This window comes from Rana temporaria, chromosome 10, assembly GCF_905171775.1.
Source record: "Rana temporaria chromosome 10, aRanTem1.1, whole genome shotgun sequence".
NCBI lineage: Eukaryota > Metazoa > Chordata > Amphibia > Anura > Ranidae > Rana > Rana temporaria.
Window position 1 is genome coordinate 118,991,074 of NC_053498.1, and position 144,179 is coordinate 119,135,252.

Consider the following 144,179-nt stretch of genomic DNA (forward strand, 5'->3'; position numbering starts at 1 on the left):
GTGGAACCAATTGCCTTCAGAAGTCAACTAATTAGTAAATAGAGTCCACCGGTGTGTAATTTAATCTCAGTATAAATACAGCTGTTCTGTGAAGCCCTCAGAGGTTTGTTAGAGAACCTTCGTGAACAAACAGCATCATGAAGGCCAAGGAACACACCAGACGGGTCAGGAATAAAGTTGTTGAGAAGTTTAAAGCAGGGTTAGGTTATAAGAAAATATCCCAAGCTTTGAACATCTCACGGAGCACTGTTCAATCCATCATCTGAAAATGGAGAGTATGGCACAACTTCAAACCTAACAAGACATGGCCGTCCACCTAAACTGACAGGCCGGGCAAGGAGATCATTCATCAAAGAAGCAGCCAAGAGGCCCATGGTAACTCTGGAGGAGATGCAGAGATCCACATTTCAGGTGGGAGAATCTGTCCACAGGACAACTATTAGTTGTGCCCTCCACAAATCTGAGCTTTATGGAAGAGTGGCAAAAAGAAAGCCATTGTTTAAAGAAAACCATAAGAAGTCCCGTTTGCAGTTTGTGAGAAGCCATGTGGGGGACACAGCAAACATGTGGAAGAAGGTGCTCTGGTCAGATGAGACCAAAATTTTACTTTTTGGACTTAAAGCAAAATGCTATGTGTGGCGAAACACTAACAATGCGCATCACCCTGAACACACCATCCCCACCGTGAAACATGGTGGTGGCAGCATCATGTTGTGGGGATGCTTTTCTTCAGCAGGGACAGGGAAGCTGGTCAGAGTTAATGGGAAGATGGATGGAGCCAAATACAGGGCAATCTTAGAAGAAAACCTGCAAAAGACTTGAAACTAGGGGGGAAAGGTTTTCCTTCCAGCAGAACAAAGACCCTAAACATACAGCCAGAGCTACAATGAAATGATTTAGATCAAAGTGTATTCATGTGTTAGAATGGCCCAGTCAAAGTCCAGACCTAAATCCCATTGAGATTCTGTGGCAAGACTTGAAAATTGCTGTTCACAGACGCTCTCCATCCAATCTGACAGAGCTTGAGCTATTTTGCAAAGAAGAATTTTCACTCTATAGATGTGCAAAGCTGGTAGAGACATCCCCAAAAATACTTGCAGCTGTAATTGCAGAGAAAGGGGGTTCTACAAAGTATTGACTCAGGGGGGCGCCATACAAATCCACACCACACTTTTCACATATTTATTTGTAAAAAATGCTGAAAACCATTTATCATTTTCCTTCCACATCACAATTATGTGCCACTTTGGGTTGGTCTATCACATAAAATACATTTATGTTTTTGGTTGTAACATGACAAAATGTGGAAAATGTCAAGGGGTATGAATACTTTTTAAAGGCACTGTACACCACATTGGTGGTCAATGAAAGGAGAGCCTCCTAACACCAGTGGTCAGTAGGGATGGGATGAGCTCAAAGTTCAGTCAGGAGCCAAACGCCATGTATATTTGTGGTATATCTACCGCTATTCTACATGACAGCTTCCTTGCTGTCAGTGGTTGCTAAGGCAAGAACAGGTGCCAGCACCCGCCACATTCTTAGCAACCAGTGACGTCAACCAGCCCCATTCATTTTTGTGCCCACTTAAACATATATATCAGACCTTTATCCTTGATGGAGTTTGGTATGGATGGTACCAGGCACTCATCAAGGATAAAGGTCTGATATATAGTATATTTTTATTGGGAAATAAAAAAACTGGCTTTGTTTCTGGGAGTCTATAATATTATGAAATTTGCTGCTCACCAAACAGGATTTATTTTATTTTATTTTGGTACATATTTTCCAGGGCAGTGCCCAGCCCCCCATGCCCTTTGTTTGACAATCCTTTACTGATCAGCCTAGAAAATGTCCATCACTGTTTTTTAACATTTAGTTCTCATTGACTTCAATTTCGGTGCCCGAACCTTACTCATGCTCTGCTAACTGGCCTCAAACTGAACATGGGTGCATTTGGTTCATCTTTAGTGGTTAATGGAAAGAGTGCCCAGTTACATTGGTGGTCAGTGAAGTACATGCATATATTATGGGACAGTTGGAAGAATGCTCCTTACATTGGTGGTCAGTGGAAAGAATGCTCCTTACATTGGTGGTCAGTGGGAAGAATGCTGCTTACATTTATGGCCAGTGGGAAGAAAGACCCTTATATTGGTGATCAGCTGGTAGAATTTCCCTTATATTGGCCGTCAATGGGAAGAATGCTTCCCTTACATTAGTGGTTAATGTGAAGAATACCCCTTAAATTCATGGCCAGTGGGAATAAAGCCCCTTATATTTGAGGTCAGTGGGAATAAAGCCCCTTATATTGGAGGTCAGTGGAAAGAATGCTTCTTATATTGGAGGTCAGTGGAAAGAATGCTTCTTATATTGGAGGTCAGTGGAAAGAATGCTTCTTATATTGGAGGTCAGTGGAAAGAATGCTTCTTATATTGGAGGTCAGTGGAAAGAATGCTTCTTATATTGGAGGTCAGTGGGAAGAATGCTTCTTATATTGGAGGTCAGTGGGAAGAATGCTTCTTATATTGGAGGTCAGTGGGAAGAATGCTCCTTATATTGGAGGTCAGTGGGAATAAAGCCCCTTATATTGGAGGTCAGTGGAAAGAATGCTTCTTATATTGGAGGTCAGTGGGAAGAATGCTTCTTATATTGGAGGTCAGTGGGAAGAATGATCCTTACATTGGTGGTCAGTGGGAAGAATGCCCCTTATATTGACAGTCAGTAGGAAGAATGCCCCCTTACATTGGTGGTCAGTGGGAAGAATGCCCCTTATATTGACAGTCAGTGGGAAGAATGCCCCTTACATTGGTGATCAGTGGGAAGAATGCCCCTTATATTGACAGTCAGTGGGAAGAATGCCCCTTACATTGGAGGTCAGTGGGAAGAATGCTCCTTACATTGGTGATCAGTGGGAAGAATGCCCCTTACATTGGAGGTCAGTGAGTAGAATGTCCCTTACATTGGTGATCAGTGGCAAGAATGCTCCTTACATTGGAGGTCAGTGGGAAGAATGCTCCTTACATTGGTGATCAGTGGCAAGAATGCTCCTTACATTGATGATCGGTGGGAAGAACGCTCCTTACATTGATGATCGGTGGGAAGAATGCCCCTTTACAGACAGCTGACATGATCATGGGTGTTAGCAGTTTTTGTCCTAAGAGGAAATCAGAAAAGAAGCTTCCCTCGTCTCATTCTGCTGGTAACGTTGAGTGAAGCTGTTTCAAACCGATGTGGGCACCATCAGGGCAATCAATCTGCTATTGGCGTTTTCTTAAGGAACCCCTATGGACCTGTGAGGAACCCCTATGAACCTGTGACGGAACCCCTATGAACCTGTGACGGAACCCCTATGAACCTGTGACGGAACCCTAGGGCTGAGAATAGAATGACTTGATAAATGCCTTTTTCTTGAGCAAACAAAGCAGAACACCAGCTCTAACATTCCTGCTTTACTTTGCAGGTGTTTTCGGTTTTGGAGAGAGAAGTCCTCAGACTGTGTCCTCAGCGACAAAGTTCATGATTTTCAGATGACGTGGAATAAAATGAAAATGAAAGTGGTGTTTGGACAATGGAAGGTCCTCTCCAGTTCCCGTCGCCAGTGCAGCGCTATCCTGAAGAAGAGGGAGTCCTGGATGTGCAGCAGAGTCATGGGACGGTGGAGACAACACACCATGGAAGTGAAGGCTGAGAAGTATCTGATCAGAAGGAGATGTTGCTGGGCCCTGACGAGGTGGACGGTGAACTTTCATCTGCAGGTGGAGCTGAATAAATATCGAGAGATTAAGAACCTGCATAGGATGGGAACCTATTGGCAGATCTGGTTGTTGCAGTTGCAGCTCACAGTGGAGTGTAGATTGCATCATCGGAGAGTTCTTAGGAAGAGGTAATGATGTCACATAAGTATTGCAAGAAATGCGAAAGATCAGGAAAAAACCTGCCGCAGCCTCCAAATGACAAAGCATAGTGCCACGCCCCCCCCCCCCCCCCCCCCGCCACTTCCTTTGGCTTCCGAAAGTGAGAAGAGATAGCCAGATTCATAGAGACTTAGGCTGGCGTATCAGTAGATACGCCAGCCTAAGTCTGAATGTGCGTCAGCGCTAATTTAAGCGTATTCTGGTAACCAGATACGCTTAAATTAGGCTCAGATACGAGCGGCGTAAGTGTCTTACACCCTCGTATCCTAAAGTGTAATTTTTAGGCTGACCGCTAGGTAGCGCTTCCATTGCGGTCGGCGTAGAATATGTAAATCACTACTTACGCCTATTCACGAACGTACGCCCGGCCGCCGCAGTACAGATACGCTGTTTACGTAACGCATTATCAGGCCTATAGTTATTCCATCAAATAGCTGGAATAGTAATGTTAAGTATGGCCGCCGTTCCCGCGTCGAAATTCAAAAATTTTACGTCGTTTGCGTAAGTCGTCCGTGAATAGGGATTTACGTCATTTACGTCCACGTCGAAATCAATAGGACCGTGCTGCGTACTTTGCCGCAATGCACACTGGGATATGTAGGCGGACGGCGCATGCGCCGTTCCAAAAAAACGTCAATCACGTCAGGTCAACCCAAATTAGCATAAAACACGCCCCCTCAGCCTATTTTGAATTAGGCGCGCTTACGCCCGCCGCATTTACGCTACGCCGCCGTAACTTAGCAGGCAAGTACTTTGTGAATCGGGTACTTGCCTCGCTAACTTACGGCGGCGTAGTGTAAATGCCATACGCTACGCCGCCGCAGTTAGGACGCCCTTTCTGAATCTAGCTAAGAGTCTCTTCTTTGAGTCTCTCTAGTTAGAACTTACCCAGGTCTAAGGACACTCTTCCCAACTTCCATGTGACAGCGCTGGGTGTCTGAGCAGCCAATCGCCAAGCTCCAGTGCTGTCCTATGGAAGAAAGGTGAATGAGTCACATGATCACTATGACTGGAAGGGCCAGGTATTTCTCATCACTAGGGATGAGCAAAATTTACTTTTCTGGTATTTCAGGAGTTTTTTGTGAGATTTCAGCAAAATGGCCCTTTTTTTTTTTGGAATGGAGATTGAAATTAAAATGTTACTAAACCCACAACCATAAAATCAGCCTGTATATCCAGTAAAACATGCTTGTTATACTCACTGTGGAACCCAAGGGGTTAATCCTCCAATTTGTGTAAAAAGGCTGTCTTCTCTGATCCTCCCCTTCTTCCACAGTCCCCAATCCATCTCCTGCTAAATCAGAGGCTAGGGGACAAGCTGCACATGCTCAGTGTGAGAGTTTTTTTTTTTTTCTTGGGAGAGTTCATGTGATCGGCGCAGGGCCAATCAGCACTGTCCAGACAGAGGGTCAGGGATCATGCAGCCTCATAGGACAGAAGAGAATGAAAACTCCAATGCAAAAGTACATTGATGTCAAATAGGAAATTACTAGAGGAAGGATTTTTAATGGAAAGAACTGTTCTGTATGCACTTTCTGAAAAATACTAGAAATCCATTATCATGGATTATGTGCCACCTGGAAGAAATGGGAAACAATAAACATGTATGAGACACCCAGACACACCCCCTTGACCACTTAGCAGCCGCCCCACGTACATTTACTGTGGCAGGGCGGCCGGGCTGTGCCAGATCACGTACCTAGTACGTGATCTGATACTTCCAGGTCTGGGGCGTGTGTGCCACCAGCTGATTGGCTCCCGCTGTGTACAATCACATCGGGTGTACAATCACATCGGGAGCCAATCAGCGGGTCCGGTCAGACTCGATGTCGGCCAGGACCCGCCGATCGTTCGATAAAGAGGCAGAATGTTGGTTTGCCTATGTAAACAAGGCAGACCATCGTATTGCCACTAGGGAAGGTAGTGATCCTGTGTTTCAGCAAAGCAGGAACACGGATTTCTGCCTTCCCGTAGTACAAGCACTTCCCCCACATTAAGCATACACATTGTTAGGCACACATTAACCCCTTTGATCGCCCCTGTTAACCCCTTCCCTGCCAGTGTCATTAGTACAGTGACAGTGCCTATTTTTAGCACTGATCACTGTATTGATGCCACTCGTCCCCAAAAACATGTCATAGTGTCCGATTTATCCGCCACAATGACGCAGTCCCGATATAAGTCGCTGATTGTCTGCTTATAGCGGGACTGCAACATTGTGGCGGACAAAAAAAAAAAAAAAAATTCTATAAATATATCCCATAGTTTGTAGACACTATTAGCTGGATTCAGGTAGGGCGGCGTAATTTTGACCCGGCGTAGCGTATCGTATTTACGCTACGCCGCCGTAAGTCAGAGAGGCAAGTGCTGTATTCACAAAGCACTTGCCTCCTAAGTTACGGCGGCGTAGCGTAAATGGGGCCGGCCTAAGCACGCCTAATTCAAATGAGGAACAGGGGGCGTGTTTTATGTAAATGATTTGTGACCTGACGTGATTGCCGTTTTTAACGAACGGCGCATGCGCCGTCCGTGGACATATCCCAGTGTGCATTGCTCCAAAGTACGCCGCAAGGACTTATTGGTTTCGACGTGAACGTAAATTACGTCCAGCCCCATTCACGGACGACTTACGCAAACGACGTACATGTTTCAAATTTCGACGCGGGAACGACGGCCATACTTAACATTGGCAAGGCCAGCTATTTGTTCGACTAACTTTACGCCAGAAAACGCCTTACGTAAACGGCGTATCTTTACTGCGACGGGCAAGCGTACATTCGTGAATCGGCGTATCTCGCAGATTTACGCATTCTAGGCGTAAATCAGCGTTCACGCCCCTAGCGGCCGGCGGAACTAGACAGCTAAGATACGACGGCGCAGGATAGGTTTAAGTGTATCTCAGTTTGAGAATACACTTAAACATACGACGGCTTAGATTCCGAGTTACGACGGCGTATCTACTGATACGCCGGCGTAACTCTTTGTGAATCTAGCTATTTATGCGATTTATTTAATTTTTTTTACCAAAAATATGTAGAAAAATGCATATCGGCCTAAACTGTGGAAGAGTTTTATTTCTATATATTTTTTGGTGGGATGTTTATTATAGCACAAAGTAAAAAAGATTGCTTTTTTTTTTTCAAAATTGTCGCTTTATTTTTTGTTTATAAAATAAATAAAAACCGCAGAGGTGATCAAATACCACCAAAGGAAAGCTACGTCGCACGACCGCGCAATTGTCAGCTAAAGCGACGCAGTACAGAATCGCAAAAAATGCTCTGGTCAGGAAGGGGGTAAATCCTTCTGGAGCTGAAGTGGTTAAAGTAACGCAGTGCCATATCGCAAAAATATGCCCTGGTCATTAAGGGGGTAAATCTTCAGAGTCGTTTAAGTGGTTAAAGGAGCAAATTATCAATTAAACTTTTTTTTTTTTACTACTTTATACTGGCTTTTGAAATTTACAAATGCAGCAACTTAGATAAAAAGTGCATTTTATATATAACTATATAGATCAGACCAGAATGAGGGACAAATGCCGAGAAAAGAGGGACAGAGGGACAGAGGGACATTGCTCCAAATCGGGGACAGTCCCTCGAAATCGGGGACAGTTGGGAGCTGTGGATTTACTAATGTATCTATCTCTTGCTCTGCAGGGCATTTGCCACATGGGTCTCTGCCGCCCACCTCCATGGTAGATGGAGAGAGGCAGCTGCCCGACTCCAGTCTGCGTGTCGTCACCGACTCCTACAAACATGCTTTGATCGATGGCGGGCAGAACTGTCACTCAGGAGGCAGAAGAGCAATTGCAATCAGTCCGCTGCGCCTGCCATGTCGCTGCATTTCTGGAGAGCGGCCACAAGAGGGCACCAAGCGCTTAGACTGCGAACTCAAAATTCTGTGAAACAGGCAAGTACACAGGAAGACATATTATCCAATGCTGTACAAGGCATTGACCTAGGACCAGGGCCGATCCTAGGCAGGGTGCACAGGGTGCATTGCACCCAGGCGCCTGCAGAGGTGGGGGGCGCCGAAGTGCCAGAGTTCTCCCCTCCCTCCTTCTCTCCTTGTTTGTGTCCGTCCAGAACTAGTGTTCTGAGCATAGGTGTGTGTCCGTCCAGAACTGATGTGTGAGCATAGGGCAGCCCGTCCAGCCTGGCAGTGCTCGGGGGGGGGCGCTCCTCTTCCTGACATGAGAGTTCTAGTTTTCAGTGGCTGCGGAGTGCTGATGTGCAGGAATGAATTCCTAACACTGGGAGTCTTGGATCATGTCTCCACCAACCCCAGTTGGAATGCCTCCCACTCCCATCTCTATCTCAGGCTGCACGGAGAGAGATGAGTCACAGGGGTAGATTCAGGTAGCAATTACGCCTGCGTATCCATAGATACGCAGCGTAATTGCTAAGTAGCGCCAGCGTATCGACTTTCTGTATTCAGAAAGCTCGATACGCCGACTGTAGCCTAAGATACGACTGGCATAAGGCTCTTATGCCGTCGTATCTTAGGCTGCATTCTGACGCTGGCCGCTAGGTGGCGTTCCCATAGTGGTCAGCGTAGAGTATGCAAATTGCATACTCACGCCGATTCACAAACGTACGCGCGCCCGGCGTTCGAGTTTTACGTCGTTTGCGTACGGTGCTTCAGTAGTAAGGCTGCTCCTGCTATTAGGAGGCGCCGGCCAATGCTAAGTATGGACGTCGTTCCCGCATCGCGTTTTTCGAAATTTGCGTCGTTTGCGTAAGTGGATCGTGAATGGCGCTGGACGCCATTTACGTTCCCGTCGAAGCAAATGACGTCCTTGCGACGTCATTTACCGCAATGCACGTAGGGAAAGTTTCCCGACGGAGCATGCGCACTACGTTCGGCGCGGGAACGCGCCTAATTTAAATGATCCACGCCCCCTACGGGATCACTTAAATTACGCGCGCTTACGCCGGACACTTTTACGCAACGCCCCCGCAAATTACGGAGCAAATGCTTCGTGAATGAAGCGTAGCTCAAGTAATTTACGGAGGTGTAGCGTAAAAACAGTACGCTGCGCCTCCGTAGTAGTGCGCGCCCCTACCTGAATCCACCCTACAGTGTTTAGTGTGCTGTGTGCTCTGGGCTGCCCCTGCTCTAGATGTTTTATGGCATGATAGATTGCATAGGATACACAGCCCCTGCCCATTACTGTGTCTAGTCCATCTACAGACGTGATGTATAATGAAATGTAAAAGGGAGGAGTTAGTAAAATGACAACGCCCATGTGGGGGCGCCAGAAATATTTCTGCACCCAGGCGCCTGTGACCCTAGGATCGGCCCTGCCTAGGACAAATAGATTGCACTTGAGTTGAAAGATCAGTTCTGATTGGCTGCACTTCACACACATTGTTAAAAGGGAAATTCCACTTTCATGGGGGAAAAAATAGCATATAAAAAATAATAATATAGCGTATACAATTGCGACAAAAGTCATATTGTGATTGAATGTTATTAAAAATTTCCTTTCAATCTGCAGCCGCTGTCATTTTCTGTAAATGCAATATGGCTACCTGGAGGGGTTCTGTACAGAATGTTTACAGAGCCCCCCCCCCCCAGAAACATAATTTCCTGCTTGTGTGATTGGCTCACTGATTTTCCCAGAAGTTTGCCATAAGATACAAGTCAAATTTTAGGCATCTTCTGCAACAAAAATTTAATTTTTGGTGAGATACTCCCAATAGGAACATGCCTAAAGGTAAACAGACCCAGAATATTTCCTCATTAGAGCCCTGCAGGTGCACAGCTGGTTGATAATTATGAAACCACTCCCATTAGCCTCACTTGGCACAGAGGCACAGAGGAACACACAGGGATTTCTTCAGAATAACAAAAGGTAGGAATCTGCAACAAAGGTTGTTATAATCCTTGTAATGTTCATAGATCACCCAGAGGGGAATGTTTTTTCCTTTACTTCCTTTAATGCTCAGAGTACTGCCTTGTTATTTCCTCGGTTCATATAATGCTGACTTACGCTGCCAGGCTTTAAACAGAATGGCTCAAATGAGGATCTGAATTTTAAAGTGCATGTGCTTCTCCTTTTTACCCCCTTTTGGTCTGTCAAATATACCATTGAACGTGTTTTATCTCTTTTTGATACTACCCGTTGATCCTGCCAGAAATCTTGTGGTCTGATAACTCCCTGTGCTCTCTGCTGACATTTACATTCTTCTCAGCCATCTCTAAGGACTAAAGAAGAATAGGGAGAGGGGAGGGGTTCTGTAGTCCTCTCTTGTTTCTCTTGATACAGTATAGTGAGAGAGTGTAGTCACCCAATGGCAGGAAGTGTGTTACTGGCAGGATCACTGTGGAAATAAAGAAAAGAAGGGGAAAAAAATGAATACAGCCACCAGATTTAAAGCGGAGGTCCGGTTAAAAAAAAAAAAAAAAAAAAAAATTAAAAGTCAGCAGCTACTAATACTGTAGCTGCTGACTTTTAATAAGGAGACTTACCTGTCCAGGATGCCCGCGATGATGGCAGCTGAAGCCAAGCAAATGCTCGGGTCTCGGCTACCCCGCCGCCATCCTTAGTGAGGGAATTAGGAAGTGAAGCCTTGCGGCTTCACTGCCCGATTCCCTACTGCACATGCGCGAGCCGCGCGGCGCAACGTGAATCGATGATGTCTCCTGGGACACACACAAGGTCCCAGAAGACACCGCTCCCCCATTCCACAGGAGGCAGCCGAGGAACAGAAGAAAGAAGATGGACCCCGGATCAGGAAGTGGCAGATTAGGACGATCTGCCTAGCAACAGGCACTTCAGGTATATATAAAATATATATATATATATATATATATATATATATATATATATATATTTTGCAGCATTTAAAAAAGAAAAAAAAAAATCTTGGTGGAGCTGCGCTTTAAGGATGTTAACTGCTTGCCGACCAGCCGTGAGAGCCCGTAGCTATACGTCGGCTCTCGCGCAGGCCACTAGGGGCGCTCGCTCGCCTCCGACTCCCGAGCACGTGCCCAGCGGGCACGATCGGCGCCAGGCACACACGATTGCTCGTTACAGAGCGAGGATCGGGAGCTGTGTGTAAACACACAGCTCCCGGTCCTGTCAGGGAGAGAAATGACTGATCGCATATTCATACAATGTATGAACAGAAGATCAGTCATTTCCCCCAGTCAGTCCACCCCCCTACAGTTAGAACACACCCAGGGAACATACTTAACCCCTTCCCCGCCCCCTAGTGTTAACCCCTTCCCTGCCAGTGGCATTTTTATAGTAATCCAATGCATTTTTATAGCACTGATCGCTATAAAAATGCCAATGGTCCCAAAAATGTGTCAAAAGTGTCCGAAGTGTCCGCCATAATGTCGCAGTACCGAAAAAAATCGCTGATCGCCGCCATTACTAGTAAAAAATACCCCCTATTTTGTAAACACTATAACTTTTGCGCAAACCAATCAATAAACGCTTATTGCGATATTTTTTTTTACGAAAAATATGTAGAAGAATACGTATCGGCCTAAACTGAGGAAAAAAAATGTTTTTTTATATATATTTTTGGGGGATATTTATTATAGCAAAAAGTAAAAAATATTAATTTTTTTCAAAATTGTTGCTCTATTTTTGTTTATAGCGCAAAAACGAAAAAGGACGCCAATTTTGTGTGGGAGCCACGTCGCACGACCGCGCAATTGTCAGTTAAAGCGATGCAGTGCAGAATCGCAAAAAGTGCTCTGGTCTTTGACCAGCAATATGGTCCGGGGGTTAAGTGGTTAAGGTTTAATGTATTACCTTTTTTGTTGCTGGGTTTAGATGCACTTTAAGTCTTAAATCATTATAGCTATTCAGACTTACTTATCAAAGACGGACATTTGCCTTTGCATTTTACTTTAGAGAGTTCAGCCAGAGTCTCGGGGGTCATCTGACATTGTACAACCTTACACATTGTCTCCCAGCTCCTGAGAGCACATAACACAACACTGTAGTTAATAGGAGTGATAAAAAACAGCAGGGCTTATTATCTGACACTCATATGTACTCTCAGGAGATGGGCAGCAGTGAGTCCGGCAGCTGACTGAGCATCCATTGTTAGACTGTAGGTGACCTCTGACCCCTGACTCTCAAGCGAAAAGGTCAGGCCTAGTAAAGCCACATTTTGAGAATAATTATAATAATAATAACAGGAAAAGCTGAACAGTTTTAATAATTCAAAGCCCAGCTATCAGAAAGGTCCTCAGTGAAACAAAGAAAGCTGAGTCTCCAGGTAATCCCCACACAAACTAGTCGGGTGCTGTGCTGGCCCAGCTCACATACTGTGTATCATAAAGCAAATGATGGACGGCTATGCTCCCAAAAATCCTCTTTTTTGAAGATTCATATGACAGGTGGTTAACAGATGGGGACAAAGAGGTAGACGCACTTTGCGCAAATGTTAGCGCTTAGACATTACCTATTGGAACTAGTCACCATAATCGACTACTGTATATACTGCTGTAATGTGTCATCATTGGGTTACAGGTGAACTAACTGTGTTGTATCTGATGTGTTTTTATGTATATAATAAACAGAGATGTGTAAATAATTTTTTTTTTAAATACAATATTTTATATATATATATATATATATATATATATATATATATATATATATATATATTATATTATATGATATGTAACTTTTACCTATGGCATGTCTGATACAAAAGAGCCATCTAGTGGCTGAATTTGAGAATGTTACTATATTTGACATCAGTGTAAAAAGGCAGAAAAGCATACGCCCAGGTGGGATTGTTTTCTCAAAATTTTTCAAATGAAAGCCAAAAACACAAACTTAGACCAGGACTCTATAATGACTTAAAGCGTTAGTAAAGGAAACATTTTTTGTCATTTAGGATAACAAACATGTTATACTTACCTCCACTGTGCAGTTCGTTTTGCACAGAGTGGCCCCGATCCACGTCTTCTGGGGTCCCTCGGCGGCTGTCTCGGTCCTCCCCGCAATTACTCACCACAGTCATGCGAGAGAGCTCACATGGTGGTCAGTAATTGCGGGCGCGCTCCCGTGATACAGCGAGCGGCCATAGCCGCTCACTGTATCACTCGGCCCCGCCCCTCAGCGCGCCACGTCACTGGATGTAATAGACAGCAAATGGCTGCACTGCTCTTAATCTATCCGCTCTAGCCAATCAGCGGCCAGGCTGAGCGTCGAAGAGGATCTCTGGACCGCGCGGGACTTTTGAGGGGTCAGGTAAGTATAACGGGGGGGGGGGGGGCGTTATGAGATTTTTTTTACTTTACAACTCCTTTAACACCAGGGAAGGTCTTTGCCAGAATCTGAAGATGCTTTTCGCCCAAATCCTGCTATCACCTGGGGGTCCTCATTGACTACGGAGATTCTATACATCTCTGCTCTACACATTGTAATCATATGTTTCACTCATTACCTAAGACTTAATGGTGTCTCGTAGGCTTGCAATTATTGGACGACAGCAGCCGCGGTCTCCCTACGTAGACGGTGTCAGCATGTGACCGTCGGGACCAGAAAACTGAGGAAGATTTGTCTGTCAATGGCTCTAGGTAATGTAATATCTATTAATAATAACATGGTGAGTCTGTGGTCATTGTTGTTGTTGGATTGTGTCAACTATCAGAATTTCTTTGTTCTGTGGAGGAGTTCTACTTTAGATGCAGATCCATAACTATGTGTGATGGGGCCGGGGCCCCGCAATTAAGCCAATAGGGCCCCCTGTCTCTTTAATCTTTGTATCAAATACAAAGCCTGTAGTGGTGCAGGATACTAATTGCTTTCAAAATAATTGTATATACTGAGAGATCTTTAAAAAATTTGCATAGCCATTTGTGGAGGAGAATCTGCTTGCTTATTCGTTTAACGTGAATTGAGCAAAAATGTATGTTCTTTGGGCTATCCCCTCTTTTGAATGAATGTTTTATTATGGATAGTAATAAAATACTGCATTATGGCCACACGATGGAGCCTGAGGAACATAAATAACACCTATATATTTGTAACTAGAGATATGTAGCTGGATTCAGGTACACATGCCTAACGTTAGGCAGTCGTAGCGTATCTCATATACGCTACGCCACCGCAATTTAGAGAGGCAAGTGCTGTATTCACAAAGCACTTACGTCCTAAGTTACGGCGGCGTAGCGTAAATGTGCAGGCCTAGGCGCGCCTAATTCAAATTGTAAAGAGGCGGGCGTGTTTTATGCTAATGAATCGTGACCCGACGTGATTATCGTTTTGAGCGAACGGCGCATGCGCCGTCCGTGGACATATCCCAGTGCGCATGCTCCAAATTATGCCGCAAAGACTTATTGGTTTCGACGTGAACGTAAATTACACCCAGCCCCATTCACAGACGACTTACGCAAACGACGTAAAAATTAAAAAATTCTATGCGGTTCCGACGTCCTTACTTAACATTGGCTGCGCCATCTTTTTGGTGGAATATCTTTAGGCCTGAAAACGCCTTACGTAAACGGCGTACCTTTACTGCGACGGGCAAGCGTACGTTCGCGAATAGGCGTATCTCAATGATCAGCGTACATGCCCTAGCGGCCCGTGTAAATAGACAGCTAAGATACGACGGCGCCGGCGGTCGTATCTTAGCTAGATTTAAGTGCATCTCAATTTTAGAATACACTTAAATATACGACGGCGCAAATTCAGAGTTACGACGGCGTATCTATTGATACGCCGGCGTAACTCTACCTGAATCTGGCTAATGATGTAGACTGAGAAAGCTAGAGGGAATTAGAAAAAAAACATAATCTGAAATTTTCACTTTGTATATCTTGTTACAAGGATGTATGTATTTCCTATGCTCCTCATCTCCATCTAGTGGTCATAATGTGGTATTTTACTACTGTGCATACCAAAACAATATTCATTCAGAAGACAAAACACTCTAAAGAACATTCATTTTTGCCCAATGTACACAGAAAATATACATGCAGAATCTCTGGACTAATGGTTATGCCAATTTTTTTTATAAATAGAACCTCATGTATATTTTTTTAATCTAAATTTTTTGTTGCCAAATGCTATTGCTTCATGCATAAATCACTACAAAGACAGACAGTGCTGGAACCCCTCTAACTCCAGGCCCCATAGTAATTGCATAGTCTGTTATGGCTATAGATGTAAAGCACACAGTGAAGGGTGCCATCTAAGTGCAGTATTAAAGCAGTTATAGTACGATGCAAACAAATTGGCAACTCACACGTTTGGGAAGGCAGGTAGTGTATAAGAGAGCCCTGCAGCAGAGGCATCCAATGGAGGGATTCTTCAGCACTGCCCCTGGCCGGGTAGGTATAGGCGGCTCAGAGCCCTTCCTGGTTAGGAGACTGCAGAAGAACCCAATAGATCAGGGATATGCAATTAGCGGACCTCCAGCTGTTGCAAAACTACAAGTTCCACCATGCCTCTTGCTCTGAGTGTCATACTTGTGGCTGTCAGAGTCTTGCTATGCCTCATGGGACTTGTAGTTCTGCTGGAGGTCCGCTAATTGCATATCCCTGCAATAGATGATGTCTGATGCCGGGGATGTCCTGGAGCTATGGCTATGCATTTCAAGGCATTCCTGCCTCTTTGTCAACCCCATGTGTCCATTTTATTTATATATTCTATTTATCGGCATATATCGCACACTTTTTTCCCCTTAAAATAAGGGGAAAATCGTGGGTGCGCGATATACGCCGATAGCCACTTCCCGCGCTCAGTTTGATACCGAGTGCAGTACACTCGGGTACATTCGGCTAGGCTCGGCTTCGCTCGTGCTCACGCATAAACGTCACAGAGCGCGAGCGAAGCCGAGCCTTGCCGAATGTACCCGAGTGTACTGCACTCGGTATATGTCGGCAGAGGCATTCGAACTGAGCGCGCAAAGCGGGGACTCAACTTGAGGCGCACGCTGGAGAAGCCGGGAGGACACCACCGAGGCCGCAGACGGACGCCGGACCGGACGATGGACGCTGGGAAGACACCAAAACTGTAAGTAATAAAATCATATAACATTTTTTTTTACAGAAATTTCGGGGGCAACTTTAGGGGTGCGCGGTATACGTGGGAGCGCGCTATACAGCGATAAATACGGTAAATGTATTTGCCAAATGCTATTGCTTCATGCATTGTTCACTATGTAGCCAGACAATGCTGGAACCCCTCTACCTCCGGGCCCCGTAGCATGATCTACTATGGCTATAGATGTAACATTGATAGGTTCACCTTCCAAACCATTAGAATGGGAACTTGTTTTATGTGTAAGAATAATATCTGCTGCTTGATATCAGATCTGTCCTCTCTTCACTAGTCCTGTTCTGTCTTGTATTCAGATGGCAGTCAGGCCAGGATTACAGGCCGTGCGTTCGAGGATTACGAGGGGCTGACACAGAGCGCATTCAGGCGCTGGTTACTGCTGTACAGGAGCCGCAGATGTGGTGAAGGAGGCGAGGGGGGCGACCCGCAGGAAGATGACAAAGGACCCCCGAACAACAATCCAGTGCTATCAGATCAGGACAACACACGGTAGAAGTACCCCATCATGAAACGCCCCTAGATTAGAGCCCTTTAATTTATACAGATCAGGAAATGTCAGGCTGGATTCACATCTGAGCATCAGCATGTGCCGCGTACAGCCTCCAATACAAGTGCATGGCAGTATGCGGCTACTCTCTTGTAAACGCTATTGCTTCTTCACATTTGCACTTGCAATTGGGATTTATTTGTGATAGACCAACACAAAGTGGCACATAATTGTGATGTGGAAGGAAAATGATTAATGGTTTTCAATTTTTTTTACAAATAAATATGTGAAAAGTGTGGTGTACATTTGTATTCAGCCCCCCTGAATCAATACTTTGTAGAACCACCTTTCACTGCAATTACAGCTGCAAGTCTTTTTGGGGATGTCTCTACCAGCTTTGCACATCTAGAGAGTGATATTTTTGCCCATTCTTCTTTGCAAAATAGCTCAAGCTCTGTCAGATTGGATGGAGAGTGTCTGTGAACAGCAATTTTCAAGTCTTGTCACAGATTTTCAATTGGATTTATGTCTGGACTTTGACTGGGCCATTCTAACACATGAATATGCTTAGATTCTAAACCATTCCATTGTAGCTCTGGCTGTATGTTGAGGGTCGTTGTCCTGATGGAAGGGGAACCTCCCCACAGTCTCAAGTCTTTTGCAGACTCTAACAGGTTTTCTTCTAATATTGCCCTGTATTTGGCTCCATCCATCTTCCCATCAACTCTGATCAGCCTCCCTGTCCCTGCTGAAAAAAAGCATCCCCACAACATGATGCTGCCACCACCATGTTTCACGGTGGGGGTGGGGTGTTCAGGGTGATGTGCAGTGTTAGTTTTGCGCCACACATAGCATTTTGCTTGTAGGCCAAAAAGTTCAATTTTGGTCTCATCTGACCAGAGCACTTTCTTCCACATGTTTGCTGTGTCCCCCACAATGCTTCTCGCAAACTGCAAACGGGACTTCTTATGGCTTTCTTTCAACAATGTCTTTCTTCTTGCCACTCTTCCATAAAGACCAGATTTGTGGAGGGCACAACTTATAGTTGTCCTGTGGACAGATTCTCCCACCTGAGCTGTGGATCTCTGCAACTCCTCCAGAGTTACCATGGGTCTCTTGGCTGCTTCTCTGATGAATGCCCTCCTTGCCCGGCCTGTCAGTTAGGTGGTCGGCCATGTCTTGGTAGGTCTGCAGTCGTGCCATACGCATTACATTGTCAGATGATGGATTGAACAGTGCTCCGTGAGATGTTCAAAGTTTGGGATATTTTTTTTAAAACCTAACCCTAAACTTCTCCACAACTTTATCCCTGACCTGTCTAGTGTGTTCCTTGACCTTCATGATGCGTTTGTTCACTAAGGTTTATCTAACAAACCTCTGAGGGCTTCCCAGAACAGCTGTATTTTATACTGAGATTAAATTGCACACAGGTGGATTCTATTTCCTAATTAGGTGACTTCTGAAGGCAATTGGTTCCATTAGATTTTAGTTAGGGGTATCAGAGTAAAAGGGGCTGAAAACAAATACATGCCACACTTTCAGATTTTTTTTATTGTTTTTAACCATTTATTATTTTCCTTCCACTTCATATTTATGTGCCACTTTGTGTTGTTCTATCACATAAAATCCCAATAAAATACATTTACATTTATATGACAAAATGTAGGAAAATTTCAAGAGGTGTGAATACTTTTTCAAGGCACTGTAGTGGCCATAACCCCGTTCCTCAGTCAATAAATAAAAACAAACCGATTGTGGCCACTAGTAGGTATTTACGATCATAGGAGAGAAGTACTGTATTTATTGGCGTATAACACTCACTTTTTTTACCCTGAAAATAGAGGGTAAACTGTGCCAGCGTGTTATACGCAGGGGGCTGTGGAAAGTTTTTTTTTCTGAAACTAACCCCCGGACCATATTGCTGGTCAAAGCACTTTTTGCGATTCGGCACTGCGTCGCTTTAACTGACGTGCGACGTGGCTCCCAAACAAAATTGGCGTCCTTTTTTTCCCACAAATAGAGCTTTCTTTTGGTGGTATTTGATCACCTCTGCGGTTTTTAGTTTTTGCGCTATAAACAAAAATAGAGCGTCAATTTTGAAAAAAAATTATATTTTTTACTTTTTGCTATAATAAATATCCCCCAAAAATATATAAAAAAACATTTTTTTTCCTCAGTTTAGGCCGATACGTATTCTTCTATATATTTTTCGTAAAAAAAAAAAAAATCCCAATAAATGTTTTGATTGGTTTGTGCAAAAGTTAGAGCGTTTACAAAATAGGAGGTAGTTTTATGGCATTTTTATTAATATTTTTTTTTTTTACTAGTAATGGCAGCGATCATCGATTTTTTTTTTTTCGGTACTGCGACATTATGGCGGACACTTCGGACACTTTTGACACATTTTTGGGACCATTGGCATTTTTATAGCGATCAGTGCTATAAAAATGCATTGGATTACTATAAAAATGCCACTGGCAGGGAAGGGGTTAAGTATGTTCCCTGGGTGCGTTCTAACTGTAGGGGGGGTGGCCTCACTAGGCCCCTAGTGGCCGCTTCGAGAGCCGACGTAGAGCTACGGGCTCTTGCGCATGGGAGCTGACCTGCCGCCGTAGGACTGCGGTGGCTGGTCGGCAAGTAATTAGAGTTAGAGTGCGTTTTAAACGCCGATAAATACGGTATATTACACACAACATAGCAAGTTTCATTAGGGCTGTGCGGATGTTTGTCACAACTGAAGATAAAAGGGAACAAAATCTTTCAAATAAACACAACCACCCCATCTAAGGGCTGGTAATCCGCTGTATAGTACAGTTTTGTTCTTGGATCTAGAAACTTTGAACAAAGCACATGGATGATGTGTTGTCAGGGGACAGACAGACTGGGTACCGCCCACACTTGGACCCCTCTGCTGTAGATACTGATAGACTTCCTTCTTGACAAGCAAGCTTTCAACATTTTCCTAACACAGCAGATACTTCATGAGCCTGCATGGTGATACAGGAGGAAGACAAGTCTCATCAGTCAGTGTTTCCGATGAGGTCACTGTCCTGACTTGGGATTAAACTCTGAATTTGGAATGATTTCATTGCAGGGATCTGGAGGACAACGCTCATCTTTCGGAGTTGTTGCAGCATTTTCAAAGCAGAGCTGAACGGATTTGTCTGGTTAGGACATGGACGCGCTGGAAGGGGTTACATGAGACCGTATCAGTGGTACAAGTACTGGTAAATATCTATCCACCCCGGCCAGCAAATGGCAGCCACCCTCAGGTTCTGCTTATTTTTAGCATTGGGAAGGGTCGGAACTTCTGAAATGTGATCATTGCTGTCTGTGCTTTGCTGTACGGGTGACTACTGCTCCCTCAATTACAGTGGAACCTTGGAGTAAGAGCCTAATTCCTTCCAGAAGAATGCTTGTAGTCCAAAGCACTCGTATATCAAAACAAGTTTCCCCATAGAAGTCAATGGAAAGTCAGATAATTCGTTCCACAGTGACTTCTATGGTATGCAGTACCGCATGTGGCCAGAAGTGGCCACTCGGATGCACTCGGATATTGAATGTTTCAGAGTGGCTCCGAGTGCATCAATGCGGCTCCAAATGTCACTCGTTTTGCAGGAGAACACTCGCAAACCGAATCTAAAAAAGAATAAAAAAAAAGCTTTGTCTACGTTGTTTGCAATGCAACGTATTATTGTACTTTTACGGGTGTTACTAGGGTAGAAAGTAAGGGAACTCTCCCCTATGGGGTCACAGAGAAAGGCTGAGGGAAACATTTAATTCTAATTTTAATTCTTCTCTTCCCTATCCACTAAAGCTTTAAAGAGGAACTGCAGTCTGCTCTGTATTTGCCAAATATACCACAGAAATCTTTCTCCACCGAGTCTGGCTGCATCCATTTTAACTGTGGGCAGCTGAAGCTGCTGCCTGTTAACTTCTTAGATTTACATAAAGACACACACGCTCTGCAACTCTCATTGGCCCTCTTATGACTCATCCCCTCTTACTCTCAGGAGAGAGAGAGAGAGAGCTGTGCATGATGTCATAAGCCTAGGCTAATGACCAGACAAGAAACAGGAAGTGGGCTGTATACTGGCAGAAAAAAAAATGTTTCACTATCCAAAGTTAAACCAACAAGTGCAGAAGATTTAATAGATGGAAAGTTGAAAAAAATATTTAGGTTCCACTTTTACCTCATTCCTAGCATAGAGGGGTGCATTTAAAAAAAAAAAAAAAAAAAAGAAGAAGTATGAGCTATTTGACCCATGTGCCAAAAAATAAAAAATAAATAAAATAAAAAGCATAAAGAAAGGGGAGAAAAAAAATATAAAAAACCCTTCTCTGGCAGTGAAAGGTTTAAAACGACATGCATTTCTTTGTGTTAAGACATGTCCTATAAATGCAAATAATCGCACGTGTGTCATTGCCTTTGATTATTTTTTATCTGATGTGCAATTTGATCAAAACTATTGAATTAGCAAACAATTAAATAACCATAATTCCCCTTCCGATCAATTTAGACTCGGGCTCATTTGGATGCAATCAAACTGATTCAGTTGGTCAAAGAGGAATATTATCGATCATTTTGCATCAATCTGCAGCACAGAGATACTTTGTTTTTAAATACGATCAGATTTCGATTGCATATCATGTCATCTCAAAACCTGATCAATCGATAATTTCGGATTGTAAATTAAAATTGTATTTTAACTAGGGTTGTCTCGATACCACTTTTTTAAGACCGAGTACAAGTATTGATACTTTTTTCAAGTACTCGCCGATACCGATACTTATTTTTAATCTCATGTGACAGTATTTTTTTTTTTTTTTTATCTTTAACAATTTGTTTTTCATTTTTTACAATATTTTTTTTTACAATTTTTTATTTTATTTATAATGCTTTCTTTTTTTTTTTTTAAGGGGGGGAGGGTGGACTGTGTCAGTGTGTTTTTTTCTTTTCTTTTTTTTATTATTCTTTATTTATTTTATTTTTTTTCAGCCCTGTTGGGGGGCTTTGGTGAGATATCAGGGGTCTTAACAGACCTCTGACATCTTCCCTTTGAGACAGAGAAAGGGACTAGGGACACATGTTCCCCTGTCCCTTTCTCAGCAGCATCGGCTGCGCTGAAAATGAATGGAGTGAAGACAGCGTCTTCTCTTCATTCATAAACTGAAACATTGTAATCACAGTTTACAATGTTTCAGTTATGTGAATGGACCGAGTCAGTGATCACTGACTCTGTCCATTCAGAGCAGTAAGGAGCTGGATTTACCGGCTCCTACCCCGTTCTCCATCCTGACAGTTCCAGGGGGTGGAGGAGGAGCACGGAAGGGGAGAGAAACCCGGCGGAATACACGGAGGAATACACGGCGGGATACATGCCGGAATACACTATATAGCAGTGATTGGTGCCTGTAACTTCCCTATGCACTGATCACCCCTGACAGTACAAGTATCGGGTGAAGCATCGGGAGCATTTGCCCGAGTACAAGTACTCAGGCAAATGCTTGGTATCGTTCCGATACAGATACTAGTATCGGGACAACCCTAAAACTATTGATAAAAATCTACTTTCCTGTGTGTCCCATATTAATCAAATAGGTTGTCAGCTATAGATCGATCACCTATTGGAGAGATCCATCGGAAAAAAAATCGATCTCTTATGGAAACGTGTATGATCACCATAAGGGAGAATTTGCAGCATCAATAAAAGATGATTCCTTTACCTTATCAGTAGAAGGCAACTTGAATGCAGAGGGTGACGGCTCTTTGCAGTTTACAGTCATTTCAGACTATTAAAGAATCTTTCTATTGTAGAATCAGAGGCGCTTGGTGGAGGGAAGCTGGAAGATCTGGCGGAAGAGAAGGCTGCAGATTGTTACAGCAATACAGTTCTTGGATTGGGAGAAGAGGTGGCTTTGTCTCAAGGTAAAGAAAACCCTTGTCAAGACTTTTAGATAAATACATTTTATTAAAAAAAATTGGGGCAGCTGTGTGGGGGTTCCCCCCCCCCCCCCGAACAGCCACATCATTCATTCACAGGAATCTGTGAATGGAGAAACTACACGTCCTTTCTGCCCCCACGACAGACATGTCAATTTTGATGGACTGTGAGGTCGTCCATTGACACTTCCTGCAGCTCAGATAGCATGAGAGCTGTAAGAAGCGTTTGCAGGAGGCAGACATTTCACCCGTCACCCACTGGTTGTGGGTGCATTTAGGTTTTGTGCTGCCCTAGGCCTGACTAAACTTGTGCACCCCCTAATTTAAATATGACCCACCCCTTCCTGTCAAGGCCACACCCCTTGCGGTTTAAGACCCACCCTGAAATTTTCAAGTGGGGACACTAGTTCTGATGGCCTGGGGGCAATGGATTTCCTTAATTTGCATAATTTCCTCTCACTTCCTGTTTGGCTATGGGACAGGAAGTGAAGGGAAATCTCTGCAATGGGGCAGGGATGGTAAAAAATTAGAAGAGACTCCAAATTCTTTTTTTTTTTTTTTTAAGCACGTGATAAGAGCCAGAGGCTCTAATAGGCATCCAAAAAAGGATGGGCTTGGGGCGCAGAGCACTGCACGCCAAGCCCACCCAGTTGTATGACATAGCGAATGAATAGTCCGTGGTCAGGTCCGTTTGCCACCCCCCTGACCAATGGAGCACCAGCTGTCACTGATAAGCACAATACAAAGGGGTATAGGTGCGGCAGGGCTTTTTTTTCTTAGAGAATAGGTGCATGAACTCCCCCCTTTCTGAGTCGCCTCTTTTCTCCGCCCCCTACAAGCACCATTCCTTGGTTTCACCCCTTACTCACCTCCCAGTACTGTAATTTGTATGGAATTTGGTAATAACAAGAACAGGACTAAAATAGATCCCCTGCAGTCAGTAATAGTGGACAACCCGCAACAAAATTCCACCCAAGCAACAATAGACTGCTGGCATCAACAACACATCTCTCACAGCCAGCATTATTAGACGTTATGGCAGCCAGCAACAATAGACCCCCCTCCCTCAACAGTAGATCTCTCCCAACAACTGACCCCAGCAGTATAAGATCCAACCCCAGCAACAATTGACCTAAACAACAATAGACCCCTAGCGCTGAAGGTTCCGGAACTCTGTTCCCGCTGAAAAAAAGCCCTGGGTGCAGGGCACTGGATCTCTAGTAGAGTTAAGGGCCCAGATTCTCAAACGAGATACGACGGCCTATCTCCAGATACGCCGACGTATCTCTGAGTCGTCGTATCTATGCGCCTGATTCTTAGAATCAGTTACGCATAATTTGTATTAGATCCGACCGGCGTAAGTCTCTTACGCCGTCGAATCTTAACTGCATATTTACACTGGCCGCTAGGGGCGTGTACGCTGATTTACGCCTAGAAATATGTAAATCAGCTAGATACGCAAATTCACAAACGTACGCCCGGCCGACGCAGTACAGATACACCGTTTACGTTGGGCTTTTCCCGGCGTAAAGTTACCCCTGCTATATGAGGCGTACCAATGTTAAGTATGGACGTCGTTCCCGCGTCGAATTTTGAAAATGTTACGTTGTTTGCTCAAGTATTTCGCGAATAGGGCTGGGCGTCATTTACGTTCACGTCGAAAGCATTGGCTTCTTGCAGGTTAATTCGGAGCATGCGCACTGGGATACTTTCATGGACGGCGCATGTGTCATTTACGTAGGGTCACATAAAATGAACATAACACACGCCCACATCTATCACATTTGAATTTAGGCGGGCTTACGCCGGCCCATTTACGCTACGCCGCCGCAACTTTCGTTTGAGAATACGGCACTTGCCTGTAAAAGTTGCGGAGGCGCAACGTAAATATGATACGTTACGCCCGCACAAAGATACGCCGCTGTACGTGAATCTGGGCCAAGGAGTCCAGGGCCGTCTTAATAGCATCATGGGCCCCTGGGCAAAGTAATGCTCTGGGGCCCCTACAATGATAACAGTGCAGGTAAACAGACATCAAGTAGGTAGGAGGTAGACTGATTCCCTGTGTATCTATCACTCTCAGTGCCATCATGGGGCCCCCAATTTCGGGACAGCGTGGGCTCAAGGACCAGCTGCTTTGGGAAAAGTGCGGGGGCCCCCCATGCAGCTGGGGCCCCTGGGCAGTGCCCTCTCATTAAGACAGCCCTGCCAAGGACTCTGATGGGGTGTCTTATCTAGTGAAAGTGTTTTTTTCAGGCAGCTCTCCAAAGAGCAGGGGCTTAAAGCCAGCCATAGATGCTTTGAATCTTCGACGGTTCAGCAGGCACCGGCCAAGATTGGATCCATGTAAGGGCAGGCTGATTGTACCCATGTCTATCCATCGATCTACTTGGGTACCACCAGCATGTTGGACAACTAGCATGCAATTCTTGCCACCAGCGACAGCCACTAGCAATAATTTACTGTGTTCTCCCTGCAAGGACAGTGGCACTAACCCTTCCCATGGGAGGGATTCCACCCTTAAAACACTGGCTGTGTTGATGGGGTAATCGGGTGGAATTGAGGGAACCGGTTCCCGGGAAGGAAATTGCTTTAGCTATGGCCTTAGGTTGGCTCTGATTTCAAAAAGATAAAACACCAAAATTCGTTGCAGCATCTTTCTAAACAGACTTGTATAGTTCATTATAAATGTGACTAAATTTTTATTTTGACCTCAGGCCTTTACAATATGGCGGCAGCGCATGGTGACCAGACGAGGACTGGGAAGAATGGGAATTGAAGATTTCCCAGGATTTGGGAAATGATGGGGTGCAGTAAGAGCGGACATAACATTCCTGACAAAACTACAGAGGCCTCGCTGCACATCCAGAGACAACGCTTAACAGGAAAGAACAAATCCCAGGAGGCCAGGACAGGTAGTAGTGCCAGGATGGCCACTACCTAGAAAAGAACTACAAGTCTCAGCCTGTACTGTATGGTGGTTTGTAGTTTCCTAACCCAGGAGAGGTGTGCTACATGTCCATCGGTGTTCAGTCCCTGCAATGAAAAAGGGTCCTGAAGATTGATAAACCTTACGTCCCGCTCAACAGCTGGAAAACATAGGAGGCGTGTCTAAACAGTTTGGTGAATGGCATCAGAAAACAAATAAAAGCGAATATACAAACAAATGACCTTTATTGGCCTTCAAAATAATCGCCATCCTTCACAACACACTTTTAGAAAACTGTTCATGAGCTTCTGGAAACTGTCCGCAAAGGCTTCTTTAGGAATCGATCGCAGATCTTCTTGGATTGCTGCCATGTCTGCAAAACATTGTCTTGACCCTAAACTTTTGCAAGGGACTTTGGGGAAGTCGTGATTGCCATTCCATCAATTACCGCTTGAATTCCAGATCGATGATGATGATGATTCGCAGAAAGGATGGATCCTAGTCACACATGGTAATGAAATCTCCAGAGGTTTCTATCCGTTTAACTTTGTTAACCGGGAACAGATCTTCCGCTTACCCAAATCTTTGTGGACGATGGTGCGCACCGTGTCCTTGCTAATGCCCAATTCTTCTGCCGTCAAATGCAGATCAGTCACCGATCTCATGTCAGCATTTGTTGCACTCGCTCAATCATGTCTGGGGTTCTGCTTGGCGTGGCTTATCCTCCCTCAATTCCTTCCTGACCCGAAAGCGTTTGAACCAGTCGTAAACACATTTTCTGCTCGCGGCTTTCGTCCCGTACACTTGCACCAACATTTCATGCGTCTCAGCTGCCATTTTCTCCAATTTGTAGCAGAACTTGTTGTTCAATTGCACTGTGACCTTACCTACCTCTCGTATCGACTGCCCGCAGCGGGTTTACCCTGATGGTCACGTGTACTCTATGCTAGGTAATGTCACAAAACTCCGCCCCAATGCATTTCACCACTAGTCACATGACTTCCTCAAGGAGTGAATTGTGTTACTCCTTGAGGCTAGGTTCACACTAGTGCGAATTGAATGCAAGTTTCTCCACATCCAATTTGCATAGCAGGAGATTGTGACCAGCTCCCTATGGAGCAGGCTCACATATCTCTACAGCAGCTCCAGTGCAAAATTCCTTTGGTCTGTTTTAGCCCAAAAATTGGTCTGGAATCGGACCTGAAATGTTGAATGGAGACGAGCCGGAGTGTGCTGCAGTGTGAAGCCAGCCTGAGGAAATCATCACACCAAAGCAGACAGTAAACCCTGAGCCACTGCGAATATCTAGATGCCTGTGCAACCCCTGGTGTCAAGTGTCCCACCCAAGTGCACTATTAAAATGTGAACTATTGTGCCATTTGATTATTTTTAAATAAAACATTGATTTTATGCAGTAGTTTTTTTTGTTTTGTTTTTTGTCTCTGAGTTATGCTTGTGTAAAGATTCCTGCACAATCAGAAGGAGGCCTCCCTTGGACAGGAGGAAAGATGAGATCACTAATAAGCTGCTTGCTATTGGATAAATACCCCTAAGGGGAAGACTTGTTTAGACCTTGAGCAGGTCTGAATGTGAGGTGAGCAAATATATATTGGCTGGTGGAGGGACACTAGGTGTTTGTCTAAGAACTAGTATTCACAGGAGAGCATCCACTGAGTAGGTCATATTGTTTCAATGTAATAAAAGAGTACTTTCCACACCCAGTTTCATTACCAGGAGGTGTGACCATCACGTATATTCTTCTTTTAACCCAATTGTCACACAGTGTTTGTTACTACTACAAGTATTTGTATCATGTAGTATTGAGGGGTTCTACCACTGTTGCATGTCTATTTTTTCATGCTATTTAAAATTTTGTTTGGGGGTTCCCACCACTGTTGTATATGTTCACTTTGCTCATGCTATATAACACAAATAGTAGTAGTTCTTTGCATGTATAATATACATCTGTATTTTAGAGGGCGTCACCTATTTTCAGTATTTACAGTCAGTCTAACATATAGAACCATAATCCCAGGTCTCTGTCGCCTAGGATAAGAGATTCAACTCAGAGCAGAGCCCTGTCTGTCCATCAGAAGCAGGAGGGGGGGGGGGGCTCACCACAGTCATGGAGAGCAGCAAACACTTAACAGGGCATTAAACCCCTTTCCTGCCATAAAAAAATGTAACAAAGCTTTGTCTAGATGGGATCCTGCCTATGCTGGTTACATGACCAAAAGGACAGGTATTGGGTCATATGAGGTTCAGGGTTTAGATGGACCTATGCCTATCCAGTCGGCCCGACTACTAGTTTCTATTTTTTTTCATCCATCGGTCTGCTTAAAAAAAAACAAAAAAACAAAACAGAAAGGGCTCGGTCCTGTTTAGGCAGAATGGAAGTTAGTTGGGTTTAAATAGACAGATGGAGTCGGTTTACACCCAGTCACTCATAGAGCAGAGTGGACAATTCAGTTATTTCAACGCTAGACCTCTGCTGCAAGGTAACCCAACTCCGATTCAGTTGGACAATGGCTTATTCCAACCATCAGGGAGGAACCAAAAGTCTTGCAGCTCAAAAAGAAGTAGATTTCATTCTGGCTGGGGCAGAACTTCATGTTCCAGCCCTGACCACCAGACACATAACAGGTAGACTTCCTCAATTATCAACACCCCGAGAAAGGTATTCTCACCTTGAGGCATTTCAAGACCCCTGTTGCCGGTGGGCAGAATATGGACCTCTTACCTTCCAGGGTCAACCAGCAGAGCCGGTGTGGCTCCAGTTCCAGGGATCCTCTAAGTCCTTGCAGTGGATGCTCTGGCAACCTCATAGGACAAATTCAACATGATCTACATTTTTTGCTCTGCAAGAACTCAACCTTGTTCTGTTGGTTCCTTAAAAATCACTCGTTCCAATTAGGAATATTCCTCTGTCTATCCTTTCTCAAGAGGTTGACTTTCTCATCGCTACCATTTCTGCTAAGCAAGTTTCTGAGTTAGTAGCCTTAACCTGTAAAGAATCCTTTTTTTGTGCTACACAAGAACTAGGTTGTGTTGAGGCCCAGGGCCACATTTCTTCCCTTCATCAGGATTTTGTTCTACCTTCTCTGTCCTGCTCCTAAGTATCCCAACAAGATTTCCCACCATTGCCTGGATGTGGTAGACACTGGGAGTTTATCTCTCAGCTACAGCTCCTTTTCGACAGTCCAAGTCTCCGGTTGTTTTTTTCTGTAGGAAATGGCCTGCTTCTCATTCCACTATCGCTAGGTAGACTCAGCTGCTCATCCTTCAGGTTTAAGTCCTCAAGGTCACGTTTCTTCCATCATTTTAACTAGTAGCCGACCAGCCACCGTCATTATACGGCGGCAGGTCGGCTCTCCTGGGCGAGAGCCCGTAGCTATACGTCCTATCGTATAGCCGCCACTAGGGGGCGCACGCTCCCCGCTCGCCCCCGACTCCCGTGCGTGTGCCCGGCGGGCGCGATCGCCGCCGGGCACACGCGATCGCTCGGTACAGAGCGGGGAACGGGAGCTGTGTGTGTAAACACACAGCTCTCGTTCCTGACAGCAGGGGAAATGCTGATTTTCTGTTCATACAATGTATGAACAGAGGATCAGTGTTTCCCCTAGTGAGGCCACCCCCCCCCCACACAGTAAGAACACACCCAGGCATACTTAACCCCTTCCCCGCCCCCTAGTGTTAACCCCTTCACTGCCAGTGGCATTTTTATAGTAATCTAATGCATTTTTATAGCACTGATCGCTATAAAAATGCCAATGGTCCCAAAAATGTGTCAAACATGTCCGAAGTGTCCGCCATAATGTCGCAATACCGAAAAAAAAAATCGCTGATCGCCGCCATTACTAGTAAAAAAAATATTAATAAAAATGCCATAAAAATACCCCCTATTTTGTAAACGCTATAACTTTTGCGCAAACCAATCAATAAACGCTTATTGCGATTTTTTTTACGAAAAATATGTAGAAGAATACGTATCGGCCTAAACTGAGGAAAAAAAATGTTTTTTTATATATTTTTGGGGGATATTTATTACAGCAAAAAGTAAAAAATATTCATTTTTTTCAAAATTGTCGCTCTATTTTTGTTTATAGCGCAAACAATAAAAAACGCAGAGGTGATCAAATACCACCAAAAGAAAGCTCTATTTGTGGGAAAAAAAGGACGCCAATTTTGTTTGGGAGCCACGTCGCACGACCGCGCAATTGTCTGTTAAAGCGACGCAGTCCCGAATCGCAAAAAGTACTCTGGTCTTTAGGCAGCAATATGTTCCGGGGGGTAAGTGGTTAAAAGGCATTTCCCGTTGTAGGCAGATGACTGTCTCTCAATTGTGCTGTTACCTCCACATGGTGGAGACTACAAGCAGCTATAGAGAACAATGATGGCCAGCCAATGGAGTAAGTTCATGGAGACCCAATAAATGGAGGGGAAAAGGAAACATGGAAATAGTTTGATACACAATGCTTTAGCAAACTAAATGTTATCCTGTTAGGGTTTGCATCTACTTTAAAAAAATAAAGTACAATATATCTATAGCTATCTATCTCTTCTGTAGAAATTTGATTTTCTATGAAAGCTCAAATAAATTACAAATAATGGGAGAAAAAAAAATGAGGACACAATAAAATCTCACAAAAAGATGTATTTTCCACTGTAAATCATTTTACATAACATCTTAAAAATATATTTCAAAAGATTTCTTCCCTTCAGAAAATCCACTTATAAAATGTAAGGATCATACAGGTTTTAACAGTATAAGGTCTTGTGTAGATGCGAGTTGTCAAATGTTTTGCATTTGAACACAGAGCTGCTAAAAACAAAAAAAAAAAAACACACACAGCAAAAAGCCACAGTTAGCGTGCTTTGCCAGCAAAACAAATCCCTCACTGGGACATACAACTTCCAGAGAAATGCAATTCTGGTCAAACACAGCTGCAGATCTATTAACACTGCACCATAGAAATAAGTGGGACTGTGTTGCCCTGTGTTTGATGTGCGCTTAAGCACAGGAAAACAACACCAAAAAAAGTGCCAGAATTGGCGGGAAGTGGTTAAGAATCCAACAAACGATATTGCGTTTAGTGTAAACTCACAAAGCCAGACTGTGGCCCATCATTCAGTGTCAGACCCTCTCCTACTCCTTAAGACAGGTTAAAGTGTTATTAAACCCACAACAGTAAAATCAGTCTGTATATGCAGCATAGCATGCTTGTTACACTCACTGTGGAACTTAAGGGGTTAATCCTCTGCATTGTATAAATAGGGGGTTTTATCCTGTTTGGACAGATCCATCCCTCCTGCACTGTCTATCTGGGGAAGGCCAGCAACCACAAGCAGAGTAGCTGACCTGCACATGCTCAGTTGTGTCTTTTATACTGGAGAGAACAGTTTCTTGTTCTCAGAGATAGTCAGGTCACATGATCTCGACATCACACATGTGGGCGTGTATACACAGACTGCAGTGTAAATCTCCTCCTTCCTGAACTTTCAGCAATGGAGAAACTGCTCAGTTTATCATGCAACCGTGGCATACAGATCATCCAAAAAGTTAAATAGTTGCAGTATTTTAATGTAAAAAGAAGATTTTATAAGCTTATAAACGTTTTATTATAAGGAACAATGGTTGGTATTTTTGAGAATCGTGATCTTCATTCTAAGCTCCAGAATCGTGCAGCTCTACTTTATGTCCCAATGACAATTGGATTTAAAACATTTTGGGTTGTTAGGGAAACATGGACTGGTGATAAAACATCAGTGGAGGTACCTTTTTTCCCATGAGAACTTTTAAAGCGGGGGTTCACCCGCACATGACACTTTTTCCCCTTAGATTGATGCTCGTTTTGTCTAGGGGAATCGGCTAGTTGTTTTAAAATATGAGTAGTACTTACTGTTTACGAGATGCATCTTCTCCGCCGCTTCCGGGTATGGGCTGCGGGAATGGGCGTTCCTATTTTGATTGACAGTCTTCCGAGAGGCTTCCGACGGTCGCATCCATCGCGTCACGATTTTCCGAAAGAAGCCGAACGTCGGTGCGCAGTATAGAGCCGCACCGATGTTCGGCTTCTTTCGGCTACTAGTGACGCGATGGATGCGACCGTCGGAAGCCTCCCGGAAGACTGTCAATCAAGAAGGAACGCCCGCTCCCGAAGACCCATACCCGGAAGCGACGGAGAATATGCATCTCGAAAACGGTAAGTACTGCTCATATTTTAAAACAACTAGCCGATTCCCCTAGACAAAACGAGCATGAATCTAAGGGGATTGTTTAAAAAAACAGTTTAATGGGTGAACTCCCGCTTTAAAAAGGAGTGAATTTCCCTTCCTAGGGGTAGATTTCCTCTAACTTCTTGCTGTCTCCCTCCGTTTGTAAGTAGGAGTCGCTTGTAAGTCGATTGTTTGTAACTAGGAGACCGCCTGTACTGGAGAAACTGTACTGGTGGGGCAATTCATTTATAGACTCACGCACCACCTCCTACCCATGTGACTTCGCCTCCATTGTGGAGAAACATGTCTAAGCAGTATGAGAGGGTCTGGCATTGAACTATGTAGCAGTCATGCTTTGCAGGTTTACAGGAATTTTGCTGGATTTTAAGGAATTTTTTATAAAATAGCGGAAGAGCAGCCTTCCAAGCAGGAAGGAACATATCCCAGGATGTATGCAGATGGTGGATAATCTGCAAGACCAACTGGAAAAGCAATGGAGTTGATTTACTAAAGCTGGAGAGTGCAAAATCTGGTGCAGCTCTGCATGGCAGACAATCCACTTTTATATTCAGTTTGTTCAATTAAAGGTTCACCTTTCATAACAGGTTATACCCATTTTCAGCGTGTAACATGTTATAAATGCACCCGCTCCCCTGCTGTGCCAATTCGATTCCTTCTACCAAAGTCAAGGTTCATACACTGGTTAGCTAGCCGTCGCAAGCGTGCATTCTGTGACAATTGGTTTTTATGCACAGCTGCACCAGATTTTACGCTCTACAGTTTTAGTAAATCAACCCCAATGTCTTTATGACTGTCACTCTGGAAGTTGTCACACACACCTTTGTGGCCCAGGCATTTGTGCCAGTAAGTAATAACTGGTAAAACATTTCAAGACAACAAATTAGCAGCTATAATTATTATTTTTTTAGCTATATTACCAGGGATTTGTCAAGCACTGGTAGTAGTCTATTCCTTGATATAGCGTTCCACAATTTAACTTGTTCACAGTCTATTACATTTATATATATATAAAAAAAAATGTATCAGAAAATAGTTCTGAAATGTATACTTTTAGTGTATTGTGATAAGAAAGTTAATGTAGTCCATAGAGCAGTTTCTTTAAGTAGAATTTTGGTAAATATTGCACTGTATTTGTATTAGAATTGGTTTCTTAAAACCAGAAAGACATCCTATTTAAAAAAAAATAAAAAACACACGCAACAGGGACGGCATGAAAACAGCAAGGAGGAAAAAAATTAACTGATTGAAACTTGGAAAAAACACTATATGGCCAAAAGTATGTGGACACCCCTCCAAATGATTTTGTTCGGGCGATTTCAGTGAAGGATGCTACATCACGCAGAGATATTGTGCATTTTCAACCGTGTGGGGAAGACCCTGTCCTGTTCTGGTATAAATGTTTACAAAGCCGGCTTCATATAGACACACGTTAACCAGTTCTATGTGGAGGAACTCGAGTGACCTGCACAGAGCCCTGACCTCAACACCTTGGGGATCATTTGGAACATCGATTGTGAGCCTGGACTTATCATCCAACCTGACCACACAAATAGGCACAAATCCCACAGATACTACAAAAATATTGTGGGAAGCCTTCCCAGAAGAGTGGAGGCAGTAAAAAAAAGACACATAGTAGGGAATGCCAATGGTTTTAAAATTGGATGTCCAACAAGCTCATATCGGTGTGAGGGTCAAGTGTCCATGAACCTTTGGCCACATATCTGTCTCTTTCAAGCAGTCCTCTTTACATTCACCTTTGTAATAAAACGGTTGGAGAAATCGGGTTTTGGACTGTGGTTAAGCTTGACATGGCATTAAAGTCAACCATCAGTATATTTTCTTCCTTGATGCAAGATTTGGTTATATTGCACATCGAAAGGGAGGCTTTGTATCTATTGTTGGCTTTCTATAGAAAGGACCACACAACAATAACAAGGGCTCCAGAAATGAGAGCCATCTCTAAGTTTGGCTTAGAAGAAACTTGACTCTTGGGTAATGTCAGTCTTGACCAATCCATCTTGTTCACACCCAAAAAAATAAAAAAAAATGCATTCATAGGAAGAGCTGGGAAAAAGGTTTGTAGTAGTCGTCGTCAACCAATAACATGATTTGTTGCTCAGTTCCTTTGATTAGGATTGTAGTTATGTCTTGCATATGGGGCTTTGCATCTTAAAGCCTCGTACACACGGTACAAGTGTTGGCCAACCGAGCGTCTGATTTTTGTCAACAGGGCGTGCGCCAGGATCTTGTCTTGCATACCAACGTTGCACAATTGTCGTGCCACAAACACGAACGTAGTGACGGGACCCTTCTGCTAATTTCATGTTTGGTGAGCATCGATTCCGAGCATTCGTGTTTGTACTTTCGACTTTTGTGTGATGCATTTATGTACTGACCATACAAAAATAAGGTGTGGAGCCGTTGTCCACCAAACATTATTTACTAGCCTGCCATACAACGATAAGAATTTAGGACAACGGTGTGTCAACAGACAATCCCCTTCCAACAATCGTATTGTGTGTACGAGGCTTTAGACCAGGTGGTCTCCTGTTGGACGGACCATATCACAGGAGAGTTGCTTAAAGTAACCAGATGCAGAGGTTTTCCATAGATAGGAGGTGAGGAACAAGGCTGGGCATCCCTACCGATGGCAGGGGTCTGCTCCTTGTACTACGAGGTAGTAGTGGCAGCTACAGGATTTCTCAGTATCATTGTTCTGTTGGGTTGTCATGTTCTTGAAATGTGTCCTCTATCACTTGCCACAGGCAGTTCTCCAAGGGGAAGTCATTGTCCACGAGGTTAACCAGGAAGTAGTTATCATGGATATACTGAATGATCATTCGAGATGGAGATTCCTCCTCATAGAGCTTTGCCCATTGCTCGATCCACAAGGCAAAAGCTTCATCCTGTGCAAGAAAGAAAGAAAAAGGTTTCATCAGATACTTAGCCTAAATACTAATTAACCCCCCCCCCTTTTTTTTTTATATACAGTCCTGATCAAAAGTTTAAGACCACTTGAAAAATGTCAAAAAATCATATATTTTACATTGTTGGATCTTAACAAGGTTCCAAGTAGAGCTTCAACATGCAACAAGAAGAAATGAGAGTGAGACAAAACATTTTTTGAGCATTCAATTTAATGAAAACAACGAATAAACTGAAACAGGCTTTTTTTTCAGCTGATCAAAAGTTTAGGACCACACCTCCAAAAAAAAAAAAAAAAAAAAAAAAAAAAAACTCCCCCAAAACAGAAATCCAACTTCCAAACATGAACTCAGTAATGAGTAGCTCCGCCGTTATTGTTAATCACTTGTTTCGGCATGCTTGATGCCTCGCGTTTCCATGAGGGGAGTGGGAACATTTCTCCAAGTGGTGAAGACAGCCGCACGAAGGCCATCTACTGTCTGGAACTGTTCATTTTTGTAAACTTCCCTTGCCATCCATCCCCAAAGATTCTCAATTGGATTTAGATCAGGGAACACGCAGGATGGGCCAAAAGAGTGATGTTATTCTCCTGGAAGAATTCCCTTGTCCTGCGGGCATTGTCTACTGTAGCGTTGTCCTGTTGAAAAACCCAGTTGTTTCCACACAGACGAGGGCCCTCAGTCACGAGGAATGCTCTCTGCAACATCTGGACATAGCCAGCGGCCGTTTGACACCCCTGCACTTCCTGAAGCTCCATTGTTCCACTGAAGGAAAAAGCACCCCAGACCATTATGGCGCCCCCTCCACTGTGGCGCGTAGAAAACATCTCAGGTGGGATCTGCTCGTCATGCCAGTAACGTTGAAAACCATCAAGGTTACATTTTTTCTCAGAGAATAAAACTTTCTTCCACCTTTGAATGTCCCATGTTTGGTGTTCTCTTGCAAAGTACAAACGAGCCGTTCTGTGGCGTTCAAGGAGACAAGGGCCCAGATTCAAGAAGCACTTGCGCCCGCGCAACCATAGGTTGCGCGGCGCAAGGGCTTACTTGCTCCGGTGTAACGAGTGCTCCTGATTCAGGAACCTCGTTACACCGACTGCAGCCTAGGATGTGACAGACATAAGCCTCCTTATGCCTTCACATCCCAGGCTGCATTCTTGCGTTGGCCGCTAGGGGGCGCGGCCATTGTGATCGGCGTGTAGTATGCAAATTGCATACTACCACCGATTCACAAAAGTTGCGCGGGCCCTGCGCACGCAAGGTACGGAGTTTCCGTACGGCGACTTAAGCATAAGGCTGCTCCTGCTAATAGCAGGGGCAACCAATGCTAAAGTATAGCTGCGCTTCCCGCTCGTGAAATTTAAATTTCACGTCGTTTACGTAAGTGAACCGTGAATGGCGCTGGACGCCATTCACGTTCACTTAGAAGCAAATGACGTCCTGGCGACGTCATTTGCCGCAATGCACGTCGGGAAAGTTTCCCGACGGAGCATGCGCTGTTCGCTCGGCGCGGGAGCGTGCCTAATTTAAATGATTCCCGCCCCCGGCGGGATCATTTACATTAGGCAGCCTTACGCCCGGCTGTTTAGCATATCGCCCGCGCAATTTACGGAGCAACTGCTCCGTGAATCGCGGGCAAAACGCAATATTTGCGTGGGCGCAGAGAAAAATATTTGCTCTTTGCCCACGCAAATATTGCTCCATTCTACCTGAATCTGGGCCAAGGTTTTTTGAAGACGTTTTTGTTTTTGAAGCCCTTCAATCTCAGATGCCGTCTGATGGTTATGGGGCTGCAGTCAGCACCAGTAAGGGCCTTAATTTGGGTCGAGGATCGTCCAGTGTCTTGATGAGAGACCCTGCTTATGCAGTTCAGCAACCCGACCACGTTCAAAAAGGGAGCGTTTTTTTGTCTTTGCCATCACAACGTGTGACTACCTGACAGAAAATGACAATGAATCCACAGATTTGCACAGATTTGGCCTTTTAAAGGCATGTGGTCCTAAACTTTGGATCAGATGAAAAACAGCCTGTTTCAGTTTATTCGTTGTTTTCATTAAATTAAATGCTCAAAAAAATGTTTCGTCTCGCTCTCATTTCTTCTTGTTGCATGTTGAAGCTCTACTTGGAACCTTGTTAAGATCCAACAATGTAAAATATGTTTTTTTGCCATTTTTCAAGTGTCTTAAACTTTTGATCAGGAATATATATTACACATATATACACACACACACACACACTAGGAAAAAAAAAAAAAGTAGCCAGGCTACATACCGTATATACTCGAGTATAAGCCGACCCGAATATAAGCCGAGGCACATAATTTTACCACAAAAAACGGTGAAAACACATTGACTAAGGTATAAGCCTAGGGTGGGAAAATGCAGCAGCTACTGGGTAAACAATGCCAATTTGCAGTCTAATTGTGCCCAGATATGCAGTCTAATTGTGCCCACAGTCAGCAGTAAAACAGCGTGTCTGTCGCTGTGTAATCCATATGCAGCCGTACCTTTTCATTAGTAAAACAGCGTGTGTCTGCCGCTGTAGAATCCAGTCTGTTCCCGTCCATTGTAAGACAGCCCCGCCTCCTCGTCATCCGTCCGTGATAGAGGAACACTGATACGATGCTGGGAACTGTATCAGTGTTCCACCTATCACAGACGAGGAGGCGACGGGGCTGTCTTACAATGGACGACTGAACAGACTGGATTATACAGCAACAGACACACGCTGTTTTACTAATGAAAAAGGTACAGCTGCATATGTATTACACAGCGGCAGATCCGCTGTTTTACTGCTGACTCGAGTATAAGCCGAGGGGGTACTTTTTCAGCCTAAAAAACTGATTATACTCGAGTATATATGGTATACAGTCATACATATGGGGCATTTTTACTGTTTTTAGCTGCTAAATACCAAAGCAAGACTTAAAATGAGAAGTTCAAAAAAAAAAAAAAAAAAAAAAAAAAAGAGAAGTCCAGCTGGAGCTCATTTGGCTGGGCTTCTCCCAAGGGTCACAGGAGTGCAATTAAATTTGCACTCCTAAAACCCATTTTCAGCAGAGAGCGGTCTGAAGTCTGCTCTCTGCTGACGTCACTGGAATGAGTCTAGGCACCACATCATCACAGCAATGATCCCATCTCAGCGAGCCGCTAAGAGCCTGAGACGGGCGATCCCCACCCCTCCACAGCTCAGTGCCCCAGTGAGCGTGGAGGAGCAGAGAGGAGAGCTGCTCTCCTCAGGATCTGCGAAAACCGATCTATCGGCAGTGTTCAATGGCTTCTGTTCTCAGTGTAACACTGGGATGACAAAAGCAGCATCTGTCCCCCATGCTGCATCCACCTAGGGGGGGGGGGGGGGGGGGGGCACATACTTTTTTTAATATACACCATCCTAGCAGCACATTGGAGAGTCTGACCACAGCTCTCATTTTTATATTTGCACACAATACTGGGATACAGCTCTCCAGTATTTAACAGACACAGCTCCAATCAACATCACTACTCAAGGAGCACTGTTGATTCAGGCTTGGTTCACAACATCGCCGCATGCGCCTCACAGCAGGGGTCCGGTGCGTGCTGGTTCACCATTTCAGGTCCGATTTCAACCGATTTCAACCTGAAACGCACCAAAAAAGGCACGCATTTTTCCGGCATACCGCACTGGAACTGCTGCGAAGATATGTGAACCGGTTCCATAGAGCCTGCTATGCGAATTGGATGTGGGGAAACACGCATAGGTGTGAACCGAGCCTAAAGCTTTTTTGCATTGGATACTGGCTCCTACTCACTCCAATGGCAACAACCTTGACTTTGTTTTCTCCATAGAAACCTTCACCACCTCAGCCCTTGTCTTCTCTGCTACTGATCTCCTCTATGACAAAATCTCTCCCCTGTCCTTCCCCAATATAGCAACTTCTGTCTACAACTGCTCACCGTCATCTGCCCCTAGACAAGCTTGCCCCACCTCACTACTCACAGAACCAGGTCCTGGCCTCTAGAACCCTGGCAAACAGATGACACCCGAAGTCTCAGAAAACATAGTCGCTCTTTAGTGCCTGTGGCAAAAGACAGGCCCAAGAAGACTTCAACCAATATAAAATCTGCCCTCTGAAAATACTATTCCTGCCGCTTCACAGCCAAGCAGACCCAGTTTATCACGCTCATTAACACATTCTCAAACAGGCATATCGGTTTTCATACAGAAGGTCAGTAGGACTTCAGAATTGTACCTTCCAGTACATGAAGCTGTCTGGGTCCACTACCGTAGGCTGGATAATTTCACGGCCAGGAAAGATGCCCCACGTCACAGCATTTGGTTGTAGGTCTGGGGCATTGGTGATGTTTTTACCCTGCGGGGAGAAAGAAGGTAATACAATTTCATAAACTCATTTCATAAAATTATCTTCACAGACTGCTCTGAATGTCTTCATTTACCACATGCAAACCAGCATGGAGGAGAGTCATGTTGTAATATACATAAGAGGACATATATACATACATGTACATTGACGATATGGTAGTTGACACGAGGTTCATATCTCTTCAGAACTTTGGTCAGAGCCGTCACCATGTCACTGGATGTAAAGAACTCCAGGTAGGCCTGTATACACAGAGGGCATTCAGTACCACACAAGATATGAATACTCTTATACGGAATTGAAACCAAAAGTTTGCTCATCACTTTACAATATAAAAAGGGAGACCGTACATTTACAAATAAAGACAAAAAGGCAAGGAGGACCCCGTTTGAGAAAGCTTAAAATCTAAAAGAGGGAGCTGCAGTGGCTCAACGCGATTGGCACTGCGCTGACAAGCCATTCACCTCTGCAGCTAGGGGTTTGGTTCCCGGTCTCGGCTACATGTGAATTGAGTTTGGTGGTCTCAGCCCGGCTCCCAGTGGGTGTGCTATGCGAGGTAAGCTTGCGCTTAGTACGCCCACCCCCCTCCCACAAAAACCACCACACTTACACGCACTCGAAATTGGGTTAACATGCACGCACTTTGACCATGCAGTCTCTAAAAAGAGAGGCGAAGGACTAACGGGGCTGGTTGAGCGGGCTAGATCCTCTCACTCCCTTATAGGGAGTCCCTCTGCCCCGTTGGGCTTCAAAGCGGAGCAGGTAGGGCGGGCTGTGTGGGAGGACCCCCTCACACACCCACCATTGCCACCCGGGGCATGGAGAAAGGTGGCAGATTGCCTCTGGGGGAGGCCTGCCTACTCCCAACTCCTGCAGTCCGACTCCTCTCTCGAGTACACGCACAAAATACACTTAAAAAAAAAAGGAAAACAAATCTAAAAGAGAAGAAGGGCGCGTAATCCAAAAATAAATACTTTTGGGGATGAGTTGATGCACAACATTTCATACAGGTTGGTGCTGATTATAATGTATGAAAATTTTGGGAGCAACTGCGCTAAGATGATAGGTTGAGATTAATAAGCAGCAATTAAATTGTGTATAAACAAATTAAGAACAAGTGAAAAAAAGGGGGGGGGTAATTGCGCTAAACTCAATTGTGCACTTGTGTCAAGTATGTGACCAAATGTGTGCGTTTAACAAGTGAATCTACACTGGAGGTATAGATTCGTCCTGTGGAACCAGGGGGGCGTGGCCACCTGTTCCCACTGAACACTGATGTGTATAAACCCTGTAGTCAAATGGCACTGGGATGTGTCAATCGTGACTGCAATTTTTGCAAATAAACAGAGTCAGGGAACTGTGGCTGCCAGTCCCTCTCAGGCAGTGACTGGTGTGAGCCCAAAAAACTGCAGTGATTAAACTATGTACCACAAATAATAACACGAATAATAAAAGTAAAAATTAATAATAAAAACCGTGATAGTAATACTTGCTAAAATTAATCACAGAATTAATATTGTGTAAAAAAGTCCATAAAGTCCAAATTTGAAAAATTAGATAGATAATCGGTCCATGTGGCTATGAAAACACCCGTGAAATTCCAGAAATGCTGTAACTGAACACCAGATGTGAATCCACCACCAATTATGCAGCTGCTTACCAGAAATTCAGGTCCTGCCGGACCACTATCAACATATCTTTTAGCCAAAGATTTTAAGGCAGTAGTAGATCCTCCACTTGCACCAGAACCCAACCGTATCCAGCGATGGATATAGAAAACAAGACAGAGCTCCACATGGCATAAAATCCAGGTGATTTATTTAAAATAACATTAAACGTATGTACAACTCACATTTGTAGATAAAAAAAACAGCAATTGGCCTGTAACGCCGGCCGGACGTATCCAGGAACAACAGCCACTTGTTTGGAGAAATGAAGGGGATGGCGTCCACACGTCACTCTCTCCACCCGACGCGTTTCGTGACAAGATCACTTCTTCTCGGGGTACGAGTGGCGTGGGACGCCACCCCTTTTTATAACAAGACAATAATGATCAAACAATTACACTAACCAGGCCTCGCTCCAGGACCCACACGCGCACCGGAAGTGCATCGATCCACATCCGGATCACTAAGTTCACCGGAAGTGGATGTCCATAGGTTGTCCAAATGACTTTACCTAAAGGGGCGGACACCTCCGACGCTCGTGACTTCCATCGCAGCGAGGCGTGGCAAAAACACCCCTTGAGACAGGACTTTGATGTCACCGCTCAAGGTTGCATCCTTATGAAATATACAATAAAATAAAATAGTCCGAGTGTTAAATTGACAGTTGCCGCGCGTGATCACATGTATATATCAGCGTTCAGCATGGGAATCGTCACTCGGTCAGAAATTATAATAATTTCTTAAAGAAATAAAACAAATCATAAATTAAGTCATGACGTTGTAAACCAAGCCTCGTCATGAGTTATGGCGCATGCGCCCATACACCACCTCAGACCACCTGCGTTCCACCTAAGGCAGATCCTAATTGGTTGGTGGGGCGGGCTCACCAATATCCTTACAGGTGGGCTATGACATGACCCAGCAGGATTAAAAACAAGGCCGCTGACAGATGAACTTTACAATAATAGATATAAACCCCGCATATTGGTAAATATCTTTGAGCTGATATATGAGCTAAGCTAATGCTAATGCCATTCAGACAGTACTGGTTTGTTTAGCTTAGCTCATATATCAGCTCAAAGATATTTACCAATATGCGGGGTTTATATCTATTATTGTAAAGTTCATCTGTCAGCGGCCTTGTTTTTAATCCTGCTGGGTCATGTCATAGCCCACCTGTAAGGATATTGGTGAGCCCGCCCCACCAACCAATTAGGATCTGCCTTAGGTGGAACGCAGGTGGTCTGAGGTGGTGTATGGGCGCATGCGCCATAACTCATGACGAGGCTTGGTTTACAACGTCATGACTTAATTTATGATTTGTTTTATTTCTTTAAGAAATTATTATAATTTCTGACCGAGTGACGATTCCCATGCTGAACGCTGATATATACATGTGATCACGCGCGGCAACTGTCAATTTAACACTCGGACTATTTTATTTTATTGTATATTTCATAAGGATGCAACCTTGAGCGGTGACATCAAAGTCCTGTCTCAAGGGGTGTTTTTGCCACGCCTCGCTGCGATGGAAGTCACGAGCGTCGGAGGTGTCCGCCCCTTTAGGTAAAGTCATTTGGACAACCTATGGACATCCACTTCCGGTGAACTTAGTGATCCGGATGTGGATCGATGCACTTCCGGTGCGCGTGTGGGTCCCGGAGCGAGGCCTGGTTAGTGTAATTGTTTGATCATTATTGTCTTGTTATAAAAAGGGGTGGCGTCCCACGCCACTCGTACCCCGAGAAGAAGTGATCTTGTCACGAAACGCGTCGGGTGGAGAGAGTGACGTGTGGACGCCATCCCCTTCATTTCTCCAAACGAGTGGCTGTTCCTGGATACGGCCGGCGTTACAGGCCAATTGCTGGTTTTTTTATCTACAAATGTGAGTTGTACATACGTTTAATGTTATTTTAAATAAATCACCTGGATTTTATGCCATGTGGAGCTCTGTCTTGTTTTCTATATCCATCGCTGGATACGGTTGGGTTCTGGTGCAAGTGGAGGATCTACTACTGCCTTAAAATCTTTGGCTAAAAGATATGTTGATAGTGGTCCGGCAGGACCTGAATTTCTGGTAAGCAGCTGCATAATTGGTGGTGGATTCACATCTGGTGTTCAGTTACAGCATTTCTGGAATTTCACGGGTGTTTTCATAGCCACATGGACCGATTATCTATCTAATTTTTCAAATTTGGACTTTATGGACTTTTTTACACAATATTAATTCTGTGATTAATTTTAGCAAGTATTACTATCACGGTTTTTATTATTAATTTTTACTTTTATTATTCGTGTTATTATTTGTGGTACATAGTTTAATCACTGCAGTTTTTTGGGCTCACACCAGTCACTGCCTGAGAGGGACTGGCAGCCACAGTTCCCTGACTCTGTTTATTTGCAAAAATTGCAGTCACGATTGACACATCCCAGTGCCATTTGACTACAGGGTTTATACACATCAGTGTTCAGTGGGAACAGGTGGCCACGCCCCCCTGGTTCCACAGGACGAATCTATACCTCCAGTGTAGATTCACTTGTTAAACGCACACATTTGGTCACATACTTGACACAAGTGCACAATTGAGTTTAGCGCAATTACCCCCCCCTTTTTTTCACCGATTCTAATGCATGCCTTGCACTGGTGGCAACGAAAGGGTTACAGAGCAATAATCTCCATTTCTGGATGAGCACACCTATCTTTATTACCGATGACAGCAGACCTGTCACATTTAATGAAAGGTTCTGCTTTCCCTCAGCACAAGCTGGCCTGACTCTTCAATTAGACCCCTTTCACACCGATGAGTTTTTCAGGCGATACAGCGCTAAAAATAGCGCTGCTATACTGCCTGAAAAACTCATGCCCAGCAACCTCAATGTGAAAGCTGGAGGGCTGTCACACTGAGGCGATGCGCTGGCAGGAGAGAAAAAAAATCTCCTGCAAGCAGCATCTTTGGAGCGGTGGGAGGAGGAGTATGTATACCGCTCCGTCCCATTTAAAACAATGGGAAACCGCGGTATTAACCCTTTATCGGCCGTTAACGGGGGTTAATACCGCACCGCTAGCGAGCGAATCCCGCAGCAATTCCAACGGTATATTGCCGCTAAACTGCCACCACGCTTCCCGCCCCAGTGTGAAAGGGGCCCAAGAGCCAGGCCTACAGCGTCCATCTAAAACTATTGCTACTTTCCAGCTATTGCAGCGTGCGTGTCAGGCAGCTGAGGAGTGGCACCCGGTAATGAGCAGCAAATCTTGTACAAGGGAGAGGGTGGCTTTGCTAGAATGGATCTTGGAATAAAATAAAGGCCATATTAAGACAAAGGCATGCTGCATCGTTGTCCTTATATGGATCCTGTGCGTCTGGTCCATGTACAAGTTGTACAAATAAAAAAATTGTATTAAAATATTTAAAACATACTTCAAACCAATGTTTCACTTTTAATAATCAACACAGCTTTTTAAAAATGAAGTCCACATTTTAGACTATGCTTCCTGTGGCAGCCTTTTTAAGGGTGCAACATGAAGCATAGTCACATCCCAAAATTAAAGGGTACTTTTGTCCAGAAATTTTAATAATTTGAGGTTAGCATGGCTGCCAATAGAGCTGCCTGCAAAGAGTTCAGGTCTGGAATTGTCTACACTGAAGTAGATGGTCCCCATCCCTCACCCGCATCTTCTGTGTGCTAGTCTTCGGTCATCTTCATTGGTTGGCGTGGGAAGATGTCACTCCTGTGCATGCCCAGGAGCCAGTCATCCCAGCACACAGGGATCAGCCTGGCACCGTAAACTGAGCTGCACATGCACAGCTCAGATTGCTGCGAGCAGGCAGGTAGGTGCATATTTTTGCAGAAGTGACATAGAATGTCTCTTGTTCAATAACAGCTTGCCTGCTTGCAGTCTGTCTAAAGACAATTTCAGCTCCACTTTAACCATAATTTCCACCGCAGCAGAGGTGAGGGGCATAACGCAGGGGCAATCCCTCCTCCATCTTGTAGTCCTGCTGCACTTCCTCCAGTCCCATAGCAGCAGGTCTGTAACCTCTGTATTGACCAGAGGCTGGGAAAATACAGTTCATTGCACACGCAACACTAACAACATTTATTTTTTAACTCACACTGATCATGAGATTAAGGTTGTTGCATTTACTTTTGGTTTTAAAAAAAATTGGATTAACCCTTTAACTCCTTGTATTAACAAAATACCTTCTGGAACACATAGCCCTTGCTGGGGCCCCAGCCAACAATTGGATCTGTGGAGGGCTTCCCGTTCACATTAGGCTGCGAGTTAATGGTCAGGATTCCTCTTTTGTTGACCTTTTCAAGCTCTTCCTTCAGCAAGTTGGTTTCTGGGGCCAGAGGATCATCGTTCCAAGGCAAACAATTTACCTGAGGAGGACGGAAAAGTATGGTCAGGTATCTTCAAAAGTCTAACACAAGGCTGGGGGGTGGAAGGAGCAGAGGAGTTTGTGAAAAAATGCCAACCAGACCACTGCCCCCCCCCCCCCACCTCCCGATTTATCGAGAGAGACACGTGCAAGAGACAACGGGATGCAACACCTACTCCATTACTAGAACAATATGAGATCATACCACAGAGCGCCTATATATTGGTGGTGGCAAATTTAGTAAATATAGAAGGCCTCATGTACCGCGCCCCCCCCCCCCCCCCAACATGTCAACAAGGTCACACAATAACCTTTTCTGTATATATATATATTATACACACACACACACACACATTCATTCGTATAAATGGCTTGGTTTACCTTCAAATCCATTTGTACTTTCAGACCCATTCATAAAGTAAACAAAGCCATTTCTACCAACGACGGTGGGTTAGGCAAACCCTACAAAGTCCTGATCTGTCTGTTATAATGAATTAGCCGGGAGTTTCACACAAATAAAAGGAGTACTCATATTGGCTCCTGTGTAAAACACACAGATCAGCAGGCTTATTTATATGGTAGTACTTTCAACACTCCTAAAGCAGTCACTTGGATAGAACATTTCAGGTGGCAATTGGAACTGTTCCGAGTGAATCACACAAAGTAACAGGGGACCAAGTACATTGGACAACATGTTGCGCATTGGGTAGGATGCATGTAGCCCATGTGCTATGTGTTGGGTACCAGAGAATATGGCTGGTGATATTATAGCAACAGTCTATAATAAATAGATCAGGTGAGAGTTTACAGAAAAGAAATCCTCAAATATCCTGTAAAAAGGTTAAAGCTGGTGAATCATCATAGGTCCTCCCTTTGCATTCTTTCCTGCTACTGTGAGACACAACCCCCCCACACCCCCACACACCCCCACACACCCCTTCTCTGGCCCCGTACTCTTCATTGCCCAGCCAAGAAGAATTTGTGACTCGTTACTCCACCTCATGCTGAACCTACTTTGTGTGCGTTCTTGTTGGGGGTCCCGGATATGTAGCTGGTGAAGACCTCATATACGCTCTCCTCGCTGCTAAGCTCCTCCCCCCACATTTTCAACAACTGATCTCGTGGGGACTTGCTCTTCAGGTAGAAAAGGTAGTAATCCTTCAATTCTCCAAAGGCCGGAGACGACGAGTTACCCCTTTATAAATCAAACAAAAAAATTACAAAAATAAAACTATATAGGCATTTTAAACATCTTCAAGGTATGTTGCAAAGTAAATTATATATCATTTTTAACTGTGAATTTATCAGTCATGTTAAAACAGAATGCCAGGACAGCAATAATAGCAAATGACAATTTATTTTTTTATTTGATGCAATACTCCAGCTCAGAGCTATCCCCCTCAGTACCACTATTCCATGTCTCTTTAGTCATCCAGGTTAAATGATAGCTAGATTTATTCACCCCACGTTCTCTAAGCCCAGGTCATCATGGATCCACCCCCAGTCTTTGACAGAACATTGAAGAGAAGCATCATCGTATTGAACTCCTCTCACTGTTCTCTCCACCCATCAGCATGCTTCTTTTAAAAGTGCTGTGCAATAAAGTTGTCACAATATAAAATACCAAAAACGTATACCATTGATATACAGGATATTATAGACTCCTCATCCCCCTGCCCTTTTAAATTGTCTCAATGCCTGTCTCAGAAGTCTACACAAAGTAATTTCCATCTACCAATCCATTATTTTCACACGTACCAGCGCCCGTTCGGGAAGTCATCCCACTCCTGTGTCCTATGAATGTAGCTCTTCGGTCTGGAGGCCCAGAAAATAGGGCGAACATCCTCCACCCTCCTCTTTGGATGTGCGCTGACCGCCCACGGGAGAGGTCGTCTGATGTGTATTGGGAAGAAAGTTATAAAATTAACCCAGAAGAGGACATGAAAACAGGCACACTCATGACATATATAAAAAATATAGCATCACCCACCTGGGGTCCTCTTGCCATAACCCCAGACGCTTCAGCACCTCTATGGTAGCCACCTCCCGGTTCAAAGTGTAGAAGTGCAGCCCATGCACCGCTCCGCTGTCCAAAAGCTCCCTGCACATAGACACCGCCAGGTCAATACCATAATTCCTGATGGCAGCATCATTGTCCTTTATGGGTTCAATCACATCTGTGATTTCTTTGGGTACCTCGAGCTTGGAGAGTTTCACCAACTGTCGCAAGGAACAATAACCCTAAAGGAGTGCAGAGGAGGAGAGGTCAGATGATATCTTATGAAATGAAAAAGACACACATATTGAAAGTGAAGAGCGCTGCGCACCCCGATATATTGTAGCAAGGAAATTTTTCCCCAGTGGGGTTTTTAAGCAGCGAAAATTCCAACAATTACAAAATTATATATGTTAAAAGGGTTTATTAACTGGTTAACGCCCGCCACATGTACGTACAGGAAAAAGAAAAAATCGCGCCAATCTATAAAAATTATTCAGACCTATGTGACAACACAATTAGTGTAGTGAATAAATGTCCAAAAAAGAAAAAGAAATAATGTCCCTGTAGCATGTGAAATATACCACACTAGCATGTGTGGGAGACATTCAAATCCTTATTGGAATAAACATAATAGTGAGTTATATTAAAAGTCCAAATAGCTGTGAAGTTTCTTGGGACAAACAACACCCGGTGCACAAATGATTGAGTGAGCCACCACCAATGGACTGGGGCTTACCAGAACACATATAAATAACAGCGTTATTTAAAGATTGCAGCAGGGGTCTCCAAGGGGTATGGTCACAACACAGGATCAATGGATGTACAGCATATATCCTTCACTGGTATCTCCACGGAGGGATATGATAAACTCGTACTGACAGACTCTCGGACCGTAGCAGGAAACAATGGCATGTCATGCAGAGAGAAAGCCGCACATAGCGTAATACGTCCAAAAAATACTTTTATTAAAAGTGTAAAAACCTACTTACATCAATTGAATGAAATATAGGCACATAAAAACAGTTTGCCGGCCGGCATAGATGGGAGCCCTTCCTCCTTGTACGAACGCGGTGACGTCACTGCACGCCGTCGACCCAGACGCGTTTCGTTATAGGATAACGTTTTCAATGGGATGGGCTCTGCAGTGATTCACCGCTTTAAATAACCAGGCCTCGCTTTGATCGCCAGGAACCGGAAGTGGCGAAAACGCCATTTTGGATTTGGGAAAATGTAGCAAAACGGCATGCCTAAACAGGGATGCCTCGAGTGGAAAAGACAGGGAGATCCATGTCATATGAGGACAGGATTATTTGTGAATTAAACAATATATATGTGAAAAATAGTGAACCTAATAATAGTAGTCTTTATTTAATCATGATCATTGAACCAACCAAAAATTAGTACCTGCATTACGGACTAAAAACACTGACTCCCCCATGTGGGGAAGCGTGGAATTACGTGCAAAAAATAGAAAAAATAATAAATAGTGAAATTTCAACTTAAAAAGGCAAGAAGGAGAAATTAATAGCTCCTTCGCCAAATGTGATCAGAACACACAATAATTGAACACTAAAAAGTGTTACATAGTGAATATACACTAATAAGTGCTAAACTTCAAATAAATGAACAATAATTATATGTTCAAAAAAAAAAACGACATTATTGTTTATCAATAAAAATAGTGACAACAAATAATTATGAGTAAATGTAGATTAATTAAATATAAACAAATACTCCCAATCGTATCTAATAGGGTGAATATCATTGGATTCTCAGGGTTAGTGGTTGTATATTCGAGAACAAAACACCATCCTGGTGGGATCAAAGCTAGGCTAAATCAATAACCAAAACATAAAAATATATATACACATATTATTAATAAATTCACCAAGGAGCTACCTCTCCAGTTGGGCTTATAAATATCTATACCTAGGAATAGAGTATTCGACGGGTCTTTATTATGTTTCAACAAATAGTGTTTTGACACTGAATGGTTTTTGAAGCCAGTAATAATGTTGGTAATGTGTTCGTTTAAACGAACGCGTAGTGGCCTCTTGGTCCTACCTACATATTGCAGGCCGCAAGGGCACTGCAACAAATAAACAACACCCGTGGTCCCACAGGTGATAAAAGGCTTTATAAGATGTTCCTTGCCAGTGGCAGTAGATGTAAAGGTGGTAGTACGTCTACTTCTGCACGAGTTGTTGGTACAAACCCTACAGCGTCTACATCTATAAAAACCTGTTAACTGGTCAAAAAAACTTGAAGTTTTACATGGAGGGTTTAAAATATTGGGGGCAATACGATTACGTAAAGAGGGCGCTCCCCTAAATATGACCTTAGGCTTCTCTGGCAAAAGTTCTTTAAGGACAGGATCATTTCTTGCCAGGTGCCAATGTCTATTTATCAGTTGTTTGATACCTCCATGTTGAATGGAAAATGTAGTGATGAACGGGGCACAGCCCTGAAATTGCTCACTTTGGTCTCGTGGCCGCTCAACCAAGAGTTCCTCTCTAGGGATGGAACCGACTGTCCCCAAGGTATCTTCCAAAGAATTTAAATCATAACCTTTCTCCAAGAATCGGTCAGTCAACACCTTAGCCTGCTCTGAAAATTCAATGGGATCTGAGCAGTTCCTACGGAGCCTCAAGTATTGGCTCTTCGGGACTGACCTAAGCCACTGGTCATGATGGCAACTTCCTAGTGGTATAAAGGAATTGCGGTCCGTAACCTTAAAGAAGGTAGAGGTAGTAAATTCATTCCCTTTGATCCGGACATTTAGGTCGAGGTAGTGTACCTCTGTTTGACTAGCTTCAAACTTTAATTGGATACCTCTCTGATTCCGATTTAAATCAGACATAAAGTTTTCCAACCTGTCCAGAGGGCCATCCCATAGGAGGAGGATGTCATCAATATACCTGGCCCATAACATGAGCTCAGGCACATTAACACCATAGATGACATCCTCCTCCCACTTGGCCATGAACAGGTTCGCTAAACTGGGGGCATATTTGGCCCCCATGGCTACGCCAGTTTCTTGTTTGTAGAACTTCCCCTCGAACCAAAAATAGTTCGAGGAGGTGGCGAACCTTAGAAGAAGCATAATGAACTCAACCTGTTTGGCCGGGAGGCCGGAATCTCTTCCCAGGTATAGGAGTACTGCCTCAAAACCCAACTCGTGTGGTATAATGGTGTAGAGGGACGTGACATCTATGGTCACCATCCACATACCTCTCCTAGGGGAGAGACCTGCTAGAAGATTTATAATGTGCCTGGAGTCCTTAACATATGACGGCATCCCTCTAACTAATGGTTGCAGGAAAAAATCCACGTATCTGCCCACCCGGGACGTCACCGAGTCAATACCACTGACAATGGGACGCCCCGGGGGGCAGACAGGATCCTTATGGAGCTTTGGTAAGTAATATATAGTAGGTGTCCGGGGTTGGTTTGTACCAACAACTCGTGCAGAAGTAGACGTACTACCACCTTTACATCTACTGCCACTGGCAAGGAACATCTTATAAAGCCTTTTATCACCTGTGGGACCACGGGTGTTGTTTATTTGTTGCAGTGCCCTTGCGGCCTGCAATATGTAGGTAGGACCAAGAGGCCACTACGCGTTCGTTTAAACGAACACATTACCAACATTATTACTGGCTTCAAAAACCATTCAGTGTCAAAACACTATTTGTTGAAACATAATAAAGACCCGTCGAATACTCTATTCCTAGGTATAGATATTTATAAGCCCAACTGGAGAGGTAGCTCCTTGGTGAGGGAAATATCCAAGCTCGAAATGGCTTGGATACATCGCCTCAAATGTTATATGCCACATGGTCTTAACGTGGATACAGACGTGAATGCGTTCATTAATAATGCTTGATCTGTTATAAAATTTATTAATAATATGTGTATATATATTTTTATGTTTTGGTTATTGATTTAGCCTAGCTTTGATCCCACCAGGATGGTGTTTTGTTCTCGAATATACAACCACTAACCCTGAGAATCCAATGATATTCACCCTATTAGATACGATTGGGAGTATTTGTTTATATTTAATTAATCTACATTTACTCATAATTATTTGTTGTCACTATTTTTATTGATAAACAATAATGTCGTTTTTTTTTTTTGAACATATAATTATTGTTCATTTATTTGAAGTTTAGCACTTATTAGTGTATATTCACTATGTAACACTTTTTAGTGTTCAATTATTGTGTGTTCTGATCACATTTGGCGAAGGAGCTATTAATTTCTCCTTCTTGCCTTTTTAAGTTGAAATTTCACTATTTATTATTTTTTCTATTTTTTGCACGTAATTCCACGCTTCCCCACATGGGGGAGTCAGTGTTTTTAGTCCGTAATGCAGGTACTAATTTTTGGTTGGTTCAATGATCATGATTAAATAAAGACTACTATTATTAGGTTCACTATTTTTCACATATATATTGTTTAATTCACAAATAATCCTGTCCTCATATGACATGGATCTCCCTGTCTTTTCCACTCGAGGCATCCCTGTTTAGGCATGCCGTTTTGCTACATTTTCCCAAATCCAAAATGGCGTTTTCGCCACTTCCGGTTCCTGGCGATCAAAGCGAGGCCTGGTTATTTAAAGCGGTGAATCACTGCAGAGCCCATCCCATTGAAAACGTTATCCTATAACGAAACGCGTCTGGGTCGACGGCGTGCAGTGACGTCACCGCGTTCGTACAAGGAGGAAGGGCTCCCATCTATGCCGGCCGGCAAACTGTTTTTATGTGCCTATATTTCATTCAATTGATGTAAGTAGGTTTTTACACTTTTAATAAAAGTATTTTTTGGACGTATTACGCTATGTGCGGCTTTCTCTCTGCATGACATGCCATTGTTTCCTGCTACGGTCCGAGAGTCTGTCAGTACGAGTTTATCATATCCCTCCGTGGAGATACCAGTGAAGGATATATGCTGTACATCCATTGATCCTGTGTTGTGACCATACCCCTTGGAGACCCCTGCTGCAATCTTTAAATAACGCTGTTATTTATATGTGTTCTGGTAAGCCCCAGTCCATTGGTGGTGGCTCACTCAATCATTTGTGCACCGGGTGTTGTTTGTCCCAAGAAACTTCACAGCTATTTGGACTTTTAATATAACTCACTATTATGTTTATTCCAATAAGGATTTGAATGTCTCCCACACATGCTAGTGTGGTATATTTCACATGCTACAGGGACATTATTTCTTTTTCTTTTTTGGACATTTATTCACTACACTAATTGTGTTGTCACATAGGTCTGAATAATTTTTATAGATTGGCGCGATTTTTTCTTTTTCCTATATTGTTTGTGTTATGACACGTTATTGCTGCCTTTTTTTATATTCATTTATTTAATCACGTTGTTTTGGTTAGCGCAATTTTTCTTCTAAAAACATGTACGTACAGGCATATGGGCGTACATGTACGTCCCCGCCTTTCCGCGGGTCCGATCGGGTCACACACGGCTTTGCGACAACGCGTTCTGGGAGGTTCAGCGGCCGGGAGACCACCGGGATCTATTAAAGATATTTGGTGGGACTCCAATTACGAATACTGTTCCTACAACACAGTTGATTGGTAACTATATATTCTTGTTTTCCAACCATTGGGCATACACCTAGTTATAGAATTAAAATTCATTACTTATTCCATTACAGCAAACTATAAATCCTCTGAAGAAGATCCCGCATCAGGGATCGAAATGCGTCAGGAATTCAACATATACAGATGTCCTTATGTACAACTGTAATTGCAATGTTGCGTTTGTAACTGTATGTATGTATTTTTATTCTTGTGACTGGAGATTAAAAAAAAAAAAAAATTTTATTATCATGACTGTGTCCAAATATACACATTTAATAAACCCTTTTAACATATAATTTTGTAATTGTTGGAATTTTCGCTGCTTAAAAACCCCACTGGTGAAAAATTTCCTTGCTAGATGATATCTTATTGACTGTTAAAGACTATGCAAATTCTTAGACCCCTTTCACACTGAATCGTGTTTACAGCGTTTTAGCGTTAAAAATAGCGCTATTAAAACGTTCATAAAACACTCTCCATGCATCTCAATGGACCCTTTCACACTGAGTCCTGCAAGCAGCATCTTTGGAGCAGCTTTTGGGCGCTAAAAAAATAACGCTCCAAAAACTCCCCTCTCCATTGTAATGAATTGAAAGTGCTGTAAAAACGCCTTACCATTTCACACTGAGGCACTGCAAAAACACCCTAAAACATTAGGGTCTTAGCGGTGCTTTACCAGCACATTGGGGTTGCAGATGAGGCTTCGCTCGAAAAACGCTTGAATAATGCAGTATGAAAGGGGCCTTACAGTTAACTTCTGTTATTCGATGCCTTTTGGTCTGTTAAAGCAGAACTCCAGCCTTCCCTTCAGTCTTGCACAGTTGTAGATGCTCCTCTCTCCTGTACTGAAATAGCTTACAGCCATTTCATTGCACAAATTGATGGAGTCTGCCTTATTTCCTGGCTGGAGAATGTCCAGCATCATCTAGCCTTTTCCTCACTAGCCCGACTGTCCCTGGTCCCACCTATTCCATTCACTGTATATCAGTTCAATAGTGGAAGCTTAGCATAACATGTGGATGTTACCTAGCGGGATATGCATACAAATACATGCCACTGAGGAATGCCCACTCTTCCAGACTGGTATCCACCCAGCAAAGCATTTTAATATTTGTATGGCCCCTTCCAAGAGCCAGCCCACTGCCTACATCAGGGTCGAGGGCTCTGAGAGAGAAGGTCGAGAGAAGTCAGAGTGCTGTGATATTTTCAAAAAGCTATGCACAGCAACCTGCCAGCCCCTTCCACAAGCTATGGTCTGTATTGTATAAAAAAAGCCCAAAAAAAACAATAACATTACTTGATCAAAAATAAAATAAAAGTTGATATATAATTAAACTGGAACCATTCTAGTTAAAAGATGTCATTGGAATGAGGAGAACAAGAAAAAACAGGGAAGGCAAAATATAAGCAGATTAAACTTCAGTTTTTAAAATTGCTCTGAAAATTTCCCGTATCTGTGTACACAGACAAGTCAGTCATAAGAACAGCAAGACAGCCGCACAGGTGAAATATTTAGAAAAGGTCACACATAGCATTCGCAACACATGTTTCCTTTAAAAGTGATGCATTGCAAAAAGGTGATGACAGTGAGGATTTCCGATCACAGACGCACCTGGATGGGAAAGATTCCCGGCAGGATGGGGCAGGTGATCCCTATGGCTCTGCAGTCCTTCAGGAACTTTAGGAAGGTCTCTGCACGGAAGAAAAGCTGCGTGATGATGAAGTCGGCCCCAGCATCCATCTTCTCTTTCAGGTGCACCAGATCTTGTTCGTAACTTTTTGCTTCAGGGTGGCCTTTGGGGTAACCTAAACATATATATATTAAAAAATAAATAAAAATTAGTCGTCTTTACCATCAGCACTGAATCTCGATCTCAAACCAAAGGGAGTGCTAAACTTACCAGCAACGCAGATGTCAAAGTAATCGTCAAACTCCTGCCGGATGTGTTTCACCAGGTCAACCGCATGATTAAATCCTTCTGCCTCATCTTCCCATTCTGCTCCAATAGGATCTAGAAAAGAAATGCATACAATAATGAAGCCAATTCAATGATTTTGTTTGGGTACTAGTGCACACTATCAGCTCAAGAAGAACTATACGACTCAGCATGTCAAAACACACTGCTCTCTCCTCTCCCTGCTCTCACAGGAGACGCTGAGGGTAGGGGCAGCCTTAGGCTCCTGCTGCTGTCAGTCAAACTCCTGTGTGGAAGGGATGCCAGCACTGTGTCTATGGATGCATACAGTCCGTCTTGGAAGCGAACCTGCACAAATTCTCCCATAGCATTAATCTCAATCTTGCTCAAAGGAAGGAGTGGACAGAGCCAGAAGGTAAGGCACTGCTCTGAGCATCATTGTTGCACAGAGCAGAGAAGTATAACCTTTATTTTTTTTAACTAAAAATAAATGGTTAGCCTTTAATCTCTCTTTAAAGCACAGTTTGCCTGTCAGTTTTTTTGCCCTCCGTGTACCAAATAGGGGAGATTTTTTTCCCCTGCTTTCAGCTTAAATTTGACCACTGGCAGACAGAAGAGGAAGCAATGGAATATCTCCCCAATTCCACTTTTTTTTTTACATCCAATTATTTAATTTTCATCAGTTGAGGTCAATGGATCAGCAGTGAAGTCTTTTTCATTTTCTGCAACACTCTCCACAACGTTGGGTGCTGCGGCTGCTGCTTCACCCTCTGCTACAGTACCAGCTGCTTCAACATCCTCTGTGACCGCTTCCTGTGCAGCTTCTTCAACATGAGTTTCAAATGGATTTTCACCCTTCAAATAGAGTTCATTTCTTGCCTTTACAAGTGGGTTGTTTAGTATGCTTGTTGCAGTCAAGATGCTCTCTCTCAATCCGATCTTTGTAAGCCAGCTTGGTTTTTGAGTGATCAGTAGATTTAAGGTGCAGCTGCACAGAGCTGTGTAAAGCAGGTACTTTTTTGATGGGAGTACACACACACACACACACACACACACACACACACACACACAGCAGAGGGTCTTCTCTCCAACACATGGGCACCGGTACTTCTAGGTTTCCTGATAGGCACAGTTTAAAATTTCAAAGCAGAGCATGGATCAGCAATTAAACAACGTGTCGCTATGCTTAAAGGGGTTGTAAAGGTTCGTCTTTTATTTTCTAAATAGCTTCCTTTAAGCTAGTGCATTGTTGGTTTACTTACCTTTTCCTTCTAAATTGTTTTTTCTTTGTTTGAATTTATCACTTCCTGTTTCTCCTCAGTAAGCTTTCCACCATCATCCGAGCGGTGGAAAGTCATTTAGAACAGCTTACTGAGGAGGAACAGGAAGTGAGAAATTCAGACAAATAAAACAAAGAAAAAAAAACATTCAGAAGGGAAATTGAAGGAAAAGGTAAGTGAAGGAACCCATTTAGAAAATAAAAAACAAACCTTTACAACCCCTTTAAAGCGGTGTTCCAACCACATATCTTTTCTTTTTTTAAATCCATCTGTTACAATCAAAGTATGCTTATCTTGCATTCGTTAGGCTGGTCAATTGCGCCGCTATTGTTACTATTCAATTAAAAGAAATAAAAAAACTTACATTCCTCCCATTTAGGCATTCCCATCTTGCTTGTGGGCAGGCGAAGCCCACAAGGAAAAAAACTTCCAGGATACGATGCTACCAAATAACCAGCATGCAACGCCCATTCTCGTGAACGCGCAGTTCAGGAGGGGAGAGGAGAGATTAGTGCACTGTTTAACTATTCACAGACAGGCTCTGCATGTGTGGGGAGGGGGGTGTGTGCGCCTTTCCTCAAATCAGCTGTCTAAGTGTCTAGCAATAATCCTCTCCTACAGGGGAATGAGGAAGTGAAAAATCTAACAGGGCGTGCACTTTCTAAACAGCATATAAAGATGAAGACAGCAGATATACATGTAAAACACATGTAGGGAGATTTGTTTCATCCCCGTGTATCATCTGAGGCTGTGCACTTCATTGGGAATAAAACTGAAACCTGAAGAAATTTGAATATCGTGCAAAAAAGTATTTATTTTACTAATGCAACTTAAAAGGTCAAACCAATATATGAGATAGACTCGTTACATGCAAAGCAAGATAGTTCAAGCCGTGATTTGTCATAATTGTGATGATTATGACTTACAGCTCATGAAAACCCCAAATCCACAATTTCAGAAAATTTGAATATGTGTGAAAAGGTGCAATATTCTAGGTTCAAAGTGTCCCACTCTAATCAGCTCAATAAGCCATAACACCGTCAAAGGGTTCCTGAGCCTTTAAATGGTCTCTCAGCAGATCTGGTTCAGTAGGAATCACAATCATTGGAAATACTACTGACCTGAAAACCATCATTAACACCCTCCATAAGGTGGGAAAGCCTCAAAAAGTAATTGCAAAATAAGTTGGATGTTCTCAAAGTGCTGTATTAAAGCACATTAATAGAAAGTTATGTGGAAGGGAAAAGTGTGGAAGAAAAATGTGCACAAGTAGCAGAGATGACCGCAGCCTGGAGAGGATTGTCAGGAAAAGGCCATTCTAAAGTGTTGGGGACTTTCACAAGGAGTGGACTGAGGCTGGAGTCAGTTCATCAAGAGCCACCACACACAGACGGATCCTGGATATGGGCTTCAAATGTTGTATTGCTCTTGTCAAGCCTCCTGAACAAACGTCGTCAGAAGCGTCTTACCTGGGCTAAAGAAAAACACACCTGGTCTGTTGCTCAGTGGTCCAAAGTCCTCTTTTCTGATGAGAGCAAATTTTGAATCTCATTTGGAAACCAAGGACCCAGATTATGGAGGAAGAATGGAGAGGCACACACTGCAAGATGCTTGAAGTCCAGTGTGAATATTCCACAGTCTGTGTTGATTTGGGGAGCCATGTCATCTGTTGGTGTTGGTCCACTGTGCTTCATTAAGTCCGGGGTCAACACAGCCGTCTACCAGGAGATTTTGGAGCACTTCATGCTTCCTGCCACAGACAAGCTCTATGGGGATGCCGACTTCATTTTCCAGCAACACCTGCCCACACTGCCAAAAGCACCAAAACCTGGCTCAACGACCGTGTGATTACTGTGCTTGATTGGCATTGCCAAGATAAAGATGAGAGGCATGAGAGCGAACAATGCAGAAGAGCTGAAGGCTGCTATTGAAGCATCCTGGTCTTCCATAACACCTCAGCAGTGCCACAGGCTGATCGCTTCCATGCCACGCCGCATTGAGGCAGCAATTGCTGCAAAAGGGGCCCAAACCAAGTACTGAGTACATATGCATGCTTCTAGTTTTCAGAGGTCCGATATTGTTCTATGACAATCCTTGTTTTATTGATTGCATGTAATATGCACATTTTCGGAGATTGTGGATTTGGGGTTTTCATGAGCTGAAAGCCATAATCATCACAATTATGACAAATCACGGCTTGAACTATCTTGCTTTGCATGTAATGAGTCCATCTCATATAGGTTTCACCTTTTAAGTTGCATTAGTGAAATAAATGAACTTTTGCACGATATTCTAATCTTTCGAGTTTCACCTGTATGTGAGGGTTTACACCCACTTTAAGCCTCGCTCCCCATTGTTGTCGCCTTGTGTCAGCTGCTGGTCTGCCTCAGCATGTGGGGGGTTTCACTCCATCTAAAAGGATACTTAAAAATAATTTCTCTACAGTTAAAAACACGGATATAGATATATACAGTGCTCAGCATAAATAAATACACCCCAACAGATTTGTCAGAAAACCTTTTTTCAGAATCAACATTTTCTAAAATCATGTCATTACTGCCAGTCACATCATCTCACCCCCTCGGAGAGCCATAATATTCTTCAGTCCCTGATGCTTGGCCTTCTGTAGGTGCCTTGTGATCTCCTCCTTGGTTTGGTGACAACATGTCATGTGCAGAACGGTCTCCAGGCCACAAAATTTGACAGCCGTGCTTGCAATGATCATGGAAGAGGTGTCTTTATCAGAGCCAGGGTCCCCTGCAGGGTGCCAGGTCACATCGATAAAGAGGGGTCCACCAGAGCCCATTCGATCAAACCTGCAAAACAGGAGGAAATAATCAACTGAATACACTGCAAGGTTTAATAATACAACTATGGCTTCTTCTGGAGGCTAGAAGCACATATGCTAACTCTTAAAGGATTAAGTTCACCTTTTCTAACATGTTACACCCATATTCAGGGTGTAATATGGAACATGTGATTATATGATCCACTAGAGAGAATACGCAGTTGTTTAACACAGTAGCAAGCACCGTTTCAGTGTTTGACAAACAAGCGACAAATATATAATTATATGTATATTGTCACGAGGACAAATACTGCAATTCCCTCGTGAAAAATAAATTAAATACCTTCACCATCTCCCCATCCTTTGTAACCAAACGTCCTCCCTCATTCTTTATGGGTCTGTCCTCCCTTTTTTACCGTTTATAGGATTTTTTTTTTGCTCTCCTCCGCTATGTGTCTTTCGTGTTCTATCTTAGCCGCCCTAATTGCACTCTTACATTTCTTGTTGCATTCTTTATAAAGTCTGAATGCTGATCCCTCTATTTTTTTGAAGGCCTTCTCCTTTGCTTGTATATGCATTTTTACATTGGAGTTAAGTAGGGCTGTTACTGATTAAAATGTTTTTTTTTTTTTACAGACATCTCCCCCACTGTAATATCCACAGACATCTCCCCCACTGTAATATCCACAGACATCTCCCCCACTGTAATATCCACAGACATCTCCCCCACTGTAATATCCACAGTCATTGGCTGACTTAGTCTGAGGGACCCTCAGACGAAGTCAGCCAATGACGAAACGCGTCAGAGCGTGACCACTATCAAACGACCAGAAGCACTGAACACTCCAAGACCAACGAAGTTAACAGGAACAACTTTATTGTCATGGAGACTGGAACAAATACACAGGCACGGTAACACATTTCATGCTTGAGATTATGCGTACCCCAAGATAGACAATCTATAAGGGGTACCTGTGGGGTTCAATAAACTTTTAAACGGTACTGCACTATATGTATTTCCTTTTATGGTATTGCGGTGTGGACCCAACAAGTGAAAACAAGCGGTGGAGATTGCAATATTCAGAACAGATGCAGATGACTATTCCAGGTTGTTTTTATTTTAGTTCGGTGAGTGCATCCCCAAAAGGGGAGAACATCCCCCCCCACGTGGTGACCACCCCCTGGTGAAAGGAGCACTTGATAAGGAATACTTTGATCAATGACATTTTGTTCACCTGCACCATTATTGTTTCCTATGTGTAACATATAGAGGGCTTTCAAACAGCGGTTTGAAAATAGCGCTGCTACAGTATCATACTGGACTTTGGGACTTTCATTAGTTTCTCTGCCTTTTTTTACTGTTTGTTAGATGTTGTTACTATACTTACCTCGGGTTTATGCGCTTTAGCCAACCTACCACTAATGCCCCAATACTACCCTATGGAATATGTTCAATGTTGACTGTCTCTACCTCAGTACCCTTCCCCACTCCCATCGCCTAGTTTAAAGGCCCCTCTAACTTTTTGGCCATCTTCACTCCCAGCAGATCTGCACACTCCTTATTTAGAATCTATAGAACTGGTGACCGAATGACGGCCCAGTTCTCCAGGAACCCAAACCCCTCCTTACTACACCAGCTCCTCAGCCACTTGTTTACTTCCCTAATCTCCCTTTGCCTTTCTGGTGTGGCTCGAAGTACTGATAGTATTCCTGAGAATACTACCTTGGAGGTCCTTTTCCTCAATTTAGATCCTAATCCCTAAAATCGTTCTTTAGGACACTCGATTCGCCTCTGACTTTGTCATTGGTGCCAACGTGCAAGAATTGAGTCCCCTACCACCAGAATCCGTCTAATCTTTCACTTCGCTTCCCCCCCACTCTCACTGGATGAGTACTTCTCCTGGCAGCTAGGAGAGTCCCTCAGCTCCAGCAGTGCTGGTTCCTAAACGGTTTCACCAATGTAACTCAATTGAGCGTACTTAATGGGATGCTCCAGCCCAGGATCGTCCTCCCTGGCGCTTCCCCCTCTAGCCTACCTGACTGTCATCCATCTACTCCTGACCATTGGCTTGCGCTGCTGTCAATCAACTCCAATGACGAGAGGGTGACAGGACCGGGGCCGAGTCCTGTAGTTGGCGACTATGGACGCCGAATACAGGACTCGGGAGCGCGCCCGCAAGGTAACCCCATTGAGAAAGCACTTCCCAGGGGGGTCAGCTGAAGCGGGGAGGAGCCGAGACAGCCGTCGAGGGACCCCAGAAAACAAGGATCGGGGCCACTCTGTGCAAAACAAACTGCACAGTGGAGGTAAGTATGTTAGTTATTAAAAAAATTAAAAAATAAATAGATAATGAAAACCTTTACAATCCTTTTAATTGTCAGATTTTTTGTTTAAATAATAAAAAAAAAACAAAAAAAAAACACACTAAAAGAATGCGCCATTTATGTGAAAAAAATTAATATAACTTGTTTGGGTACAGTATTGCAAGACCACATAATTGTCAGTTAAAGTAACGCAGTATAGCAAATATTGGCCTGGTCAGGAAGGGGGTAAAACCTTCCGGAGCTGAAGTGGTTAAATAAACTCTAGGTTTGCTGATTAATATTTCAGAAGGTGGCAGTTGCTTTTGTGTATATTTACACAGCCTAGTTTATGCAGCCATTAGGTGCAGTTCAACAGTACTTGTGATAAGGAATTTGATTTTCAAGGCGATGCACTTCAACAAGGATTGCACATAATATAAAGCGCTCTTTCACAAAGGCATACACCCGTGCCAGGGCCGTCTTAGCTCGGCTGTAAGCAGTTCTGTTTATGTATATTGGGAGAGAGGAAGAGAACCAAAGTTTTACCCCTTCCCTACAAAATATAAAGACTTATAAAAAGATCTGTGAGCAGAGAAGCTCATTTCCTCTAAAGCTCCCCATCTAGCTGTCCTAATGAACAATTTCAGCAACCTACAGTAAAGGGTGGCCTGTGATTTTCCAGACCACAGGCACATTCTGCAAAAAAGCTTTACGAGAACACCTCATCTGTGTACGTACCTGGAGAGGAGGTTGACGGCACCACTGGCTGTGCGTGGAGGGAAAAACTCCAAAGAAAACCATTTGTCTCCGGAGTCGATGCGCCTGCGCATTTTTTCTCGGAGACGCTCATGCCGTTCAAGGTCGAGGACGGGGGTTGAACATCGCGAGCTTTCCTTGGAATCTGTGCTGCTGCTACAGCTTGCGCTGCTGCAGCTGTCGATTAGGCTGGCGTTCACCATGGCGAGGTCTGCAGATCAGTCTGTAAAGGGAAGAAACAATGGGAGAAAGAATTGGAGTCATGGCGTTCTATAGACACATCCTTAAGAGGCACTCCAGCAAAAAGGGATATTTAAATATTTGGCAGCTGCTGAAACATTAAAAACACAACTTCAGCCATAACTTTTTTTTAATTATTTTGTTTTGGGCAGAATAGGGAAGAGTTACAAAGTCAGTTCGGTTTTTTATACCCTGTGTCCCCGTGGGGATTACTTTGATGCAGTTAGTCAGCTTAAAGAGGTTGTAAAGGTAAAAAAAACAAAAAATTCCCTAAATAGCTTCCTTTACCCTAGTGCAGTCCTCCTCTGATTTGCTTTTAAATGTCCTTATTTCTTCTGAGAAATCCTCACTTCCCGTTCTTCTGTCTGTAACTCCACACAGTAATGCAAGGCTTTCTCCCTGGTTTGGAGAAAGCCTCTTGAGAGGGGGAGGGGGTGAGCAGGAGTGTCATGACGCTCTCTACTTTGCAGATAGAGAAAGGAGCTGTGTGTTAGTGGGCATCCTGACCCTCCTGCTAGCCCCCTCAAGAGGCTTTCTTCACACCAGGGAGAAAGCCTCACATTACTGTGTGAAGTTACAGACAGAAGAACAGGAAGTGAGGATTTCTCAGAAGAAATAAGAACATTTAAAAGCAAAAGGGAAGGATGAGGTAAGTGAAGGAGGACTGCACTATGGTAAAGGATGCTATTTAGGGAATTTTTTTTTAACCTTTACAACCCCTTTAAACATGTATTGCAATATATGTAAACTAAATATCCCTGTTTTTCATTGCATAGCTTGCTGGAAAGGGCGTACAGCAGAGTACAGAGGGTCCATCCAAAATTTGTAGTGTTAATATGTGGTCACAGCCCTTTAGCACCTGATCGTTTAAATACATGTACAAGCTATTGGGATTGAAGCACAGGTATATCTTTTCCCCAAGGGGGACATTTCACCCCATTTCTTCTCAGGGCAGGAAGAGATGGAAAAACTCAACCACAGTGACAGGCAAATGTTTTAAAAAATTGGGAGAAGGATCAGAACTGTAGACAACTGTCATTGCTGTCCATGACTTAGGCTCCATTCACACCTAGGCGTTTTAACGCCTGAAGCGCGACGCTACAATACGCCGGAGGGTCGAAATTACATTAGTCTCTATGGAGACTGTTCACATCTCAACGCCGAACGCTGAAACGACGATCGCCTGAAACTCAAACAAGTCCCGGACCCTTTTTGACGCGCGTATCGGGCGGTTTGGGCGTATTTGAGCGTTTCCATTTCCCATAGAAAGTAATGGAAACGCTCGTTTCAAGCGACTTGCGCGACAACGGGCGTTTCGTCGTTTTAATCAATAGAACTTGTCGCCCATGTAGAAGATTAAAAAAATCTACCAACATAGTAACAAGTGATGAAAAGATAATTTTTCCTATTGGCTAAAATAAAAAACATTGAAGTACAAAAACGTCGGACAGCGCTGTATGCAAACGCGCAAATAAGCATGAATACGCGCGGCAAAACGCCAGAAAAAAAACGCAGAAAAAAAACGACCGACGCTCAGGTGTGAATGCAGCCTTATTGTCACAACAACCACCAGCTTTTGCAAGGCCATCAAAGAAACAGGAAGTGAGGAGCGAGATCTCATCACGAAAGTCCTCAGAGACAAGACAGAAGCAATTGACTGCCCACCAACTTGACTCCACCTCTAGGTTATGCTGTACCTGTTTTCAAGGCCCACTTTGTTTCCTGAAAGAAGGAGGCAAGCCCAGGATTGTATCATGTGACAAGACGCCCGCTAAATGTGTCTGTAGTTGTATAAACCACATTTAAAATACTGAAGTTTTAGAATACTAAAGTTCTGGATGGAGTGGTGTGGGATTAGAACCGGTCAGGTTTGTATAGCCGTCTGTGTCCACACCAGGGAGATCTACTTCCTGTGTCCTGCCAATCACTGGGACTGAAAGTGAGGCAAAATGAAGTTTCCCAGTGGAAACATTTTCATCACAAGATTACTGTTACTGGTGACATCTTCCAATGGGGGAACTTGCCTGCATTACAACAGTCAAAGATTTCCATTAATTTTAGAGATATTTCTCGTACTCTCTGTTGTGGCTCCAAGAGAGGAAGTGAATCTATTCAAAAGGAAACAGATGACGACAAAAAAACACATGTCCTGGGCAGGCACACAATGGGGGTTATTTACAAAAGGCAAATCCACTTTGCACTGCAAGTGCACTTGGAAGTGCAGTCGCTGTAAATCTGAGGGGAAGATCTAAAATGAGGGGAAGCTCTGCTGATTTTATCATCCAATAATGTACAAGCTAAAATGTTGTTTTTTATTTTCCTTGCATGTCCCCCTCGGATCTACAGCGACTGCACTTTCACGTGCACTTGCAGTGCAAAGTGGATTTTCCTTTAGTAAATAACCCCCAATGTCTTTCTTTTTAGGGGGCACCCAGAAGCGACACTGCAATAGGCTGTAACTGACAACTCACTAGGCTGTAAAAGTCTGGCCTGATCATCTACTCATGGTCCATCCATCTCTCTTATGTCACTGACATTCAGGTGTCCGCCTTTCTATCTGTACCCAACCTAGGCCCTCCAGCAGCTACAAACATCGGTGTGCGTCGTGAAAGCAGCCAACCCATTAGCCTATCCCCTTATTCATCTAAGTCAGTGGTTCTCAACCTTTCTGGTGCCGTGACCCCTTGATAAAATTTCCTAAGTTGTAGAGAGCCCTAACAATAACATATTCCTAGTATGGGTTGTCGGCACCCAAGGCAAGACAAGTAATCTGCGCCCCTAACCCACGGACATATAGCGCTCCCCGAGTTACTTCCACTCGTACAGTATTAAAACCCCTTATGGTACATTTTAGGATGCATCACTCCTTACTCGTATGCATCACTCCTTACTCGTATGCATCACTCCTTACTCGTATGCATCACTCCTTACTCGTATGCATCACTCCTTACTCGTATGCATCACTCCTTACTCGTATGCATCACTCCTTACTCGTATGCATCACTCCTTACTCGCATGCATCACTCCTTACTCGCATGCATCACTCCTTACTCGCATGCATCACTCCTTACTCGCATGCATCACTCCTTACTCGTATGCATCACTCCTTACTCGTATGCATCACTCCTTACTCGTATGCATCACTCCTTACTCGTATGCATCACTCCTTACTCGTATGCATCACTCCTTACTCGTATGCATCACTCCTTACTCGTTCTCATTTCTTTCCCTTTTATCTCTCTCTATCCTAATTTTTTGTTTTTTCCCCCATCCCTCTCTAGCCATCTTTCTTGTTCTTTCTCTTATTCTTTCTCTCCCTTTTTCTTTGTTCCTCCCTCTTCTATGTATTCTCAATTTGTATTCCTTCTCTTACTCCTTATAAGGGGGGGGGGGGTTGGGATGAGTGGCAGTGCTGGTGGGGAGTTTCTGATCAGCCAACTTAGGTGCTCTTGATCAAGGTCTTCTGCTGATCCGAGAACTATAGTGGGGACTTTTAATTGCAACTATAATCACAGGTAGTGTTATTCACTGCGTCTCTGTCTTTGTGATGTCTCACAGCAGTGACACCTATGCCAAAATCAAGAGATAGAGTCTCCTTCAGCTCCTCCCACTTCACACTCCTCACCAGTCAGCTGACCTTTAGTCTCTGCCCCCAGCCATGCCGTGAACTGAATTGGTGGCTGCGAAGAGGCCGAGTGGGCGGCCGCGGGCTCCGGGGACAGCCCTGCTGGTCAGCCACGAGAAGGCTGGGAGAGCTGTGCGGGCTTCAGCAACAGCCAAGGATTTGGTGACCCCTGGCAAATCGTCATTCGACCCCCAGGTTGAGAACCACTGATCTAAGTCATCACAGACTGTGGAACATTTTGCGTTTCATTTGGAAATCAAGGTCCCAGAGTCTGGAGAAGAGTGGAGAGACACAGACTCCAAGTTGTATGAAGTCCAGTGTGACGTTTCCACAGTCAGTGACGATTTGGGAAGCCATGTAATCTGCTGGTGTTGGTCCACTGTGTTCTACCAAGTACAATGTCATTGCAGGATTCTGATCTGAAGGTGCATGAATTTGGCCCGATTTGAGGTCTTATGCCGCGAACACACGATCATTTTTCGGCATGAAAAAAATTACGTTTTTCGGCAAAGTAGAAAAAAGACGGCGTTTTTCCCAACTTCATCATTAAAATGACGTTGCCCACACACCATCGTTTTTTAAAAATGCTCTAGAAAAGCGCGGTGACGTACAACGGCACTATAAAGGGGAAGTTCCATGCGGATGACGCCACCCTTGGGGCTGCTATAGCGGATTCCGTGTTAGTAAAAGACGATTTGCGTCTGTCTGTCTGTTACAGCGTGATGAATGTGCTTACTCCATTATGAACGGTAGTTTTACCAGAACGAGTGCTCCCGTCTCATAACTTGCTTCTGAGCATGCGCGGGTTTTTCACGTCATTTTAGCCCACACACGATCATTTTTTACAACCCAAAAAACGACAGTTTAAAACGTCGTTAAAAAATGCAGCATGTTCGAAAAAAAAAACAAATTTGTTTTTCAGAACCCGAAAAATTATGTGAAGCCCACACACCATAATTTTAAAGCGGGAGTTCACCCGAAAAAAATTTTTTAACATTAGATTGATGCTCATTTTGTCAAGGGGAATCGGGTGTTTTTTTTAAATCAAAGCTGTACTTACCGTTTTAGAGATAGATCTTCTCCGCCGCTTCCGGGTATGGTCTTTGGGACTGGGCGTTCCTATTTGATTGACAGGCTTCCGACGGTCGCATACATCGCGTCACGAGTAGCCGAAAGAAGCCGAACGTCAGTGCGGCTCTATACGGCGCCTGCGCACCGACGTTCGGCTACTTTCGGAAAATCGTGACGCAATGTATGCGACCGTCGGAAGCCTGTCAATCAAATAGGAACGCCCAGTCCCAAAGACCATACCCGTAAGCGGCGGAGAAGATCCATCTCTAAAACGGTAAGTACAGCTTCGATTTTTTAAAAAAACACCCGATTCCCCTTGACAAAATGAGCATCAATCTAATGTTAAAAATTTACTTTTTGGGTGAACCTCCACTTTAAATGAATTTTTTTTAAAACAACGTTTTTTTAATGCCGAAAAATGATCGTATGTATGCGGCATAAGGATTCAGAAACAGGGGCCAATCCTGAGGTCTGAAGGTGCAAGAAAAGAATTAGGAAAGTTTAAATTACCATTAGCAGTAAAACTATGAGGGAAAAAATTGAAAACAAGGCATACAAATGCAGCGCACTATAGTTCACTGGCTGTCTAAAAGTGGAAAAGGTTGCTGACCCCTGCCCTACTCCATCCACAAACTACAGATAGCTTACTTTGAGCTGATTGGACTATCGGATGTTACATGACTGCAAGGTTTCCAGCCCAGCTGTTCACTGACTGATATTACTGGTCGCTCTTTAAATCACGCCAGACCGCTCTACTGCAATAAAACCACGAGTGTTCCAAAGGCACGTTACAGCAATCAGCATACTGCATGTTCTTGATGCCGGGTGGGAGTCACTAATTCAAGTGTTATCTCTGACAGACAACGGTGCAAGTGATTATATAGACAAACCATTATTATCCTGATAGAAAGCCATTAGACTTTAGCCGCTGACTTGTCATTTTTCTGAGGTCATTCAGTTCACAACATATATACAATATATTATATATGGTATTGGGAAAAAAAAAAAAAAAACTTTCACTAGAGCCCAGTATAGGATCATCCTTCCTGAGTGGAAACTACATGGAGATTAGGATGACATTGATAATATGAACCAAGACAAAGGGGGTTATTTACTAAAGGCAAATCCACTTTGCACTACAAGAGCAAATTGCACTTGAAATTGCACTGAAAGTGCACTTGGAAGAGCAGTCGCTGTAGATCCGAGGGGGACATGCCAGGAAGATAAAAAAACAGCATTTTAGCTTGCACATAATTGGATAATAAAATCAGCAGAGCTTCCCCTCATTTCAGATCTACCCCTCAGATTTACAGCGACTGCACTTTGCTCTTGTAGTGCAAAGTGGATTTGCCTTTCGTAAATACTCAGTGACTTGGAAAAGACTACGAGCCCAACGGGAGTCATGACAGATTAGGAGCAAAGCAATATAGAGACTAAAGGTGTGCAAAGATTTGGATATATTTTTCATGTTAAATATAAAATTTACCCTTGCAGGGGTTAAATGTTGATTAGGTCCAGAGGGAGCGGAAAAGGGCGCTTTACTTACCTTACATCCTTCTCCAGCACCATCGTCCTCTCCCCGGCATTCTGGGCTGTGAGCAGTTCCTACTTGTCATCAAGTACAATGCAGCGCTATTACCCCTGCATTGTACGTAGGGTAGGCAGTAGTGTTTGGGCACACCTTATAGAGGTGGCTTTGTGTAACCCGTCTCACCGCTAGAAGTACCCTACTGATGCAAAGAACGAGTGTATAATAAATCTTATTCCGCAACGTCTAGACCAGGGATCCTCAAACTACGGCCCTCCAGCTGTTGCGGAACTACACATTCCATGAGGCATTGTAAAACTCTGACATTCACAGACATGACTAGGCATGATGGGAATTGTAGTTTCTGAACAACTGGAGGGCAGTAGTTTGAAGACCCATGTTCTGCACATCCAGTGTGCATAAGGCCTTAAAGCGGGGGTTCACCCGTACATAAAACTTATTCCCCTTAGATGGATGCTCGTTTTGTCTAGGGGAATCGGCTAGTTGTTTTAAAATATGAGCTGTACTTACCGTTTACGAGATGTATCTTCTCCGCCGCTTCCGGGTATGGGCGTTCCTATTTTGATTGACAGTCTTCCGAGAGGCTTCCGACGGTCGCATCCATCGCGTCACGATTTTCCGAAAGAAGCCGAACGTCGGTACGCAGTATAGAGCCGCACCGACGTTCGGTTTCTAGTGACGCGATGGATGCGACCGTCGGAAGACTGTCAATCAAGAAGGAACGCCCGCTCCCATAGACCCATACCCGGAAGCGGCGGAGAAGATGCATCTCGAAAACGGGTAAGTACGGATCATATTTTAAAACAACTAGCCGATTCCCCTAGACCAAACGAGCATCCATCTAGGGGGATTTTTTGAAAAATTTTCTTATGGGTGAACTCCCGCTTTAATAGCACTGCAATCACGTGTTGTGGCAGCATGCAATTTTCCACACGTGAATGGGAAAAAGACGCAGAATAAAAACAATGAAACGCACACATGATAAACGCCACGAATAAAAAAAAAAAAAAATGAATGAGTGTTGATGTTGAGGTAAGACTACCAACAACAGGCTACAGAGCTCCCAACATGGAGAGGAGATTTGGTTGCTATTTTCGGTGTCAGGCGATATTTGATCCCGGTGAAGTCCTTGCTTAGTTCTGTTTGAACATCTTATCAGTACAGAATTTTCTCAGAGTTTCTTGTTCTTTTCTCAGGTATGCAGGATTAACCCTTCATCCCCACTTTATCCCTTCAACTCACAGCCTCCACAGATCCACCAACCAGCACAGATCTTGGGGCTCGTTCACATAGCTGAGCAACGCACCATTGCGCAGGCATGTGTGCTTTGGGAAAAGCATAAATGTGCTGCATTTTTTATTTTATTTTTGCAGTGCACTAAAATGCATTACATCATGCGTCAACGTGATGCAACTATGCAGAATAACAGAAGTTTAAAAACTGATGACTACAACACATTGCAGTGTGCTCTCCGGCTGAAAATGCAGGTGTGTTGGGATGCCATTAAAAATGAAAGGCACTGCAGCACAACACCAAACACCGTGCCAACGTGTGAACCGAGAATGAGTTCACATTTGTGCGAACACAGACATCGCAGGGGATTCGCACTGCGGTACCAATCGCATGCAATGACTGTGCAATATGAGATCAGTTGTACGGCTGAACTCGCAGGAGAATAGTGCAGGAACTTTTTTGGCGCGTTGGATTCGGATCACATGGGTGTTCTCCGATTCCTGCGTGAGAAACTGCGAGGCCTACGCTTGTGGCACATTAATTGAAAATGAAAATTATTGTCCTTCCAGCCAGAGATGGAAACACCGATGCACTGTTTGGGAACCAATGTACAACCGTATAGAGCTTTTTTCCAGCAGGAACGTGGTGGGGGGTTTGGGGCGTAGTTCCGGCACCTTCAGCACTGAGTGGGGTGCCGGAAGGTCGATTGATCCCAGTTGCTTGAAGGACTTAGTGCCCATTCACACCTAGGCGTATATACGCCTGAATCGCTACGCCGCAGCAGCCCCTGATACGTTGGAGGGGTGAGTTTACATTGTCGGCTATGGAGATGGTTCACATCTCCACGCCGAACGCCGAAACACCTGAAGCCCAAAACAAGTCCCGGACCTTTTTTTCAGGCGGCTTTCGGCGTTCGGCCATAGCCGACAATGTTGATCACCCCTCCTGTGTATGTTACCGCAGCGTATTTTACCGCATTTTGTCGCGGCAAATCGCGGGACAAAACGCCGCAATTTGTCGCAGCAATTTGCGGTAAAATACGCCGCGTTGTAGTGTGAATGCAGCCTTATTGTTGCTGGGGGTGTGGAATCTTATGTTGCTGGGAGGTATCGATTGTTGCTAGCTCCCCGAGTTGATCTACTGTATTATTACAATGGGGGTCTATTGTTGTTGGGGTAGTATTTTGCTGCATGGGATCTATTGTAGCTGGGGGAAGGGAGATAAGTTGTATCTATTGTTCCTTGCAGAGGATCATGCTCAGAGGTGAGTAGGGGATAAGAGACAAAGGGTGAAGTGGGAGTACCTGCACCTATTCTCTGCAACAGTCAAAATAGAAAAAAAACAAACAGGACCTATTATTATGCGCAGCAAGTTCTGGACGAATTGATTCCATTTAATTTCTTCTGTATGTGTAGTGTGAACTGGGGGGGGGGGGGTATGGGGCACAGGGACTGCTCTCGATTCCCTGGCTGTATGGGATGTAAATGAAGCCAAGTTATACTGTCTACATTGCTCCCGAGAACCTTCCTGATCTGCAACAACACTGACCCCCCATGGGGGGGAAAGTCTCTATACTCACTTGCACACGACGCTGACTGCAACAACAAACCCGCATGAGATCTCCAAATCGCTGCGAGGCACAATACAGCTCTGCTTGTCCTCCCTCAGACACACACAAGGGTTTCCAGCATAGACTGCAGACATGGAAGTAGGGCAAAAGTCAGCGTTCTGTGCCAAGTAATGTGTGCTTACAGCGCTGGAGCATTCATAGCAAGCCAAATCCAACAATTTCAAGCACGTCTGAGCAACCCGACTAGTCTCTAGAGTCTAGGTGAAGGAGTTATGCTGCAGGCCATGATCACTAGGGATAAGAACACAGAGCTGACCATCCTGATCCTACCGTACACCACAGAGGGGAGCCGAGACTCTCAGGTCCTGTCATGTCAGCTGCCTGTGTAGACATCTCTCCACTAATCTGGAGAAACCTTTGTTTGGTGTACAACTTCCTGTCCAATCCCACCATGGCATCTGTAGTACCCCCCAGACCACCAACCTTGAGACCCCCATACACGCTATTAGATTTTCTACAGATTTACCAAAACCATACAAATCAAGGTCAACCATTAAAGTGGTTATAAACCCTTACAAACAACTTTCACCTACAGGCGAGCCTAGATTAAGGCTTACCTGTAGGTGCTGAAAAAATATCTCCTAAGGGCCCATTCACACCCGAGCGTCTTGTTGCCTGAAGCTATAAAACGCTAGAGGGGAAAAAATCCATTATTCTCTATAGAGATGGTTCACATCTCCACTTCAAAACGTCTGAAGCCGAACGCCTGAAGCTCAAACAATTTCCGGACCCTTTTTTGTCGCTCGAATCGGGCTGATTTGGGCGTTTTTGAACGTTTGTATTTACATAGAAACGAATGGAAAAGCTTGATTCAAGCGTCTAGCGCGACAACGAGCATTTCTACGGGCGTTTTGTCGCTTTAATCTGTTCTGTGAAATAGAATATTCACCCAGGAAGAAGATAAAAAAAAAAATCTACAAACATAGCAACAAATGATGAAAGAGATGATCATTTTTCCTATTGGCCAAAATAAAAAACGACGAAGTTCAAAAACGTCGGACAACGCTGTATGCAAACACGTGCGACAAAACGCAGGAAAAAACGCTCAGGTGTGAATTAGGGCCGAAACGACTAATCGATTATGAACTTAATCGATTATGAAAATGGTAATCGATTAATCGGCCAGTAACATAATGGGGTTAAATAAAACTAAAATTAGCCTTTTATAGTACAAAAAAGCAAATCACTACTGTAAATATTACTTTCACTGTTCAACAGTAAAAAAATTAACCCCTTACAGTAGCGATTATTTGCTCTTTTTGTACTTATTTTAGTTTTTTTAACCCCATTATATTACTAAACATCTCAGGCCGGGTCACACCTCTGTTTTTTGGTGCTTTTTGCAGAAACACACTACAGATCATTTCCATGTTTTCCTATGGGACACCTTCACATCCGTGATTTTTTTTCAGCTGCTGCGTATTTGGAAAGGGCGATGAGTTATTAACGCAAAACGGTGTGATTTTTTGGTTCAATATACTTCAATGAAGAAGTTGCAGAAAAGCATAGAATGTGTTTTGTAATCTGCCCAACAACAAATTGGCCCAAATTTTTTTTAAAATGCTTTTATTTTTTTTAAGGCTATTATCCGATTAATCGAAATAATAAATCGGCCAACTAATCGATTATGAAAATATTCCTTAGTTGCAGCCCTAATGTGAATGGGGCCTAAGTGCCAGCTCACACTACAGCGACATGCAAGTCGGCACAACTTTGCGGGGCAACTTCAAGTCGCCTCCAGGACGGGCAACTTTGCCAGTGGCCAATCAAACAATAATCGGCTCTGTGGGAGGGAGGGGTTTACCTGAGAAAACCATTTTATCTTCCTGTAAAGTTGCTTCAGTTAACAACTTGCCAACCAGCCGCCGCAGTTATACGGCGGCAGGTTGGCTCCCCTGCGCAAGGTCACGTAGATCTACGTCACCTCGCAAATCAGCCACTAGGGGCACGTGTGCGCCCCCCGCTCGCCCCTTATCCCGACGCGCGTGCGATTTTCGCCGGGCACTTGTGATCCCTCCAGTTCCAGTATGATCCCCCCCAATGTGGCCCCTCCAGTTCCAGTATGATCCCCCAGTGTGGCCCTTCCAGTTCCAGTATGACCCCCCCCCCAGTGTGGCCCCTCCAGTTCCAGTATGATCCCCCCAGTGTGGCCCCTCCAGTTCCAGTATGATCCCTCCAGTTCCAGTATGATCCCCCCAGTTCCAGTATGACCCCCCCCCCCAGTGTGGCCCCTCCAGTTCCAGTATGACCCCCCCCCAGTGTGGCCCCTCCAGTTCCAGTATGATCCCCCCAGTATGAGCCCTCCAGTTCCAGTATGACCCCCCCCCCCAGTGTGGCCCCTCCAGTTCCAGTATGACCCCCCAGTTCCAGTATGATCCCCCCCCCCAGTGTGGCCCCTCCAGTTCCAGTATGATCCCCCCCCCAGTGTGGCCCCTCCAGTTCCAGTATGATCCCCCCAGTATGAGCCTTCCAGTATGACCCCCCCCCCCAGTGTGGCCCCTCCAGTTCCAGTATGACCCCCCAGTTCCAGTATGACCCCCCCCCCAGTGTGGCCCCTCCAGTTCCAGTATGACCCCCCAGTTCCAGTATGACCCCCCCCCCCCCAGTGTGGCCCCTCCAGTTCCAGTATGATCCCCCCAGTATGAGCCCTCCAGTTCCAGTATGACCCCCCCCCCCCAGTGTGGCCCCTCCAGTTCCAGTATGATCCCCCCAGTGTGGCCCCTCCAGTTCCAGTATGATCCCCCCCCCAGTGTGGCCCCTCCAGTTCCAGTATGATCCCCCCAGTATGAGCCCTCCAGTTCCAGTATGACCCCCCCCCCCCAGTGTGGCCCCTCCAGTTCCAGTATGACCCCCCCCCCCCCAGTGTGGCCCCTCCAGTTCCAGTATGATTCCCCCCCCCCCAGTTCCAGTATGATCCCCCCAGTGTGGCCCCTCCAGTTCCAGTATGACCCCCCAGTGTGGCCCCTCCAGTTCCAGTATGATCCCCCCAGTGTGGCCCCTCCAGGGCCAGTATGATCCCCCCAGTGTGGCCCCTCCAGTGCCAGTATGATCCCTCCATCACATTCCAGGTGAAGTCCCTCCACAGGACAGATCCCCTCCCTCCATGTGCTCCTGTTATGAAACCCCCATCCATTATATACACACACCTCTTCATTCATTCCCTCACACATGCGGAGTCCTGGGGAGAACTACAATTCCCAGCATTAGCCTCACACATCAACAACCGCAATGTTGGAACTTGTGGTTCTCCGCTATCTGCACCCCTTATCCCTTTATTATCACCACACGGTCCATTCAATGAATGAAGAAGCCGACCCCTTCCAGAGCCCCCCAACACCCGCTGTGCCCCCCCACTCCGGGAATCAGCCCTCATTAACCCCTCCAATGCCGAGTACTCCTTACCTCCTCCACTTTCCTCACAATACTACTAGACAAAGCTCGCTCCCGTAGCCACCATGTGCGCGCACTAGCCCCGGGCCGCCCAGCACACACACGTGACCATTACAAGTCCGTACAGCAACATGTCCGCCTCCTCTCCGTACACAAGGGGGGTCACGTGACCCGCGGTGGGCGTGAACTAGCGGAGATGGGGAGTTTGCAGCTGTTTCATCAGACAAGGCGATCCGTCAGAATGTGTAACGGAAGTGACGTTTTGTCGCCGCCATCTTGGTACACCCACCACTCCTCCACAGTTAAAAAGCGGTTGTAAACCCGCAAAAAAAAAATTTCAGTAAAGAAAAATCACTAAAGTTAATGTTCTAGCACACTAGAGATGTGTATGATGGAAACTTTTTTTTTCGTTTCGGATCCCTTCTAAATTAATATTTTAATTTCTTCATATTTGTTACGTTAGAATGATTTTTTTTTCAGACTTTGTTTTGTATATTCAAAATGGTATTGCAATAAATACAGTAAGGTTTTAAAAGTGAAATAAGATGATGATTTCTACTTACGCTGCTTTATAGAATAGTATAGTATAGACAAGAGTAGAATAGCATAAAATAGAAACAAAAAGGAACAGAAAAGAAGAGAATGTAACGGGATAGAATATAATTTTTTTTATAGAATAAAACAATACAATAGAAAATAAAGAAGTAGAAAATAATAGAATAAATCAGAATAGAAAATAAAATAATAGAATAAAACAGAATAGAATAAAATAATCTTCTTTTCTATTCTTTTATTGTCTATTCTGTTTTATTCTATTATTTTCTATTCTATGCTGTTCCTTTATTTTACATTCCATTGTATTTTTTTCTACTCTGTTAGATTCTATTCTTCTTTTTCTATTCTATTCTGTATTATGAAATTTCTATCCATTCTATTCTCTTGTATTCTATTATTTTATTTTCTATTCTATTTCATTGTTTTATTTTGTTCTATTCGTTTGTGTTCTATTCTTTTATGCGCTATTCTATTCAGTTTTATTCTATTATATACAGCAGCCCAAGTAGGAATCGTCATCGCATTTCACTTTTTTACCTTACTGTATTTATTGCAATATTTTTCCATTTCAAAATCGGATATTTTGTTTTGTTACAATTTATTTCAAATATTTTGAAATTCATTACTATTGTGATTCGGAAATTCGCATACATCTGAATAACGAACATTTCGACTGAATTTGGAGGTGTAACTAAACAAATTGCACGTCCATTGCACACAAATACGATCTATTACCAGATTTTGTGTGGTGAAATATAAAAGATGAGGTTATGCCAAGTAAACGAATACCAAACATGTCAAATCGTAAACCTGTGCGCAGCCCTGAAATGCCGACAAACATCCATGACTAGAATTTTTCAGCCGATTTAACGCGGGGGTCGGCCACCTGTAGACCGCGGGGTGTCAGCCGCAGGTAGGTGACAGGAAGACCGGGATAAGGTCTACTTATCCCCGCGACCCGGTCCGAAGCTGTGGGCCCTGCGGACCCGATCGCCGCTGGAGTCCCGTGATCGGTCCCCGGAGCTGAAGAATGGGGAGAGCTGTGTGTAAACACGGCTTTCCCATTCTTCACTGTGGCGGCGTCATTGATCGTGTCATCCCCTTTATAGGGGGACACAATCGATGACGTCACCCCTACAGCCACACCCCCCTACAGTTGTAAACACACTTCAGGTCACACATAACCCCATCAGCCCCCCCTAGTGGTTAACTCCCAAACTGCAACTGTCATTTCCACAGTAAACAATGCATTTTAAATGCATTTTTTGCTGTGAAAATGACAATGGTCCCAAAAATGTGTCAAAATTGTCCGAAGTGTCCGCCATAATGTCGCAGTCACGAAAAAAATCGCTGATCGCCGCCATTAGTAGTAAAAAAATAAATAATTAATAAAAATGCAATAAAACTATCCCCTATTTTGTAAACGCTATACATTTTGCGCAAACCAATCTTATCGATTGCGCTTATTGCGATTTTTTTTACCAAAAATAGGTAGAAGAAAACGTGACTTTTAATAAACATACACTTACCTGCTCCAGTGTTCCAGTGACGCGCCGGCCGGGGAGGGGGGGAGAGGAGCCCCGGCCGGCGCGTCACTGGAACGTCTTCATTTCAACTGTGGGCACCCGGCCGTGACAGCTTTCGACTTCGCGGCCGGGCACCCACTGCGCATGCGCGAGCGGCACTGCGCTGCGCCGTCTGATTGGACAGGAGATCGCCTACGACCTGTGACGTGTCCTAGGCGATCGCCTATAGGGAGGGGCTGCTGTAGGCGATTAAGCTTAATCGCCTAACCAGCTTCTCGGCGGAAGGAGGAAGTGGGACAGGAAGTCCCACTCCTCCTGAAGCCCCCACTCCCCCCCCCAAAAAATTACATGCCAAATGTGGCATGTAAGGGGGTGAGGAGTGGGATAAGCGGAAGTTCCAATTTTGGGTGGAACTCCGCTTTAAGTGGTTAAAACTACCTTGCGGCTATAATGAATTGTCGGGTCCCATCAATACAGATAAAAGTAATTGAAAAAAAACGGCATGGGTTCCCTCCCCCCAGTCCATTACCAGGCCCTTTGGGTCTGGTATGAATATTAAGGGGAACCCCAAACTAAGTTAAAAAAAAAAAAATTGTGTGGGAGTCCCCCCCAAATTCCATACCAGTAGGGTGACGACGTGTCCCGGATTGCCCGGGACAGTCCCGCATTTTGCAGGTCTGTCCCGGGCACATTCATTCCAGGACCATACAGTGTCCCGGAATTAAACTGAATGTGGTCACCCTACATACCAGGCCCTCCAGGTCTGGTATGGATATTAAGGAAAACCCTGCGCCAAAAAAAAAAATGGTGGGGTGTGCAGCGTCTGGGTGTGAATAGGGTGCCCACGTGTCCCGGATTGCCCGGGACTGTCCCGCAATTGACAAGTCTGTCCCTGGTCCCAGGCACCTTCATTCTGGGACAATGCAATGTCCCGGAATGAAATAGACACAGCCACCCCGTACTAACTAGTAACTACATTTCCGGAACTGGTTGCTAGGGCATCTTGCAACCAGTGACAATTTACTCTCAGACTGGGAGAGCGGCCTGCGCCTAGTGCAGCACTGCTGGCCCCACCCACCTCGGAACCTCCTCCTTCTCCGACACCCATCGGCAAGCAGGGACTGGTGTGATTTTCACTCTCCGGATAGTGACTCCACTCCTTTCCTTCTACACACGTAGCTCATGCAGAGGAAGTGACAGCAGCACTGCATCTGGTGGCAAGTTGCACATTTACCTGACAAATAACCCGCAGCCAAATTCCCCATCAACCCCAAGGGTATCAAAGTTGTTAACCGGGGGGGGGGGGTCAGAGTTGTTGAGCGAGGGGGGGGGCCGGGGATCAGAGTTGTTGAGTGGGGGGGGGGCGGGGATCAGAGTTGTTGAGCGGTGGGGGGGTTTCTCCTACCTGTGCAAATACGTCTGTCCTGAATCCCCGCCAGCGCCATCCACCTTCAGCACCCCATTCCACCTGCACCACCATCATCCACCATGGTCCCGCACTGTGATTGGGCGTATAGCGGTCATGTGCGGAGGCGGGACTTCAAGATGTTCGCAGACAGGCCAGCCCCACGACGCCAATACGCCCAATCACAGGCCAGGCACCGGACACCAAACATGGCGGGGGAAATCAAACATGGAGGCACGTAATGTCGCGCCCGGGGGCCCTGTTTTCCGGGAATCTAGTCTAGTCCGCGGGACCCCGGGACACACTTAGAATTGCGGGAGGATCCCGCGGAATCTGGGACGGTTGGGGGGTATGTGTCCCTGAATGGCAGTTTGGAAATGTGGTCACCCTAGGTGTGAAGAATCCTTTTCCATTCACTTTTGATTTTGTTAACACTTAAATGTTGATATGAACTTTTTTTTTGCAGTGAAGCACTTTATTTCCTGTACTTTATTGATTGTTTATGGGTTTTTGCACATATGTTTTAAATCACATATGTTTCTTTTTCACTTGATTGTATGATTATTGCAATAATCTTATGCACTTTCTAATGATAGCGCAACACAATATTTGTATGTATGGTTTATATATTACATACGTTGGTATACATGAGTGCAGCCTTCACAGATATATATATAGTCTTGTTAGATTGTGACACAATTATTTGCATGGTGACACTTTTGCGTGACTTTAATATTGATTTGAAGCACATGGTGACCAGACGAGGATTGGGAAGAATATCAGGGATACCAGTGAGGATGGGAGCGGAGGATTGGTTGCTGCATTCCAATTACACTTTCTTGGAAGTAACATTCCTGACATACTGCAGAGAGGCCTCACTGCACAGCCAGGAAACTTCCACATAGTAGTGCTAGGATATTGAAAAATTGCAAAACCCAATTAGCGTAATCCAAACTGCCCAAATCTTATAAGTGAGAAAAATATACTGTATTCTAATGTGCAAATAGTGTCAATAACACTGAAGTTGACAGCCTGCACTAAATAAGTGATTCCACAACACTTAGGCCTCGTACACACGATAGGATCGCCAGAGGAGAAGGGTCTGAAGGACCGTTTTCATCAGTCCAAACCAATCGTGTGTATGCCCCATAGGTTATTTAGGTAAAAAAAAATGAGAACTTGCTTTAAAATTGAACCGATGGACGCCGCGGGACAGTTGTTGAGCGGAGGGGGTCGAAGTTGTTGAGCGGGGGGGGGGGCGCGAATTTAAGTTGATGAGTGGGGGGGTGGGTGGATGCCTCTCACCTGTGGACACAATCAGTCATCGTCGCGCCGCTACGGTTCCTCCTCCAGCAGTACTGCCCATTCAACTCCGCCCGCCTCCTCCTTCAGCTCCGCCTGCCTCCTCCTTCAGCTCCGCCCACCTCCTCCTTCAGTACAGCCCATTCAGCTCCGCCCGGCTCCTCCTTCAGCTCCACCCGCCTTCTCCTTCAGCTCCGCCCGCCTCCTCCTTCAGTACTTTAGTACTGCCCATTCAGCTCCGCCCGGCTCCTCCTTCAGCTCCGCCCGCCTTCTCCTTCAGTACAGCCCATTCAGCTCCGCTCGCTTGAGCGGGGGGGGGGGTTGCTTGCAGTTCTTGAGCTCAGATTATAAGTGCGGGAAATGTAACCCTTTTGCGGGACTGCGGGAATATGCAGTCAGTGCGGGGAAATCCCGCAGAATCCGTGCTTGTTGGGAGGTATGTAACCAATAGGTCAAAACCGATCGTTACTATGCAAAAGCATCGGTTAAAAACCCGCGCATGCTCAGAATCAAGTCGACGCATGCTTGGAAGCATTGAACTTCGTTTTTTTCAGCACGTCGTTGTGTTTTACGTCACTGCGTTCTGACACAGATTTTTAACTGATAGTGTGTACGCACGACGGACCATCAGTCAGCTTCATAGGTTAACCGATGACAACGGTCCTTCAGACCGTTCTCATCGGATGGACTGATCGTGTGTACGAGGCTTTAGGCACTTTCACACTGAACACCGCCCATAAAGCGCCACTTATTTTAGCGGCGCTGTGCGGGGAGCTTTTTTAACCCCAACTAACTGGTTAAAAGTACCCGAAAAGCGCTATTGCTGAATCGCTTTGCAGGCGCTTTGGCAGCGCTGCCCATTGATTTCAATGGGCAGGGCATTTTGGGAGCCGTGTGTAAAGCACTCAGGCTTTCACACTGGGGTGGCTTGAGAGGCGCTTTACAGTCGCTATTTTTGGCGCTAAAATGCCTGAAAAGCGCCATCAGTGTGAAAGTGGCCTTAGTGACTAAATATGAAAAACTAGTGCAGCTCAGCTATGTATGTGTTTATTTGTTTAGTTGCGCTGCACTTGTTTTTGGTATTTATTACATTATTATTATTATACAGGATTTATATAGCGCCAACAGCTTGCGCAGCACGTTACAATATAAATGGAGACAATACAAGAGAATTAAAGGGGCCCTGCTCCTGTGAGTTTACAATCTAATAGGGAGGGTAGAACAAAAGATAATAACTGTGAGAGATAAACTGATGAGGGCAGTCAATTTGGCTGTTAGCTGAGGGCAGGATAGGCCTCCCTGAAGAGATTGGTTTTCAGGGATAGCCTAAAAGTGGACAGAGTAGGAGATAGACGGTCAGATTGGGGTCATGAGTTCCAGAGGATGGGGGAGGCTCAGAAGTCCTGGAGATGAGCATGGAAGGAGGAGACAAGGGAGCTAGAAAGCAGGAGGTCTTGAGGGGAGCGGAGAGCAGTGGTGGCTGGTGGTATATTTTTTTTTGCTGTGCTGTGATCTCAGGGGTCAGTATATCGCTGTGCTGTGATCTCAGGGTCAGTATATTGCTGTGCTGTGATCTCAGGGTCAGTATATTGCTGTGCTGTGATCCCAGGGGTCATTATATCACTGTGCTGTGATCTCAGGGTCAGTATATTGCTGTGCTGTGATCCCAGGGGTCATTATATCACTGTGCTGTGATCTCAGGGTCATTATATCACTGTGCTGTGATCTCAGGGGTCGTTATATCACTGTGCTGTGATCTCAGGGGTCAGTATATCACTGTGCTGTGATCTCAGGGGTCAGTATATCACTGTGCTGTGATCTCAGGGTCAGTATATCACTGTGCTGTGATCTCAGGGGTCAGTATATCGCTGTGCTGTGATCTCAGGGGTCGTTATATCACTGTGCTGTGATCCCAGGGGTCAGTACAGTATATCACTGTGCTGTGATCTCGGGGGTCAGTATATCGCTGTGCTGTGATCCCAGGGTCAGTATATCGCTGTACTGTGATCTCAGGGGTCAGTATATCACTGTGCTGTGATCTCAGGGGTCAGTATATCGCTGTGCTGTGATCTCAGGGGTCAGTATATCACTGTGCTGTGATCTCAGGGATCAGTATATCACTGTGCTGTGATCCCAGGGTCAGTATATCACTGTGCTGTGATCCCAGGGGTCAGTATATCACTGTGCTGTGATCCCAGGGGTCAGTATATCACTGTGCTGTGATCCCAGGGGTAAGTATATCACTGTGCTGTGATCTCAGGGGTCAGTATATCACTGTGCTGTGATCTCAGGGATCAGTATATCGCTGTGCTGTGATCTCAGGGTCAGTATATCGCTGTGCTGTGATCTCAGGGTCAGTATATCACTGTGCTGTGATCTCAGGGTCTGTATATCACTGTGCTGTGATCTCGGGGTCTGTATATCACTGTGCTGTGATCTCAGGGTCAGTATATCCCTGTGCTGTGATCTCAGGGTCAGTATATCGCTGTGCTGTGATCTCAGGGTCAGTATATCACTGTGCTGTGATCTCAGGGTCAGTATATGGCTGTGCTGTGATCTCAGGGTCAGTATATCGCTGTGCTGTGATCCCAGGGTCAGTATATCGCTGTGCTGTGATTTTAGGGGTCAGTATATCGCTGTGCTGTGATTTTAGGGGTCAGTATATCGCTGTGCTGTGATCTCAGGGTCAGTATATCACTGTGCTGTGATCTCAGGGTCAGTATATCGCTGTGCTGTGATCTCAGGGTCAGTATATCGCTGTGCTGTGATCTCAGGGTCAGTATATCACTGTGCTGTGATCTCAGGGTCAGTATATCGCTGTGCTGTGATCTCAGGGTCAGTATATCGCTGTGCTGTGATCTCAGGGTCAGTATATCCCTGTGCTGTGATCCCAGGGTCAGTATATCACTGTGCTGTGATCTCAGGGTCAGTATATCGCTGTTCTGTGATCTCAGGGTCAGTATATCACTGTGCTGTGATCCCAGGGTCAGTATATCACTGCGCTGTGATCTCAGGGGTCAGTATATCACTGTGCTGTGATCCCAGGGTCAGTATATCACTGCGCTGTGATCTCAGGGGTCAGTATATCACTGTGCTGTGATCTCAGGGTCAGTATATCACTGTGCTGTGATCTCAGGGTCAGTATATCGCTGTGCTGTGATCCCAGGGGTCAGTATATCGCTGTGCTGTGATGTCAGGGGTCAGTATATCACTGTGCTGTGATCTCAGGGGTCAGTATATCACTGTGCTGTGATCTCAGGGTAAGTATATCACTGTGCTGTGATCTCAGGGGTCAGTATATCGCTGTGCTGTGATCTCAGGGTCAGTATATCACTGTGCTGTGATCTCAGGGTCAGTATATCACTGTGCTGTGATCCCAGGGGTCAGTATATCACTGTGCTGTGATCTCAGAGTCAGTATATCACTGTGCTGTGATCTCAGGGGTCAGTATATCACTGTGCTGTGATCTCAGGGTAAGTATATCACTGTGCTGTGATCTCAGGGGTCAGTATATCACTGTGCTGTGATCTCAGGGTCAGTATATCACTGTGCTGTGATCTCAGGGTCAGTATATCACTGTGCTGTGATCCCAGGGGTCAGTATATCACTGTGCTGTGATCTCAGAGTCAGTATATCACTGTGCTGTGATCTCAGGGGTCAGTATATCACTGTGCTGTGATCTCAGGGTAAGTATATCACTGTGCTGTGATCTCAGGGGTCAGTATATCGCTGTGCTGTGATCTCAGGGGTCAGTATATCACTGTGCTGTGATCTCAGGGTCAGTATATCGCTGTGCTGTGATCTCAGGGTCAGTATATCACTGTGCTGTGATCTCAGGGGCAGTATATCGCTGTGCTGTGATCTCAGGGTCAGTATATCACTGTGCTGTGATCTCAAGTGTCAGTATTTTCCTCGGGGAGAACTAACACTCTCAGCATTAATCCTCCATCCCAGAACAGTACATAATGTTGGGAATTTTAGTTCTCCGCATTCTGTACCCTCCCACATAATATCAGCACTCGGTGCATGGAATAAATGGAATGCGGGGCCGGCGACAGGTTGGCTTTTCTGACAGAACATCTGACACAAACAGGACCTCCATCAGTCAGGACAGCTCGCAGTACCGAGTCCATCTCCCCCAACCAATCACCATCACTACCAGCCCAGACTGACTTCTCACGTGACTCTGACATGACCCGCTCCTGGCCATACGGAGGGGCGGTCATGTGACTCGCGGTGGGCGGGACTTTTCGGATGGTACACAGAGACGGGGGCTCGCGGGGAGAAGCGGCTGGATTCACGTGACAGGCGGTGTGAGGATGGCGGCCTGCGGGGGAGACGTGTGCTGTTGCTGCTGCTGTGGGGAGAGGGAGAGCCGCACCCCGGAGGAGCTGGTGAGAGGGTCACCCAGCCTGCATGTGTCACCCACCCCTCTATTGTGTACAATGACACCTACCATACAACCCATTATATCCAACCACAACCAATACATCAATGTACAGGCAATGACTCCCTGCAGAGACCTCTCACTGCCCATCACACCCCGCCTACACCTCTGACTGCCCATCATACCCCGCCTACACCTCTCACCGCCCATCACACCCCGCCTACACCTCTGACTGCCCATCATACCCCGCCTACACCTCTCACCGCCCATCACACCCCGCCTACACCTCTCACCACCCATCACACCCCCCCTACACCTCTCACCACCCATCACACCCCGCCTACACCTCTCACCACCCATCACACCCCGCCTACACCTCTCACCGCCCATCACCCCCCCCCCTACACCTCTCACCGCCCATCACACCCCCCCCTACACCTCTCACCGGCCATCACACCCCGCCTACACCTCTCACCACCCATCACACCCCGCCTACACCTCTCACCGCCCATCACACCCCCCCTACACCTCTCACCGCCCATCACACCCCGCCTACACCTCTCACCGCCCATCACACCCCGCCTACACCTCTCACCGCCCATCACACCCCGCCTACACCTCTCACCACCCATCACACCCCGCCTACACCTCTCACCGCCCATCACACCCCGCCTACACCTCTCACCGCCCATCACACCCCGCCTACACCTCTCACCACCCATCACACCCCCCCTACACCTCTCACCGCCCATCACACCCCGCCTACACCTCTCACCACCCATCACACCCCGCCTACACCTCTCACCACCCATCACACCCCGCCTACACCTCTCACCACCCATCACACCCCGCCTACACCTCTCACCACCCATCACACCCCGCCTACACCTCTCACCGCCCATCACACCCCCCCTACACCTCTCACCGCCCATCACACCCCGCCTACACCTCTCACCGCCCATCACACCCCGCCTACACCTCTGACTGCCCATCATACCCCGCCTACACCTCTCACCGCCCATCACACCCCGCCTACACCTCTCACCACCCATCACACCCCGCCTACACCTCTCACCACCCATCACACCCCGCCTACACCTCTCACCACCCATCACACCCCGCCTACACCTCTCACCGCCCACCGCCCATCACACCCTGCCTACACCTCTCACCGCCCATCACACCCTGCCTACACCTCTCACCGCCCATCACACCCTGCCTACACCTCTCACCGCCCATCACACCCTGCCTACACCTCTCACCGCCCATCACACCCCGCCTACACCTCTCACCGCCCATCACACCCCGCCTACACCTCTCACCGCCCATCACACCCCGCCTACACCTCTCACCGCCCACCACACCCCGCCTACACCTCTCACCGCCCATCACACCCTGCCTACACCTCTCACTGCCCATCACACCCCGCCTACACCTCTCACCGCCCATCACACCCCGCCTACACCTCTCACTGCCCATCACACCCCGCCTACACCTCTCACCGCCCATCACTCCCCGCCTACACCTCTCACCGCCCATCACACCCCGCCTACACCTCTCACTGCCCATCACACCCCGCCTACACCTCTCACCGCCCATCACACCCCGCCTACACCTCTCACCGCCCATCACACCCCGCCTACACCTCTCGCCGCCCATCACACCCCGCCTCGCCTCTCACCGCCCATCACACCCCGCCTACACCTCTCACCGCCCATCACACCCCCCCTACACCTCTCACAGCCCATCACACCCCGCCTACACCTCTCACCACCCATCACACCCCGCCTACACCTCTCACCGCCCATCACACCCCGCCTACACCTCTCACCGCCCATCACACCCCGCCTACACCTCTCACCGCCCATCACACCCCGCCTACACCTCTCACCGCCCATCACACCCCGCCTACACCTCTCACCGCCCATCACACCCCGCCTACACCTCTCACCGCCCATCACACCCCGCCTACACCTCTCACCGCCCATCACACCCCGCCTACACCTCTCACCGCCCATCACACTTCTCACCACCCATCACACCCTGCCTGCAGCTGCGGACGCCCATCACACCCCACCTACAGCCTGTCCTTTTCATTCTTCACAAGATCCTCCTCATTCCTCTGTAACAGTGGTCCCCTAAACTGCAGCCCTTTGCTTGCTTTATCTGGCCCTTGAGGCATTATTCCTGCCACTGACACCAACAATGGGACAATAGTCCTTTCAATGAAAACAAAAATGGGGCACAATTTCTGCCAACAGCACCAACTGTTTCTCCCCTAATACAAAAGATCAGGCAATGTTTACTCCCACTGAGCGCAGTCTGGCCCCCCTAAAGTCTGGAGGACAGTAAACTGGCCCTTCCCTTTTAGAAAGTTTGGAGACCCCGGCTCTATAATTTTCCCTAAGCTCCTCCCCAGTCCTCCATCATTCTTCTTGAGTTCCTTCTCATTTTTTCCTCCTCATTCTTCCCAAGCTTATTTTGCATTTGCTCCTCTTTCTTGTTTCTGAGTTCCTTCTCATTTTCTGCTGCAACTCCTTCCCCCGAGTTTTCTGCTGCAACTCCTTCCCCCGAGTTCCTTCTCGTTTGCACCTCCATTCTTAGCTCTTCCTCATTTGCTCCTCATTCTTCTTCCTGAGCTCTTCCTCATTTGCAGCTCTGCATTTGTTACTCTTTCTTCCCAAGCTCCTCCTCATTTTATTCCTCTTTCTTTCCATAGCTTCACCTAATTTTCCCCTCATCCTTCTTTCTCAGCTCCTTCTCATTTGCTTCTCCGCCTTCCCGAGGTCTTCCTCATTTGTTGCTTCTCCACCTTCCGAGCTCCTATTCATTAGCTCCTCCTCATTTGTTGCTCCTCTACCTTCCCGAGCTCCTATTCATTAGCTCCTCCTTATTTGTTGCTTCTCCACCTTCCCGAGCTCTTCCTCATTTGTTGCTTCTCCACCTTCCCGAGCTCTTCCTCATTTGTTGCTTCTCCACCTTCCCGAGCTCTTCCTCATTTGTTGCTTCTCCACCTTCCCGAGCTCTTCCTCATTTGTTGCTTCTCCACCTTCCCGAGCTCTTCCTCATTTGTTGCTTCTCCACCTTCCCGAGCTCTTCCTCATTTGTTGCTCCTCCACCTTCCCAAGCTCCTACTCATTAGCTCCTCCTCATTTGTTGCTCCTCTACCTTCCCAAGCTCCTACTCATTAGCTCCTCCTCATTTGTTGCTCCTCCACCTTCCCAAGCTCCTACTCATTAGCTCCTCCTCATTTGTTGCTCCTCTACCTTCCCGAGCTCCTACTCATTAGCTCCTCCTCATTTGTTGCTCCTCTACCTTCCCGAGCTCCTACTCATTAGCTCCTCCTCATTTGTTGCTTCTCCACCTTCCCGAGCTCTTCCTCATTTGTTGCTTCTCCACCTTCCCGAGCTCTTCCTCATTTGTTGCTCCTCCACCTTCCCAAGCTCCTACTCATTAGCTCCTCCTCATTTGTTGCTCCTCTTTCTTCCTGAGATCCTCCTTATTTGTAGTTCTTCCTCAATTGCTCCTCCTCCTTTTTCCGGAGCGCCTTTTTTGCTCCACCTCCTTCCCGAGCTTCACATCACCTGCTTTTTCTCCTTCTCAAGATGCTTCTCATTTGTACCTCCTCCCTGTTCCCGAGCTCCTAATCATTTACTTCTCCTCAATTGTTCTGCCTTCACCTTCTCAAGCTCCTCTTCATCTGTTGCTCCTCCTTCTTCCTAAACTCCTCCTTTATTTGTAGCTTTTCCCATTTGCTCCCAAGCTCTTTCTTATTTGCTCCTCCTCCTCATTTTTTTTCTCATCCTTTCCCAAGTTTCTCCTCATTTGTTCCTCCTCATTCTTTTTATCTTTCTTCCTGAGCTGCTCCTCATTCTTTTTGAGATTGCTGGGATCCTGAACACCGATGTCATTCTTCCCGCGCTTTACATCATTCCTGTATTCCCCACATCATTCTTTTTTTATCCGTCCCATCACGCTTCCTGTACACCCCCTTCTGTGGTAATGATGCTGAGAATGTATCAGATCCATACATTGCCCTTCCATGGTGTTTGATGCAATCCTCAACCCTTTCTCTGATTTTCACTTCTATTCACGGTTTGCTTTTGTTAATCGAAATCAATGCAAAACTTCAAAAAGCGGCACTTAGTGTTTGCTAATCCTCTGATCTGTAAACGGCACAGAGCTTTCTCTGGAGAGAAGACCGGGAAAGCTCTACACAAATGAGGGATTAGGGACGGGATTTCCTGCTACAGGACTGGAATTACAGATTCACTTTCCAGCCGCCCCAATGTCCATGCGTTACGGCACCCCGACTTCCACAACTAGTACATGGTACAGGGCGACTTAAAGGGGATCTCCAACCTGCTCAGATATACATAGAGCTGTCATCTACTCAATGACCGTGTTCAATTATAAATCTTTATATTCAGTAAGTCTGTATACACATCAATGGGGGTAATATCTGCTCATTTTATTTATTTAGATAGATATATACACATACACATAGATAGAGAGATATATATATAAATCTCTATCTATAGATGGAGAGAAAGAGATATATATGGCCATATTCACGTATAATCGCGCAAATCTGCGGCGGCGTAACGTATGACATTTACGTTACGCCGCCGCAAGTTTTACGGGCAAGTGCTTGATTCACAAAGCACTTGCCTGTAAAGTTGCGGCGGCGTAGCGTAAATCCCCCGGCGCAAGCCCGCCTAATTCAAATGATCCAGGTAGGGGGCGGGGATCATTTAAATTAGGCGCGTTCCTGCGCCGAACGTGCTGCGCATGCGCCATCCCTAAAATTTCCCGACGTGCATTGTGCTAAATGACGTCGCAAGGACGACATTGGTTTCGACGTGAACGTAAATGGCGTCCAGCCCCATTCACGGACGACTTGCGCAAATGACGTAAAATGTTCAAATTGCGACGCGGGAACGACGGCCATACTTAACATTGGATATGCCACTTAGGGGGCATGTTTATCTTTACGCCGCGTATCTCTTACGGAAACGGCGTAAATTTACTGCGACGGGCAAGCGTACGTTCGTGAATCGGCGTAACGACTCATTTGCAATGGAAGCGCCACCTAGCGGCCAGCGTAAATATTGCACCCTAAGATACGACGGCGCAGGCCGTCGTGTCTTAGGCATGTTTAAGTGTATCTCAGTTTGAGAATACATTTAAACATACGACGGGCTTGGATTCGGAGTTACGTCGGCGTATCTGCTAATACGCCGGCGTAACTCTTTGTGAATCTGGCCCATGATCTCTATATCTATATCTCCTCAACATCCTCTTTAGCAGCACATCGATTGTGTCCTAATGCTCTTCTGTTAATCCAGGGTTTGATAAATTTGCTTGGAATCTAGGAGCCAGCTAAAAAAGTTAGGAGCCAGAAAATGCGCCCCGTCCCAACGAGCTTGCGCACAGAAGCGAACACATACGTGAGTAGCGCCCGCATATGTAAACGGTATTCAAACCACACATGTGAGATATCGCCGCGATCGTTAGAGTGAGAGCAATAATTCTAGCCCTAGACCTCCTCTGTAACTCAAACCATGCAACCTGTAGATTTTTTTAAACGTCGCCTATGGAGATTTTAAAGGGTAAAAGTTTGTCGGCATTCCACGAGCGGACGCAATTTTGAAGCGTGACATGTTGGGTATCAATTTACTCGGCGTAACATTATCTTTCGCAATAAAAAAACAAATTGGGATAACTTTACTGTTGTCTTATTTTTTAATTAAAAAAAGTGCGCTTGTAAGACCGTTGCGCAAATACGGCGTGACAGAGTATTGCAACGATCGCAATTTTATTCTCTAGGGTGTTAGAATAAAAGATATATATAATGTTTGGGGGTTCTACAGGGTGGGCCATTTATATAGATACACCTTAAAGCGGAGGTTCACCCAAAAATCAACTTTCTGCCAATAGATCCAGCATACTGCTGACATCTGCAGTATGCTGTTTTTTTTTTGGTACTTATCGTTTTATCAGCGTTGTTATCCGGCTCCGAGCGGGGAATCCTTCAGGGAATAGGCGTTCCTAAGCCAAGCGGAGTTGATTGACGGGCTGCTAAAGTGCATCACGCCTTCCGAAAATACCCGAAGTGACACGAGTGTTTACTGCGCCTGCCGTGTAGAGCCGACTGCGCAGGCGCCGTAAACACTCGAGCGTCACAAACAGCATACTGCAGATGTCAGCCGTATGCTGGATCTAATGGCAGAAAGTTGATTTTTGGGTGAACCCCCGCTTTAATAAAATGGAAATGGTTGGTGATATTAACTTCCTGTTTGTGGCACGTTAGTATATCTGAGGGGGGAAACTTTTCAAGATGGGTCCTGAAAATTCTCATTTTCGCAGCTGCTTCTAAAAACGGGCACAACGTATCATGCAGCTTATTTATTATTCCCAGCCTGACAATGTACAACAATAGAGGAATGTTCAGCTCTGCTGAGTAAGGATTTCTGAAGGCTTTCTTGGAATCTAGCTGACTAAGGTCAGGATTACAGCACAATGCAAGATTTAAAGGGGTTGTAAAGGAAAAAATTATTTTCCCTAAATAGCTTCCTTTACCTTAGTGCAGTCCTCCTTCACTTTACCTCATCCTTCCATTTTGCTTTTAAATGTCCTTATTTCTTCTGAGAAATCCTCACTTCCTGTTCTTCTGTCTGTTACTCACCATCGTAATGCGAGGCTTTCTCCCTGGTGTGGAGAAAGCCTCTTGAGGGGGCGAGCAGGCAAGTCAGGACACTCTCTACTTTGCAGCTAGAGAAAGGAGCTGTGTGTTAGTGGGCGTCCTGACTCTCCTGCTTTCTGGGTTCTGAGTTCTGGGTCTGCTGTGTCCATTATGAGGGGCTCACACCGTCTCTTAGCCGAGTTCTTGGGCCTGCTTACCTTCTGTCCCCATTATGAGGGCCTCACACCATCCCAGGGCTGAGTTCTGGGTCTGCGCACCTGCAGTGTACATTATGAGGGCCTCACACCGTCTCTTAGCCGAGTTCTTGGGCCTGCTTACCTTCTGTGCACATTGAGGGGCTCCCACCATCCTTGCTGAATATTTCACATTTATGTTGTGAAGAATGCACACAGTCAGATATAGCCCAGAACAAGGAACCAGTGTTCATTTTGTTGCTAAAAATGCCCACTTAGACACAAGTATACAGCCTGAATTTGTACACTGAAGTCCCTTACGTTGTCTTTGTAAAGCTCCACTATCTTTCTTTCTCTTTTTCCTCAGACTATCCTGGGTGAAACCCGTGAGGAGGATGAGGAGATTCTTCCCCGGAAAGATTATGAGGTGAGTTTCTTGTATTGATTCCTCAATGTTTTCCGGCTCTGGTGAGTCACTGAAGCTTTTATTGGATCTGTGTTATTGGCTGACGTGACTTTTATCTCAGTACATTTGGTCATATCGATCATTTTTTGTTACAGAGTTTGGATTACGACCGCTGCATTAATGACCCGTATCTGGAGGTTCTGGAATGCATCAACCGTAAGGTAAAGACTTACCGGCGTACTTATTGCATCTACAGACCTGTCATTTTAGTGTTCATCATGCGATCACATAGAGGGGTAGAGGCAACTTGCTCGGGGCTTTTGTTTCATCCAAATGTTATTTAACCCCTTCCCTCCCACCATATAACAGAATGACGTGCGCAAAGTAGTTAAATTATCCTGACTGGGCGTCCTATGACGTCCAGCAGGATAAGCCACGATCGGTGGTTTGGTGTGTCAGTCTGACAAGCCGCAAATTCTAATCGTGGTAAGGAGCCTATGACGTAGGCTCTTTACCACGTGATCAGCTGTGACAGCGTGCAACCAGGAGGTGCCGGTAAACGGCTTTCTTTCGATTCGGGCTGACGGGAGAAGCGATCGGCGGCTCTCCTGTCAGCGGTGAGGTCTGCGCTGATAATCAGCACATTGATTATCAACTCAGCCCCTATCAGAGGTGCCTACCACATCTGCCAGTCAGTGCCCATCAGTAACGGCTGCCAGTGCCCTTCACAGATGCCTATCAGTAATGACTGTCAGTACCTTATCAGTGCCCATCAATTCTACATATTAGTGCCTCCTCATCAGTGCCAGTCAGTGAAGGAGAAAACAAAATGTTTTAACAAACAATAAAACATTTTTTTTTTTTTTTTTTTTTTAGTTTAGCACCTGCTGATATCAACCTAGGATGGTAGAATTAACATGTATTACTCTATGCAGCCATCATATGCTCAAAATATCTTCTGTAGCAATAAAATGCATTAGTTAAAAGTGGAGTTGCCCTTTATGCATCTTACAGGGTACCGTACCTGGTGATATCATGCTTGGATTGGTCACTCTTAATTTTGTTTTTGTCTTCTTATTTTTTTGCAGAAAGCCAAGCGGTATGAGGCTGTTCGGTGGATCATGGTCTTTGCTATTGGCGTGTGCACTGGACTGGTAGAGACTATTACCTTATCTTCCAGATTATTGCCATTCAATGACCTTAAGTAAATTTTAATTTAATGGATAATCTAAAAACAAGTTGCCAGCTTAAAGTGTTACTAAACACAGGATCCCGCATTCACTATATCTGGTCTCCCACAGTACACTGAACATGGAAATGCCATAGTTTTATTAACCCTTTCGCGCCGAGCGTACGCAGCTGCAAGCATCATCCCGGTACCGTTGTTTAGAGCCAGCGATTGGCTATCCAGACATAACAACCTATGCAGCTAAAAGCCGCTCAGTTGTTATGTGGGAGGGGACACCCCCCCACCGCCTCTCGCCTCTCGATCCTCCATCCGGCGCCTTCTGTGTCCAGGCGGAGACTAAAACTAAGCCGTAAACTGCTTTGATTCAGTCTCTGCAATGTTAACACAATGACGTCACTTCCGGGTTTCTCGGCTGCCAATGGCGCGGGATTTAAAAAAGTACACAGTATTCAGAATCGCTGTTTTCGGTGCAAAGGAGGGATTGGGGGTCTTTTAGATTCCCGCTCCCTCCATAAAGAGTACCTGTCACCACCTATTACTGTCACAAGGGATGTTTACATTCCTTGTGACAGCAATAAAAGTGATCAAAATGTAAAAAAAAAAAACACAATTAATAATAGTAAAAATAAATAAAGAATGTTAAAGCGCCCCCCTCCCGCGAGCTTACGCAACAAAGAAAACACATACGGAAGTCGCGCCCGCATATGAAACCGGTGTTAAAATCACACATGTGAGTTATTGCCGCAATCGTCAGAGCGAGAGTAATAATTCTAGCACTAGACCTCCTCTGTAACGCTAACCTGGTAACCGTAAAAAAAAGTTTAAAGTGTCGCCTATGGAGATTTTTAGGTACCATAGTTTGTCGCAATTCCACGAGTGCGTGCAATGCTTGGTATCTATTTACTCGGCGCAACATCATCTTTCACATTATGCAAAAAAATTGGGCTAACTTTACTTTTTCATTTTTTTTTAATTCATGAAAGTAAGTTTTTCCCAAAAAGTTGCGTTTAAAACACCGCCGCACAAATACCATGTGACATTCAATATTGCAACAATCGCCATTTTATTCTCTAGATTCTCTGCTAAAAAATATATATATAATTTTTGGGGGTTCTAAGTAATTTTCTAGCAAAAAATACGGATTTTAACTTGTAAACACCAAATGTCAGAAATAGGCTTAGGCATGAAAGGGTTAAATATAAACTGATAAATACCCTTTCTCATCAGCAGTTAGAGCAGTCTTGTGACTTCTACCAGTGTCTGGTTAAAGATTGTAGGAGGCGTTTTCATTCTACTCTGACTGTCCTATGAGGCTGCTGGACCCCTGGCCCTCTGTCTGAATAGTGATGATTGGCGCAGTGCTGATCACATGTATCCTCCCAAGAGAGATAAAAATAGCAGTACACACCAAACTGAGCATGTGCAGCTTGTTCCCTGGTCTCTGTACTATTTGGAGATGGTTTGGGGACTCTGGAAGATGGGGAGGATCAGAGGAGACGGGATTAAACAGCCTTTTTACGCAATGCAAAGGATTAACCCCTTAGGTTCCACAGTGACTATAACAAGCATGCTGATTTTACTGTTGTGGGTTTAGTAACACTTTAAATGGGGAAAGTCCTCTGAAATCATTTGAATAATTAAGTCTAGTCTAGCTGTGTTGTAGTTTTTGCTGTTCAGTTATAAGGTGGCCTCAGGTGAGTCTGTCACGGAGCTTTTATGGTACTCCAGTGATGAGAGCTTCCAGCCATAGTTCACCTCTGTTCATATCTACCTTGAGGGCAGTTCCTGATCTTCCTACTTCATTTATCATAATAGAGATTCCAACAGAGGAAATAGATATGTTTTTTGTTTAAAAGATGACGGTACACTAACAGGCCAGGTTTGCAAGATAACTGAAATGCATCACAGGTGATATCATGTGCTGCTCAGTGATTTCAGTATTCTAGTCTGTGGGCCAGATTCAGATACAAGATACGCCGTCGTATCTCTGAGTGCGGGAGGTCGTATCTATGCGCCTGATTCAGAGAATCAGTTACGCATAGATATCCCTAAGATCTGACTGGTGTAAGTGTCTTACACCGTCGTATCTTAGGCTGCATTTTCAGGCTGGCCGCTAGGTGGCACTTCCGTATGTTTACGCGAGGAATATGCTAATTAGGTAGATACGGCTATTCAGAAACGTACGTTCGGCCGGCGCAATTTTTTACGTCGTTTACGTTAGGCTTTTTTCGGCGTATAGTTACCCCTGCTATATGAGGCGTAGCTAATGTTAAGTATGGCCGTCGTTCCCGCGCCGAGTTTTGAAATTTTACGTCGATTGAGGAGCTGCGGTGGCTCAACGTGATTGGCACTGCGCTGACAAGCCATTCACCTCTGCAGCTAGGGGTTCGGATCCTGGTCTCGGCTACATGTGAATTGAGTTTGGTGGTCTCAGCCCGGCTCCCGGTGAGTGTGCTATGCGAGGTAAGCCTGCGCTTAGTACGCCCACCCCCCTCCCACAAAAACCACCACACTTGCACGCACTCGAAATTGGGTTAACATGCACGCACTTTGACCACGCGGTCTCTAAAAAGAGAGGCGAAGGACTAACGGGGCTAGTTGAGCGGGCTAGATCCTCTCACTCCCTTATAGGGAGTCCCTCTGCCCCGTTGGGCTTCAAAGCGGAGCAGGTAGGGCGGGCTGTGTGGGAGGACCCCCTCACACACCCGCCATTGCCACCCGGGGCATGGAGAAAGGTGGTAGATTGCCTCTGGGGGAGGCCTGCCTACTCCCAACTCCTGCAGTCCGGCTCCTCTCTCGAGTACACGCACAAAATACATTTTAATAAAAAAAAAATTTTACGTCGATTGCCTAAGTCGTTCGCGAATAGGGCTGTACGTCATTTACGTTCACGTCGAATCCAATACGTCCTTGCGGCGTACTTTAGAGCAATGCACACTGGGATATTTTACGGACGACGCATGCGCCGTTCAAAAAAAAACGTAAAAAACGTGGGGTCAAGTACAATTTAGATAAAACACGCCCCCAACATCCCCATTTGAATTAGGCGGGCTTACGCCGCCACACATACGTTACGCCCCCGTAACTAAGGGCGCAAGTTCTTTCTCAATACAGAACTTGCGCCCAAAGTTACAGCGGCGTAACGTATCTGAGACACGTTACGCCAGCAGAAAGATCCGCTGATCTTTCTGAATCTGGCCCTGTATCTCCCCAAGGTAATACTTAAAATCTGGCCTGTTGGTGGGTTTTGAGGACAGGAGTTGGGAACCACTGCTCTAAATCAACTGAAAGCTGAGCTCCAGCCTTCCTTCAGTTCTACAGGCTCCTCTCCTGTACTGAAATGGCATACTCTGATTGCATTGCACAATTAAAAGCTGCGGCAAGACTAATGCCGCGTACACACGATCAGAAATTCCGACAAGAAAACCGATTGGAATGTTGGCTCAAACTTGTGTTGCATACACACGGTCAAACTAAATTCCGACCGCCAAGAACGCGGTCACGTACAACACTACAACGAGCCAAGAAAAATAAAGTTCATTCATTCTGAGCATGCGTGTTTTTTCGCGCGTCGGAATTGCATACAGACGATCAGAATTTCCAGCAAGAACTTTTCTTGTTGGAAAAATTGAGAACCAGCTCTCAAATTTTTGCTGTCGGAAATTCCGACAGAAAAAGTCAGATGGAGCCTACACACGGTCAGAATTTCCGACCAAAAGTTCACATCAAACTTTTCTTGTCGAAATTCCGACCGTGTGTAGGCGGCATTACCCTTTTCATTCATTGGGTTTTCAGTTCTTGCAATCAGGGAGGCTCGGTATCCCATGTGGGTGTTGCCTATGGTGGTCTGCTTGCCTGCCTAGGAGCAACCTCTTCTACAGACTGGTATATACCCATCAAGAAATGTTGATACAGTATTTGTATAACTCCTCCCAAGAGCCAACCCACTGCTTGTATCAGTGCTGGGGTCTCTTGAGAGGAGTACTGGGGCCGGGTGCTGTGATGTTTTCATGAATCTATGTACAGCACCCTGATGGCCCCTTCCACCAGCCATGATCTGCCTGCATTGCATAAAGAAGCACAGGAAGTAAGCTACGTCATGAAAACAGGTTTTATTTCAAAAATTCAATTAGCGTTTGTTCAGCTAATAATGGTACCAGCAAAAAAATAAGGGCCAGATTCACAGAATCAGTACGCCGGAGTATCTGCTGATACTCCGGCGTATTTTCAAATTTGCCGCGTCGTATCTTGATTTGGAATCCTCAAACCAACATACGACAGCTTTTGGCAAAGATCCGACAGGCGTACGCCTTCGGATAGTAGGTGTAATTTTCTGGCGGCCGCTGGGTGGAGTTTGCATCGTTTTCCAGCGTCGGGTATGCAAATTAGCTGTTTACGGCAATCCACAAAGGTACGCGCGTTCGTTAGCGTCGTCGCTAGTCGGTTTTTCCCGTCGCAAACATAAGCCTGCTTTTTCATGGCTTACATTTAGACCAGCCATGTTAAAGTATGGCCGTCGTTCCCGCGTCGAATTTAAAACATTTTTTTTTTTTTTTTGCGTAAGACGTCCGGGAATACGAAACGACGTAACGCACGTCGCCGTTCAAAATATAACGTCGGGGCAACGTCATTTCGCGCAAAGCACGGCGGGAAATTTTCATACGGAGCATGCGCAGAACGTTCGGCGCGGGAGCGCGCCTAATTTAAATGACACACGCCCCATTTGAATTAGGCGGGCTTGAGCCAGACAGATTTACGTTACGCCGCCGCAAGTTAACACGTAAGTGCTTTGTGAATCAAGCATTTACGGCGAAAACTTGCGGCGGAGTCACGTAAAGGGAATACGTTACGCCACCGCAATTTTTCATGAATCTGGCCCTAAATGTTTTACGTTTTGGACAGGATGTAGTGTAAAAACATTTATCAGGTTTCTACATTAATTCTACATTATTCCATTACCATTGTATTTTCTGATTTTATAATGACTGAATCTGTGTTCCTGTGCAGGTCGGGCTGTTTGTGGATTACTTTGTGCGTCTCTTCTCTCAGTTCAAGTTCAGAGTGGTGCAGAGCTGTATCCTTTTCCCATGTGTGACCTACAGCTGCTTTGTTCACACATTTCCTACCCACCCGGCTTAGTCTGCACACTACGTAGTGATTAACCACTTAAGACCCGGACCAAAATGAAGCTAAAGGACCCGGCCAGGTTTTGCGATTTGGCACTGCGTCACTTTAACAGACAATTGCGCGGTCGTGCGACGTGGCTCCCAAACAAAATTGGCATCCTTTTTTCCCACTAATAGAGCTTTCTTTTGGTGGTATTTGATCACCTCTGCGGTTTTTATTTTTTGCGCTATAAACAAAAATAGAGCGACAATTTTGAAAAAATGCAATATTTTTACTATTTCCTATAATAAATATCCCCCAAAAATATATATATAAAAAAAAATGTTTTTTCCTCAGTTTAGGCCGATACGTATTCTTCTACCTATTTTTTGTAAAAAAAATCACAGTAAGCGTTTATGGGTTGGTTTGCGCAAAATTTATAGCGTTTACAAAATAGGGGATAGTTTTATTGCATTTTTTTATAAAAAAAAATTTTTTGTACTACTTATGGCGACGATTAGCGTTTTTTTTTTTTTTTTCGTGACTGCGACATTATGGCGGACACTTGGGACAATTTTGACACATTTTTGGGACCATTGTCATTTTCACAGCAAAATAAGCATTTAAAATGCATTGTTGACTGTGAAAATGACAGTTGCAGTTTGGGAGTTAACCACAGGGGGCGGTGATGGGGTTATGTGTTCCCTGAAGTGTGTTTACAACTGTAGGGGGGTGTGGCTGTAGGTGTGACGTCATCGATTGTGTCCCCCTGTAAAAGGGATCACACGATCGATGCCGCCGCCACAGTGAAGAACGGGGAAGCCGTGTTTACACACAGCTCTCCCCGTTCTTCATCTCCGGGGACCGATCGCGGGACTCCAGCGGCGATCGGGTCCCGCGCCCGCGACCTACGGCAGGACAATAGCACAGCACGTACCTGTACGTGCATGTGCCCAGCCGTGCCATTCTGCCGATGTAAATGTGCAGGAGGCGGTCCTTAAGTGGTTAAACACAACCTAATCTTTATACTCTTTGCTCTGAAGCACTCTGCCCTATATTTCCCCAATCATCAGTTCCTCCCTCTGCAGGAAACTCAAAACGGGTATAAACCCCTCCAGCCCCCCTTGTCCCTCCAGTTTAAATCGTTTTCAGCTGTAAAAAAAAAAAAAAGCGGTGAAATGTATGCTTTTGTTGTTTGACCGCATAGTTGTTGGGTCAGCGGTCTGCCCTCCTGATGCAATTCTTATCCAGTTGCCTTCCCTTTCCTTTGTGGTCAGAGGGGTTCGCTTGGCCCCATTTCCCAGAGCCCCTGGCCTGTGTACTCTGTTCTCCTCCCCCCCCCCCCCCGGGAAACTTCAGTTTTAGCCTGGGGTTGTTAGAGGGGTGGGCTATTTGGGTTGTGTCTTAGTGGGTGGAGCACCTTCTAGGAGTGACATACGACTTAAACCTCGTTTGCATATGATCATGTCATGCTTTGTGGTTCGTGTAGGTGCATATTTGGCTATAGCAGGGCTGCGTGGAGGGAAAATAATCCTGATCATGAAAAAAAAACAAAGGACAGCAGGGCGACTCTGATTGCTACTGCACCCAGGCAAGGGGATGAAGTCACGTGACCTGACAACGTAACACATTGGGAGGAGCTGGTGACATCACGCCGCGAACCAGAAATGCGTGGTCAGCTATTTTTGTTGGAGGATTTCCACAGTCATTTGCTTATATATTGCAGTGCACCAAGAAAATTGCACGTTTTAGTTGAGCATATTTAATTTTAAATAAAAATTATAATACAGTGAGTGGAAAAAATTGCCAAGCCATATGTTGGGATAAGGCAATGTGTTACTTTAACTGACAATTGCGCAGTCATGCAACGCTGTACATAACATTTATGCTGTGATGGCATGCATGCCCCCTGTAGGCGGAAGTGAAGAAACGTGTGTGTGTGTGTGTGTGTGTGTGTGTGTGTGTGTGTGTGTGTGTGTGTATGTATGTGTATATATATATATACATACATACATACATACATACATTATCTCCCAAAAGTAAGTACACCCCTCCCATTTTTGTAAATATTTTTTTGTGCTGTCCCCTTAAAATAACTCAACACACAGCCAATAATGTCTAAACCGCTGGTAGCAAAATGATGTGATTATGTTATGTGACTCATTAGTGTTACAAGGTCTCAGGTGTAAATGGGGAGCAGGTGTGTTAAATTTGGTGTTATCGCTCTCACTCTCTCATACCGGTCACTGGAAGTTCAACATGGCACCTCATGGCAAAGAACTCTCTGAGGATCTGAAAAAATAATTGTTGCTCTACATAAAGATGGTCTAGGCTATAAGAAAGTGAAGGGTATGATCCCTCGTGCTACGGAGTGAATGAATAAAATGGAAATAAATAAATAGGAAAAAAAATTCAAATTATGAAAACTGCTGCTAGACCTAGAGTGTTGCACAAAAATATAATGTAAAAATGTTACCCACCCCTAGGCTATAAGAAGATTTCCAAAACCCTGAAACTGAGCTGCAGCACGGTGGCAAAGACCATACAGGAGTTTATCAGTACAGGTTCCATTCAGAACAGGCCTTGTCATGGTCGACCAAAGAAGTTGAGTGCACGTGCTCAGCGTCATATCCAGAGGTTGTCTTTGGGAAATGGACGTATGAGTGCTGCCAGCATTGCTGCAGAGGTTGAAGGGGTGGGGGGACAGTCTGACAGTGCTCAGACCATACGCCGCACACTGCATCAAATTGGTCTGCATGGTTGTCACCCCAGAAAGAAGCCTCTTCTAAAAATGATGCATAAGAAAGCCTGAAAACAGTTTGCTGACGACAATCAGACCAAGGACATGGATTACTGGAACCATGTCCTGTGTTCTGATGAGACCAAGATAAACTTGCTTGGTTCAGATGGTGTCAAGCGTGTGTGGCGGCAACCAGGTGAGGATTACAAAGACAAGTGTGTCTTGCCTACAGTCAATCATGGTAGTGAGAATGTTATAGTCTGGGGCTGCATGAGTGCTGCCGGCACTGGGGAGCTACAGTTCATTGAGGGAACCATGAATGCCAACATGTACTGTGACATACTGAAGCAGAGCATGATCCCCTCCCTCCGGAGCCTGGGCCGCAGGGCAGTATTCCAACATAACGACCCCAAACATACCTCCGAGATGACCACTGTCTTGCTAAAGAAGCTGAAGGGTAAAGGTGATGGACTGGCCAAGCATGTCTCCAGACCTAAACCCTATTGAGCATCTGTGGGGCATCCTCAAACAGAAGGTGGAGGAGCGCAAGGTCTCCAACATCCACCAGCTCTGTGATGTCATCATGGAGGAGGGGAAGAGGACTCCAGTGGCAACCTGTGACGCTCTGGTGAACTCCATGCCCAAGAGGGTTAAGGCAGTGCTGGAAAATAATGGTGGCCACACAAAATATTGACACTTTGGGCCCAATTAATTTTCATTTAGGGGTGTACTAACTTTTGTTGCCAGCAGTTGAGACATTAATGGCTGTGTGTTGAGTTATTTTGAGGGGACAGCAAATGTACACTGTTATACAAGCTGTACACTCACTACTTTACATTGTAGCAAAGTGTAATTTCTTCAGTTTTGTCACATGAAAAGATAGAATAAAATATTTACAGAAATGTGAGGGGTGTACTCACTTTTGTGAGATACTGTATATACGTGATCCTACACAGGAGAGCCACCCTGTAGCAGTAAATCTGCTATGGGGTGGTCAGTGGTTAAAGAGGTAGCACAATGACTCATTTACATATTTTTATTTTATTTTGCATATTTCTTTTTATAGTTTGGTAACTAAGAGGTGATTAGTAGATCTGTACATATCATTTTAAGCTCTCATTTGTAGTGATTGCTCTGAAGTTTTTGTGATTCACCCCTCATGTGAATAGTAAAACAGGACAGTACAATGATGAGCCTTTGTAAGAGAGTCATGTATGCCATTTGGGCGCCATTTTATCTTTCCTTGACCTGATAACGCAGCTGTTGAGGATTGCACGGATCGAGGATGTCTGGCCTTGTCTCTGCTGGAACTCCTGGGGTTCAACATGACCTTTGCCTTCATAGCCACACTCTTCGTCCTCATCCAGGTAATGACTAGCATGAAGAGGATTGTTCTTCTGTTACAATGTGAAGGTTTTCCTGGATTTATCCGATCACCTCCTGAACTTCAGATTAAAGTGGAGGTCCACCCTAAAAACAAAAAATGCACCAAAATCCTGCAAAAAAAATGAAAAAAAAAATTGATTTGCCAGAAATGTCGGTTGCTATGCGGATGTTCCTAATCTGCCTCTTCCCATATCGCGGCAGGTCTTCTTCCTCGTCCTCCCCGCGATTATCTTCTGGGAATGGGGCATGCTGCCTTCTGGGAACTGTGTGTATCCCAGAAAGCAGCCGCCCATTCACAAAAGTGCTGCGAGACTCGCGCATGCGCAGTAGGAAACGGGCAGTGAAGCCGCAAGTCTCCACTGCCTGTTTTCCTCAGTAAGGATGGCGGCACCGGGAGCTGCTAGGATCGAGCGATCGGCCTCGACGCGGGGGGGGTGGGGCAATATCGAGGGTGCCTAGGACAGGTAAGTGTTCTTATTAAAAGTCAGCAGCTACAGTGTTTGTAGCTGCTGACTTTTAGACCCCTTTCACACTGAGGAGTTTTTCAGGCGGTACAGCGCTAAAAATAGCGCTGCTTTACCGCTTGAAAAACTCCTTCACTGCCTACTCAATGTGAAAGCCTGAGGGCTTTCACACTGAGGCGATGCGCTCGCGGGAGACAAAAAAATCTCCTGTCAGCAGCATCTTTGGAGTGGTGAGAGGAGCGGCATGTATACCACTCCTTCACCGCTCCTTCCCATGGAAAACAGCAGCAATACCGCCCGCAATGTGCCTCTAAAGAGGCGCATTGCGGGCAGTATTAACCCTTTATCGGCCGCTAGCGGGGGTTAATACCGCACCGCTAGCGGCCGATTCCCGCGGTAATCCCGGCGGTATAACGGCGCTATTTTTAGCGGCGTTATACCACCACCGCGGCTCCCGCCCCAGTGTGAAAGGGGCCTTAGAGAAAAAAAGATCACGGGTGGAACCCCCGCTGTAATGATTGGAATGGCACTATCTGCGAAATTCAGGTGTAAATGCTAGCACTCGCCTGCCAAGGCCAGCCCTTGTCTACCCCCTGACTCTGGCATTGACTATTCTAGTTTTGGAACATTTTGCTTCGAGGGAAGCATCCCAAGATTTCCCCCCAAAAAATTTCTGAATAAGGTTTTGCTTTTATAGATTTTAAAAAGGTGTGTGTGTGTGTGTGTGTGTGTGTGTGTGTGTGTCTATGTGATATATATATATATATCACACATACATTATTCTTTTGATTTTTATTTATTCTATAATGGAATTTATTATTATTATTTTATTTATTTATTTATTTATTTATTTTTTTCCTTGCATAGCCTGTAGCGGCAGGATCTGGGATTCCTGAGATTAAATGTTACCTGAATGGAGTAAAGGTCCCAGGCGTGGTCCGTCTCAGAACGCTCGTTTGCAAGGCTTTGGGGGTTTTGTTTGGTGTTTCTGGAGGTAAGGACAGCGCCACCCAAAGGTATACTGCACAAGAAAAGCATTTTCTGGAGTTTAGTATTAACATAAGTTTGAGTTCTGTCCACAAATAGAAATCAAATATTGGAGCTTTTCTGTTGTGTACCAGAGGAATGGAAAAAAAATATATTTCTATTGTATACATTTTAAAGGCCAAGTCTGGGCTCTGGCCTCCACCCCTTCTTGATCCCTTCATGCCCCACAGCAATGTGTGGGGGTTTTTGTTTAATTTTTTTTTATTAACACTCCCTCGATGTCTTTAGACTGGTCACATGACTCTTCCTCTTACTCCCTGTGTCCTCTCAGTGGTGGGAAGGTTTGTTGATAAAGTGGCACTGATGTGATGTCTTCGCTGTTCTCTCCATCAGTACACTGCAAGCGTAGGGTAGCATGGTGAGAATGAGCCCATGGTGGTCTGCACTCACAATATGCCTTCAGCCTTCCAGGTTCAACCCAGAAAAATTAACAACAGAGAAGGAATACTGCAGGAGACGGCATTAGAATTAATTTTTTTTCTTGAACATTGAGGGGGACTAATGTTAAAACATTAGCCCGGAGTTTAGCTTTGGTTATTGTCTGCTGTTCAGCCTCATAAAATTAATAGTTGGTATTAGAAATCAGGCACATTTTGTTAGTAGTATATTATTCATAAATTAGCCACGTGACCTACAAATTTTCTATTTACAGGCCTTTTCATTGGGAAGGAGGGACCGATGATTCACAGCGGGGCTGTTGTCGGTGCCGGGCTTCCTCAAGTAAGTGGGATTTCCTTCCTCAGCATTATCTACCATGTATCTCCCCAACACTACACCCTTATGCAGACTCTAATTGCATTACTATTTGAAGTGTTTGTAAACCCATTTAATTAAGTCTATGCCAGCCCCTCTATTAGGGCCTGGCATACCACACTATGTTAGTCTTTTATAAAAACAAGGCTTCTAAATACCTGTTTAGACCTGTCTTCAGGCCGGTCACATGACTTGCGGCCGCTGTATATCACGAATACATGGATACTGCAGAAGGGACAGAGATCTCCCTCTGACGTAAGCTTGGGAGGCCACATGACTGCTCAACCCCTCGAGAGTCATAAAGATTGCTCTAAACAGGCATTTACAAGCCTTGTTTTTATAAAAGAATAATACAGTGTGGTATGCCAGGCTCTAATAGAGGGGCTGGCAGTGACCATTGATACGTTTTTGTTACTATTAGTGGGGGGGGGGGGGGGGGCAACACAGACACAACTGACAGGCAGGGAGGAGGGAATGAGGGGGAGAGCAGGGCTGCGGAGGATGACGTGGTCAGAGCAGAGAGGGATACAGGAAGTGGCAGGTTCAGGCACGTTTTTTTTTTTTTACAGTTTAGAGGGGGGGCAAGGGACCAGGATATCTATATATTTTTTTGGGGGGTTACCAAGCACTTTAAAGGATACATTTCAGTATAATAATTAGAGGTAGACCGATATATCGGCCGATATTTGGCCATTTTTGATGCATCGGCCGATTTATTATCAAAATTAGGCCGATATTTTACACTGACCGCCGTTCCTCCTCCACACTCGGTGACTCTGGCAGCTTCAAGCGCCGCACTGAGTGTGAAACTGACAATGGAGAGAGAGAGGAGCTGTCACCTCGATATCGGGGGTGGGCGGGACCCAGCAGCTATATTACACCAGCCAATGGGATGGTATCTGGGCGGGCCGCTATGTGTATGTGGCCCCACCCCCTTTCTAAAGCAGCCCAATCATTGGCTGGTGTAATTCAGCTGCTGGGTCCCGCCCACCCCCGACATCGAGCTGACGGCTCCTCTCTCTCTCTCTCTCTCTCTCCTCTCTGTTAGTTTCACACAGTTAGTTACAATCGGCTTTGTTGTGAAACCTGCCAGTGCCACCGCAAATCAGTGCCACCAGCCAGTGCCATCTGTCAGTGCCACTGCCAACCAGTGTCACCCACCAGTGCCAATCAGTTCCAATTGCCAGTGCCACTGCCAATCAGTGCCATCTGTCAGTTCCAAACCAGTGCCACCTGCCAGTGCCAATAGTGCCATCTGTCAGTTCTAAACCAGTGCCACCTGCCAGTGCCAATCAGTGTCACATGCCAGTTCCAAACCAGTGCCACCTGCTAGTGCCAATGGCACCATCTGTCAGTTCCAAACAAGTGCCACCTGCCAGTTCCAAACCAGTGCCACCTGCTAGTGCCATCTGAACTGAGCACATCAAGTGTGTGCTAGAGTGACAGGAGTAAGCAGGAAGGAGTGGAGTAGGTGAGGTGTTTTATTTATTTATTTTTAAATCGGCCTAAAATATCGGCCACAAAAATCAGCATCATATATCGGCCGCCCCAATTTCTAAATATCGACATCGGCCAGAGAAAAACCCATATCGGTCTACCTCCTAATAACCCTAACTTGCTCTAGTTTTGATCTGTGCTTTGGTTGCTGAGCTGGCCTGGTAGACGGCACATCCCCACCTCCCTGCACTGTCGTTTGACCATGTTGCTCAGCAGGAGAGGAATTTCTGGTTGACAGTGTTCGCCTATAGCACTAGACGCACTCTCAAGATGAGTGTCCTCCCTATTAAAAGAGAGAATTGGCCAAAGCTCTTTTGGGCATACTTTTAATTTGGGTCACAGGAGTGCCCTTAGTTCTGTACTCTTGTGACCCAGATTCTGCCCACGGTCAGCAGATGTCACACAGCTGGTCTAGGCTCTGCAGGGATCCCAACATTTATGTTGGAATCCACCCAAATTTCTTATCGGCGGCTGACTCTTCCTCTGGAGCCAGCCACTCCTGCCCTCTGCACAGCCTGACACTTCAGTGAGCACTGGAGGTGAAGAGCAGTGAGACAGAAGGCTGAGAACTGAGTGATCAAGTGGTGGGAAAAAGCTGCAGAATCAGACTGATGCGTTTTCACATGGGTGAGTATGTAAGGCTTTTTTTTTGTTTGTTTGGTAATCCCACACTATTCCTTTAGGTCACTTTCACACTGAGGTGTTTTACAGTAGTTTTTTTGCGCTAAAAATAGTGCCTGACAAGCGCCTGTAAACTCCCTCTTCTGCAGCCCCAGTGTGAAAGCCTGAGTGCTTTCACACTGGGCGGTGCGCTTGCGAGACTGGAAAAAAAAGTCCTGCAAGCAGTATCTAAACCGCCCCTGCCATTGAAATCAAAGCGTTTCAGCAGTGGCGTCTTGCGGGCCGCTTTTAACCTTTTTTTTTTTTTTCCGGCCGCTAGTGGGGGTGAAAAGCAACGCTAAAACTAGCCACGCTTTACTGCTACTGCCCCTATGTGAAAGTAGCCTTAATGCTGGGACAGGTGGTGTTTCGGCACGACCATCCTGTATATATGTTTCCAGTGGAATGCATTTAGAGAATATACACACATACACAAAAGTGATAGCAGGAGTTGATAAAGCCGCTGGGAGAGGATGACAGTGGAAACTTGGAGGAGAACAAGATTATCAGAAGGAGGTAGGGAACAGGAATAACTGCAGGAGACAAAAGATTGAATAGAGGTGCCGAGGGAGGGAGACAGACAGCAGGTGGTGGGAGAGAAAAGAAAAATTACAGGGGGTGAGTGAGAGAAAATGACAGTGTGAAGGCATAGCAGAGAGGATGATGGCTCATCCTTGGGAATGCCCACAAATAGGGCTTCACACAGGGATGGAGCTTACAGCCAATAGATCTGAAGATGTGCTTTTCTTCCAAATGGTTCTGCTTTTCCATTCTGAGGCACTGATGATTTTTTTTTATTTTGCTTAAATGATCGAGCCAGCAAGTTAGCTTTTAGTACTGCTGAGACTTCTTTAATGGATCAACATGTCTGAAAAAAGTCTGTATAGCTCGTATATCCCATGGCTACCATTATTTTATACCTTCTGTCCTATAACAACTGTTGAATTATGTTTAGTTGGTACCAACACTCTTCATTGTCCTCATCCACCGTTTAACCAAATATGAGCCCCTTCTATGCTGACCATCACATGAAGTTTGATTATACAGGGCTCAATCTGATTGGTGCCTGCAAGACAGGGCACATCTTTCTACTACCAACTATCAGAATAGCAGCGGTGGCTTTCAGGAACAGTCTGTTCTTATGTAGTACTTGTAAATGAGGCAAACCATTTCTTTTTGATAAATGAGGCCTGGTGTTTGAATTTTAACCCGTGTATAAGACTCTGCAGGCTGGGATGCGTGGTGTATCTACAACTGTTCCAGGATAAGGTCAATTTACATTTTATTCATCTTTAATTCTGATCTCTTTATCTCTCTTCCAGTTCCAGAGCATTTCATTCCAGAAGATTCGCTTTGACTTTCCATATTTTCGCAGTGACAGGTACAGTCTGCAGAGAATTAGAGATTAACCGCTTAAGACCCGGACCTTTAGGCAGTTAAAGGACCTGGCCAGGTTTTGCGATTCGGCACTGCATCGCTTTAACAGACAATTGTGCGGTCGTGCGATGTGGCTCCCAAACAAAATTGACGTCCTTTTTTTCCCACAAATATAGCTTTCTTTTGGTGGTATTTGATCACCTCTGCGTTTTTTTTTGTTTTTTTTTTTGCGCTATAAACAAAAATAGAGCGAGAATTTTGAAAAAAATTCAATATTTTTTACTTTTTGCTATAATATCCCCCAAAAATATATAAAAAATCATTTTTTCCCTCAGTTTAGGCCGATACGTATTTTTCTACCTAGTTTTGGTAAAAAAAAAATCGCAATAAGCGTTTATCGGTTGGTTTGCGCAAAATTTATAGCGTTTACAAAATGGGGGATAGTTTTATTGCATTTTTATAAAAAAAAAAAATTTTTTTTACTACTGATGGCGATCAGCGTTTTTTTTTTTTTTTTTTTCGTGACTGCGACATTATGGCGGACACTTCCGACAATTTTCACACATTTTTGGGACCATTGTAATTTTCACAGCAAAAAATGCATTGTTTACTGTGAAAATTACAATTGCAGTTTGGGAGTTAACCACAAGGGGGCGCTGAAGGGGTTATGTATGACCTAATATGTGTTTCTAACTGTAGGGGGGTGTGACATCATCCATTGTGTATCCCTATAAAAGGGATCACACGATCGATGACGCTGCCACAGTGAAGAACGGGGAAGCCGTGTTTACACACAGCTCTCCCCGTTCTTCAGCTCCGGGGACCGATCGCAGAACTCCAGCGGCGATCGGGTCCGCAGGTCCCGCGCTCCTGGTCACGGAGCTTCGGACCGGGTACCTGTACGTGCATGTGCCCAGCCGTGCCATTCTGCCGACGTAAATGTGCAGGAGGCGGTGGTTAAAGAAATAGATTTTTTATTTATCTTCATGAAAACAAGTGTTGGTTTCCTCCTCTATGACTTTGTTTTCTTCCTCAGGGACAAGAGGGACTTTGTTTCAGCTGGAGCCGCAGCAGGGGTGGCGGCGGCCTTCGGGGCTCCCATTGGGGGTACACTGTTTAGTTTGGAGGAAGGGTCATCTTTTTGGAATCAGGGGCTGACATGGAAAGTGGTAAGTAGTTAGTGTGGTTCATCTGTTCTGACAACATTGTGGTGTTTCTGTACAATGGCTGTGAATAAAAGAGAGCTTGGCAGTTTGGTTTCCTGATGCTGGGCAAACACTGAAACGGCTTCCAAAGTCCAAAACTATTTCCCCATGTAGTGGGGCTGTGCCTGCACTGCACGGGGTCAGCTGCTCATTTTGTCTAGGGTGAGGGGAAAGCTTATACAGTGGAACCTCGGATTACAAGCATAATGCGTTCCAGGAGAATGCTCGTAATGCAAAGTACTTGCATATCAAAGCGAGTTTCCCCATAGAGGTCAATGGAAACGAAAACAATTTGTTCCGCATTGACTTCAATGGCATGCAATACCGCATGTGGTCAGAGGTAGGGGGGGAGCCAGAGAGCCTCATAAACACTCGGAAAGGCCCGAGGACAGCTCGGCTGAACTCGGGAATGGGGTATTTCTGAGATTTGCCAAATGGCTCTGCTCGACTCTGGCATCCCCCACCTCATGGCCAAATGCAGTACTGCACATCGCTGTAGCTTGAATCCTGCTCGTTTTGCGAGACCGCACTTGCAAACCGAGTCAGGATTTTTAAAATTACAGCGCTCCTATTGCGAAACGCTTGTTAACCGCATTACTTGCAATCTGAGGTTCCACTGTACTCACCTGATCCTTCCTTCTACTGGAAAGCGGCATTTCCCCCATGGTCCAATGGTGGACTGTTCCTGGTCTGTGTAGTCTGCTCTAGGCAGGATGACATCTGGAGCAGTCCACACCTTAAGACCGTCGGCGTGCGGGGGTGCCGGACTGGTCTTCTGCTGGGAGAATTGACAGAGGGTACATAAATCTCCTTTCCCCTAGACAAAAACAAGCGGTTGACACGTGCAGTGCTCACACAGCCCCACGGCATGTATTCTAAGTGAGTAGCTTTTCTGCTTAACAGTACTAGGGTTGTTCAAATCCCAGCCTGTGCAGAGTTTGCATGTTCTCCCAGTGCCTGCATGGGTTTCCTTCCATGCACCAAAGACATGCTGGTAGGTTAATTGGCCCTAGTATGTGTATGTATGAATGTGAGTCAGGGGTTTATACTGTAAGCTCCTTGAGGGTAGGGACTGATGTGAATGTACAATGTATACAGTGCTGTGAAAGTATTTGCTCCTTCCTGATATTTTAAGCTGTCCAAACCTGCCTGGCCCTATGTAATTGCCCCCAAACCTAATAACTGGTTGTGCCACCCTTGGCAGCAACAACTGCAATCAAGGGTTTGCGATAACTGGCAATGAGTCTTTCACATAGCTGTGGAGGAATTTTGGCCCACTCTTCTTTGCAACATTGTTTTAATTCAGCCACGTCGGAGGGTATTTGAGCATAAATGGCCTGTGCCTTTTCTGGTAGAGCGCAGAATTCAATTATGGCATATAATAAATATTAACTTTTTTTTTTTTTTTTTTTTTTTGTCTGGAGATGGGCTGTAGTCCAACTGACCCAATTAGTGAAGCCATTGCTCTGCACGTAGAGTGAAAGTTGTTTTCAGAGTTTAGAGCAGCCATTTTCAATTGGGGTTTCCTCCAGAGGTTGCCAGGGGTTCCTTGAGCTGTAGCTGATTGACCTCTTTTTTGATGATACCTACATTGTTGTAGAGCCAATACCATTTGGAGGAGCCAGCAGCATGACGCCAATAATCTTTTTAGCGGTCTGTAAGGGTGCAGTTCTGACCCACACTATAAGAGGGCATTCTTCCCACTCACCACCAATCCAAGGGCAATTTTTCCCTCTAATGCATTTTGTTTGCAGGGTTTTTGGTAAAATAAAATATATCTATGGATGAGAGGCTGACTTAGGCTGTACACTGCAGTCACATTCACTTACTTACCGTGTGTCCAACTCGTACCAAACTTGTAAAAGATTCAACCAGACCAAGTGGATCTGCTAACAGAATATTGCTGTTGAGCCCAGTTACTCTTAGACCCGGTTCACACAGGGGCGGCACGACTTTGGGGGCGAATCGGCAAGGCGATCTCAAGATGACTTGAGAGGCAACTTGCAAAATGACTTCTGTATTGAAGTCATTGCAAGTCGCCCCCAAAGTCGTACAAGAACCCTTTTCTGAGTCGGAGCGACTTGCGTTGCTCCTATTAGAGCGGACCGCGACATGTCAGGTGGCTGCGTCGCATGACAGGTCGCCCCTGTGTGAACCGGCTCTTAGTCCAAGAAGCACCTGTTTGTTTTTGTTGTTGCTTTTTTGCTGTGCCTCCTTTTTTTTTGCTTTTTCCATTTATTACAAACCATCAGCTCTAATGTACTTCTCTTGAAGATTGTTTGGATGATCAGTGATCTCCGTGTCAAGTAAAGTGTTAAGTAAAGCGGTACAGCTCTGATTTGATTGGTCTCCCTTGTCCTCTTTCAGCTTTTCTGCTCCATGTCTGCAACATTCACACTGAACTTTTTTCGCTCCGGAATACAGTTTTCAAGCTGGGGCTCATTCCAAGTTCCGGGGCTCCTAAACTTCGGGGAGTTTAAGGTACGTCCCAACTGCATTTAAAACGGACGCAGTTCTGTTCAGTTCCATACGCTTTTTTTCTGCACAAAATGCATGCACAGTGTTTTCCATGTATTCCAATGGCTCTAGTTCACACCATGCAGTCAGTTTCCGGTAAGTTTCTGCACCAGAAACTCACTGCATGGTGTGAACTAGCGCCAACTAGAGCCATTGGAATACATGGAAAACGGCATGCATGCATTTTTTAGTGCATAAAAAATGCACACGAAACTGTACGGAACTGCGTCTGGTGTGAACTAATCCTTAAAACTGAAGGTTTTTTATCTTGATGCATTAAGATATAAAAAACCTTCTGTGTGCAGCAGCCCCTCTAATGCTTACCCAACCCCATCACAAGTGATGTTACACAAGAGTCTCAGCAATTTGGGACTCTCCTTATCGGCTGACACAGCAGCACACTCCATTGGCTCCCGCTGCTGTCACTCAAACTCAGTGAGCCAATGAGAGGGGCGGGGTGGAGCCACAGCTCCATGTCTGAATGGACTCGGCTCAGGTGCCACCATAGCAAGTTGCTTGCTGTGGGGGCAGGAGGGAGGGGCCAGGAGCGCAGGAGTGTGGGACCCAAGAAGAGGAGGATCTGGGCTGCTCTGTGCCAAACCATTACACAGAGCAGGTAAGTATAACGTGTTTGTTAATTTTACACGAAAAAAAAAACCAAGACTTTAATATCACTTTAGAACTGACCACCAGCGTTCCCTTGTACTGAAATTACTTACTCTTATTTCACTGCAAACTGTCAGCTTCTCAGAGAAGTTGCTGCAAGTCAGAGCTCATTTCATAGCTGGAGGACATTTTTTTTTGAAAAGCCTATGGCGTGTGAACACACCCAAAAACTCCACCCGGTGCAGAAAAAATGTGCACACACATAAAGAGTGTTCACAAAAACGTGCAGACGGGTGCAACGTTAAGTGGTCCTCCTGTGTAGAGGGACCCAAACCCTGATCCCCCGGGGCGTTAGGCTCCAGACGGGGACTGAGGTACTGTGGTCCGAGCAACCGAAGCCGACACGGACCCAACTTCCTCGGAGGGACTGCCGAAACAGAACCCTCCCAGTACTAGGTGAGGCTCCCCCGAAGGGAGACCCCATGAGAGCAAGTGAACTAAGCCAGAAGGCCATGTCCACCCACTCCCAAGACGTTCAGGGCTGGCCCGAGGACCCGCACCCAAATAATCTCACAGTGAACAAAACGTGCACAAAAAAAAATAAGACAAGAACGTAACAAACATAGGGGGAAAGGGATAGTGAAGAGGAGAGTGAAAGAAGTGGTCATTGTGATCAACAATGACCAGGCCCTCCGGCCAGGAATAAAAAATTCCTCCGGTCCTAGCCAAAAGGCCCGGCCCAGGAGGCAGGTGCTAAAAAAAGCATGTATCTGGTGCAGTGACCGTGGTATCCTTAAATCAAAGTGTCCCTCACTCACAGTGATCTTCAGATACCCCTGGACTGCCACTCCAGGGGCACATGCACCATAGGCTTTTCGTTCCATATCCGACCCCCCGACCGGCCAGTGCAGCCCTCCACCCCTGCCAGCTAGAGAGCCCTTCAAGGTTTTCTTGGAGAACTGCCGCTCCAGTTAGCAGCCTCCGCCAATACTAGACCCTCCGTCAACCCGGCGGATTTGCATGGTCCTACCCCGTCCCACCACAGGGCATTACCAGCTCCTCCTACCGGATCGCTGACAGAGATAGCACTTACACCAGCCAGCCAGAAGGCCAGACTAGAACTCAGCAAAAAGATCCAGACCAAGCGCAGCACCCATCCTCACCAGGAGCACCCTTCCAGATGGCTCAGACTCAACCATGGGCCGGCCCCCAGTATTCTGTCGGGCAGCACAGCATAGTCCCTGCTGAAACCATCCTTCCAGGTGCAATGACATCATTGGATTGCATCCACCCTCCCCATGTAGGAGGTGCTTCAGCGCTCCGCTGACAACTGATAAGAACAGATACTACACTTGATCTTAGCCAAAAGGCCGAGAAGCTGGAGGACATCTAGCATCATCTATCACTTTCCTCCCCAGGCTGACTGCCTGGCCTTGTCATTGATTACATTTCTCCATTCAGCTCTTCCACTCATTGAGAGGCTCAGCAACATGTGGGCGTTACCTAAGGCAGTCTGCATGTAAATGCAATCAGCCTAGGAATGTTCACTTTTCCAGACAAACATCCACCCATCAAGGCATTTTGATACTTGCATTACTCCTCCCATGAGCCAGCCCACTGCATTAGGGCGAGGGCCTCAAGAGGAGTACTGGGGCAGGATGCTGAGATGTTTTCAGGAAGCTTTTTACAACATTTTCTCCCACCAGCCTTGATCTGCCTGCATTGCATAGAGAAGTACAGAATCCAGTGATAACTTCACAGAGTCTAAAGTAAAGTAATGCAAACCAGTTCTGTAAAGGCCACATTCCAGTCCCTGACCCCAAATATACAGTATGCATTCCTTAATTCCAAATGTCTTCCAGATGGTCACTTGAGGAGTCCTTCTTGTCTGACGAATGCTGTTCTTATCTCTTGTGTTTTATATGTGTCCTTGTGTACATTCTGGACAGCGTGATTAAAACATAAACATAGTTGTATTGTTCGTTGTCCTGTTGATTCTCTTTCAGTGCTCAGATTCAGACAAGAAGTGTCACCTGTGGACTGTATTGGACTTGGCCTTCTTTATCATCATGGGGGTGGTTGGTGGATTGCTGGGCGCCACGTTCAACTGTCTGAATAAAAGACTGGCCAAGTATCGCATGAAGAATGTCCACCCAAAGCCAAAGCTCATCAGGTAGGTCAACCTTCCTTCAACCACAGCGTATGTGACCATTACCCCACACCATATGTATATTGCCATCATCTTCACAGTGCTGAACAAAAAAAAGGTGTATAACCTTAAAGGCCATTCCCAGAGCTATTCTGGTAGCAAATAAGGCTTGGTGTGCAAAAGATTTAAAAAAACAAAACAAAAACAGCATATAATGCAACTTTCTGGACATGCTCAAACTGAAGGTACACTATATTGTCAATAGTATTGGGACGCCTGCCTTTACACGCACATAGGCCCAGATTCACGTAGGGCGGCGTAACTATGTGCGGGCGTATCTTATTTACGCTACGCCGCCGCAACTTAGAGATGCAAGTGCTGTATTCACAAAGCACTTGCGTCCTAAGTTACGGCGGAGTAGCGTAAATCGGCCGGCGTAAGCGTGCGTATATCAAAGTAGGCAGATCGTGGGCGTGTTGTATTTAAATTAAGCTTGACCCCATGTAGATGCATGGCCTAACGAACGGCGCGTGGGCGCGCATGATAAGTATCACGTCGTATTTACGCCCAAAGATACGCCGGCTCAATTCCTGTGACGTGAACGTAACCTACGCACAGCCCCATTCACGTACGTAAACGACGTAAACAGATACGCTTGTTCCGACGTCCATACCTTGCATGGGCTGCACCACCTAGAGACCAGCTTTATCTTTACGCCGGCGTATGTCTTACGTAAACGGCGTAACTAATTGTGACAGGCGTACGTTTGAGCTCAAGGGAGAAGTGCTCAAACAAGCGCCCAGAGGCGATTCAGTTCGCATGTGTAGCGCTATATAAATTTTTCACTCACGTACGTTCGTGAATCGGCGTATCTTGTGCATTTACATATTCGACAGGGAAATCAACGGAAGCGCCACCTAGCGGCCAGCGTAAATATGCACCCCAAGATACGACGGCGTAGGAGACTTACGCCGCTCGTATCTTGGCCAAATCTATGAGTAACTGATTCTAAGAATTAGGCGCATAGATACGACGGCAGACATTCTGACTTACGACGCCGTATCTGGAGATACGCCGTCGTAAGTCTTTGAGAATCTGGGCCATGAACTTTAATGGCATCCCAGTCTTAGTCTGTAAGGTTCAATATTGACCATTCTTTCAGAGACACATTAGTGAGGTGAAGAACTGATGTGGATGAGAAGGCCTGGCTTGCAGTCTCCATCCTAATTCATCCCAAAGGTGTTCTATTGGGTTGAGGTGCAGGCCAGTCAAGTTCCTCCACCCCAAACTCGCTCATCCATGTCTTTATGGACCTTGCTTTGTGCACTGGTGTGCAGTCATGTTGCAACAGGAAGGGGCCATCCCAAAACTGTTCCCACAAAGTTGGGAGCATGACAATTTCCAAAATTTCCTGGTTTGCTGACACCTTAAGAGTTCCCTTCACTGGAACTAAGGGGCCAATCCCTGAAAAACAACCCCACACCATAATCCCCCCTCCACCAAATGATTTGGACCAGTGCACAAAGCAAGGTCTGTAAAGACATGAATGAGCGAGTTTGGGGTGGAGGAACTTGACTGGCCTGCACAGAGTCCTGACCTCAACCCGATAGAACACCTTTGGGTTGAATTGGAGCGGAGACTGTGAGACAGGCCTTTTCATCCAACATCCGTGCCTGACCTCACGTGCTTCTGGAAGAATGGTCAAACATTCCCATAGACCAGTGTTTCTCAATTCCAGTCCTCAGGCCCCCCAACAGGTCAGGTTTTCAGGATTTCCATTATTTTGCACAGGTGATTTGATCAGTTTCACTGCCTTAGTAATCACCACAGCCTTTTCATCTGAGGGAAATCCTGAAAACCTGACCTGTTGGGGGGGCCTGAGGACTGGAATTGAGAAACACTGCCATAGACACACTGCTAAACCTTGTGGACAGCCTTCCCAGGAGAGTTGAAGCTGTTATAGCTGCAAAGGGTGGGGCAACTCAATATTAAACCCTTACGGACTAAGACTGGTTTACACCTACGCAGTTTTAGTGCTTTTTGCATTTTGCAGATTTGCACTACAGAAAGTGTTCCATAGGAAACAATGTTAAATGGACTGTAGTGCAAATCTGCAAAATGCAAAAAAACACTAAAACGGCATAGGTGTGAATCCAGCCTAAGACTGGGATGGCATTATAAGCAAAATGTGTTACTGCGCCAATCCTGATTCAAGTGAGAAGACTCACTAGAAACCAATGTACAATAATGAATAACTAAATTATAAAATGTCTAAAAAATCCAAAATAAATATAGATATATATGTGACTATTCCAAAGTGAATCTAAAACTAAAAAAATGTGGAAGTAAAGAAACCAAATGGCTTTCATGCAGTTGAGTTTAAATGAAAAGTCCAATGCTCAAAGTGCTCCTTATTGTGAATGAATCAATATATGGTAATTCTTCCACCAAATCGTGCCACTGCCACCAACTTCTGAAATGCACACTCATCAAACCTAGATATATACAGTGCCTTTAATGATAAGGTGGATCTCTCCTCTCCTTACAGCCAACACGTTATCCTCCTCCTACCATGCAGTCATAAAGGATTCTGGTGGTACCTTCATTATTCTAAGACAAGGGGCTCATCATAGTGCAGTATGTCCAAACCAATTTATTAAAATAAAATCTCACTCACAAGGTATGGTGCCTTCAGACCGGCAACGAGTCCTTCCAGCAGTACCGAGCGCACCCAACACTCATCGGTGTAGTGATTCCCTTGGCCGGCGTGCGCTCCACGCCTCAGTTTCCGTGCGGTTCAGCGGCAGGGTGTGACGTGTTTCCGCCCAACGTGCTACCCAGAAGCCTCTACGCGTTTCGCAATCAACGTTGCGTCGTCAGGAAGACTGGGATGGCATTAAAGTTCATGTGTGTTTAAAGGCAGGCGTCCCAATACTTTTGACAATATAGTGTATTTATGGAGTACGTAGCAGTTATTAGTGGAGTGTATATTAAATACATGAAACTGGGCATAACATTTTGATTAAAAAGAGTTGATTTAGTAGTAGGGCGTGCTGTAGGAAAAGGGGGGGGGGGGGGACAACTAACAGATTGTTTGTTTATTTTCTGGATTGGAAAAAGAACTCTGGGCACCACGGGCATCTTTTCGATGTATTGTGTAGAGCACACAGAGAGATTATATAGATCTTTGTTATAATGCACTGACCCTTCATGTGAAGATTATTGTTCCCCCCCCCCCCCCCCCCCCCCCCCCCCAGTGGTCATATCCGACCGATATCCAAACCTGATTGCATGAAGTCGTGCCTCCTAATGCACCTTTCTGTCTTCCAGGGTCTGTGAGAGTCTGCTGATCTCTCTGGTCACCACAGTCATCGTCTTTGTGTCATCGATGGTTCTGGGGGAATGCCGGAAACTTTCTCCTTCAACTGACTGGAACAACGGCACCATGTCTACGCAGGTATCTGAACTGTGTCTCTGTTTGCGAACAAGCCTCTATATGGCAAAGTTTCCATAGGGGGCTGTTTATTCCAGTACCCACTCCCTGCTTATCACTGCAACGTGATCTACATTTCACCAACCATACATATAATACAGGCCACAGAGTGCCCTCTGCTTAAATTGGTTCTAAACACAAAAGGTTTTTAACCTTCCACTAGCTATAACCCCAACCCCCCCCCAACACTTATACCCAGAGTCCTCTAGCAATGCTGTGCCCGGCTGCAATTCTTTTCCCTTCTCTCACAGGAGTGTTAGAGCAGGGAGAGCCTTTGTCTTCTACTGCAGTCGGTCCCACGTTTGTGTGTGTTTATGGACGCGCACAGCCCGGCTTGGGAGCGCAGTCGTGCACCCATAACACACAGCTTGCCAAAGGGGCACTTGGAGAAGGAGAGGAGAGCTCCGATTGGGGACTGAAAAATACGTAAGCCACTGCTCTGTGCAGTATTCTTGCACAGAGTAGGTGAAGTATAACCTGTTTATTATTTTAATAATAAAAAAAAAAAGTGAGTATTTAATGCTGCAGAGTGCACTCTGTGATTGGAAGGGAGGCTGGACACATGACTTTGATAACTCGCATGTCTGGGCCCTCCTCTACTGGGGTTTGTTTTTCACCAACACAGTTGTTAGAACTCTGTTCTTTTAAAAAAAAATGTTCTCTTCATGGATTGAAGGACACAGTGAAGATCTGACCATTGGGTTGTGGTGCCCCCTGCAGGAGTAGGATGTTCTGCACAAAAAAACTAAACGCTACTTACACTGCTGATGGCCAAACACCTGTCTGCTAGAGATGGCTCAGTGCAGTTCTTTTTGCTCAGGCTGGGTTCACACTTATGCAAATTTGGATGCAGGTTTCTCCGCATCCAATTCGTGTGACTCTGACCGGTCACACAGCTCCAGGGTGGCCGCGAAGTGCACAGAAGAAGGATCCTGTGCGCCTTTTGGGTCAGAATTCAAGCAAAAATTTGGACCTGATTCGCCCCTGAAACAGTGAATCGGACCCCTGCTGCGAGCCGCAGTCGCACATAGTGTGAACCCAGCCTTAAAGCATAGGTTCAGTTTTTGGAACATGTTAACACCCCTATTTAGGGTGTACATGTTCCAGCTGCTCACCCTTCCTCCGTTGTTACAATGAACCTCTTCCCCACACTGTGACCTTTAAAATCAGGACATCTGTGCAGGGCTCCCCCTGCATAGGCGCATCATTCATTGACCGGAATCTGTGAATGAATAAACTACAAGTCCCCTCTGTCGTTGAGGCAGACAGACTGCTACTTTCAATGGCCCCATTTTTTACCTATAGGTAAGCCTATAATAAGGCTTACTTATAGGTGCAATACATCTTACCTAAACGTGCACAGTGTAGGGGATGTTTACTTTAGAAGCAGCGATGATGTCATGGGAGTGACATCATCACGGCTCACCCATTCATGGCTGAAGACCTCGAACACGGAAGGAAGACCGGTTGAAGATTGAAGCACCTACAGTGCCTTTGCTGTGTCCTTCAATGAATGCAGAGAAAGGGATTTTAGGCTGGGTTCACACTATTACGAATTGGATGCAGGATCCCCAAATTCAATTTGCAATAGCAGGAGATTGTGACGGTCTCTCTATGGAGCCGGTTCACATATCTCCAGTATGAATTTGCACAGGAACCCTGTTCATCTTTTGGTTAGTTTCAGATCCGAATTCGGCATGCAGTGTGAACCCAGCCCTAAGCATGGAACCCTGCATATATTCATTATACTAAAAGCTTGTAGAAGGCCATCTACATATTTATTTCTTGTACCTCTGTAGCTCCAACATGTCTCTCCGCTCTGTACAGAGTGCATAGAACCACTCACATCGGTCTCGGCCCCCAGAGAAACTTCTTGTTTATTGTCCCTAACAGTCACCTAGTTTATCCTTTTTCTGCCAGTTCTCATCAGATGACGTCAATTCCAGCATCAAGACCTTCTTCTGTCCCAACGATACCTACAACGACATGGCCACCCTCTTCTTCAACCCTCAGGAGTCGGCCATCTTGCAGCTCTTCCATCAAGAAGGTAATTATTGCTCGTACAGTAGTATATATTTTTTTTGCCGTCAGGCTGTCGGCAATTGTTTGTGTGAAAGGTTCTCCCCATCTCTTGTGTTCCAGGCACTTTCAGCCCCGTCACTCTGTCTTTCTTCTGCTCTATGTACTTCCTCTTGTCCTGCTGGACGTATGGTGTTTCTGTGCCTAGTGGTCTGTTTGTGCCCTCCTTGCTCTGTGGAGCTGCCTTTGGTCGTTTGGTAGCTAACCTCCTGAAAAGGTAGACAGACTATACATGAGTGGCTGGTCTCCCAGCAGTTGTTTTTGGCATTTTAGGCCTGAACTCTTGTGTCTCTGTTTAGTTACTTGGGATTGACCCATATCTATTCTGGAACCTTTGCCTTGATTGGTGCCGCAGCTTTCCTCGGGGGCGTTGTCCGGATGACCATCAGCCTTACCGTCATCCTCATCGAATCAACAAATGAGATCTCGTATGGCCTTCCCATAATGATCACACTCATGGTGAGTTTCAGTTTGGTCAACAGACCAATAGTTATGGTAATGACATTTGACAGGGCATTAAATTGGCACTCTAGGTAAGTGTGAAGCACCTTAAAGCAGTGTTTCACCCTAAAAAAACAAGTTTCTATGATAACATCAAGCATACTAGCGCGAGCTATAGTATGCCTCTCTTTTCTTTTTTTTGCGCCGTACTCGCAGTTTACTGCCGTAATGAAGTTTCAGACTCCCCGCGGGGAATGGGCATTCCTATGCACAGGGAAGATGATTGACGGCTATGGCGCGTCACGCTTCCCGAAGATAGCGGAAATAGGACTTGCCTCTTCACGGCGCTATACGGTGCCTGCGCACAGACATCAGAGCTGACTGCGCAGGCGCCGTGAAGAGGCAAGTCCTATTTCGGCTATCGTCGGGAAGCATGACGCGCCATAGCCGGCCGTCAATCATCTTCCCTGTGCTTAGGAACGCCCATTCCCCACGGGGAGTCTGAAACTTCATTACGGCAGTAAACTGTACGGCGCCAAAAAATAAAATAAAGGCATACTGTAGATCACGCTAGTATGCTTGATGGTATGCTAGAAAAAAAATAAGTATTTTTAGGGTGAACCCTCGCTTTAATGAATACAAAGGGCTCCAAGACGCATATCTTCACCTTTATTGGATTCACTGTATAGAAACAAATTATACATTTTGGGACTGTAGATGGTGGTGAAATTCCTGAAGTTTGTCGTGGATTCAGGCCGGGTATAGGCTTACCTGTAGGTCAAAGTAAAAAAAAAATGGGTATACAACCGCTTTAAGACAATTGCAAAGTGAGCAGTGTGGCCAGTCACTGGGGATCACCAGCAGCAGAAAGAAGGTCCTGAATTTTTTATATAGACGTGGGTGTCCAACCTGCGGCCCTCCAGCTGTTGCAGAACTAAAAGTCCCATGAGGTATTGCAAGGCTGACTGTTGCAAGCATGATTCCCAAAGGCATGATGGGACTTATAGTTCCATATCTTTACTGATCACTAGAGGGGCCACCAGCAGAAGGTTGGAGATCTGATTCCTCCATATAGATCTTCTTATAGACCTCATTTAAAATACGGTTCTGGGGACATCATTAAAAAAAAGCTATTGATAATATAGAACAAGTCCAGAGATGGGCAACAAAAATGGTGAATGATCTGAGAGCTAAAACCTGAAAAGAAGAGAGAGTGGGTGAACATCCTATGTAAAGTATGGAGGGGAGAAGGGAAAGGGGGGGGACACTACTGAAACGTTTAAATACATCAAGGGGGCGACTATGTTCAATATGAAGCTTGGATCAAGAACAAGGACACAACTTCAAACCAGCATTAGGAAAGTTCAAAACGAAACTTGGCATTTCACTGAAAAAGTAGTTTATACTTAGGAACCGATATCCAGCAAAGGTAGCGAGTCAGCCAGCAGTGGGTGATTTAGACATGCTTGGGACAGGCCTAAATCTATACTCAGGCAAACAGTAGTTAATGGCTGATTTGGTCTTCTTTTTTTAGGTTGCGAAATGGACTGGTGATCTCTTCAATAAAGGAATCTATGACGTCCATATTGGACTGAGGGGTGTGCCTTTGCTGGAGTGGGAGACCGAAGAGGAAATGGACAAGTAAGTGGTCTTCTAAAAAAAAAAAAAAAAATTACCATTTCATGAAACATAATGAGGATACTTGGAGGTTCCCCCCCCCCCCCCCCCAAATTATATGGGAGAAGCCTGTCTGGCTGTGACGGTTGCATGATAAAGTCCCTAAACGCTGTCCCTATCTTATTGTGACTAAATAATTGAATACCTCTAAGGCAGTGGTTCTCAACCTTGCTAGCGCCGTGACCCCTTGATAAAATTTACCAAGTCGTGGGGACCCCTAAAATTATTTTTGGTAGTGTGGGTTGTCAGCACCCTAGGCAAGACAAGTAGTTTGCGCCCCTAACCCGCGGACATTTAGCGCTCCCGGAGTCCCTTGCACTCGTACAGTAAAATAAATAAAAAAAACCTTATGCCGCGTACACACGATCGGTCCATCCGATGAGAATGGACCGTTTTTATCGGTTGACCGATGAAGCTGACCGATGGTCCGTCGCGCCTACACACCATCGGTTAAAAAAACTATAGTGTCAGAACGCGGTGACGTAAAACACAACGACGTGCTGAAAAAAATGAAGTTCAATGCTTCCAAGCATGCGTCGACTTGATTCTGAGCATGCGTGGATGCCTACTAACGATCGGTTTTGTCCTATCGGTTAGGAATCCATCGGTTAAATTTAAAACAAGTTGGCTTTTTTTTTAACCGATGGTTAAATAACCTATGGGGCCCACACATGATCGGTTTTGACCTGATGAACACGGTCCATCAGACCGTTGTCCTCTGTTTAACCTATCGTGTGTACGAGGCCTTATGGTACATTTTAGGATGTACCACACTTTCTCTTTGTACTCCTTTCTTTCCCTTTTATATCACTCTATCCTAATTTCTTGTTTTTAGCCTCCATACCTCTCTAGCCCTCTTTCTTGTTTTTTCTTCTATTCTTTCCCTCACTTTTTCTTTGTTCCTCCCCCTCTTTTCCTCTCCCTTTCATGTATTCTCTATTTGTATTCCTTCTCTTACTCCTTGGTGGCGAGGAATGGGATGAGCGGCAGTGCTGGCGGGGGGTTTGGGATGAGTGGCAGTGCTGGCGGGGGAAGTTGAAATGAGTGGCAATGCTGGGGGGAGTTGGCCAACTTAGGTGCTCTTAATCAAGGTCATCTGTTGATCTGAGAACTGTAGTGGGGACTTTTAATGGGAACTATAATCACAGGTAGTGTTACTCACTGTGTCTCCGACTTTGTGTTGTCTCGTAGCAGTGACACCTATGCCAAAATCAGGAGATAGGGTCTCCTCCAGCCCCTCCCACTTCCCATTCCTCACCAGTTTGCTGACCGCTAGTCTCTGCCCCCAGTCATGCTGTGAACTGAATGGGCGACTGCAAAAAAGGTGAGTGGGCGGCCGCGGGCTCTTGGAACAGTCCAGCTGGGTGGCCACAGGCTCCAGAAACAGCCCTGCTGGGCGGCCGCAATAGGCTGGGAGAGTGGTGCGGGCTTCAGTAACAGCTCAGGATTTGGTGACCCCTGGCAAATCATCATTCGACCCCCAGGTTGAGAACCACTGCTCTAAGGCCTCATGTACACTGCTGCTGGTAAACGGACGTTTAGGAGCAGTTGGGCGCTTTTTTTTTTCAACTGCTACTGAACTCTCCTCTGTTATCTTATTAGTTTAGCCACGTTTTGTTTTTGTCCATTTAAAAAATAATAATAATAATTTTTCTTGATTTGCCACTGTCCATTTTTATCAACCCAGAGTTCAAGGTCTTATAGGGTCAATTACTATAAGGAGTGCAGCAGGACATCATCTTTTCAATGTCGTCTTGTCACAGGTTAAGAGCCAACGATATCATGGAACCCAACCTCACCTACGTATACCCTCACACCCGCATCCAATCCCTGGTCAGCATTCTGCGCACTACCGCTCATCACGCCTTCGCTGTAGTGACTGAGAACCGTGGAAATGAAAAGGAGTTCATGAAAGGAAACCAGTTGATCAGCAACAACATAAAGTTTAAAGTCAGTACCTGGGGTGGGGATGGGCAGACCAAAAACTTGAGATGTACTAAATTTATTTATTTTGTTTATTTTTTTTTTAGGCAGATATACAAAGCAATACAAACTTTTATATAGAGTAGTTTATTCCTTTAAAAAAAAAAAAAAGATTTTATATATGACTTGAATCTAGCCTAATAACAGCCTATATTATGCACAGCAGTTCTCAGGCTGGAAGAGGGAGAGGTGTACCTAGGAGCAAATTGGGCTTGGCTATTTCATGACAGAAAGTGAGATCAAAGGGATGACTACTCATGTGTCATTGTGCAGATTGGCTTCAATTACACAGGTATATTTATGCAAACACCTGTGTGAAGGACTGTCTTTGCCCACATAGAATGTAGAGGCGTTGCGTGCAGGGAGCCCCATTCAGGTTTGGACTATACATGTGCTAATCGAGGTCAAATTAGTTTAACCACTTAAGGACCGCCTCCTGCACATATACGTCGGCAGAATGGCACGGCTGGGCACAAGCACGTACATGTACGTCGTCTTTAAGTGACCAGCCGTGGGTCGCAGGCGTGCGCCCGAGACCCGGTCCGAAGCTCCGTGACCGCGGGGCCCGCGGACCCGATCGCCGCTGGAGTCCCGCGATTGGTCCCCGGAGCTGAAGAACGAGGAGGGCTGTGTGTAAACACAGCTTCCCAGTTCTTCACTTTGGCGATGTCATTGATCGTCTGTTCCCTGATATAGGGAAGCACAATCAATGACGTCACATGTCCAGCCCCACCCCCCTACAGTTAGAAACACATATGAGGTCACACTTAACCCCTTCAGCGCCCCCTAGTGGTTAACTCCCAAACTGCAATTGTTATTTTCACAGCAAACAATGCATTTGTATAGCATTGTTTGCTGTGAAAATGACAATTGTCCCAAAAATGTGTCAACATTTTCCATAATGTCGCGGTCATGAAAAAAAATCGCTGATCGCCGCCATTAGTAGTAAAAAAAAAATTATTAATAAAAATGCAATAAAACTATCCCCTATTTTGTAAACACTATAAATTTAGCGCAAAGTAATCGATAAACGCTTATTGTGATTTTTTTTTTTTTTTTTTTTTTTTTTTTCCAAAAATATGTAGAAGAATACATATCGGCCTAAACTGAAAAAAAAAAGTGTTTTTTTTTTTTATATATTTTTTTGGGGATATTTATTATAGCAAAAAGGAAAAAATATTGCATTTTTTTCAAAATTGTCGCTCTATTTTTGTTTATAGCGCAAAAAATAAAAACCGCAGAGGTGATCAAATACCACCAAAAGAAAGCTCTATTTGTGGGAAAAAAAGGACGCCAATTTTGTTTGGGAGCCACGTCGCACGACCGCGCTATTGCCAGTTAAATCGACGCAGTGCCGAATTGCAAAAACTGGCCGGGTCCTTTACCTGCATTTTGGTCCGGGTCTATACAAAGAAATTAAAAAATACTATACAAAGAATAAAAACGTATCTGAAAAAAATACCATACGGCCATAGAGGCGCTATATTTGTGCCTGTATTGTATTTTTTCAAACACGTGTTTTATTCTTCGATAAATGCCATTTATTTATACACACTTGACCACGATTGGTGCATGTATAACCTCAGGGGGTATTGTTTGTAGAATTTTATATCGGATGATGTCGCTCCACCGACTATAGCCAGATCCATTCTTTAATTCATTCATGTCTTTTGGGATGCAGCGGCTGTACGGGCACCGCGGCTGATCCCAATTTCACAGCTGCGTAGTGTAAATTGGAAGACCTGCAGAGCTTTCAAATTGGTTTTCTCCGTTGACTTTATTCACCGACACACCCTCAAACCCTGTGAAATGAGCAGTGTTGGGGAAGGTTAGGGACGCTGATGTAAAAATGTATTATTTTTTGTCTCCTTTACACAGAAGTCCAGCATCCTGACCAGAGCCGGTGAGCAGCGGAAGAGGAGTCAGTCTATGAAGTCTTACCCATCCAGTGAGCTGCGCAACATGTGTGACGATAACGTGGCCTCGGAAGAAGCCCCTGAAAAGGAGGACATGCTGCAGCAGATGTTGGAGAGAAGGTATAGCAAAAAATTATCTAAATGCAAGACCCCTCTTGTTTTTTCTTAGAGCGCTTTGAGTGTTTCTTTCAGATTTGTGCAGTAAGCCAACATGAAACAATTCCTGTACTTTGCCTCTGTGTAGGAGCTTCCTGTAATAAAGAGCGGTCACTGCTGCGCTCTCTGCTTGTGCAGGAGACTGGCCTTGTATCCCCCCCCCCTCCCCCTGTAGTTTTCTGCATGTCGTGGAAGGAACCGCATGGTCCCTCCAAACAGCCCTACTTGCATCCCAGTGATGAATTAAATTCTACTTTTACAAGGTGGTGTCTGGGGTTGCTGCACACAGTGGCCCGGATTCAGAGAGCAATTGCGCCTGCGTAACCATAGTTACGCAGCGCAATTGCTGACTTGCTCCGGCGTTACGAATGCTCCTGATTCAGGAACATCGTAACGCCGACTGCAGCCTAAAATCTGCGTGGCATAAGGCTCTTATGCCACGTAGATTTTAGCCTGCATTCTTGCGATGACCGCTAGGGGGCGCTCCCATTGTGCTCAGTGTATAGTATGCAAATTGCATACTAACACCGATTCACAATGTTGCGCGGGCCCTGCGTACGCAAGTTACGGAGTTTCCGTACGGCGTCTTTAGCGTAAGGCTGCCCCTTCTAATAGTAGGGGCAGCCAATGCTAAAGTATACCCGCCGTTCCCGCGTCGTGAAATTTGAATTTCACGTCGTTTGCGTAAGTGATTCGTGAATGACGCTGGACGCCATTCACGTTCACTTTGAAGCAAATGACGTCCTTGCGACGTCATTTGCCGCAATGCACGTCGGGAAAGTTTCCAGACGGAGCATGCGCTCTACGCTCGGCGCGGGAGCGCGCCTAATTTAAATGATTCCCGCCCCCTACGGGATCATTTACATTAGGCGCCCTTACGCAGGGCAAGTTTACACAGCGCCCCCGCAATTTACGGAGCTACTGCTCTGTGAATCGCGGGTAGCGCAGTAAATTTGCGGGGGCGCAGGGCAAAAACGCTGCCCTGTGCCTCCGTAAGAACGGGGCAAATTCTACCTGAATCTGGGCCAGTGTATTTATATATGTTGTGGCTATTGGAAATTTAAAACGCATCTCTGAGCAAAAATTAGCCTCCCTTATACCCCTGTGCCTCCTAGGACTTACGCACTGCCTAAAACAGACACTTTGTGTAAGTCTCAATACTTATGTTCACAATGGGCTTTGTAAATACCTGTACAGTTGTAGCTTCATCTAGCCTGTCATTGATTTGTACAGACTAGTCATACAATCTGCCTGTCCGTCTTGGGCACAGAAGTACGCACAAATGTACACTGGCTCTCTTAGGGCTTTGTGCTAGAGGCCCTAATGTGTGTTTTGTATTACTGTATTTATTGGCGTATAACACTCACTTTTTTACCCTGAAAATAGAGGGTAAACTGGGCCTGCGTGTTATAGGCAGGGGGCTGTGGAAAGTTTTCTTCCTGAAACTTCCCTCTTAAAGTTAGGGTGCGTGTTATATGCCTGTGCGTGTTATACGCCGATAAATACGGTATGTAACTTGTGTATGTTCTCTACTATAGATATGCAACATTGCTCTATCTCCAGGTACACCCCTTACCCTAACCTGTATCCTGACCAATCTCCCAGCGAGGAGTGGACTATGGAGGAGCGCTTCCGTCCATTGACTTTTCATGGCCTTATCTTGCGCTCCCAGCTGGTGACGTTACTTGTCCGGGGTGTCTGCTACTCCGAAACACAATCTGTAAGTACTGCAAGATCCTCCCATCCTATTTCTGGTGTTTAAATATGTAGCCATCCTTCGGTCAGTACTTTAGTTCTGGGTTGATTTGGTCTCTGAAGTTTCAGTGCCAGACGTTTTCAAACCATTAACTTTTACTAGAATATTCAATATTTCTTTGTAGCAGCAAAATGGAACTCTTTTTAGAAGAGTGTTTTCCATAACATACACAGGATACATATAAGGCAGGACCATACAGGTCCTGCCTTATATGTATCCTGTGTATGTTATGGAAAACACTCTTCTAAAAAAAGAGTGGAGGTGAGTTCTGGATTACACAGAATGCTTAAATTCCTGGCAGGAGGTTGCATGCTCTTCTATGCTCAGAGGCAGCAGAGCTCAGACAGGGCAGTAGGGGGATCATTAGGAAGGGGAGTGTAAGGCTGGCCATACATTATACAGTTTTCTTGTACAACTTTCATTTTAGATTTACCAAAACCATATCATCTGAGGTACAACTTGAACACTTTCAATTTGTATGCAATCAGGCAGGCCCTTCCACTACATAGTTGAAGGTAAATCTAAAGAAAATTGAATAAGAAAATTATTGTATGGTGTATAGTCAGCTTTAGAGACGCATGCAGGTCTAAAGGGATATGCTCTTTCATATTACTATGAGGCCAGGACAGATAGGAAGGATAGAGGGCTGAGGATGACGTTGTTATACTATGGAGATGCATGTGTGCACAGAATTGAGACTAATCCTTTGCAACACAAGAGAGGACTTGCTACAAGTGTGGGGCGGGGGACGGGGGGGGGGGGGGGTTGAGGTAAAGTTGAACTTCGGCTTTAATATATTTTTTTATTTTTTATTAGAGCGCTAGCCAGCCCCGTCTAACCCATGCAGAGATGTTGGAAGATTATCCACGTTACCCCGACATTCACGATGTCAATCTAACGCTCCTAAATCCGCGGATGTTAGTGGTAAGTAGAAGAAGCGGACGAGAAATTCAGGAAAGTAAACATTTTTTTTTTTTTACTGCACTACTCTATAAGTTCTGTTTATTTCTACTCATAAGGTATAGAATCTGTCCAATGTCTGAGATTTATGCACACTTATGTAAATAATCATATAAAGTGAAGAAACCTGCAGCTATGTTGAGTTGCCCAGTGTGAATCCGAATACCCCTTTAAAGTGGTTGTAAACCCTTTTACACCGCTTGTACCTACAGATAAACCTATAAAATAAGGCTTACCTGTAGGTACAATTTGTAGGTACAAATAATTGATTATATACATGGGTGTGCATAAATTATTATAGGCTTACCTGTAGGTACGGTAAATCTCTCTTTAAACCTCCATGGTTTAGGAGATATTTATTATATACGCTTGCGCCGACATCAGCGCATGCGCACTGAAGGAAACGGCTTGCTCGTGCCTTGACCAGCGGCTCCTACGCACATGTGCGGGAGTGACGTCCTTGCGGCTCCAGCCAATCACAGCGATGGAATCCGCGAACCTGGAAATAACTCCGGGACACATGTCACTGGTCACAGCGGTATGCAGGGTTCGCTGCAATAGCTTTGATCTAAGGTAAGTATTTCATAATGAGCTAGTAGGCATTGCCTATTAGCTCATTATGCCTTTTGTCTTGCAGGGTTTTTTGCTATTTTTTTGTTTTGTGTTTTTATTTTTTTCAGGTTTACAACCACTTTAATTGCTGTGCTTTTTGTCCATTTCAGGATGTCACTCCTTACATGAACCCAAGTCCTTTTACGGTGTCACCCAACACGCACGTCTCGCAGGTCTTTAACCTCTTCAGAACCATGGGGCTCAGACATCTCCCTGTGGTCAATGCCATAGGAGAGGTAAGCACAGCAATCTGATTTTAGTTATGACCCGATCAGTCTGTAGCATATTGTTACTGTATAACATTTTTTTATATATATATATACACACACACATTATATATATATATATATATATATATATATATATATATATATATATATATATAATCACTCTTATAATGCTGCTACTTTTATAAACCTAAATAGCCCAAAAAAGTGAAATATAATCAGTCCAATAATAATCCACAGCAGTGCAAAAAATTAACCCAACAAAAAAGTGCTGTAACAAATGTTCATAAGTGTTAAAAGTAGTGCTTCTCTTATCACTGAAGATGACACACAAAATATCCACCATATTTGGTGTGTCATCTTCAGTGAAGAAGTAAGGCGCTACTTTTGGTACTTTTTATGGACATTTGTTATAGCACTTATTAATTTATCATTTTTTGTTGGGTTTATTTTTTTTCGCTACTGCGGATTATTATTGGACTTGTACTGATGATATTTCACTTTATGGGCGTATTGTTGCTGTACTTTGTAACATACAGTAGGTGGCAGCAAACACTTGCCTGTATTTTAGAAGTATTTCAGTATAAGCCTGCTGGGGTTATAAAATAGATTTTTAATGCTCTGTGTTTTTTTTTTAGATTGTTGGCATAATTACCCGACACAACTTAACGCATGAATTCCTCCAAGCCCGCCTCAGGCAGCACCATATGACCTCCTGATCCAGCCTTCCCCTTAACCTTTGAACTCACCAAGGAGCTTAACCTTGGCAGTTTCCCTGAAATAGACAATTAAGCTTTCTAAGGCCTTGTATTGGGGTTTTACCCGGCTAAAGAGGGATTCCTGGAAATGTCTCCAGCGCCGGCCGGCCCTCTCCTTTTTTCTATCTCTGAGCTAAGGCTATGCTTTCTTTACCGATATCTGCCGCTATTTGACCTACGAAGAGGCCGCATGAGAACAAAAGGACCAGTCATACAACACATATGCTGTGTGTTGTATGTATGTACGTCTTAGTCCTACTAGTTTCTTGTCCATCTGGAAGAGCCACTGGTAGGCTGTGTCTTTAAAGCCAATACAGACTGTTTTTTTTTTTTTTTTATTCATATAGTTAAAGTGAAGCTGCTGCCCTCCATGGGAATCCATCCTGTGTTATTTATAAGAGCCCGTCCTCTAAATTTCAGTCCGTTTACCTGTCACCTCTGATGTTAAAGCTGAACTCCCAGCAGAAATTTTAAATCCGTATTAGTATTATTATTATTATTATTATTATAAATTTCAGCTTCTACCTTTTAACAAATGCCAACAGGCATTGATGCCATTTGTTAAAAGGTAGAAGCTGACATTTATAATAATACGGATTTAACATTTCTGCCGGGAGTTCATCTTTGAATGCAGCACTTACAGGGCTCAGTGTCCCGAATATCCTGTATGTAAGACTAGTGGCTGCTGTGCCCACTTCTTATCCCAGCCGCCTGTCATGTAACATTCCAATAGTAGTTCATTTTTAACCGTGACGGCATAATTACATTGCCAATGTAGTTTGAACAGTTAAGGCTCTGAAGTGTGACCCGTTTTTCAGAAAGCTTTTTCCAGGCAGTGAGAAGGTTGTAATGTTGCTCAACCACCTCTGTGTACCGCATGTGTAAATTATGCCTTCAAGCATATGATTTTGGCACTTTAATTATTCTTCTTTCAATGCCTGGGCTGGTTTTTCCCTTCAAAAGTGTTGACTTTGCAGACAAAGGTTTTTTGTTTTTTTTAAAGCCCTGAAAAAACTCAGAGATAACGGATTTGCATTTTGGTGGATTTCTGCTCTTCCTACAAAATGGACATCCTGGCTTTTTTTTTTTTATTGTCTCTTTTATCGTTTGTTATTTGGGTGTAGATTTGAAAGTGAGCCATAGAATTCCATCTACTAATGTGAAAAAAAAAATGCTGCTTTTATTTGAGGCCTGCAGAGTTCTACATTAATGTTGCGCGACATCCATCCCCAAAGAAAAGAGCTTTTGGACTTCCAGACATTCAGTAATTGGATGACGCAGGAGGTTTGGTCTGAGTAGACATTCAGTAATTGGATGACGCAGGAGGTTTGGTCTGAGTAGACATTCAGTAATTGGATGACGCAGGAGGTTTGGTCTGAGTTTTTCAAATTCAAACCAGAATACTTTTTTGGCACCAGTGACATTTATACAGCGATCAGTGCTATAAAAATTCACTGATTACTGTATAAATGACACTGGCAGGGAAGAGGTTAACCCTAGGGGGGCAATTAAGGGGTTAAGTGTTCCCTAGGGAGGTGTTTCTAACGGTGGGAGGGGAGTAGACTGACAGGGAATACAGAGAGATCGCTGTTCCTGATCACTGGGAACAGACGATCTCTCTGTACTCCCCTGACAGAACAGGGATTTGCTATGTTTACATTGACAGATCCCCGTTCTGCCTCTCTGTGGATACAGTTGTCTCTGCGATAGTGAATTAGAATCTCTTGCAGAATTGAGCGGTAGTGGTTAGTGGGGATATTTGTCATCAGACAGCAACGATTCTGCTACTAAGCTCAGTGATGTGCCAACTGGGTGCTCTATTGACTATGGTACGGATCAGGCAGCGCCCCCAAGATTCCCATTTACTGGAGCATCTGGTATGGAAGTAGACATTGAAGAGGGCAACCCCTTGGCATGCTTACAATTATTTCTGACCGATGAGATTATTGAAGACATTTTTTACTGAGACAAACTGGTACAAAGAGCAACAATTTGTATAGGAAATAGTGCTGCTCAATATAAATACAATTAAACTAAAGTGCAAAACACAGTTGTTATACCAATAACAAATTAATCATGAATGGTGCATAAATAATGCAAAAAAAAAACAGTCCAAAAAGTGAAAGATTCCAAAGGAATAGGGTGACAACCACTCCAAATCTTTACCGGTGACTTTAACTTTAAATACTCTCACCTTAAGGTATGGACCCCTGTTTTACCAGGCAGTCATACCAGCAGAAATCGATAGACAGATTGGAGCAATATGTGGATAGCAAACTTCTTAGGCTCGGCAGCATTGAGATCGAGGATAAGAGAAAAACAGATCTAAGTGCTCTCTGCTTTAAAAACGGTTTAGGTTTATTAAAAAGGCATTAACAGGCTACTCGCATTAGCCCGAAAGGCAAAACGACAGGAAGGAAATACACACAACATGTGTCTTTTCAGAGATAGCAGCGACTTCAGGCTCCTTCCCCCGTACGCGTTACGTTGTAGCAACTTCCTTGACGGGGCGGAGCAACAATTAGCTACTCTGCAGCGGAAGATTCCAAGAAGCAGAACGTGGGAACCAGTGACCAAAGATGACATTTTGGAAATTTCTGGGCCTAATTCTTCAGAGAGTGGTGGGGAAACCCTGCAGAAGTGGTATTGGACAACTAATAAATTACTCGCCACTTTGGCATTGTCATGTCCAAGTACTGATTTTTCCTTGAATATTAACACTTCGAAAACAATGAAGAATTTAATGAAGCTACTTATCCTGCACCAAAACTAAAGAAAATTTGGGAAGTGTCTCAAATGATTCTAAGGAATTTCCAACAGAGCTATGTGCCAGAAAGAGATATCAATATAGAGGAAAGTCTAATGGGCTACAAGGGAAGGCTCAGCTGGGTACAATACATTGCATCAAAGATTCAGCGTAAAATCCTACATGCTATGCGAATCGTCAACTTGCCACATTTGGAATTCAGTCATATACACTGGAAAAGGAACAAAATTCCATCCAAAATACAGCAACTATGGAATGGCAACATCTTCAGTTCTTTCACTCATTGAGCCATTACTAAATCAGGGCTATTGCGTAACAACTGACAATTTTTTTTTTTTACGTCTCCTGAACTTTGAGTTTCTTCTGAAAAAAAAAACAAACAAAACAGATGCCTATGGAACCGTTGGCTAACTGGCGCGACATGCCCCAAATCTTTGGCAATAGGAAGCTGAAGATTAGAGAAATGGTTGCTTGACATAAAGGCAAAATGATGGCACTACAAGAAAGATGTGTGCCTAATGAGTACAGTTCATAATACCGCCACTGTTATGGTACACATAGAAGGTGGGAAAGAAATCGTGAAGCCACCAGTAGTGATAGACTACAATTAGGCCTTGTACACACGATGGGTTAACCAGAGGACAACGGTCTGATTGACCGTTTTCATCGGTCAAAACCGATCGTGTGTGGGCCCCATAGGTTATTTAACCATCGGTTAAAAAAAAGCCAACTTGCTTTAAATTTAACCGATGGATTCCTAACCGATGGGAAAAAAACGATCGTTAGTAGGCACGACCATCGGTTAAAAATCCACGCATGCTCAGAATCAAGTCGACGCATGCTTGGAAGCATTGAACTTCTTTTTTTTTCAGCACGTCGTTGTGTTTTACGTCACCGCGTTCTGACACGATTGTTTTTTTTAACCGATGGTGTGTAGGCGCGACGGACCATCAGTCAGCGTCATCGGTTAACCAATGAAAACGGTCCATTCTCCTCAGATGGACTGATCGTGTGTACGAGGCTTAACACCATGGGAGCTGTCGACAGAGCCGACCAAGCAATGACCTTCTACCCAGCAGTGAGGAAACCGCAAAGGAAGAACTACAAGAAGATCTTACGGAAACATCTTCTTGAGCAATGGTTGTGGAAATGCCTACATTCTGCTCAAAAAAATAGTGACAAGCCTGCGATTCATTCCAACTCCATTTGGAAAGATACTGAACGTAGCTTTGTGAACCACCAAACACCATTAATTTCTGTGAATAGAGTCCCCGACTCGACTACGCAAACTCCCTCTACCTAGGACTACCCAAATACCAGATTTCTCGTCTACAAGTCGTCCAGAACACAGCAACAAGACTGATGACAGGAAAAAAAATAAAACTGGCAATCAATCACCCTGAGGACTCTCCATTGGCTATCCGTAAAGGATCGGGTCACATTTAAGACCCTCTGCCTCACCCACAAATGCACACAAACGCGCCTCAATATTTATGCGAGAAAATAAAACGACCGTTGTTTTAAATCTTTGAGTATGTTTGGAGGGTGCATAGTGCAAGCAATGATATTTTTAAAGTTTTACTGCTCTCTGTGTATTTATTGGGGATATTTTCTTGTAGGAATTTCCCTAGTCCCCCCTCATTGCTATCTCTTTCAGCTTTTGATTCATTCCTCAGGGTCCCTGGCTCTTCTGCTGGGCCTCATGCTGAAGGTTAGCAGTGTCTTCATGGCTCTTGTTCAAAATTTTGGCAAAGATGCAAAATATCAATTATGTGGGTTAGACTGGAACCAGATTATGTATCAATGTCTAAGGGCCCTGTATGTGGTATAGGGGGGTTTCCATTAAAGCAGGATTCCGGGCATAGTTTTATTTTTTTGCAATCCACAATACATTACATTTAATATTCTTTTACAATTATCAAAAAAACACCATCGGTACATAAAACAGTGTAAACCCTTACCTGAATCTGCTCAGCGATCTTGTGGCCGTTTCCATGTTAGCTGTGGGCATGAGAAGCCCAGTTCCTGTGTCTTCCTGGATTTCCCTGGAGAGGTGCATGCTGGGTAACCAGCATGCACTTCTCGATCATGCACATTCGCAGTATAACGGCCCTCGTATTGCCGTTAGTTTGTATTTTTGCCATGACAACGGGCGGCGGCGGAGGAACGTCCGGCCCCGTTGTCATGACAATTTTATGCCAGAACACAGGGCTTTCTTTCCTATTGTAAAATGGCGCTGTGATCGCGTCATTTCCTGTATGGAAATAATGCGATTTTTAGGCACAGTGATGCCCAGAGACTCCTGGCAAATGAGTGTCATCATTTCCCAGGAGGCAATGGGGTCTTAGGACAGGAAGTTGAACCACCGCGGACTAGGAACTAGGCAGATTATGAAATCTGCCTAGTAACAGCCATATACAAGTGAGTAAAAATAAAAAAAATTAAGATTTTTTTTTTTTACATTAAAGGCAAGCTGTTAATAAAAAGTTTGTTTTTAGGGTGGAACTCTGCTTTAAGTTAGATTGATGCAAGCTACAGTGTAGCTTATGGAACATAGAACGTCGCAGACTTTAAAGGATAAGTTCACCCAAAACAAAGAGATAATAAATGCAAATTTTTTTGCAGGTAAATAAATGTGCATTTATTTCTTGGTTTTGGGAGCCTGTAAAGCATTGCACCAGCGGTCAGGAGATTGCTGATGCTATGCAGGTCTTCTGCAGATCTGTCAGTGTAATGTTTTGCATTATAACTAGTCTGATACCTGTTGAAATCGAGCTTTTTTATTCGCCTCCGTCACTCCTGAATCATTATTCTCACTGACTTCCTGGTTTGCGGTGCGCATTCATTCTTGCTACATCATGGCCTAATGGGAACTACAGTTCCCATTAGGCTTAGCCTCCATGCCTGTGAGGGATAAGAGAGCATCTTCACGCAGGGCTGTAGTCATAGGGAGGGGGTGAGCACATTCTGCTTTCCACCATGCAAAACGGCTCAGATGCTGGTGGAAAGCAAGAAGAGGAGAGACAGGAAATGGCATTTTCAAACCTGAATTACTGTATTTTGGAGGTCAAAAGGAAAAACGAGCTAAGTGATATTTAAATGCTCTAGCTTACAGCAATCAATTGATCTAATAAAAAACGAACCTTTAGTGTTCCTTTAAGGCCCCTTTCACACATGAACACCCGATCTCATCCGGTTCCGCAATCCTCCGATTCTGCAGACGGAGGAAAATCCTATTTTTCCATCAGTCATCGGATCGGGTGAACACAGACTGACGGTCCTTGTTCATCTGACCCCCCCCCCCCCATAGATAGGGGAGAGTGGAGATCTGACAGGGCGGTCCCTGCACAGTGTGCCGGGACCCCCCTGTCATCCGCCGGCTCAGCAGAGCGATCCCTGCTAAGCAAGCGGAGGTTCACGGGCGGATCATCACGGATCCGTCCCATTTGAAAGTTCCCTTAGGCTACAGGAAATAGGCCTGATCTGGATGTTTTTCCTTTTTTTTTTTTTTTTTGTAGATCTGTCTTGAAATGGCATGCCAGAGTAAAAAGCTTCTGATGGAAGCAGCAAATCCCAGCTCGTGCTAAAACAACTTTAGCTTGGAACCACTGTCACTAAACAAACCGTTGTAAATCAGCTTCTTGAATTGAGGGGGGTCTTTTGTATAGATATTCTATGTCATCCTTTAAAACAGGGGGCTAGCAAAAAAGTAGAGCTACTGTTTCCTATAGAAAGGTCAACTTTAAGTGCACCTGTCACTTGGGGCCAGTGTCTGTGGTTCCTTTTAGGCTGCTTTCACATTGGGGATAGAGCCGCGGTGACGGTATAGCCACGCTATTTGTAGCGCCGCTATACCGTCGTATTTACCGCAATATTTGGGCGCTAGCGGTGAGGTTTTAACCCCCGCTAGCGGGCGAAAAAGGGTTAATACCGCGGTTTCTCATTGATTTCAATGGAAAGGCGTGGTATAGGAGCGGTGAACACACCGCTCCTATACCGCAGTAAAGATGCGGCTAGAAGGACTTTTGGAGCGCTCCTGCTAGCGCACCGCTTCAGTGTGAAAGCCTTCGGGCTTTCACATTGAACACTACAGGGCAGGTTTTTTTCATGTGGTATAGCAGCGCTGTACCGCATGAAAAACGCCTCAATGTGAAAGGGGCCTAAGGGCTTGACCAATATGACCTCACGGCCTATCAGTTTATTAGACACTGCTGACATCACTCCTCCTGAATTGGGGTCATATATATACTCCTGGTGTATTGATAGGTTGGTTACTAAACCCAAAAAATGGTGGCATTTGATGGCAGGTGCTCTTTTTTTACTTTTTTTTTTTTTTTTTTTTTTTTTTACCAGCTGTAATCATTTAGTATCGCCGCTTGTTGAATGCATGTATTTTGTTGTTTGGGGCTTGTTGGATGTTTCCAAATCCCCCTCAAGGCATTCATGAAATAATATGCAATGAAATGAGACTGATGTTTTTTTTTTTTTTTTTTTCTTCTTCTTCTTACGATGCCAGAAAATTATGTTTTTGCTAAAATGTCATTGAGATCGGTTATCCTGACTTTGTAATTACGCCGCGCACGGCGCCGCCATTTGTCTTTCACGCCGTTGCTGGGAAAGCTGTCATTTTTAGATGAGGTTGCTGGGGAAAGTCTAGAAAAACTCCTCCAGAGCTGCCAGAAAGTTTTCCACAACATGGATCATCCTTCATCATCCGCCTATAACAGGAGAGCTTGTTAGGGGGCAGAGATGACTTAAAGGGCGATAAATCACATCCAGAAGCATACTTGTAAAAGTTTACAGAACTTTATACAACTTGAGATAAAATCTAACTTTGGGCAAGAACAAAAATGATGTATATGTTGCAGTCTGTCAACATTAAAGGGGTTGTAAAGGTAATTTTTTTTTCCCCCTAAATAGCTTCCTTTACCTTAGTGCAGTCCTCCTTCACTTACCTCATCCTTCCATTTTGCTTTTAAATGTCTTTATTTCTTCTGAGAAATCCTCACTTCCTGTTCTTCTGTCTGTAACTCCACACAGTAATGCGAGGCTTTCTCCCTGGTGTGGAGAAAGCCTCTTGAGGGGGGAGGGGACGAGCAAGCAAGTCAGGACACTCTACTTTACAGATAGAGAAAGGATCTGTGTGTTAGTGGGTGTCCTGACACTCCTGCTCGCCCCCTCAACCCCTCAAGAGGCTTTCTCCACACCAGGGAGAAAGCCTTGCATTACTGTGTGGAGTTACAGACAGAAGAACAGGAAGTGAGGGGTTCTCAGAAGAAATAAGGACATTTAAAAGCAAAATCAAAGGATGAGGTAAGTGAAGGAGGACTGCACTAAGGTAAAGGTAGCTATTTAGGGGGAAAAAAATTCCTTTACAACCCCTTTAAGTGTGCCTAGGGACGTGTTCTAACTGTAGGAGGGTGGGCTATGTGTGACACGACAGTGATCCCAACTTCCAATTGCAGGAAGCTGTGTACACTGTCCTGTCACTAGGAAGACTGGGGAAATGCTTGTTTAAATAAGCATATCCCCCTTCTTCTTCACCGTGACACGATTGCGGGATCCACAGTCGGAGTCACGGAGCTCGCAGCGGGCGCACACATCCACAATGCCGCTTCTTAAAGGGGACGTATATATACGTCCTTTTGCCTGCCCGTGCCATTCTACTGCCGTATATCTGCATGCGCCGGTCGGCATGTGGTTAAAGGAGTCAATGCATTAGGGTGAAAAAGCTTTTGTGCTGCAGCAGGCCGCCCTATTTTTCTTACCTGAGCCTGATCGTTACAGGGACAAGCACAGCAGCTCCAGCTACTGTCTTGGGTCCTCATTGGATAGATTGATAGCAGCAGGAGTTATTGGCTCCCGCTGCTGTCAATCAAATCCAGTGACACGGGCAGGGGGGGCCTGAGTTCTGCTGTCTGTGTCAATGGATGGAGCAGCAGGACTCGGGAGCGTGCCTGCATGAGTGCCGCCTTGGAATGTGGGGACATTTTGAGATGAGGAGCCAGGAGCGCCTTGGGGGGACCCCAGAAGAGGAGGGGTTGGGCTTCTCTTTGCAAAACCCTTGCACAGAGGAGGCAAGTATAAGGTACAAAAAAAAACACTAAGCTTTCACAATCACTTTAACCCAATCTCCATGGAATGTGTAGATGTTGATTGTCCAAGAACAGGATAAAAGGTTTAAAAGGTATGATGTGAGCTTTATTGAACCAGACAGTCTCAGTGGAATTTGTAGGTGGTAAGTGTCTGAAAACAGGATGGGAGGTATGAAAGTTGAGGAATCATTCTGTTCTAGTTTCATAATATCAACCACGGTGTCGGGAAGTCTGCAGCAAGTGTTAAATGTTCGCTCTACATTACTGAAGGTACGAATAGTCAAGTCTCTGGGGAAGAGATGGTAAAACGGCGTTGGAGGTGGAGAATGGGGGGTGTTGAAGGCTCCCCGTTTCTGTGTTACTGTAAATGGCCTCTTTAATGTCTCTTGTGAACTAGTTGTCATCTCTTTCCAAAATATGCAACTTACTTACCTCGAAAGAATGTCCCTTTTCCTTGGACAATCAACCTCCTTGATATTCCATGGTGGTTGGATAATGGTGTGTGTGGAGATAAATGCTGGGGCAGCTTTCTTACACTCATTAGAACCGAAGAAGCGTCTTGGAAAAGCTATGAATGTCTTCAACATTATAGAACATGTCCAGCTGAATGTGGTCAACTACTACAAAGGTGACCATGACGTGGAGAAATGAGCCTTCCCAGACACACCTTGGGGCAGATCCAGGTACATCTGCACCGGGCGCAGCGTATCTAAGATTCGCTACGCCGCCGTAACTTATCTTTTTTAAATCGAATCCTGAAAGAATTCGCGCTGTAAGTTACGGCGGCATAGTGTATCTCTGGCGGCGTAATGGGGCGGAATTCAAATGGCTGTGATGGGGGCGTTTTTTATGCTAATACATTGTGACCCGATGTAAATGACTTTTTTTGGAACTGCGCATGCGCCGTCCCTGGGGGTATCCCAGTGCCCATGCTTGAAATTAAACCGGAACCCACCAATGCTTACGACGGTGACGTCATTCTACGCAAATTCCTATTCGCGAACGACTTACGCAAACGGCGTAAAAAATTCTAAATTGTACGCGGGAAGGACGGCCATACTTGAGTACGCCTCAGTATAGAAGCTTTAACTATACGCCGGAAAAAGCCGGGGATTCAAAACAAAGATACGACGCGGGAATTTTGAAATTACGCCGGCGTATCGGTAGATATGCCGGCGTAATTTCTTTGTGGATCTGCCCCCTTGTGTTCAGTATCTTACATCCTTGCACTCGATTGGGAATCTACGGACACAATGTCAGCTTTTCAGGCAATTAATTATTGCAAAGTTCAGAGTTCGATTTTCGCCTCCTAATGTGCACCTGTTACATACAGCCATTGAAGGCTAATCACTGTGACATTGGTGACATCAGACCTCGTTTGATAGCAACCTTCGAGACATTAATTGTGCTCGCAAAATGGCTCTGTGGTGTTTAGGTGACAGGTACACTTTAACGGAACTGTCCCTTTCTGTATAAATAAAAGTGCACTAAGGGCATTGAGTCCTTTCTCATGTAAAATGACTTTACTTATCATTTGCACTGTGTATGTCCGTCATTTCCTATGTTTTTGATTAATTTTAATGTATTTAATTTTTGCCTCGGCAGTTTTTAATTTTACCACTGCGGCACATCTCAATAAAATGTAAATATTCGTTTTTTCGGGTTTTATTTGTCTTTTTTCCTGGTAAATGTTGTGTCTTCCTTTTATTCAGATGGATTATAAATCTGAAGTTTAAACTGCTTCTGTTTTGCTTTCCCTGGTTCCCCCTCAACAATATGCTGATAAAGGTCATTTTTAATTTTTTTAGTTCCAGTGATGACATTGCCAAGTCTCTGTGCTTCTGTATGCAATGGGGGCAGATTGTTGCTAGTGGGAGAAGACAGCAGGGTGTGAAAAACTGAAATCCAATAAATGAAAGGGGTGGGTGAGGAGACGGGCCCCCCCCCCCCTTTTTTTTTTTTTATGAAGTGCACAAAGTGTTGCTTCATTCATTCATTCAGTGATGGTGACATGCAGGACCCATCCAGAGTGTGATAAGGGATGCACTGATGCCAGTATCGATACTGAATATTTTCACGAGTACTCATACTTGTAAAATGCTGCCGATGCCGAAACAGATACTCTGTGGTGTGATTTTTATGTCCATACAAAATGATTTGGCGCAAATCAGGCTGCAAAGAATCACATTTAATTTGAACGGGAATGCGCACTGCTACTGTGTGAACCCAGGCTGAAATCACTGTGACAAGCCTGGGTTCACAGAGGAGCAGTGGGGAAACTGCAAGCGATTTGGACAGCTGAGACGCACGCTGCGTTTCCTGCATCACCTACAGAGTGACATACCGGCCCCTGCCTCATCCTATCCTACAGCTGTGCTGCTATCTATTGTGTCTTACACACAGGGCCACCATCAGGAATTATGGGGCCCGTTACACAGCGTCAGGCATGGGCCCTCCTGGAGCAGAGAAAGGGGGGGTGTGCTGCCTGAAATTGAGAAGCGGGGGGGGGTGCCGCGAATTGAGAAGCGGGGGGCCCTTTACAAAAAAAGAAGAAATAAAGAAAAATACATTAAAAAAAGGGGGTAGCCATCTGGGCCCGTTAATAAAAAGAAATAAAAAATATATCTATATATTATTTTTTTTAAAAAGGGGGGGTTGCCATCTGGGGACCTCTGGGCCCTTTAATAATAATAAAAAAAAAAGAAACCTCTGGGCCCTTTAATAAAAAATATATATATATATATATATATATATATATATATATATATATATATATATATATATATATATATATATATATATATATATATATATATATTTTTTTTTTATTTCTTTTATATAATTTTTTTTTTTTATAAAAAAAAGGGGGGGGGGGTTGCCATCTGGGGCCCTGAGGACCTCCGGGCCCCTTACGTGTGTACTGCCTGTACCCCCCTGATGGCAGCCCTGCTTACACATGCATGTAAGTACTTTTTATTAAAGACAATATTACACTATATTGCCTCTCTGTGGTTCGTTTTTGGGGAGCCCAACTTCAAAGATTTTATGAAAGGGGCTGTGGATATGCACCTTAGAGTGTAAAAGTTGGAGGATTTTATCATTTAAAATTGACGTCCTTTTTTCCCCACAAATAGAGCCTTCTTTTGGTGATCACCTCTGCATTTTTTTATTTTTTGCACTATAAACAAAAATAGAGCGACAATTTTAAAAAAAAATGTAATATTTTTAACTTTTTGCTATAATAAATATCCCCCAAAAATATATAAAAAAAATATTATTTTTATTTATTTTTTTCCTCAGTTTAGGCCGATACGTATTCTTCTACATATTTTTTATAGGGGATAGTTTTATGTCATTTTTATTAAAAAATATATATATATATTTTTTTTTTACTAGTAATGTCGGCGATGATCGATTTTTTTTATCGTGACTGTGACATTAGGGCAGACACATCGGACACTATAATGCTATAAAAATGCACTGATTACTGTAAAAACGACACTGGCAGTGAAGGGGTTAACCTGTAGGGGGTGCTGAAGGGGTTAAGTGTGTCCTAGGGAGTGCTTTTAACTGTTAGGGGGCGTGGCTTGCCGCGACATGTCACTGATCGTTGTTCCCGATGACAGGGAACACGATCAGTGGCGGTGTCACCTAGGCAAAACGGGGAGATGTTGTGTTTACACTAACATCTCCCCGTTCTACAGCTCTGTGACCCGATCGCGGGACACTGGCGGCGATCGGGTGCGCGGTCACGGAGCTCATGGCAGGGTCGCGACCACACGGCTCGCAAATTAAAGGGGACGTACCTGTATGCCCACTTGCGCAGCCGTGCCATTCTGACTTACATTGTTGTGTGCCGGTCGGGAACCGGTTAAAGCACACTGCACTTTAGGAGGCACAGTGTTGGAGAAATACTACATAGAAGATTTACATCACTATCCTGTTTATTGTTTATGCACATGCATATGTGTGCTGGACTGTTCTGACAATAATGGTGTAATAATATTACACTATGTTGGGTGATTTATATGTTTTTTTTTTTTGTTTTTTTTTCGTGCCCATTTGTTCACTATTTCATTCAGGAGGCACTGCTGCTGCCTCCTGATTGTCTGTCTGTCTGTCTGTCTGTCTCTGTCTGTCTGTCTCTGTCTTTTTTCGTGCCTGAATTTGCACCTCAGACGGACCCTTTTCAAAACTGCACCGTGACTGCCCTGGACATGTGTGAACTGGCCCCGTTGAGAGCCAGGAACATTCACATGTTATGCAAATTGGATGTGGTTAGACACATCCAATTCAGCCTATATGTGAACTCGGCCTTGCGGGGTTGCAGGAGCTTCCTGTAGTTATGACTGCTACCTGCTGCTCTCTCTCCCTGTGCAGGGTTCTTGGTCTTGTCGTCACCCCCTCCTGTAGTGTTCAGAGCCTGTTGGGCCCCTCCCACAGCTCTGCTTTTTGCACAGGCAATGTACATGATGGTGATGATGTCACTGTAACTATTACAAAATAATATCTGGGCTTGCAAAGGTATTTGGTGCACACAAAGTGACTATGTACCCTTTATGGCTACTGAGGAATATATTTAAAAGTTTTTGCATCTAGAGTTCACCTTTTACTTGTTCCATTGTTTAGAGCAGTGTTTCTCAACTCCAGTCCTCAAGGCGCCCCAACATGTCATGTTTTCAGGATTTCCCTCAGAGGAAACAGCTGTGGTAATTACAAGGCAGTGAAACTGATCAAATCGCCTGTGCAAAATAATGGACAGCCTGAAAACATGACCTGTTGGGGTGCCTTGAGGACTGGAGTTGAGAAACCCTGGTTTAGAGTTTTGTTGGCCTACACTTTAGCATTGTGATTACTGTCATATAGAAGACTTAGAATTGCAGGGCACACAGAGATGAAAGGCTATGACCAGTTCCCTCTCCCAGCGTCTGTTCCAGACCCACTGGTGGGATTAGAGAACTTTACTGACTGAATTGAAGAGGCTTTGGTGCTCAGAGACCTCTTGATGGCCTTCAAAGTCAGAAGTGGATGTTAAAAGCCCCCCATCAAAGCTTACACCAGACTCTCCAGCATGCCGGAGGGGCCCAGATAATGAACTCGACTCCAAGTACAGTGACAACAGGAGACTAGGAAAAAAACTCTTACTTTATTCCCATACAAGACAAAACAAAAGAATACGGTGCCCCGGGCAAAATCCGCAGCAGTAATCTGATCTATAAACCTGGAAAACCACTTGGTGACTATGGTGATGGGAGTTGTTACAATGTAGAAAAATAAATAGGATTTAAATAATGAGGAGGGCTGTGGTCGGTGCAGAGTGTCTGTAGTAAGACGACATCCTTAAATAACGGCACAAGTTCTCCTCAATGGCGAAGATTGGGTTCTTCTAAAATCCATAGCGTATCCTCCTAGAACTGAGAAAAGGAAAGACGTTCAGAATGTTTGTTTCTCTTTTCATTTAAAAGCCCAACTCTGGGAATCTTAGAGAAGCTCCACTTTTTTGTTTAAAAATAAATAAATAAAAAACCTGCACTGCAAGGATTAATTGCTTGTTTAGGTCTAGGGACATAGAAAAGAAGATCTACTTACCCTATCCTCCATACTGCTAAACCCATACCCACAGCATCTTCTCCCCCCATGTTCGAGCGGTCTAAGGTCCTGATGTCATCAAGTCCAATGTAGGGTTCAAAGCCCTGCATTGCATGTAATGGCACCTAAGGAGAGTCCACTCCCTGGAGTGTGAGGGAGCACCATCTGCTATTGCAGTAGAGGATCAAGTAAGTTCTTGTACTCTCCCCTAGACTGTATGAGCAGTTAACACTTGAAGTATGGG

The 144,179-nt window shown here is 44.9% G+C and overlaps 4 protein-coding genes, 1 long non-coding RNA gene and 1 pseudogene across 8 annotated transcripts in view; 3 read left to right on the plus strand and 3 right to left on the minus strand.

Moving 5' to 3' along the window:
* The first annotated feature begins 3,453 nt into the window (after nucleotides 1-3,453).
* LOC120915859 lies at nucleotides 3,454-11,850 on the plus strand. The gene is made up of 3 exons (XM_040326668.1): nucleotides 3,454-3,880; nucleotides 7,565-7,817; nucleotides 11,782-11,850. The coding sequence occupies exons 1-3, from the start codon at nucleotides 3,525-3,527 to the stop codon at nucleotides 11,848-11,850; spliced, it is 678 nt and encodes a 225-aa protein (XP_040182602.1). The 5' UTR covers nucleotides 3,454-3,524.
* A 7,632-nt stretch (nucleotides 11,851-19,482) lies between these two features.
* LOC120916095 lies at nucleotides 19,483-25,764 on the plus strand. Its single transcript, XR_005743958.1, has 3 exons — nucleotides 19,483-19,662; nucleotides 22,254-22,364; nucleotides 25,097-25,764. It is a non-coding gene; the product is annotated as an uncharacterized LOC120916095 (long non-coding RNA).
* Nucleotides 25,765-33,797: 8,033 nt separating this feature from the next.
* On the minus strand, nucleotides 33,798-74,390 carry MTHFR (methylenetetrahydrofolate reductase). 2 transcript variants are annotated; one of them, XM_040326084.1, is made up of 12 exons: nucleotides 74,283-74,390; nucleotides 61,515-61,755; nucleotides 58,262-58,500; nucleotides 54,390-54,500; nucleotides 54,101-54,294; nucleotides 46,869-47,119; nucleotides 46,637-46,771; nucleotides 45,893-46,073; nucleotides 44,697-44,879; nucleotides 38,967-39,068; nucleotides 38,698-38,817; nucleotides 33,798-34,451 (listed from the first exon to the last, which is right to left on the minus strand). In XM_040326084.1, exons 2-12 carry the CDS (start codon nucleotides 61,733-61,735, stop codon nucleotides 34,254-34,256), a joined length of 1,935 nt encoding a protein of 644 aa, XP_040182018.1. In that variant the 5' UTR covers nucleotides 61,736-61,755; nucleotides 74,283-74,390; the 3' UTR covers nucleotides 33,798-34,253. The 2 variants fall into 2 exon arrangements, with proteins under 2 accessions (XP_040182018.1, XP_040182019.1); XM_040326085.1 differs by lacking the exon at nucleotides 74,283-74,390 and adding an exon at nucleotides 70,830-71,080.
* Nucleotides 74,391-83,296: 8,906 nt separating this feature from the next.
* CLCN6 (chloride voltage-gated channel 6) lies at nucleotides 83,297-131,799 on the plus strand. Of its 3 annotated transcripts, none has more exons than XR_005743890.1 (24): nucleotides 83,297-83,452; nucleotides 90,692-90,751; nucleotides 90,886-90,951; nucleotides 91,819-91,884; nucleotides 96,927-96,993; nucleotides 101,026-101,132; nucleotides 102,483-102,609; nucleotides 103,315-103,382; nucleotides 106,895-106,953; nucleotides 107,986-108,118; nucleotides 110,522-110,635; nucleotides 113,284-113,450; nucleotides 116,757-116,883; nucleotides 118,840-118,966; nucleotides 119,062-119,215; nucleotides 119,298-119,457; nucleotides 120,974-121,080; nucleotides 122,880-123,066; nucleotides 124,978-125,135; nucleotides 126,735-126,891; nucleotides 127,744-127,851; nucleotides 128,610-128,735; nucleotides 129,365-130,810; nucleotides 130,853-131,799. XR_005743890.1 is itself a non-coding variant. In XM_040326086.1 (23 exons), the coding sequence occupies exons 1-23, from the start codon at nucleotides 83,378-83,380 to the stop codon at nucleotides 129,443-129,445; spliced, it is 2,601 nt and encodes an 866-aa protein (XP_040182020.1). In that variant the 5' UTR covers nucleotides 83,297-83,377; the 3' UTR covers nucleotides 129,446-131,799. The 3 variants fall into 3 exon arrangements, 1 of the variants encoding a protein (XP_040182020.1); XR_005743891.1 differs by having other exon boundaries at nucleotides 129,365-130,768; XM_040326086.1 differs by having other exon boundaries at nucleotides 129,365-131,799.
* LOC120916698 lies at nucleotides 112,553-112,659 on the minus strand (annotated as a pseudogene).
* Nucleotides 131,800-143,470: 11,671 nt separating the features above from the next.
* LOC120915516 (natriuretic peptides A) overlaps nucleotides 143,471-144,179 on the minus strand; it is a 9,071-nt gene continuing 8,362 nt past the window's right edge. Inside the window, exon 3 of the mRNA XM_040326087.1 lies at nucleotides 143,471-143,760. Within this exon, the coding sequence (XP_040182021.1) occupies nucleotides 143,755-143,760 (6 nt within the window). The 3' untranslated portion in view covers nucleotides 143,471-143,754. The remainder of the gene's footprint in view (nucleotides 143,761-144,179) is intronic.

What these genes read in the sequence shown, in the direction of transcription:
- LOC120915859 (XM_040326668.1), top strand. Translation starts at nt 3,525, where the DNA reads ATGACGTGGAATAAAATGAAAATGAAAGTGGTGTTTGGACAATGGAAG. An exon ending in CGGAGAGTTCTTAGGAAGAG is followed by an intron (nt 3,881 to 7,564) that starts GTAATGATGTCA and finishes CTTGCTCTGCAG; the next exon opens with GGCATTTGCCACATGGGTCT. An exon ending in CTCAAAATTCTGTGAAACAG is followed by an intron (nt 7,818 to 11,781) that starts GCAAGTACACAG and finishes ATTTTACTTTAG; the next exon opens with AGAGTTCAGCCAGAGTCTCG.
- MTHFR (XM_040326084.1), bottom strand. Translation starts at nt 61,735, where the DNA reads ATGGTGAACGCCAGCCTAATCGACAGCTGCAGCAGCGCAAGCTGTAGC. An exon ending in GCCGTCAACCTCCTCTCCAG is followed by an intron (nt 58,501 to 61,514) that starts GTACGTACACAG and finishes CCTGTTTTGCAG; the next exon opens with GTTTGATCGAATGGGCTCTG. An exon ending in ACCATATCGTCAATGTACAT is followed by an intron (nt 38,818 to 38,966) that starts GTATGTATATAT and finishes TTCTCCCCGCAG; the next exon opens with GGTAAAAACATCACCAATGC.
- CLCN6 (XM_040326086.1), top strand. Translation starts at nt 83,378, where the DNA reads ATGGCGGCCTGCGGGGGAGACGTGTGCTGTTGCTGCTGCTGTGGGGAG. An exon ending in TTCCCCGGAAAGATTATGAG is followed by an intron (nt 90,752 to 90,885) that starts GTGAGTTTCTTG and finishes TTTTTGTTACAG; the next exon opens with AGTTTGGATTACGACCGCTG. An exon ending in CCATATTTTCGCAGTGACAG is followed by an intron (nt 106,954 to 107,985) that starts GTACAGTCTGCA and finishes TTTCTTCCTCAG; the next exon opens with GGACAAGAGGGACTTTGTTT.